We start from the raw sequence: 144,179 nt of genomic DNA, 5'->3' as shown, positions 1-144,179 counted from the left end.
AGCAACGAGCATCCCTGCCTCCTCTGGCTGTCAGTTTAAAATCTCACTCCTCGAGATGCTCAAAGGCAGGTGACAAAGGAAGCCCCCTTTTGGAAATCGGCACAGCGGCCTCTATCAGACTTGCCGTGGTGACAGAGCAGATCAGACACAATCAAAAGACAGTAGCACTTCAAGGCTTGGAAATGTACCAACCTTGGGAACGGGGAGAGGCCTAGAAATAATGGTGTTGAAAGGACTAAGCTGCCTTGTTGTACAGCACTCGTTGGAACAGACTAGTTTTAAAGCAATTTGCATAATTTAGCCACTACACTCTTAGAATAGCAAATTAACCGTTCGTGTTAGTACTCTGCCAATCCACACCTATAGCCCATTACATTTAACAACAAACTTGCCAGATGGGCTGCAGCCCAATCCCACAATAAACCCTCCGCATCAGTTATTCTTTCTCCTGAATTTTATATTTCTGTTTTACAAAGCACAATTTCTATTTTCTCATTAGCAGGAATGATGCTAAATTAATTCCAGGTGTTACTTTACACACTGGGTACTCAATTCTACTCTCAGCTATATTGCTGTCAATATAGACTAAATCCATTGTGCTCTCACTTACCCCGGTCTAAATCCAGAGTAACTATGTTTTGTAAACAGTTACTGAATTATAAATCTGGAGTACCTCTATTCTGCTCTCAATTACTCCAGTATAAATCTGGAGTAAACCCCAATGAAGAAAAAAAATTATACTCTAGATTTAAGTTGGTGTAAATGGGAGCAGAGTTTGGTGCTGGAGCTGAAAAGTTACACCAGCTCGTAGGAAGGATTCACTAGGGATACCAGCACCTTGCACAAGGGTCATTTCAGTAAACAAAGGAACATGCTGCTAATTGCAGGGAATATCGTACCACATGGCTTCATTTGCAAAGCCATTCAGAAGGAATGATCAATATTTTATAAATACGTTAAGGTGGTAATAAAAGATGCATGATGTGATGTGTAGGTAGGAAGCCCTTCTCAGAGGGAAATGCAGAAATTATAGCAAACCCTGACATGCTAAATTTATGCAGCTTGATGAAGGAGGAGGTTTCAGACTTTTCCAGGGAGGACTCTCATAAGAATTCATTAAAGGAACACTGTCAAATAATTTACGTCTAAAATCTGATCTACCATTAAGTAAGTGTCTGGGTCAGATTTCCTCTGTTTTTTGCTCACAGTATGTTTGAGTTCACTAAAAGAAACACCTCCTCATCTCTGCTGCTCCTTCTGTACCCCCTGGAAATTGCACCATTTGTGCAGGGCCTACACAAAAACAGATGTTCATTCGGCACTCTTGAGTTCTGCTTATCCCAAGAGGTCAGGACTGAGTCACGTTTGTGGGCACCGTGGAACAAGCCAGCACTGTCACTGTCTCTGTGCTTCAATAACTTCCCTTTCCATGGTGCTTAAAATAAGGCTTAGATCCTCAGCTGGTATAATTCCATTGGTTATGCTGATTTACACCAGCTGTAGGTCTGGCTCTTCATGTGCCACTCTTCTGAGGTGCTTAAAATGCCAGAAAACCTTGGTTATCTGGACTCTGGCTTTCTGGTGCTCTAACGTGAATTCTTGCCCTGACCTACCTCTGTTGAGATGTGTGATATGCTACCAAAAGCAACACGTAATGCTCTGTTTGCACCAGATTGTTTACAGCTCTAACATCCACCTCTCGCCTCCAGAGACTGGGGAAAAAAGGGACTGAACAGTCTCCCAAAACTGCAGGCCAAATGTCCATGAAGAAGCTGGAGTTAAAAGAGCTGCAGAATACAGAGTGCAGCAAGCCTGTGCATCAGTGAAAAGCTTGTAATGGACTCCAGACATTTGCCTTTGTGCAATGTGCAGATGTCTTCGCAGGGCAAATGTGCCCAGAGACCAGCAGGCAGTTGCTAGGAAGGGAAGGACTGCTGGAAAGGGAGAGAAAACAGACTGGTTCAGAGGCATATGTGGTGTAACTCCACTGAAGCAAATGGGATAGATTTTGCCTACCGTGTGAATTAGGTCAGCCATAGCATAGCACTCTAGTTACTTCTCACAGGGTGGCCCTGATGTGATCCTGTGAATTAGAGCCCCACAGCAGGACAGAGATCAAGCAGGTCCCACAAGACCAGCTGCCAGAATAGTGGGAGCAGGATAAAAAAAATCAAGAAACAACGCAGGAGCGGGTAGGAATAGGAGTGGGTGTTGCAGGGCGGGACGGGAGCTGGATTGAAACAATAGTCCTGCACAGAGCTCTGTTGTGAATCTGTTTCGGGTGGGAAGGCCTCATAAATTAGACAGAGTTTTGGGGTTTAACTAGCTCTATTGCAATGAGCTATTTCATTTCACAGGGACTGGGCAGCTATTTTCCTTTGGATTCTTTTCCCGTCGATTTTGTTCACGCTCCCTGAGTTTAGCTTTGAATTTCAGGACCAAATACCCCTTTCTCCAAAAAATGTCATAAAGCAACTCAGTCAAAACTGTGCCCAGATCAGCATTTTTCATTATTTCCACCCAAAAATGAAGGTAAACATGCTTGAATCCTGGGTTAGTTGCACCCACCTCAACAACATTCACATCTAGGATTTGGGCGGGAACTTGAAACCAGGTTACAGTTTTGCCTACTTCCAGATCTCGTTACCAGAGATTCTTGAAACAGATGTAGCTTTAACCCTACCATCAGGATGAAAAGTCTAAGTCTCAAAAAATTCTCCAAAAATTGTGCAAACTGATAATCCATTTTTTTTTAAGATTGGGTCAATCAAAATGTTTTGTGTCTGCTTCAACCTTTTAAAATACTTAACCTTTTTTAAAATGACAAAGCAGCTAGAATTTCTCAACAAAACGTCATCCTGAACCAAAACAATGAAACTTTGTTTTTAAAATGTTGAAATGGGGATATTTCCGCTTTCTTACCCATTTTATCACAATATTTGCATTTAAACACTGGCTGGGTTTACCTGGACCCTTTTCTAATTTAAAGAAGTCTTCAGCTTAACATATATATATATATATATATATATACATATACATATAAATGTACGGTAATTCTGGGAGTAAAATGTGTGTCATCCCTAGAAATGAGGCACATTTGAGAGGTATGTTCTACTTATTTCTTAGCGTTTGAGAGACTCTTATTTCCTATTCTAAGGTAGGGGGAAAGGACAGTGACTTCATTATCACATTGCGGTTTTTATTGGCAAATGGTGATTTTTTTAATGGTGGTGCTATGCATGGTACCCTCCCAGGAACACAGTTTGGGATTTGTATATGTTTTTCTCTCAGGAAGATATCCTGAAGGCCCTAAAGGTGCTGCTGGAGTGTATCCTTTGCAGGATTAACTAACTTGAAGCTTGGCTGCGAGAACAGCAGGGCAGCCTAAGAGACCCCTTGATGAAGCTGGGATAATGCTGACCAGGTATTAAATTCATGCAAAACACACCCACCAAAGAGATTAGAAGTTGAGTCACTGAACCAGGAAAAGTGCTGAGGAACAGAAAAGGCAGAGCAGGAAGAGAAAGAAAGAGAGAGAGAGAGAGAGAGAGAGAGAGAGAGAGAACACCTCTACAATGGGGCTACTGGAATGTTTCAGAATTTCTCTGTCTATAAATAATTGTATATATATCCCAAATGAGATCATTCACGTATAATTTAATTATGGTACTTCCTAGAGGCCTGCTTAAGATCAGCTTCCCATTGTGCTGAATGCTGCATACATTAAGACACATTCCCTGCCCCAAAAAGCTTTATATATAAATATATTCCCAGGGCCAGATTTTTCCTTTAAGCAGAGACCTGAGCAACAGGGTGCGTATATTAGCATTCTTTCAACAGCTGCTGCTGTAATCAGGTTATATTGCCCCAGAATTCCCCATTTTCTACAGTATTCAGTGCAGCTCTGGGCATCTGGGCATATAAATGTTTCAAAGCACAAGGTGTTGAGTATGTCAGGTTCTCATTAGGAAAGGACAAAGAGGTTCAGATAAAATAAGAGCAAGCCTGAAACTTTTCCAAACCTTTGAAACCTTTTTGAGCTTGGAAGTTGGGATAAACCTTTTCTTCTTCATTTTCATAAATCGCTGTAGCACTTTCTGGCTCTGGTTAGGGTAGGGTGAGAAGTGTTGAAATATTGAAGATGTCACTTCTCATGCGATTTTCAGTCCAAACGGAAGAAGGAAGTGCCAGGAGAGCCTAGCATCAGCAGGATGATATTTCAAACTCAAATTTCTCAGCATATATTTCCAGTTTAAATGTTCAGAATCTGGAGAATCTTCAGACAGATGTAGTATTTTTTAAGGGTCTCCTATAAACCAAAACCTTTTGGGGTTTACACCATCTCTACATTTATTGTCACGCAGGTCAAATAGGTGCAGTTCACTATGTACCATGTTAGTGATGAACTGTATTATTCAGAAACACAGAACGGAACCCAAACCCTTTCGGTGTGAATTCCTGTCTGCAGTGGAGTCTAGATTCTAATGCAGCTAAAATCCCCAATTATAGTAAAAGGCACTTGCAGTACAGGTTATTTTGATGGACATAATACCCCAAAACTAAGCTTTTTACCATCTGTTCCTCCCTAAATTTTGAAAGCAAAGAGAACATATTTCACAACTACGTCAGTGAAAAGTAAGATAAATGCTATTTAAATGCATGTACAACATATGTTCACTCTTCTATGCCACATTCATCTGCAATGCTTTACTCATTCCTCCGGAGACACAAATCAGTGTGTGTGTTTGTGGAGGAAACGCTTCCCCAGTAGAGTTGGTTTCCTGGGAGACTGGAAAGCTTGTAAATTGCAAATAGGACTCAGCTGTACAAAGTTTCTTTAGGGTTTTTTTCTTCCACAATGCTTTTTCTGGAATTGCTAATTAGAAATGGCCAAAGTGATGGGTATAGACCAGTGGTGGGAAACCTGCGGCCCAGCAGGGCAAGCCACTTGCGGGCCACGAAACCGTTTGTTTGCATTTGCAGTAGCCGTGGTTTGCTGTTCCCAGCCAATGGGAGCTGCGGGAAGTGGTGCAGTTCTCAAACTGTGGGTCGACGACCCCAAAGTAGGTCATGATCCCATTTTAATGGGGTCACCAGGGCCAGCATTAGACTTGCTGGGACCCAGGGCTGAAGATGAAGCCCAGGCTCGGGCCTGAGGTGTTGGGGCTTGGGCTGCGGTGTTGGGGCTCAGGCTGCGGCCCCTCTCCCCCAACCCGAGGCAGTGAGGTCATGGAGTAACTTTGTTGTCAAAAGGGGGTCCTGGTGCAATGAAGTCTGAGAACCCCGGGAAGGACCTGGCCATCTTGCAAATGTAGAAGTGCCTGTTTAGCCACAAAGCTAGATGTGGGGTGGGATTTTTTTGGTGAATAGAATTTTCACTGAAAAACACATTTTTTTGTGGCTTTGAAACTATTCGAGAGTTTGGGTTGAATTGGATGAATTGTTTTGGCTGAAAAACCCCTGGATATTTTTTTATATAAAAAAGTCTAAATGTTGTATGTCGACCACTTCAAACATTTCTTTTTCTTTTCATTTCAAAAAAGTGCTTTGTTTTAAATTTGGCCAACTGAAAAAAAAAAAAAGAGTGAAAAATTCCACAAAATGTTTGAATCAAAATGAAAAACGAAGGAAAAATCATTTAGAGTAGACTGAAATGTTTTCATCAATTTGAAATGAGATTTTTTCATGTTTTTCAGTTTGACAAAACATTTTGAAAAAATTGGTTTCGGTTTGAATCAAACCAATTTTGGGGCGATTTTTCAGTTTGGCCCCCAAACCAAAAAATCCATTTGCTCATCTCTGCTCAAAGTATCCAGACACACTGGGGTGAAGGAGTCTGGATTATCCAGCCAAAGGTGGATTTTACTTTTGGAAGGCACTCCAACTTGCAACCAGACAGCAGAGAGGACTTAACTGTGGTGAAAATAACTGTAGAAATGTATTTTCTGCGTATTATTAATTAGTATTGTTATTTACTTCTATTGTGGCAGCATCTAGGGGTCCCAATTAAAGATCAGGGCCCCATGGCACTAGAGACTGTACAAACACATGACAAAAAGAAAAGGAGTACTTTTGGCACCTTAGAAACTAATCTATTTATTTGAGCATAAGCTTTCGTGAGCTACAGCTCACTTCATCAGATGCATTCAGTGGAAAATACAGTGAGGAGATTTATATACACACAGAACACGAAAAAATGGGTGTTATCATACACATATGGCTGCTGCTCTGAAACATGACAAAAAGATGGTCTATGCCTCAAATAATTTATAGCCTAAGTACTGTACCTGTCCATTTCCTTGAGTTTGCTGGAGGCAGCTTGCCATTTTTCTGTTCAGTTCAGGTGCAGCTTTTTACAGAGGAGATACACACTGTGCTCTCTCTCAGGAGATGTTTGTTGTTCCTTGTTTGTTGTTATTACAGAATATGAGTGATTTTAGATGACTGAGGTTTTGGGTGCCCAATTTAATACACCTTAAATTTCACCTGATTTCAGGAAGTGCAGCCATCCACAGAAAAATAGGCCTCTTTAAAAGGTACCAGCTTGGGCATAGCAAAGCAGAGGCACACGAAATCATGAGTCATTTTTGAAAATTTTAGACCTAAGGGCTGAAAGATATGGCATGTGTGTTGAAATGGGAGCTTTGTTTGAGTCCTTCACATTGCTTCAGCTGTGACCTGCATCATCATAGCCCATATACAATAGCTTGGTCAGGTGAACCAAATGGAAACCTCCTTTGGACGGTGCACACTAATGCAGGCATGTCCACACACCATCCTTTGCACCCTGCTTGGAGATGCCTCCCTAAAGCAAGTGCCCTCCTGCTCGGCATCTCCTTTAGGGAATGCTATGATTTGTTCTCAGTGCTCTCCTACTTCCTCTTGCCGTGCCCCCGTGGGTGGAGGGGGACTTCTTCAAGATCTGACACTGGTGTTGAAGGCTAATCATGATGGATGAACTTCCAAAAGTTCCATTCAGGTGCGCCTCTGACGTTTGGCTGCTTATTGAAAAATGATGATCTCCATCCCTTAGTAAGACGCCCAAAGTGGCTAGATCATCGTTTAGTGCTGTGAATTAACACACACAGTTGCGCACGTGCATGAGATAAAAAATCTTCTATTATTTTAATCAGGAGAAAGAGAAAGAAAGAAAGAACAAAAGAAAGTCAAAGAGCATACAGACAGGGACTCGCGAGTAAGAAAAACCACCAACAACCCCCTTTTCTTAAAAGCAACATAACGTGATTGTATATTTCTAGCTCCACTTCCCATCTGTTCACCTTCCAAAGTGACATTTAAGAGAGTTGAGCTTTGCTACGCTAGAGGCATCAGCAACACTGGATTGAGTGGATCAGATTCCATTCTGACTCTAAAGCCATTTAAACCTAGCCTAAAGCTCAGCTCTTATTTATTTGTTTGTTTTTCTGCAGCAGAGGTGCCTCGATCACAGAAATGTTGGCATCTGCCCTTTTCTTGTTTGCATCCCTCTCACCTCCCTTCTCCCTAGTCCCCCCTTCATTTCAGTTTAGAGTCAGATCTGTGCTTTTAAAGTCTTTGATTCAGAAAAAACACGTAAGCCTGCGTTTAAGCCCATCCATATTCAGTAAAGCACTTAAGCCTGGGCTTATCGAAGTCAATGGGGATATAAGCATATATCTAAAGTTAAGCACAGGCTTAAGTGATTTGCTGAATCAGGACCTAAAAGCCTGAATCAGCCCAGAATTCTGCTGCGCTAACTCAGTGCCTCCATGCAATAGTGGCTCACAGATGGGTGGTAGTCAGACATACAAGGAGGCCAATCTGAGATTTAAACTGTGGGGCTCACTTAAAAACAAACGTCTGATTAAAGCATAAAAATCCAAGGGCAGTGTAAAGAAAGTGCAGTAGGACAGACACTCTGGGGATGGAACCTAGGCAGGTAGATAAATTGGTGAGCATTGAGTTTAGCAGATAAAAGCATTAAGAGCTATGAGTAGCCCCTGTGCAGGAGCATAAGGGATGGGGAAAGCCTCTGTCCCAAATCACAGTGTAGCCTCATGTAACTGGAAAGGTATCAAGGGGAGAAAAAGCATGGTCTACCGGATAGGGAGTCCAAGACCTGAGTTTTTTTCCCCCAATTCTGCTGTTGATCTGCTGAGTGACCTTGGGCAAGTTACCTCCTGCCTCTGTTTCTCCATCAGTAAAATGGCACCAATCATGCTTTACCTTTTTTTGTAAACCTTTATTCTTTGGACATAAAGGCTATGGTGGGAGCTCTAAATCTGAATTTCCCTGTCTGTGTGTGTGTGTGTTTCAATCCTCAGCCCTAGCGCTGCACCCACATTGGTTTGATTGTATTGACTTATGATACAATTAGAAAATGGAAGTAGCAGCCCACATTGCTTCTGTCTCTCTGTTCTTGCGTCTCCCATGATGTTAGGGCTCTGGCAACGTTTTATTTAAATTGATTTCCTGGAAGTTTATACAGCATGAAAGTAGAAGAAGTGATAAAATATGCACCTTAATTGCAAAAAAAAAAGCCATATATTAATCTCACTAATGTGCTAGATTAAAACTGTAAATGTGCGAGGCTTCAAGGTGGTTACACAGATTTACAGCAAATTTTCCTTCTAAGTGTCTCTGACCAAACTCTGATTTTCCGCTAGCTTGGACTTTACAAATGACTTCTATTTGTTTTATTTGTGTGATTGATATTCTAAGTATAATATTGTCTCAAGGGATTCGTTCTTAGTCTGAGGATCCGTTTGTCATGCAGGCTTTCTGTTAGCGTCTCTTGGAATTATTTGTCACACTAGGCTGCTTTAGTGATATCTTGCCACGTTGGGTTCTATTAACAGCTCGAAGTGGAGCTTACCCCTTGTGGAGAGAGACAGCCCAAGTCTTTGGCCCACTTAAGACTCAGTTAAACCCTATTTTAAGAACTTGTGTGGGGGAAAGGTTTTGGGGAGACAGCATGGCCTAGTGGATTAAACACTAGACTGGGAATGAGGAGACATGGGGTCTAGGCAAATCACTTCACCGCTGACGTTTTTGTTAATTTTAGATGTAAGCTCTTTGGGGCAGGGCATATCCTTTACCTTGTGATTGTACAGCACCTACCACAATGGGGCTCCAAACTTGGCTGGGGCCTCTAGGTGCTACCCAACAATCCATGAATGGTTTTCCTCTATCTCACCTGAGCTCTGATGGGGCCTATATCTGGACTGTAGTAAAAATAATAATAGTTTGTTTCCTCCTCAGAGTAATATTTTGACAAACTGGGTTAGTGCTACTAGGCTCTGAGCTGGGTCACTTTTCTTACTGCATTTGTTACACTGCATTTTGTTACTGGTGATCTCAGTACTATTTTGTCACACTGGGCTGTATCAGTCACTGAGGGCTTGTCTACACGGTGAAACTGACCCACAGAACTATAGCAGTATAACTGTACCACTATAGCTATGCTGGTATAATGCTCCATGTAGACACTCTATTCTGGAATAGAAGTGATTAAATTTTGATATAAATATTTAAGAGGAAAAAAGCCAGTAGGAAGTGTGGAGAAACCAGTGCATGTGGGACCCTGAGAGGAGGCAGAGAGGCAGAGTTTTTTGGGCGTAGAGCTCACTGGATTGGCTCATTTGTGTATTTCTGAGCAATTCTGACATTGATCCTGGAAAAATTAGAGAGAGGCTGAGATGGGACTTGATTAATAAAGAACTAAAAGAGGGTAATATAAGTAATTCACATCAATATGGTTTCATGGAAAATAGATCATGTCAAACTTCATATCTTTTTTTGATAAGATTCCAGATTTGGCTGATAAAGGGAATAATGTCAATGTACCTAGGCTTCTGTAAGGCATTTGACTTGGTGTCACATGACATTTTGATCTAAGAAACTGCACTAATGCAACATCGACTGGCACACATTCAATGGATTAAAAACTGGTTAACTGATAGATCTCAAATGTAATTGTTAGCAGGGAATCACTGAGCGAGGATGTTTCTAGGGGGTCCTGTAGGGATTGGTTATTGGCTCTATGTTACTTAACGTTTTTATCAATGATCTGGAAGAAAATGCAGAGATTGGTGCAATTGTAAATAATGGAGGGGACAGGTCATGACACAGAGTGAACTGGAACACTTGGTAAGCTGGGCTCAAGCAAACAATGTATGTTTTATTATGGCTCAATGTAAAGCCATACACCTAGGAACAAAGGACATTGGCCATATTGACATGGGAGACTCTGTCCTGGGAAGCAAATGGCTGAAAATTGCTCAGAAGTCATGGTAGCTAATTAGCTGAACGTGAGCTTCCAGTGCAACATTATGGCTCCAAGAGCTAACATGTTCCTTGGATGTATGAAAGGGAATATTGAGTTAGAAGGTTGTATTTTGCACGTGCAACTGCTAACTGAAATACAGTGTCCAATTCAGGTGTCCTAAGGGGTACTTGATCACAGTCTATAAGTACCTACATGGGGAATGGAAATTTGATCACAGAAGGCCTTTCAATCTAGAAGACAAAGGTAAAACAAGATCCAATGGCTGGAAGCTGAAGCTAGACAAATTCACGCTAGCAATAAGGCCCAGTTTTTTTTAACAGTGAGGGCATTTAACTATTGGAACCATTTGCAAAGGTTGTGGTGGATTCTCCATCACAGGACATTTTAAAATCAAGGTTGGATATTTTGGTGAAAGATCAGTTCTCGTTCCAACAGACATTGATTCCGAGAGGTCCTATTGCCCGTGTTATAGAGGAGGTCGTCCTACGTGATCACAATGGTCCCTTCTGGCCTTGGAGTCTATGAATCCAAAAAAGAAACGGCCTGCTATTTGTTTCTAGCATATACAGGGAAACAGGACTTTAGGTACATTTTTTGGTAAATAAACAAGATTATGACAAAGACTATAGCTGACTTGTTTCATTGATTTGTCCTCCAAAGACAAACAACCCTGCAAAGCCTCGAAGACTGTCGAATTGGTCAGGCCAAAGGGGTAGGACTGTTTTGCCACATTCATTGTGCTTTGTGTGTCTTAATTCCCGTGATATTAGGATTTGACCCTTTCTGCCCATTTTTTGGCTTCACTTTGTCTGTTAAGTACCAGTCTTGCTTTAATGCACCGGGAGAAAAAAAAAACAATCTAAACATTCTTTGCAAATGCTAAGTTATTAAGATAGCAAATGAATTGAGATGAGAATAAGGAGATGGAGTCAGCCTCTTTTTCAAACACCTCGAGGGTACATTATGTGCAGTTTGCATCATGCAAATACCATGGCCTTGAGGTTTTCCTCACAGCTTTTGTTCATTCTCTCCCATTTCAGCAAGGAGGCAGCAGAAGCAGCAGGAAAAAATAGATGATGTTTTTATCACCACTTCTCCTTCTTCTTCTTCTTCTTCTTCTTTTTTTTTGTAGCTTTTAAAAGTTCACATATTGCATTTTTGACATTATGTAAATTAAACATCACCATGGCATTACCTGAAATAAACTATTATATCACTCCTTTCACGCTGCTGTAGTTAAGATACTGTCAGCACTTCCATTACTAGCCCTTATTTCAAGGAGTTTAAAGCTCAGTTGGGGAAAAAAAAATATTTTTAGATGGAAACTTAGTTACAAATTCCCAGCCTGGGAAGGAATTATGTTTTCTACAGATGTAAGTAAAAATTACTTACAGCCACGTTATTGTTCAACTGGGATGAGGAGTCTGGCCTACCAGATGTGCCAATCTCCAAAAGTTTGGATGTTTATCAGAAACTTATCTCAAATGCTCCTTGAATCTACAAAACTGGGTTGGGAATTTCCTGGGGACTGGCTTTCCTGTGGTGGTTTTGGCCTAAGAGCAGAGTGTGCACTGGAGCATGGAAATAAAATATATTATTAACAATAATAAAATACCACTAATAAATAACAATAAAGTTAGCTTAACTTTTCTCCAATCTCAATAGAAGTTTAATGCAAGCTTTGTATAGAGATCTAGGTCAATTCTTATTTTAGTGGTTCAGCTATACCCAGTCATAATACTATACGTCACAGTCCTGGTGGAGCTGCTCCTTGTAGACTCTCACCAGGCAGCTATGTATGGATCTAGGTGCACCTACCCTCCCCTGGATCTGAGTCAGCTTCAGCCACAGACTTTTGCTCTGGCCTCTCAGGTATGCTTCCTGGGCACAGACTCTATCTTGTAACACTTGTAGGGAATAGGATCTCATGCTCCTGCTGCCCTGGAATCCAGGACCAGTACTGAAGCCCTATGTCATAGAATCATAGAATATCAGGGTTGGAAGGGACCTCAGGAGGTCATCTAGTCCAACCCCCTGCTCAAAGCAGGACCAATCCCCAACTAAATCATCCCAGCCAGGGATTTGTCAAGCCTGACCTTAAAAACTTCTAAGGAAGGAGATTCTACCCCCTCCCTAGGTAACACATTCCAGTGTTTCACCACCCTCCTAGTGAAAAAGTTTTTCCTAATATCCAACCGAAATCTCCCCCACTGCAACTTGAGACCATTACTCCTTGTTCTGTCATCTGCTACCACTGAGAACAGTCTAGAGCCATCCTCTTTGGAACCCCTTTCAGGTAGTTGAAAGCAGCTATCAAATCCCCCCTCATTCTTCTCTTCTGCAGACTAAACAATCCCAGTTCCCTCAGCCTCTCCTCATAAGTCATGTGTTCCAGTCCCCTAATCATTTTTGTTGCCTTCCGCTGGACTCTTTCCAATTTTTCCACATTCTTCTTGTAGTGTGGGGCCCAAAACTGGACACAGCACTCCAGATGAGGCCTCACCAATGTCGAATAGAGGGGAACGATCACGTCCCTCGATCTGCTGGCAATGCCCCGACATATACATCCCAAAATGCCATTGGCCTTCTTGGCAACAAGGGCACATTGTTGACTCATATCCAGCTTCTCGTCCACTGTAACCCCTAGGTCCTTTTCTGCAGAACTGCTGCCAAGCCATTTGGTCCCTAGTCTGTAGCGGTACATGGGATTCTTCCGTCTTAAGTGCAGGACTCTGCACTTGTCCTTGTTGAACCTCATCAGATTTCTTTTGGCCCAATCCTCTAATTTGTCTAGGTCCCTCTGTATCCTATCCCTACCCTCCAGCATATCTACCTCTCCTCCCAGTTTAGTGTCCTCTGCAAACTTGCTGAGGGTGCAATCCACACCATCCTCCAGATCATTTATGAAGATATTAAACAAAACCGGCCCGAGGACCGACCCTTGGGGCACTCCACTTGATACCGGCTGCCAACTAGACATGGAGCCATTGATCACTACCCATTGAGCCCAACAGTCTAGCCAACTTTCTATATGTCTCCCCAATAGCTTAAGCACATCCTCCCCAGAGCTCCATCCTGGTGGGTACTCCAGTTTATAATTCAACTCTTCAGAGACGTGTGGCAACTGAAGCAAGAAATGCACAGACTTTGCAGAGGAATTTCTAAACCAATCACACTTTACTCATAGACTAATCACAAGAGGTACATAGATCCAGACAAAATAATAAACAACTGCATGCAAAAACCATCCTTCCAGCATCCTCACCACTCCAGAGCCCTTTGGATTTTGGTCACTCCTTTTAAGGGCAGTAGGCATAGCTGTGTGGAAGTTCTCTGTCAGGAAGGATTTCAAAATTTGGCTTTGTTCAGAATTGGAGTGAAAACCAAACATTTCAAAATTCTCCATGAATGTATGCTTTTGAAAAAAAAAAGTTGTTTTGGACTGTTCAAATTGTTTCATTTTTTTTGTCTTTTTAAAAATGTATTAGAATCAATTACATTCAAAATGGAAAGTAATTTCAAAATGAAAAATCAAAGCATTTCATTCTTAAAATATCAAAATGGGACATTTCAACATTGTTGGAACTTTTTGTCATTTTTTTTTCAGAAAAAAATTCTGGCAAAATTGACATGATTTCATGAAGCATTTTGATTTTGGTAGACCAGCATATTTGGATGGAATGGGATTCTGTCAAATTTTCTTTGACCTGCTCCAGTTCCAGGTCCCCTCTCCTGGACGCCACTCCTCTTTGCTTTCACCTGCTTAGTCTTGAGTTCTTGTTCTGGTTGGAGAGCCAGCTATTAAGAGCAGACCTTGTCCTTTTGTAACTTCCTGTCTCTGTGATGTGACTTTTCCAGTGAGTTTCAAGGCCCCCATCAGATGATCAAGGTTCCCCACCTCCCCCTTTAGGTGATCAGTTGCTTGGTTACTGCCCACCTGAAGTCCAGACTGGAAAAACTGGTTTCTTGCAGCTTTGGACACTCTTCAGCATACTCATTGTATTGCCTGGGCAAATTCATTCACTGTTAAAGACCCTTAACTGCCTGGTATGGTGTGCCATATCAACAATCTCTTAGAATTATAGTCCAAAATGGAGGCAAGAAGATTACCAGGAAAGCACATCAAAATAGAGTCTGTAGGTTGGTGTAGATACATATAGACCAGGGATCGGCAACCTTTGGCACGAGGCCCGTCAGGGAAATCTGATGGCGGGCTGGGACGGTTTGTTTACCTGCAGTGTCCGCAGGTTCGACTGATCGCAGCTCCCACTGGCCGCGGTTTGCTGTTCCAGGCCAATGGGGGCTGCGGGAAGTGACAGCCAGCACATCCCTCGGCCCGCATGCGATGTGTGCATGTGTGGGACTGCCTCCCGATAAATGAAATATGAGATCTATTAAAAATATATATTATTACTGTATGTCCTCGTTGAGCTACACAGGTTATAATCCTAATATTCTCAACGATAGAGGCCTATGTTTTGGCTGCAGAAGATCCCGAATTCATCCAGTACTTATGAACCTTTGTGGTTTCTCCCACACACTTGGAAGGCACTTCCTATAAACATCCACAAAGCTGTCTCATTGTCCATCTTATCCATTGTCCACACGTTTGCCTGTATCTATTTGTTGTCTTATCTTATATTTTGATTGCAAGCTCATTGGGGCGGAGACCATCTTTTTGGGCTGTGTTTGCACAGCATCTAGTGCAACAGGGTTCTGGTTCATGACTAGGGCTCCTGTGTCCTAAGGAGATACAAATAACAGATAATAATTATAGCAACAATTCCATGTGGCTGCTGAATTGCTACAATTGGCACCGGATCACAAAATCTGGATCCGAATCCCACTGTAAACTCCTGTGAAACCCTAATGCTGGAGTCTAAACTTTGCTTCACTTGGCATGGGAGAAAGTGATGTACTGGCTAATGTGTATGTGTGTCACCAACGGCTTTCTAGTGATCAAGTGTTCATAACTGTGTTGCCGTCTGGTGAGTGCAGGCTACAGCGCGTATAAACCCCCATACTAATTCAGCTTTCAGAGTGTCTCCTCTAGCACAAGGTTCTGTGCTCATATATTAGAAAGGCATGTGTTCTACCCTTTTTCATACCTGTGAAGTTTAAACTGGCATGTCCAATAGCTATCATGATGGTGGTGTTCTGTGCATCTACAGAATGACGACAGATCACCTTGGAAGATTCTATGTGCCTGGGCATGGAACGCTATTTGATGGGTGAGTAAAAATTCCCTTCCTCCATTCTGATAGTATCATTGTGGCAAAGGAGGAGCCAGAGAGATTTTATACCTGGGATGGTTGGGTTTCCTGACAATTTTGCAAAGCTGTGTTCCAGGAGCCTGAGCTCCCTTATTTACTCCCTGGCTCAGAGCTTTGAAGAGCATGGGAGCTGAAGGAAAGCTAAAGAGTTTTTTTTTTACAGCGGTGACCGCTCTGCCTAAAGGAGTCACACTGAGGAATGTACACTAGAGGGAGTAAATACAGGGGGGCATCTAGACAGAGGGGCTCTGAGGAGACAGTAAATGGGGAATCTGGAAGCAGACCTTAAAATGTTTTATAAATAGTAAGACAACATAATTTAGTAGTTTATATGCTCTTTTGCTGGCCTCTGTGTTACATGCAGAAGAGCTATGTGCTATGCAGTCATTCAGGGTGGCACACTGTGCCTTTGCCTTCTCCCGTTGATACACTCATGTAAATCCCATTAACCCGTAAAACACTGGCATCTTCTAGACTGCCATTCAGATCAGTGCATATGTGCAGCTTCTAAAGGGTTACTGCTAATGGGAGAGGTAGGCTCCTATCAAAGGAGGCAGGGAACAGACTCAACAATGAGTGCGCTCTGTGAGTCACAGCAAACTACTTTTACTAACAGAGTCCATCTCCGCTAGGCAAAGTTTCTGCCAAGTCACTGCTAATGGGTCTGCATTCCCTGCCAGTCAGTGGGTACAAGTCCAATTTGTGGGACATGGAAAATAAAAACAGCCAGTTCTGGATTTTGCATAGGATTTGTGTGTTTGCTATTTATGCTTGCTGCTTCCAAATCAAACTAAGAACAAAAATGATCAAACCCTCTTCAAAGGTACAAATTCTTCTAACTTTTCTTTTCTCGTCAGAAAAAAAAAAACAACTCTTCAAATTACAAAACTACTGTGTAACGTGAACCCAGAAGGGGAATAGCTTGTGGGAGTCACAGCAGGAGGGAATGGTAAGGTAAAAGGGGAAAAGTTAGCAGCCTTCCCTGGTTTCCTCTTCTCTTCTGGTTCAAGTCCCTCATGTTCACCCCCCAGCTCCTTTACAATGCCCCTTCCTATGTATCTGTTCCCATCTCATCCTACATACCCAACACAGCCCTTGCACTCTGCCAGATCCCCTCGTTCCACACTGCTGCCTTTGGGCCAAATTCAGCCCTGGCTGAGGTGGATGCTTGATTGTAAGCTCCCTGTAAGCTCCATCTTTTTGTTCTGTGTTTGCACAGTGGCTAGCACAACAGGGTCTCGTCCATGACTGGGGCTCCTAGCTGCCATCGCACTATAAATAAATATTATTAATTTTAATCTAGATTGGATAAAGTACTGGAGGATGCACGGCAGGGAACATCCCTGGGTTGGCTGGAAGGAGGTGGACAAGATGACCTAGTAAATCGTTTCTAGAAGTAGGCTCAAGTGCTTAGATACTATGGTGATAGTTGCCAATTAAACATAAAAACATAAGAATGGCCACAGTGGGTCAGACTGATGGTCCATCTAGCCCAATATCCTGCCAGTGCCAGATGCTTCAGAGGGAATGAACAGAACAGGTTAATCATTGAGTGATCCACCCCCTGTCATCCAGTCCCACCATCTGGCAATCAGAGGTTTAGGGACATTCTGAGAATGGGGTTGTGTCTCAGATCAAATTGGCTAATAGCCATTGATGGACCCATTCTCCATGAACTTATCTAATTCTTTTTTAACCCAGTTATACTTTTGGCCTTTGCAACATCCTTAGGCAATGAGTTCCACAGGTTGATTGTGTGTTGTGTGAAGGAGTACTTCCTTGTGTTTGTGTTGAACCTGCTGCCTATTAATTTCATTGGGTGATCCCCTGGATCTTTTATTATGATAAAGCGTAAATAACATTTCTCTATTCACTTTCTCCACACTGTTCATGATTTTGTAGATCTCTATCATGTCCCGCCAAATAACCCAGATGGACATATAGATGATACAGCATTCAGATCCATATCTGAATTGAACTGTATTATTTAGATGAGTTTCATTTGCGATCAGTCTTGAGCCTTGCGCATCTCCAATTCCTTTGATTCTGTAACTAAACTAAGTCCTAATTCCAAAGCCTTGTTAAAAAAAAAAAAAAAGATCCAAATTTTCTCCACCCAGCATCAGCTATGTTTGGCTGTTCCCTACAATGGTGTCCCAAGTGCAGCTCGTAACAAGGAGAGAATCTGCCATTCTCCATCTTCGCCACAGCTCTGGTCCGTACACCGCTTCCCTTTGAGCCTGTTACACACAGATCTCTTGTTTGGAACATGGATTCGCTTTTCATAGGCTCTTTTCTTCCTCCTTTCTATCACCCGCAGCCATCAATGCAGGGGCTGCTCACTGACAACTAGAAGGGACTCTAGCTTTCTTATATGTATAGGGGTGTGTATATGTATCTAGATATTCATTTTTGGAACTGTTTCCCTTAATCATATCTTGAATTAATGCAGGGCTTGTTCATTCGGGGCTCTCATTACCCTCTTAATTAACTGTGCACAGATGGAAAAAGTCGAAATTGCTTCACTTGAGTTGTTCTGCTAGTTTTAAAATGAGATGGCAGATGGAGGACAAGGCAGAAAGGGCTCAGCTCAGAGGTAGGAGACAAGTTTTCAAGCTGTCACCGAAACGTCAACAAACGCTCCATCTGTTTATGAGGAGTACCAGACAGAGGCGGTCTCAAGTGCCATCCACAGACACGAGTTCAAAGAATTCCAAACAATTAGCAGGGAAGCGAAAGTTCCATTTCCAGTCAGCTATTTACCGGGATCAGCTGACATCAGATTCCAAAGCAGCCAGTACACAGCTTGTGATGATACTCTTAGTGTGATAGCAAGGAAGCACGCTCCCCACGGACCCAGGGATCAGCCTGACTTCCGTGGCACACACTCCCTCAGGCCTGGGACACCAGCCTCAGAGAAAGGAGAGATGCTCCCGGAGGCCCTGATGCGAGCCAGTATGCTGGAAAGCATACACAATCCCAGAGGAGACTGGTGGCGACATGCTCCCTTAGGATCGGAGCCTCAGAGGAAAGAGAGACCCTCGGTTGAGGGTTCTGTGATCTAGAAAGCTGGTCCTTTGGGGAAAATCCTTCTCTCGCCTTAGCTTCCTCAAAATTTGGCGTGAAAAACTGAGAGCGAGCAGGGAGAAATTAGCAGTAGAGTTTGGAAGGTGTAAGCAATTAATTCAGCTTAGCGTCACTGAAGCTACACAAGCAAGCTAGCAGGGGGAGAGAGAGAGAGAGAACAAATTCCATTTCTGTCCATAGAAATGGCACTCCCCAAAGCTGCCAAACAGGATATTAAGTTACAATCTTTGCACCATCAGAACACCACCCCCTTGCTGATCAGACATGAGGAGACAAGGCTGTTGTTAGCAGCCTTTTACCATTTAATTCATTCATAGTTGCCTGTACTGTATAGGAATCGGGTAATATGCCTTTAAATAGTTTGGAAGTCTTGTATGGGCCTCCCTGTCCTTTACTGCAGAAGCCACCAGACCTAACACACCAATGGTGTGCATATATGTCCCTTGGCCTTATATGTTTGTGTGTCGTGAGTAAATTCAGTTATTTGGAACCCAACTGTCTCCACGTGGGTACCTCCAATTTTTAATGTGTTTGCAGAGCAGAGACTCAGCCTAACACTGTCCTACCCCATCAGCAGCTTCTTACTAGTCACCGGCTGAATCTTTTGCCAATAACAACACTTTTGTTGCTCAATCCTATGTGTTTCAGTGCTAGCGATGGCCCTAGCCCACATCCTGCAGCTTTACAGGATGCCTAGCTCAAAAACAGGCCAAGCCAAAACTAATGATGTGAACACCACCAAACTCTGGGAAAGTTTGGATCCAGATTTCTTCTATTGATATTTTATTATTTGTATTGTGGTAGTGCCGAGTGTCCTCTGTCATTGACCGGGAACCCACTGTGCTAACGCTCTAGACAGAGAAAAAAAGGTCAATTCCTTTCCCTTATAATCTAAATTCATGCTCATTTCTCTAATGAGCAGAATTTTTGCATCCAAACCCACTAACTTCTTCTGATTTGAGCCCTGAGTGTCAGGTTTCTGCCAAAACCAGAACCTAAACCTATTCATTTTTATAATGAGCACAGACATATTTGAATGTCCCCATTGATCTTTTATAAAGCAGGATGGCTATTTTGGATGTCTTTCACAAACACGCCCTCAGACAATATTCCATTAGGTGCCCTATTGACCTGCCTTTATCAATTACGTACAGTAAAATGACAGCTATTTGGTTTTCTGTATTATTTTCATATATTCAGAGATCCCAAGGCCAGAAGGGACCATAGTGATCATCTGATCTGATTCCTGTACAACACAGGCCAGAGAACTGCCCCCAAATAATTCCTAGAGCAGATCTTTTAGAATTTTGAATGGACATATGCAAATTAGCTCCCAACTCCTTCTCCCCCATAAGTGTTGCCTACAACTTCTACCTCCCCTGGCCTGTGGTCACAAAACCCAGGGCTTCCGGCTTTATTATTTTAGCCTCAGAGTGAAAAGGGATGCTACATATTGTTCCTTTTACTGACACATAGGAAAGTAATATTGTCTAGTGGCTGAAAGCCGCCATTGGAAGGTTAGGACCCATGGGTTCTATTTTCACTTCTGCCACCGAGTTGCCCTGTAACTTTGGACAAGTCGCTTTGCCTCTGTGTACCTCAGTTTCCCTGTCTGTAAACTAGGGACAATGATACCTCTCTCTCAGGGGTGTTTTTCAGGGGTGGCACCATTCCCGTATGGGAAGTGCTTTGAGATCTTCACAAGGAAGGTGCCGTCAAGGAGCAAAGAAATATAATAAAACCACAATAATAATAAATAATTCAAAGGCCCTCAATGGAGTGTGAAAATTTGCACCCCCAAAGGGAAGCACTAACATTTTGATTTTATCATCAGCTCCACTTTGTGCACTTGGCCCTCCAACTGCCAGTCGCCCATCAAACTCTGTTGAGGCTGGAGAGCTAGTGTCTGCTAGGAATAACAGCATGTTGACCTACAGACCTTTGCCATGTCAGTGGCAGTAGGCCACTGCAGGAGCCTATCAGAGAGGGACCCATATGTGTGGGAGTCCCCACCAGAGAAGGGCTGCTAAAAGATTTTCTTCAGGCTGCTGCCCAGGAAGCTTAAAAGGCTCAAACCTCACAAATCTTTTCTGCCAGAGGGGTGAGTAGCAGAAGCTAATCTCTATATCCATGTTCTCCGCCTGGGAGGTTCCCACTCCCAAGGGTTCCTTAGGTGAGCTCCCCTTCTCCCAAGGTCACAGATCAGGGTAATTACACCCTGTCAAACACATTCCTTATTCAGTTTCAATTGGATAGCATGTTCTTCATTTCCTGTTCGACAGTGTTGTGAGCGATGCTGTGCACTGGCAGATAGCTGCTGTGTACCTACCCAGAACTGGCTTCCTTTTAGAGGCACATTAAGCATTTCCTCTCTACATACATACTTGCAAAACTCTTTGGGATTCTCTAGGGAAAAGGAACTATGTAAATATGTATGTCATGATGTTCTTTAGTATCCTCTAGTTCAACCACAAGTTATAAGACTTGATGGAGAAGTCACGGGGTGAGATCCTATGGCCTGGGTGATGCAGGAGGTCAGAATAGTTTATCATAATGGTCCCTTCTGACTTTACAATCTATGAGGTGCTATTGAGATGCTGAGATGTGCCCCCACAGGGACAGGCCAATCCCATGGGCAGGGAAGGCAAAAGTGGTTTTAAGACACCTTTGTGCCCTGGGCTGATCTGGGATCTGAAACAATACCTGGTGTAAATCAGAGCAGCTCCAGGGCTGCTCTAATTTACAGCAACCTCCTGAGAGCTGTTTCTGGGCTACTGTGCAGTCCAGAGGAGCCAGAATCCCACAGTGGTGTGCACTACTGATGCTCAGTGGTTCTGTCCCCGTGGGATAATTCTCCTCTGGCTCTTCATGGCACAGTTCCAGCCCCTATCCACTCTGCAGTGGCATATCGGGGTGGGGGCAAGGAGACAGAATCGCTTCCTGTAGCATCACCACCTTCTGGGCCTCACATTCAGGGGAGACACTCCCCGAGGAACCCATCTGCAGAGGCTGACCCTGTTAGAACCCTCTCATTTAGACTTGCTCAAAACAGACACAGTCCCCGCGAGCCATTTCTATGCTGGCTGGTCTGTATGTCACATAAGGAGGAATCCACTAGCCGCTCTGTTGCTCGGTAATAATTTTCTCCTATTCTGAGTGAGCACAGACTAGTTTATTTTACAGTATATATAGTTTCTTCCACTTTTTTTTGAAACAGGTGTTTAAATCATCCCAGTGAATAATAAGCATCTTCACCAAGCCAATTTAAAGCCATTTTCGTTTAAGCCCCAATATCATCCTCAAATATACTTTTCCCTTTATCTGTGGCATGGCCTGTTGAGAACAGCACCTTAAATAGAAACTGCTGGGCTGGCCAAATGCTGCCTTTCAACTATTACAATAAATATCTGACAGTGAAGAAAATAAGAGAAGAGGCAGGCGGGGACAGATCTTCCTTGTCATACGTTAGAGACTTGGCACTGAGAGTTGTGTCAGTCCATTAGCTGCTGTTAATTTCCTTGTTCTTCATGGCAAAGGTGGCCATAATTGGCGGAGATGCTGGAAATATCACATAAATGGGAGTGATTCACACTTGGAACTGTCAGTGTAATACAAACCCATTTTGAAATCGTCCCTTTTGCCCGAGAAAAATCACCAGGCCCTGCTCTACTGCTATTTTCTCCCATAAAAGCCTGTGACCCACCAGCATTAGAAGAGAGCACGGATCTGTCCATCTCTGAAGACTGGTCGTAATTTGAAAGGGACGTCAAATCTGATGGCCCATAATCAGTGCTGATACAAAGGAGCTTTTGTTTGTGTGTGTGTGTGAAACTTGGCGGACTGGGCAGAAGCCAGGGAAACAGACAGAGATAAATACAAAATGAGAATAAAATTTCGGTCATTATTGATGTCATTATAGCTTGAGTGTAGTGAGGGAAACAATAAATAGAAGCTCTAGCAGAGTCAGGCAAATTGGTTCACCAACATTCCCCACACTCTGTGGAGGAAGATTTGGACTCTATTAAATTTGCACTACTGGGGAGGATAACACATCTTTGCTTCCTTACATGAGGAAACCGAATGCAATTGGTACGAAGTGCCCGAATATGAACTGCATTTTGTCTTCAAGGGAGTAGCATATCACCCAGTTATTTATTTTTGGGCAAACCTCAGAAAAATCTCAGTTTGGAGGTGTCCCCAGAAGTTGACTTGCATATCTGAGTTATCTGGAACCCATACAATGGGGCTGGATTTTTTTCCCCAAGACCAGGACCTTTTATGAGATTCCTGGCATTTCAGTCCTAGCAAGATACAGGGTGAAAGAAATGGAGGGCAAAATCCTCAACTGGTATAAACTGGCATTGCTCCCATGAAGTCAATGGAGAGATGCTAACTTACACCAGCTGAGGCTCTGGACCACTAGATCCTGGGACTGTCCCCTCCAGCCTTCTGTCCAGAATTTGGACCAATCAAATGCAACCCCCAGAAAATCTTACCATTTTCTACATTGAGCCTCATGCATAGAGATCTGTACTGGCCATCCATGTGGGTCACTAAAATAAAGCTCATAGTTATATACATCACTATTGAATTTCAAACCTTACAGTGCTCCCAGTAACCCCTCCATATTCCTGACCCAGACTTTGGAATAACTAAAGAAACCATACCTGGAGTATTCATCCCAAAGGTCAAACTGAGCACAGTGAATGCAGGGGCAGGACTTTGGGAGTTTTGTCAGTGCTGGATAGCTGCCCACGCAGTGCAGAGCATAATTGAGCTCCAAGATATGTAACTTGCTACCAAGTCCCCAGGAACTGGGGAAAACAACAGGTGCCATTATCTCAAAATATTAACCATGGTGCAAACTTTGCTGGGCAGCTAATGCCATAAAAGTTTGGAGTCATCTGCATCGACTGGTGAGTCATTCATGGTGTGGCCTGCACTGTATCACTAGTGGGACCAAGCGACAAGTTCAGCTTTTGGATTAATGTCCAGATGCGTGCACTGTGCTCCCATTGGAGATGAATCCCCGCAAACCATCACGTCCTGGTGTGAAACGTATTTCGGTACATGACTTAAGTGAGCCTGAAAATATTACCCGCAGTGATCAACGAGGCTTGTTTTCCCATCCTCCTGACTCTTCAATGGTTAGCTCAGGCCTGTCATTGGAAGGGTTGGACTTTTCACATGCTATGCACCTGTGCCTCCTAAAATATTTACTTAACATCTGCTGGAGCAGTTTGCAAAGCCACCAGCAATCGCTCTAATCTTCCTGAACAGCCTGAGTGAGCAGTGAAATGGGAAACTTCAGTGAAGTACTCAAATAGCCAGAGAGATTAATCTTGTCAAGTGTCTGCATCCTTGACTCAGCATCGGGCTAGTGGCAGGAGCAAGAGGCTGGGCTCTTTGCTGCAGACCTGCCACCCTCTCTCAAGTTTTCTATGGCTGATTTTCATGGAAGCACAGAAAGATGTGTTGAATGGAAGGTATGAATGGAAAACATAACACTAAGGTCGGATGTTGGAGGCAACTGTTGCCTTCTTAAGAGTGGGACAGCATATTTATCTGTTGGCTTCCTATTCTGAAGTACTCATCACCATAGTAACAAAAGTAATTTCCAGACAAATTAGGTCTTCAGGGTGAGGTCCCAAAGTGAATTTCATGAATCTTCTGCTCTTCCACCTTCTCTGCTAGAAGGGACCTTGCTTAGTAGATGCGTGAATGATCTTCCTCATTGGTTTGGTTACCTTGGGAAATGCTTTGTCAAAGAGGCGGATTCTGCACCTGGGCTCTGATCAGACTCTGGGCTAGTTTAACACCCTCTGGAAGCTCATTATAAGGTTTAAAGCCTTTCATTAATTCTGGTTTATCAGGTGCTTTGCTTGATACATTGTCCCAGAGGCGCACAGATACCTTGGTAGGCCACGGTTGGTGATGCAGTCACTGATGTTGCTGGGTCTTGACACACTGATGGCTTTGAGGATCAAGACTAAGATTCCAATTCAGCAGAGTGCTTAAATATGTACACTTAACTCCCATTGATTTCAATAGGATTTAGGCATGTGCTTAAGTGCTTTGCTGAATAGAGATGTTACAGAGAACATTATAAAGAACCAGCTGATTTTTCAAACACCTGATTTCTGAGGGAGGAATGTGTCTTTGGAACTTCTCGGTCAGATGACCCCAAGATTACACCACTAACTTTACCCCATAGCCCTGTGAGGCACAGGAAATTTCATGTCAATCCACGTAAGGCAGATGTGGATTTTAGAGCATTTGAGCCACCTGTTGAACAGTAAGCAACTCTCAACTTTAACTATACCAAAGCTTCTGCTTTGCAACACGTACCTAAGTGCTTTGGTAAGGGCCTGATTCAGGACAGCACTTAAGCATGTGCTTACTGACTAACAATTCAGAAATTCAGTGCAATAATGGATCCAAACCTGTTCCTTAACAGGACAATGGAAGTTATGTCACTAACTTTAAAGGCAGCTGGATGGGGTCCCAAAGCAGCAATCTGGCCAGATTCCTACCAGAGCTTCTGAAATTATTTAGGTAGAGTGGAAGGGAAGGGGTGAGAGAGAGGTGAAGGGACCAGAGAGAGACAGAGAGAGAGAGAGACAGAAGCAGAGGGAAAATGAACAAATGAGAAAATGAACTTTACAGGAACGTACCACGGGGGTAGGCCATTGTGGTACTGTTGTTTTGCCTTTACAAAAAGCCACAGCAGGTCCAGCTGATGGAGGAAAAGCTGTCTGCCCACCCCCAATCCTTTTTCCTTCATGAAGTGCTCTCCTTTCTGCCAAGGTGCCCAGGCCTCTGGCTACACAATCCAGTTGTACAGGATTCACATATCATTATGTCTTTATGATGGTCTGAGTCAAACCAAAAATGTCGTGCTAAGAATAATTCCACTTCTCTTCAGGATGAGACTACATAACGAAGCATGATTGGCTCCATATCTCTTTGTGGAGCTAGTTTTGTCATTTTTCCCCCCCGTTGTTCCAAATTATTTAGCACTTCATCATACCCTCCTTTGCAACTGCGTTTATCATGTCATTGGTAGTTTGTATTACTTTCCATTCCCTTGAACAGTACGTAGAGCAGCGGATGCCCAGAGAGCGTAGTAAGAGACCAGTGCTCATCCAGAAGGTTTTCCTTCCTCTCCCAAGGACAATCTGCCGCGATAAGATACAACCTGTGAATTTTGTTCTCTTTTTTCTTTTAAAAGTGAATTTCACTGCTGCTGAAAGGTGCCACATTGAGAGCAAGGTGACTGATGTTTTCAATTTAACCTCAGAACAGGTATAACATGGGAAGTTACGTGGACTGAGTAGCGTATAGGAATAGGGTAGGATACTTTTAAATAGTTTGTGAGTCCCAGTGGTGCTCACTGTGTGCCACGTTGTAGAAGCCACTTCTTCAGACTGGTGTGTGTTGTTGTGTAAAGAGTAGGGTGACCAGATAGCAAGTGTGAAAAATCGGGACGGGGTGGGGGGTAATAGAGCCTGTGTAAGAAAAAGGCCCAAATATCGGGACTGTCCCTATAAAATCGGGACATCTGGTCACCCTAGTAAAGACCCAAAGACACAACAGACAGTTACAGCACATGCTTCCTTGCCTACATTGCCCCACACCTCAGCTTTGATCAAGTAAGACCAGCTTTGGAGGTCACAGAGTTATTCAGTCTTTAGGGCCAAAAGTCTCTGTGCTCAGCTATAATATAGCATGATTCCCCCATAGATCTTAAACCATTTTCCAATGCAAGGTAAGTGTTATCACCCCCATTTTGTCAGATGGGGAAACGGAGGCTTGGGAAAGAAAAGTTCCTTCCAAGGTCACTCAGCAGGTCAGGGACAGAGGCAGGAACAGAACTGAGACCTAATCCAAAGCCCATTGATTGCCACTTAAGTGCTTTCCATTGACTTCAGTAGTACTAGGATCACAATCCATAGAAGAACTGGATCAAGATCATGAATGAATTTCACCTGGCATGAATTTCAGTCCCTTGGGCTAGATTGGAACCACTGACCTAAAGGTGAAAGGCTCTGTGGCCCATTACTAAGTGCCCTAATACTTTTTGTGGCAGGTAAGTCTTGGTTGCCTCTCTCTTTAAATGGAAGAGGATAATATAATTAGCACCTAAAATGGCAGAAATTAGTTCACTGGCTTCCTGCTTAAAATTTAATTTTGGATAATTTATTTTTACATTTTCTAATTGAATGAATATTAATTAACTGGAGTTTAATGCAGACGATGAAGATATTAAACTCTCGTTAACAAACACTGGCTCCTATTCATCCCCATACACCTCACATCTGCAGCATTAAGTTATCAAGGAAGAAAATCTGCTGTGATTTATGCCATTTTCCGGTGGAAAAGGGAAGGCAATGAATCTGTTTTAACAGCTAATTATCTGAGACATGATACATGGCTCCTCAAGCAAGCTGGTGGGACGTGGGTCCCCGGGAGGAGTTGGGTGGCATGGTCTCCTCGCGTTCAGTGACATCAGCAAAGGGTTAAAGGGCTGCCTTCGGGGAGTGAGGACAGTAAGGCTGATCTGACAGGGGCTGTGGGAAACCCACGGAAATGACCGCTACTCAGCACCTCACAGGATATAGCCCCCCAGTGAGATGAGTTCCTCTGTCTTGGCACTATCGGCCCGACTGCCCTTTCATTCACAACGGTGGGCATCGGGAATAAAACTCCACTGAAGTCAATGGAGTCTCAGTGGTGTCAATGAGAAGAGAATCAGGTCCAAAATGTTCTCCTCAAGGGGGACCAGAACTAGACGGAAACAAAAGTTCTTTGGGCTTTATTTATTATGCCAGGCATTGGCCAACACCAGTTTGTACCCTGGAATTGCAAGTTACATAACAGATGGTCCACTCTGTCAGTCACAGGGCTACTTCTCCTCCCACAAAGCATGGATAATAATGCCCCATTTTCTTGTCCTGGTTGCCCCCCACCACCACATTTCCCACTCTCACTAGATCAGCTGCAGTTGAGGAAGAGATCCTGGCTAGCTCAGACAAAGTTATTGCATAGCTTAGACAGAGTTATGGCACAGAGGAGTTCTTAATGGACTGAGGAATGAGGCTGCGCTGCATGCATGAGCTCTTGCAGCTTCTTCTGCAATCACAGAGGTTCCCATGAGGAGAAACGTGTCATCTTCTTCATTGGTCCAATTTACTTTAAATATAAACAGTGGGATATGTCGCTATGCTGAAAATAGGAGCGTGAATGGAATGCACCAAAGGTATACAGTGAAACGATACTATGATTTTTAAAGCATTTTTTTTCTGTCATTTCATTTATAATTTTATAAGTGTCAGGTTATCAAGTCAATAATTAGAACATACAGCTTTATGGGCGGCACAAGAGAAGCATAATTCATTTATTTAAAGCTACTGGTAGCTTCTTCTCCCCTCTGTAACGTACCACAAACGGCATTTCCATCTGCAGCTATTTCTCTGGAATGACACCTGTTCATTCTTTCTATTTTTAAAACCAGTACTTACGCTCCATAAATCCTTTAAAAACATCTAAGGCGGGCTTTACATTGCAGTATGTTTCCATTCTTCTACTGGAAATCTGTCCTAAATGTGAAACCTTATTTTATATCCTCAAATAAACATTACATCGAGGGGAAAAAATTATAGACTATAACTGGAGAAAACAACCCGGAGAAGTGAAGCTACGAACTGAAAGCAAAGGTGACGGTGAAGACAGTGGAAAAACTTAGGGAAAAAAGGTTGTTCAAATCTGTTTCATACCCACAGGAATTCAATAAGGTGCAGCAGAGAAATCTGGAGAGCGGGTCAGACTAGAGCGAAGAAACCCAGCTAGGGCACCCTGCAAATGCACATGAACTGAAGCAAAAAACGGGAATGGGAAACATAAACAGGAGAACAGCACCAAAATGGGGTGAAGTATTACAGCATTCGGGAACCTGAAAATGCAGAGTTCCTTGCCTGAATAGATGTTCCCCTTTGGAGAAAGACAAACATGGGCTATAGCTAGATTCTGGTTTTACTGAAGGGATTAGTTACCACTCCCAACACACAATAAACTGAACTAGCTGGGCACAATCCCAGAACTAACGCTTGAAGAAATTTTACAGCAAGAGTAACTGGCACAAAGAGCAGGAACCAGGGCACTTTTCAACGGACGGGACCTCTACTCTGCAATCCAGTCGTTACCTGTGGAAATGCTTTTATATCAGTAGCTAAGCATGCGCTGTACCAGTAGGACCGTCCTTCTGACTGACAACGAAAAGCAGGGAAAGACTGTGACGGAGTAGGGAGTATTGACCTGGGGATGTTGCGTGGGAGTTTTACTGGCCCTGTCTGCATTGGTGCTGGATGGTGCTGGGATATGGGGGCGTGTAACCTGAGCCCAGGAGGGGGATGGGGCCAGGTGACACTTTCTGCCCAGGAACCTGGACAAAGGCTGGAGGAGCTAGCCAGCCTTTGTGTGTGTGGCTGGAGGGGGTTTCAGTTGTGTGGCTGGAGGGGGTTTCAGTTTGGAGTTGGCTGGGGAAACGGAGGAGACCCGGGACCGGGGTCTAGGCTCCCTGCCGTCCCAAGATGGACCTGACTGAGGGGGTCCTGTTGTCTGTACCTACAAGCTCTGTTTGGGACTGTATTCCTGTCATCTAATAAACCTTCTGTTTTACTGGCTGGCTGAGAGTCACAGTGAGTCGCAGGAAGTGGTGGGTGCAGGGCCTTGACTTCCCAACTCTCCATGACAAAGATGAAGGATGGTTTTGTGGTTAAGGCACTGAAGGGGAACTTGGGAAATCTGCATTCAATTTCCAGCTCTATAGGAGATTTTCTGTGTGACCTTGGGCTGGTCCTATACTCTCTCTGAACCTTAGTTCACCATCTATAAGATGGGGATAGGAATACCTCTTTTCTCCTGCCCTTTGTCTAGCTTGTGTAGTTAGAGTATTGGAGTAGGGACTATCTTTTCTATATATTTGTATAGCATCTAGCTCAAGGAGGCCCCAGTTGTGATGGGAGCTGCTTAGTGCTACTGTAATACAAATAGCCCAAGTAGAAGAAGCCAGCACTGGCAATATAGTCCCAGTTCCTAAACATCACATCAAAAGGGCTATGAACTTGGGCCGGCCATCTCCGATCTTGATGCAATCACAACCTATCGCCTTGTGCATTTTATAAGATACACTAAAAAGATGTTGTTACTAAATGGAAAAGCATTGAGGAAAATCACATGAAGATGCTCTCTGTTGTAGTTTCACCAAAGCCAATTACACCACTCCAGGACTCTCTGAAGAACAACTAAAAACTTGTCAGTTACCTACTAGAAAATATCAGGGGGGTAGCCGTGTCAGTCTGTATCCACAGAAACAATGAGGAGTCTGGTGGCACCTTAAAGACTAACAGATTTATTCAGGCATAAGTGGAGGGCAGCGGAGGGCAACAAAAATGATTAGGGGACTGGAACACATGACTTATGAGGAGAGGCTGAGGGAACTGGGATTGTTTAGTCTGCGGAAGAGAAGAATGAGGGGGGGATTTGATAGCTGCTTTCAACTACCTGAAAGGGGGTTCCAAAGAGGATGGATCTAGACTGTTCTCAGTGGTAGCAGATGACAGAACAAGGAGTAATGGTCTCAAGTTGCAGTGGGGGAGGTTTAGGTTGGATATTAGGAAAAACTGTTTCACTAGGAGGGTGGTGAAACACTGGAATGTGTTACCTAGGGAGGTGGTGGAATCTCCTTCCTTAGAAGTTTTTAAGGTCAGGCTTGACAAAGCCCTGGCTGGGATGATTTAGTTGGGGATTGGTCCTGCTTTGAGCAGGGGGTTGGACTAGATGACCTCCCGAGGTCCCTTCCAACCCTGATATTCTATGATAAGCTTGCGTGGGTAAAAAACCCACTTCTTCAGATGCATGGAGTGAAAATTACAGATACAGGCATAAATATATATGTGCCAATAGATGTGCCAATATATATTTATGCCTGTATCTGTAATTTTCACTCCATGCATCTGAAGAAGTGGGTTTTTTACCCATGCAAGCTTATGCCCAAATAAATCTGTTAGTCTTTAAGGTGCCACCGGACTCCTCGTTGTTCTATTAGAAAATGCCAACTAAGATCCCATAGTTAAAGTTCAAATTTACCACATACTAAGTTATTGGTGATTCTACTTAAACTAGGGCTTTTACTGGATTTATCACAAGGTACTTCATTTGCACAGGAAAATGAATTAGTGATAATGGAAGAGATCCTTCTGTAAGCCGTAATAGGGAACAAATCCTCAGAGACAATGTGCCAGGTAAGCTCAAGTTTCTGCAGATGACTAAACCAGTAGGATTTACAGCTCATCTGATGGATAAAGGTGTTTCAGAATCGCACTACTGCATACTCCATGCAACTGTGAATGGACTGGAATGAGATAGAAAAGAACAAATGAGCTACATGCCACGTGCAGGACACACCCTACTTTAAATTATCCGAAGGTGGTGTCTAGAGGATTGCACATTACATGTTGTTAAGTGGGTGTGTGATTAAGAGAGTCTGAGTCTAAGATGGTGTAATTTGTGGGCCAGATCTTCAGCTGGCATAAATCAGCAAAGCCTCACTGAGTTCAGTGTAGGAGTCCAGAAAAAGCTATGAATTACACCACCTTGTATTCCCCTGTGAACATGGCTGTTAAGACTATAAATGCCAAAATTGATGCCTAAAGTTAGGCATCTCAGTCCACAGAGACATCAGACTAAGGGGTCTAATTTTCAAAGGTACTGAGGCAAGTTTGAAAAAAAACAACAGGCTTTGAAACTGCAGGCCCATGTTCCTCAGACTTGTCTCCTGAGTACAGCACTTAACACATTGTCGGCAATTCAATAACAAAGGGTGGGATTTTAAAAGGGGCCAACAGGAGTTAGGTATCCAGTGTCTACTCATTTACAGTGGAATGTAGGTATCTAACTCTCTTGGGCTGTGTTGAAAATTCCAGTGAAATATCATCATTCTAAAGAAGATTAAAGTCAATAACATCTACAGGTGCAGTGCTCAGTTGGCTCCTGTTGAGAATAAATCAGAGGAGACTTCACAACTAGAGTCAAATCTTACCCTGGCTGGCTCTTGCAACAGGGAGCAGAGACACTGGCAGGTGTATCCTTTGCAGCTGGAAAGAGACACCATGAGGTAGTTGCTATAAAGAAGAGCTGTATGCTCCCCCTTGCCCGGTCAGTGTGTGCTGCTGAGACAGCAGGTGGCTGGAACCCCCTCCTGTAGGACACAGGCCGGTTTTCACTCCAAGAATTCTACAGTTCCGGGTGTGTGTGTGTGTGTGTGTGTGTACAGAAGGCACTGGGAGAGAGGCTCTAAATATGCTTCCCTCTCCACAGCACCACTGCAGCCGAGAGCAGGATCTAGCCCTAGAGGAAAACCCAGAAGGGAACAGTGGCCCCAGGGCACGTGTATATTCAGCTGCTCACACACCAGGGGCAGGGAAGGCTGGTGTCATGTGACCGTGAGCAAAATCTGATCAATTCACAGGAGACTCTGCGCAGAATTAATTCTTGCGTTTCAGGGGGGATCTCTTCCCTAGATATTTTTTCCTTGGTAATCCAATGTTATTCACTGTAACTGTGGTATGCGGGCTCTGGCTGCATTAAAATACTGTCGGGGTTGTAATACAATGGGCCCTTGCCTCCTTTATCCTCAACCCTCCGATGCTGCATTACTGTGTTCTTCTCTTTGTCTTCCATCAGCCCATTGTTCCCCCTGAGTTTTCATGCCGAGCGGCCAGCCTGCTTCCCAAGGTGCCACAAGGCAAGGTTCTCGCATGGTGGAGGCACACGGAGGGGGTTGCAGGCAAAGCCTCCTAGAGGAATTCTGGTTGACATAGCCAGGATTCCTTCTGGGACACCCCCAACTGGAGCGGTAACCCCAGCACCCTTTGCAGCATGCTCTGCTCAACACTTAGCTTAGCTCCATAGACTGGTGCAGTGGGGCGGAGGATAGGATTATAATAACTTCCCTTCACTAAGGTCTCTTCCCACCCCTCCTTGTATGGCTAGTGCCCACATAGGCCTTAGGAGGGATCAAGGACTCTGCTTACCAGCAGGATTCGAATCAGCTCCTGCACGGGGTGTGTGAGACAGGGGAGTGGCTTCTTACATCTTTCCACCCTTTCATGTTTGCTAGAATCTGACTATAAAGACTCTGATTTTGTGTCCTGGAAAATGAGAGGGGACTTAAGCCCACCTCCCCCAAGGCAGGGAAGGGATGTGCAAACTCACCTCTGAGTGTTTAGAGCCAGATTCTACCCAGCCCCATTCAGCAGGGCCTCTGTACATGTCGCACTAAGCAGCAGGGTGCAGTTCAGCATGAAGCTAGCAAAATGAGAATATGTTACCGTAAAGCACAAGGGGCTTCATTTTCCATTGCTCTGCGTCGCCATTTACACCAGTGCAAAGTGAGGTATGAAATGCCACCACTCTGATTTGGTCGAGGTTTGCACCCACTTTGTACTGGTACAAATGGACTGGGCATTGTGCAGGGCAACCGTGACTCTGATCCAGCATTTCTCTGTCCTTCCAGTGCCAATTGCAGTGCAAGACTCAGCAAACTTCCTGAGCCTCTCCAAGCTGTGAGGGGGCAACCAAACTCCGTCACCATTTCAGAGGATAATAGCCAATCACCCAAGCTGTCTAATAGTGAGTTTGCTTTTAACCTTCAGTGCACACCTCAGACAAGGAGAAAGAGCAGAAACAATCTCTGGAAGGGGAAAAAAAATAGCACGGCCTTGAACGAGAGTTTAACAAAACGTCTGACAGGAAAATTGACGGGACATGAAGAATCACACACCCCGAGCAGAATCACTCACTGTCTCCATAAGATTAGAGAGGAAAGTTACAGCAAAGAGAAGCATGACTGGGCACAAGGAGATTCCTTTCTCCTTTTCTTTTGCCCCTCTTCCCCATCCCACTCACCAGAGGGCTGCATGCTCTTTGAGGTGAGCATACCATGTTGGCATGCCACCTGCGTTCTCATAGCTGAGAGACGGAGTACAGAAGTGGACCATGGACTAGTGGTCTGTCTACATGTGCTATTCCTGTGGCCAGCTGCATTACTACCATGTGTATTACAGTGGTGTCTAGGTGCTAGGTTCTGTACAAACATTTAGATACAGCCTGTTTCCCAAAGACTGTGCAAACCAAACAGACTAGATAAACGAAGGCAAAGAGAGGGGAAGTAACTTGCCCTGGGTCATACTAAAGTCAGTGGCATGGCTAGGAATAGACCCAGATTTCCTGACTCTCAGGAAAAATGACCATTCCACTGGGCTATGCTGACTCCCCACTTGGGTTGGATAAAGGTGCCTAGTAGGGGTGGATCTGCATCAGAGGAAAATGGGGACATTTACTGCTGCACTAAAGGTGCATTTTGTGAACTACAGAAAGCACGTTGGAGGTGAAAAGCTGATTTGTGGAATATGAAAACAAGCACGAGTGAAGCCGGTGTTCGTCACTGCTTTTGACGGGAACAAAATTGGAATTGTCTATGTTCAAGGCCATGGTGCACAGAGGAGGTTACCGGGCTCTAGCTTGCAGTGAATTAAGCAGCAATAATGAGGAGTAATTTACCTACAATGATGAGTGTGGCCAAGGTGAGGCATGGGTGTACTGGAGGGATACATATGAAGGTGACCAAGTGGATGCAGATGGGGAGAAGGCAATCTAAAGGGAGAAAGGTGGGTGTGCGTGACATGATACCTGGGTATAAGAACTGCACTGACTGGATGACTGTAGCAAACACTAGTGAGGGGGAGGTATATTTTTCATGGGAAATTTTCTGGTTTTTTCAAAGAGAAACCCCAAAGTTGGGGGTTTTGAAAAGTTTTTTTGGTTAAAAATTTCAGCCTTCTGTTTTCAAAAACTGATTTTTTTTTTTTTTTTACTGAAAATAGTCTTGAAAAACCAAAAAATAGTTTGGATTTTGTTTTTCCATAGGAAATTTAGAATTTTTTTTCAATTTCCCATGAAAAATATTTTCGTTCAATCAGCTCAGCCAATAAAACAAAGTTTAAAACAGAATTAACAAGTCACCTTGAACATTTTGCTCAGTTTGCTTGTTTGTTATATCCCTTTTCCACCATATCTTTCATCTGCTTTGTCTGTTTAGATTGCAAATTCTTCACAGCAGGAACTGTCTTCATATATGTTTGTAGAGCACCTAGCAGCTTCTGAGCACTAATGCAATGTGAAAAATATATAATAATTATCTCAATAAACATGAGGGGAAAAACTCAGGAGAAAAAGCCGATGATCATAGCTTTGTGAGTGTGATACAAGAATTCAAGACAAACCCCACTGCACCATGAGGTCTCCATCATGGCCCATGAAAATAAATGCCAAATGATCTTATTGCAACATGGAAGAACTCTAAATCATTTTAGGTGATGCAGTTTCTAAATGCTATACCCTGAAAAAAAAAATCTCATCTCCATCTGAAAATGTAGTGCAAAGTTTTATTTGAGATAGCTCCTGCCAAGAATAGCACAGAGCGGTCTGTGTATAACATCTGCTCACAGAGAGCTGAAGTTAAAACATCTGGTGTTGCTAGCTCTCACCCCTGCCCCTCTTACCAATACCTATCATCTAAAAGAGGTGTTGATAATATTCCCTTGTGGATGGGGAATGCAGGGGGAAATAGGGGGTGTTTGTGCATGTGTGTGTGTGAGTGTGAGAGAGAGAGAGAGAGAGAGCGCCTCACTTCTCCATTGTCAATCTACTGCCTCACTTTCCCCCCTTCTTCTGGGCCCAATTCAATAAAGTCTCAAACACAATGCTGATGTTCAATAACATCTTTGCTGCTTGGGGTTTCATTTATGTTATTATTGCATAAAATGTATTCGCCTCTTCATTCTTGTATCAGCCCCCACCCCACATATCCTTTTTTGGCCCGTCTGAGGGTCACCTGGGCACAGGGTATCAAGGCTTCTCCGACTGGTTCTCTTTTACCATAGGCTCAGACATCAACTCTCTTGGTAATCAACAGTACCCTAGAGTAAATAAGTACTCACAGCATCTTCACATCTCAGTGGAGCTACGCAGACCTCCTGCATCTCCCTCTGAACTTGGAAGTCAAATATCCTGTTTCTACTAGTCACGTGCTTGCTAGCCTCTCAGTCCCACAACCACGGAGTGAATCGGGGACACGGATGAGACACAGTCCCAACTCCCTTAAAAAGACGAACTCGCCATGTGACAGAGGGCCTTGGCACTGAGCAGTGACAACAGCATTTTAGCAAAGGATGGAGGAGGAAACAGAGATCTCCTGATGCAGCAGCCAGCGTTATCAGTTAACAAGGATAAATGAGTCTAAGATGCCTTAAATTTGTCCAATTGTCTAATTCTGGAAGAAAATGGATGGCAGTCATCCTGGACCAAGTGTTTGGAAATATACAACAAAAGGAAAAAGCTTTATTAATACTGGAAATGTACTCTTAGCTTGGATTTTCTTTTCAACACCCAGCTTGTTCATCTCACAGCTCAGTGAACTGTTAACATATTTCTTCAGTGAACATATTTCTTCTGTTCCAGCAGCAAGTCCAGTTACTTTGGTTTTCACTAACTGCAGACAGATAAGATTCAGCTTTCCCAGCGGGAAAGAGAGAGAGAGGCAGAGAGAGAAGGTGCGGGGAGGGAAGAGAGAGATTAGGTCTGGGTAGATGGCTAAAAACATCGATGGGCTGAAGGATGGACTTTTGAGCTAAATGCGGCAGTCGTTCTGCTCTCCGATAGTAAAATGTGAATCTGACTCACTGTATCTGACTCACTGCTTTTTAATCCGAGTCAGGTCGTTAGCATTCAAGCAGCATACAGAGCTCTTGTATCTACAGTGTAACAGTGGATCATATTTTCCGTATCCCAAAGTGCTATTGCTTTCAAAAAAAGCCTGATCCGGTCAGTCTGGTGTTGTCCTCTAACAGCTGCAAGAGAGGTCTTCCATTTATCCCCGGAAAGCCTAACGCAGAGCCTCCTTCAACCCTAAAATTGTCAGATCCTCCAAGCAAGGATCCAGTCCATTATTTGTATTAACAAGAGGCTTCAACCAAAATCAGGGCCCTGGTCAGCCAGACGCCGTGCAAACACATAGTAAGAGACAGCCCCTGCTCCAAAGAGCTTACAGTCTAAATAGAGAAGAGGGACAAAGGGTGGACGAACAGAAGCATTGTTATCCCCATTTTACAGATGGGAAGCTAGGGCACAGAGAGATTAAAGAACTCATCCAAGGAGTCTGTGGCAAAGCAAGAAGGGTAAGGGAGGTCTCCTGCCTGAATGCTCGTCCCATGCCTCCACCACAGGGCCATCCTTTAGGACAGTTTATCATGGATCCTAACATGGTGGAAACCGACCTAGCTCCATTGAAGCTGATTTACACCAGCTGAGGATCTGACCACCTTTGGCTCAGTTCTGTTTGCAAAGAGGCAGAAACAGTCTAGAGAAGAAAGTAAGAAGGAAGTGCAGGAGTGGCCGCACTCCCCCGAGCAGTAACAATTTTCAATAGAAATGTATTCCAAATTCTATAGATAAGGTGAAATAATTTCAGAAGAAGAACTCAATAGATATTAATGTATGGTAAAAACACAAGCCTTATTCTGATTTGCCTGGGTCTCTAAAGGGTGAAACAGAGGCATCCTTGAGTTGACCTTGAGGGGTTTCACAGCTTAAGTCAGTCTCTGGCTCTAATCCTTTCTCTTAACTCTCCCTGATTTCCTGTCAAAATTTCTTCTTGTCTTCTCTAATCTGGTGCTGTAATGTGTTTGAAGACAAGACACGAGCTTTCATTTTAAAATGGCAACTTCAGTCATGATCCCTTGAACTTTATTTGCTTTCCCAATTTTGTCAATCTTTCTCCCCAGGCCAGTGCCCTGGTTTGTGTGTCAGTGAGTTAGGAAAAATGCCTCTAATATTCTTTCTTTGTCCACAGCTTTGAAATGAAGTGCTGTGAACATCACACTGCTCTGTTATGGTGACTTTTGACTGTCGGTTCATGCAGACTAGGAGATTCAGATCATGCGGGGATTGTGAAATATAATACATATTTTTTTCTAAACACTGGTTCCTCATGTTATTCCCCACAGGAAGAAGGAGAAAAGAAAGAGACACTTCGCATGCAGAATCTAAAAGCTGAAAACTAATGAATTCCTTTCTCTCCAAGGGCTTATGGAGCAGTTCGACATTTCTGATTAAGGAGACGAGAGCTATGATCACATGTGATACTACAGCCATCCATGCTGTCTTCCTAAAACAGAAGAGTGCTCTACACATCTGAGGATAATCAAGAGAATAACACTACCCGCAGGCATGGGTTTTGGAAACATCTTCTTATGTGGCTCCATGCAGTCACATCACAGTAAAGATGACTTGATAAAAAGCTACCTAACGTATCAGGGCTCATTGGGTTTTGCAAAGCTCCTACCTCTGTAATCACCATTTACCAAATTAAAATGTGGGGGAAATGAGACACTTCATCTCTGTGTCATATAATGAACTTTTTGCATACATCAGAGAGGATGACTGCAGTTAGGGATAATTGTTATTGTAAAGCAGTGAAAACCAAGTTAAAAAGAAATTCAAGTTATCAGCTGTATTAAATGAAACTAGTTGACCTATCCCACCTAGTGTAATCCCATCCACTGATCCCAACCACTGTAATCTAACCAGTGTAGTCCAGTGCAATTATACCAGCCAATGTTCTCTGAGCCATGTAATGCAGCCCAGGTTACAGATTCTGTTCAGTGTGACTAGTACATTGATTTCACTCGTTGTTATCTAATCTATGAATCCCGTCAACTCCAGTCCAAGCCATGAGCACAATCTTGTGCATCTGATAACGACCAGTCAACAATTAAAGGCAGACATGATAATAAACAACTACCTCCTATAGCGCTAAAAATGACTTCCATGGTACACCAGCTGCTTTGCAAACAAATAACAATAAAAAACCTGGGGCCAGATCCTCTGCTGGTGTAAATTGCTGTAGGGCTTTTGAAGTCAATAGAGTGACACTGATTTGGACCAGATGAAGATTTGACTCATAGCTTCTGCCCCAAAGGCTTCATGGGACAGGTCATGCTTCCTCTGAAGTCAGTTAGTTTTGCCATCGACCGAAATGGGAGCAAGGTCTGGACCTTATAATCTAAACATTATTCTAGACTCAGTGAGTCAGTGCCTAAGTGAAAGGCAGGGATATGGGAAGATGAGAGAATAAGAAATTTAAATACAAATATGGTGGTCTGGGGGATAAGGTGATAGATGGGAAGAAGTATGGGCCACTGGTTGGAGAACTAGCCTGGGACTTGGAAGACTTGGATTCAATTTCCTTATCTAGCAAAGAGTTTCGGTGTGACCTTGTACTAACTGCTCTGTGTCTCAGTTTCCCATCTGTAAAATGGGGGTAGTAGTGCTGTGCTACCTCAAAGGGATGCTGTGAAGAGAATTCATCGGATTGTGAGGAGCTCAGATACTACAGTGATGGGGGGGGGGGGGTGATATAAATACTTGGCCTAGCTAGATTAGGGCTCAGGCGACTGGGGTTCTATTCCTAGTTCTGCCATGGCCCTTGACCTTCAGCCAGTCACTTCACTGATCTCTGACTTCACTTTCCTATCTGTAAAATGGGGATAATGATACCTGTTTCTTTTGAGATTTATGTCTGAAAAGCACTAGATAACAGCTAGGTATTATTAAATATATGGGTACCATAATGGCAATTAACCCTTTATTCCTCAGCATTAGAAAAGTTTTCTGCAGCCGTTTCTACTAGAGTGTCACACAATTTGCAGAGTAAAAACACATTGCACCTTCGATGCAGTTAAGGGGCTGTTACTGGGGTCTGTCTTCCTGCCTGGGGGACAGGATGCCACGACTGAGAAAGAGGAGACCAACCACTGAGGGAGATGGGAGTGTCATAGGGAACAGTTCTCCTGGAAGGATCAAGACAGAGTCAGTGTCTGCAATCAGAGCCACATCTTTTCCAAACTATGAGGGAGACTGCATTTTACAATCCCATTAGTGGCTGGTTCCCTCCTTGCCCCTGCAGCAGCGGCTTGCCTTTCACACTGTAATTAATAATGTTATGTGCTAATAAAAGATCAAGAGGGTGGCAGCTGGATTCCAGCCTCTAATCCACTCGTAAGTTGTTGCTGCTTCTTGTGTTCCTTCTGCTTCAGTAATGTTTGTTCCCTGCTGCAGCGCTGGAGATATTCAAGGCTAGACTCTAAGGCATCCTACATGAGTTTAGGAACAAGGAAATCTGGCCTCTTGCAATGCAGGGAGAATAGGCTAGATTGATGGTTCTTTCCCATACTACAGCACTGGAAATCCACTCCTGTCTAGATAGGATCTAGCCAGGATGCCTAGAAATATGGGAAAGGTCAACCCCCCCTGTTACCTGTTTGCAACCACCTGATGGAGAACCCCAGGGTTAGATGACCCGCTGTAGATGTCTTTCAATCCCAGGGACTCTAAGAAATAGGTTTCCTAACAGTGTCCTTCAGTTTTCATTGCCTCCTATGAGAATTGGCCTTTGCTCATATGTTCTTAGTAAATATGTCTTATGCTAAGATCAAGGGAAATCATAGATTCTGACCTCAGTGAATGCAATGGTGGAGCCTCCTTCTTGTAAATTGTTGTGAGTTAGGGTGGTGCTGACACTACTTGTCTTCCCTGCTTCTCTGTCTCTTTAAACAATTACCCTCCTCTTTGTTCAGCTTCTTCTTTAGCCCTGAGAAATTCACACCCAATTCTTACTAACCTCTTTCCATCCAAGGAATTCAAAGTATGCCGCAACCTCTAATCAATTACTCCTCACAGCATCCCTGAGTGAATGTAATTAGTCCCATTTTACAGATGGGTAAACTGAGGTGCACACAGGTGATGACAGATGACATTTTCAAAAGTCACCTCTGGTTTGGGATATCTTCTCTTTTGGGTGCCTGATCTGAGACAAGTATGGCCTGATTTTCAAAGGTGCTGAGCACGCACAACTCCAACTTATGTCAATTGGAGCTGCAGGTTGGAGCTCAATTGGAGCTCAACATCTCTGAAAACTTGGCTCACAGAGTCTAAAGTTGGGTGCCCCAAAATGAAAGCGCCCACAATTAAAATCCCTTTTCAAAATGTGGGAATGAGTGCCTTGCCTACCATCACCCTAAGGCTGGACTGGAATAAAGATAAAGGCTATGGTTACACTACCCCACTGTCGGGACGATGGGGGTGTGAATAGCAGTGTACACCAAAGTCCTGCACTGTGAGTCCCCCATGTCAACACCGTGGGCATGAACTAAAAGGTTCCTAGTTTGCATTAATGTAACCCTATTTGCAGAGGGTTACATTCATGCAAACTAGGAAGCTTTTAGTTTGTTTCAGCAGTGTCCACATGGGGGAGTTACAGTGCAGCACTTTGGTGCACATTTCTATGCACACCCCTGTGGTCCCAACAGTGTAGACATGTCCTAGGAGTCTTGGCTTCTAACTTTTTCCTCTAGCCACTAGACAACATTGCTTTTCACTCTTGTCTGTGCGATTAGTCATGTTGTATGGTAAATTGACATGGAAATTTTGGCCCCTTGGGGGTAATGGTTTGCTGCCTAGGTATCATTTCGATTTCCCAATTTAACATTCCATGATTTTGGCAGGGTTCAGCTGTCCCTTGATCAGCCACAGTATTACAGTTATTTTGAGAGTGAAGACCCCAGTGGATGCAAGAGAGACTCTCGCACTTAGGGAAAACCTTCTGACTTTGTAATAGTTTTATTGGCACAATTAGTGATATCACAAACAATACAATGTAGCAAAGTAAATAGAGACAATACAGAATGTTAAACACTTGCATATTAACATCATCCTTTGCTGGGGAGCCCCGCAGGAGGTAGGAGGACAAGTGGTTCTTGGCTTGGCAGGTTCTGGGAAATCTCCGTGGTGTGTATGGGCCAAGTTTGCTAATGCCTACCATACCTAATATATATTCAGTAGGGGCTTCAGCCCCTTTTCCTTGTCTGTATTTCCTCACCCTACTGCTGGGGGGTGCCCTTCTTCCATAGGTTACTAAATCTTGTATTTCAAGCTTATTAGCATATATGTCAATTCGTTAATATGGCATTTGTATGATTGAACATTTGCTGATGTTCGTAGCTTAACATATCTATAGCTGGTATAAATGGGCATTGTACGGACACCTGTGAGCAATTTAGCAACACTTACTTATAACATCACTCTATCTTATGGCATCTTATGGTATAGAGTCATTTATTTATATCAAGGGTTTAGGCCTAAGTGAATTTGGCTAAGCTATTGTTTTACAGGCTTAAGACATATAGGCTTTTGTGTTACTGTCTTAATTCATACCTATTCCTTACCTATGTGCTTATATGTTTATATCACTGGCTACAAGTTAGCTGGCTACAGGTTCATCCTCATAATTTGTTTATATTTGCAGGGTTATGTGCAGTTACATACACAGTAGGAGAACGAAGCCAGGGAAAGACAACCAGTGAACTTGTCATGCTCTGTGAGTGGGGTGAGCCTCCCTGCCTCGCAGTTACAGTCTGTGGTGGCAGCCTTGCCTAGTGGTTATGAGACAGGGGAACCTGGGCCCGCATTCTCCATTGGGTTGTGACCCAAGAGCCCTCCTGAGCTCTGTTATGCAGGAGTCTTCTCCCTGTGGTCCAGCTAATGGTCTCCCCTGGGCTTCTTCCTACTGCTCTGCCCCTCTCCGTGGGTGGTGCTTGTCCCTGGTGGCCTGGTACATGGGTCTCACCAGGATAGGGAGTCTTGGCTCCATGCACCAGACCTTCCCCGGAAATGCTTTCCTGGTGTAGTCCCTCTGCAGCAGCCAGTGCAGGTCTGCATCTCTCAATCCGCACCCCGCGGTGCTGAGGTCACTCCTCCAACCGGAGCACGCTGAGCAGGCCTGTCGGGGATGGACTTCCTGGACCCAGAGTTGTTCCTGCACTCTGAACTCTCCTGCGTGGGATTCATCTACCCCATCACAGGCCCCCAGCATAGTTCTTAAAAAGTGGACTTCTTCCGAGCGCACGCACACAATAGCGTTTGCTTAGGAACGGCTGATTTTGTGTAGAGGGCTTAAGTGGGACAGAATTAGTGCACAGACTTTGTGCTGGTCCTCTGCAGAAGGGTGGATTTCACCCAGACTAAAAGGATGAATGGATTCGTCTAATCTGCTGTGGATAGTGGTGTGTGCACACACCCACAAAAACCACCTACCCACAGGCACCACGAGGACACAATCATAAAATCCTCACATAGGGTCTCATTCTCCTCAAAATCCAGTTTTACAGCACCGTGACTCCACTGATTTCAGCAGCATTACTCCTGCTTTGAACTGATGTAAGTGTGGGGAGAATCGGGCATTCAGCTTTTACTCAGTCACTGGGAATTTGCTTGTCTCAGGTAACTTTATTTTTACCCATTTACCCAATATCTGTTTGCTAAAGAGCCCAGGGAGATTTTTACTTATTAAAAACAAAATAAAGTTACTCCCTGGCACAGCAGACAACTCTCTAGGCTTCCATGTCTTGAGCATATTTTTAGGTTTGATTTTTAAAATTCTCCCAAGCGACTAGAACCCACTATGGTCTAATCAACCAAGAAATTTAAACATAAAGGTTGCTGAAATCTGTCCTTAAAAAACAGCAAATGCATATTTCAGTTTTATTGCTTTGAGATATTTATGTCTATTTCAAAAATACAATTATCCAGATCCTCAGAGGGCACAAATCGGCTCAACTGGCTTCAAGTTACACTAGCTGAGGATCGGGCCCCATGTTTTATGATCTTTCCTTTTTTATAATCATGTCATCTACTCTGTAGAAATCTTCCAGAGGATGAAAGGCACGGCAGATGACTTAATATGTCCCATGAACTACCCAGGGGAAATTTCCAAATCTCTTGGGTGAGACATAATGTTATGCTTTCTTTTATGTTTGGAAAGCTCAGTGAATAACGTATAGGCACACCAGAAAGATGAAGCCTTATCTTTTGAGCAATTTAACCTACCACAACTCCTTCCATTTTTACTTAATCCAAATAATGCTTTAAAAAGAATTGACACAAGAAAGCCCATATAGTACAGAAGACAGCCTCCATTGCAGCACACACAAGAAAGCCTCCGTAGCGAGATAGTCAATCTTGTCCCAAACAATGCAACCTCTGCTACATACAACAGGCTCTAATTCGGCAAGATCATCAGCAAGGCCAATAACTATATTTGTATGGTGGGGGAAAAAATGCATCCCACCCTCACAAAACTGGCAAACAAACAAACAAAAAAGCTTTTGCTGAATTTGTGAAAGGTGGACAAATTCTTACTATGCTAAAAGCCAACTTCCACCTTTGAGTCTTCATCTTGTAGGCTTTATTGGCCTGGGTCTGAAGAAATAAAACAAATTGAAAGGCCCACTCTAGGTTCCACCTTGCCCCAAACCATTATAGAGGAGTAGTGCACTCAGCAGAAGAAACGATTAAAATGAATGCAATGAGGTGGCAGGTAGTACAAGTGGCATGCTGGGAATTGTAGAACTTCACGCTAGCCCTCTGGTAGGTCATTCACTGGAAGGACTCACTATAGAACACTCTGAAACCTTGGTAGGTTAATGAAAGCCTCCAAGACAAGGGCAGACTTCAGGCCTCACAGGTTTCCTGCTGCCAGAAAGGGCAGGGAGAGTCACAAAATTTTACAAAATTAACATTTGTTCCCTCCAACTGTTGTTGTTTCAAAATTTTCATATGAAGCCCTGATCCAGCAAAAAACACTGAAGTACTTGCTTAACTTCAAGCAGGTGAATTATAGCGTCACTGACTTCAACAATACTACTAACTTGTATTAAACCTGGCTTAAATGCTTTGCTGGACGGGGCCTAAATCTCCGGTTTCTGACACCTGAATTCTTACGGATTTGTTAATACGAACAGCACGCATCCTGAACTGCTTACGAGGCAAGCGCCCTCTACTGGAAGCAAGCAAGGATGTGACACTAAGACAAACTCTTATCACTAACAGCACAACTTCTGGCAAACAAGGGGTGCTCAGTATTGGCAAACCCCTTCTCCTATCTCAACCCGGGACAATCTGGGCACAGAAATGCCATCAGTCGCAACGTGCCAAATTCCGTCTTCGATGTCCCAACGCCTCTGACTTGGGCTCACTGAGGCAACAAGGAGCGGAGTTGGTGGCAAACAAACAGCCAGGCAACTGGAGGTGGGTTACCACGGCCAGTGCAAAGTGCTTCCATTCTTTTCAGATCAACAGACACGCTGTCCTTATTAAAAACGGGTGTCAGACAATCATCTTTTTCTCTTAACCGCTATTTGTATTCTGCGTTTGGAACGGTAAATGTGAGTATTCCAGTGGCTGAAAGGGATGAACTCCTACTGGCATGGTCAGTACGAAAGCAGCGTGCTAATCGCTTCGAAGCCACTCGCAATCCGATGCATTCATTTAAATGGGATTCGCTGTCCTCTCTGTTCAAGTACTCTGCAGCTCAGGCTATCTCCCAGATAATCCTTTTTAGATTAGTGTCAGACCCCCAGATGAAATCCTTGCTCATTCTCTTGCCATGTTTACCAGGCTTATTTCCAACACTGTTTCATATGGATTAGGCAGAGCAACTTATTGCTCATATGGTTTTCAGTGCATCTCAGTACCTCATGAAATTACATTATAGATTCATTGTATAAATAGAAGACTGAACACAATTATAGTCCGAAAGCCCCAAAGCGAAGGACTAGAATCCAAAAGTAGATGTGACCGAACCTTGCTGTGTGCAAACATCTCATAATAAATTGGTCACACATTTGTTTATTTAATCGCTGTTTTCTAAATTTTCTATTTTGCACAGAAAAATAACCTCTCTCCACTCTTCAGCAGAAAAAAAAAAACAAAGGAAGGCAGGTGTGTGCTTCCAGAATTGTCCAGTCAAATCAAGGATGTAAGCAATGCAATCAAGCAGAGAGAGACAACTGCATAAAAGAGAATTAAAGTGAGGCCTCCCCTGATCTACAAGGCCACAGCATTTTAACCTTGGTTATTATCAATAGTTCCATGTAAAGTGGAGTTTTCATTACTGGTAGGAGATTACTGGGAGAATCATTACTTATCAGGGTCATGAGGATTTTCCTTGCTGATCGGTAGGTGATCAGCACGGTACAGGAACCTACGTAGAATACAATTGAATATTGGGATTTGCTTTGCTCTTGGACACTAGAGGTCAAGCTGTTGATAGGCCATTGGGTTTTATGTTGGTGCTGGGCAATACTGACCAGCCCACACATTTACACTATGCACCGATACTTGAGATTTCATTGCTGTGGAACACTGGGCTTCCAGTTGCTGCTGTTGATGGATATAGCTCCCTGAGTGGAGATTAGCAGAGACAGCTATCATTGGACCTGTAGGTGAGTGGATTACCCTTGATTTAATAAGAAGTAACAGGTCATTATTTCTAAAGCTACAGGATGGAAAACGACATCTGGATTTTGGATGTAAACATTATTCATCATGTCAGATGCTCTGCTATTCCTGCCAGTACACTATGCACTGACTAGACTGTATTTCTAGGGAAAATAAAGAGAGAATACTGTATGTATTTATTCATATCTACTGTATCTTAACTCCTGTGTTTCTAGAGACAGCTAAGTGTCGTCCCAAATCTTACTCCTGTTTACTTTTTCTTTTAAAGATGATTGGCTGGATCCTCAGCTGGTGGAAACTGGCATGACTCCATTGATTTCAACGTCCACCAACTGAGGATCTAGCTCGATGCTTCACGTGATATTCCCATCACATACTTGCATTCGCAGAGGGTTCTAGAGTTTCAGTCACCACAAATCCCATCAGGGAGCATTTGGATCAACTAAAAAACAATGCAAAACCAGAGATAACAGAGATACTGCTGAGCGGGATTTCACTGGCACAGGCTCGATGTGCTAGGACCAGGCTCTGGCTCCGAGATGAGGAATGACTTCTTTTGTAGTTTTTTTTCTGGGTCATACCACCAGCCACAAAACTCTCCGCTTTATGGATTGAGAAGACTAAAAAAGATACATCCACATACCCCACTAGTGTCCCTTTACATGAAATATCCGGAGGGTAAGGAGAGAGCTTGTAGCTAATTTCCGTATGCATTTGGCTATTTGAATACCACTGGGAACTCTAGAGGGCCTCAAGATGACAGGTAACAACCCATTGCACTAATGGGGAATAATTCTGGCCTTATGTCATACTATTTTATATTGGTGTAAATCTATGGCTTCTATAGGAGCGGCAAGACCTCAGCATCTTTGTGAATTTGGCACAAGATGTCTTAGGATTGGTTGCCCCAGGAACGTAAGTGAACTGTCTTGCCAAAATTGGCCTTTTTTAAAATAAAAAAATTTTCACAATTTTTTTTTTCTAAATATAGGATTTTTTGTGTGATATTGAAAGATGGAGCCTTTTTCTGGGTTTTCTTCTTATTGGCCGAGGCTATTATTTTCCCTTTCTCCTTCCTTTTCTCCATGTTAAAATGAATAAAAAAAAAGGGGGGGGGAGGGGGAAAAAGACAAAAGGGAGAGGGGAAGAAAAAAAAGGAAAGAGAGAAAAAGGGAAAACTAAAAACTGAAAATTGAAACACTCGGAAATTTCAAAACCAAAAGCTTTCAACAAAAAGTTTTGCAAAAACTTTTGAATAATAAACTCCCCCGAACAAACCCCTTTTGATCCCCCCCACCAAAACCATGACCGTAACATTTTTCCCCCAATATTTTTGTTGCAATTCTTCAACCACTTTTACTGAACATTTCTGAAACTTGACCTGAACTGAGATTTTAAAAGTTCAATGGCACTTTTGTTTCAAATCTTGGATTTCATTTGTGCACAACTCAGCATTTCCCAGTTCTGGCTGGGACTGGAGTCAAAAGAGTTCCAGAATGAGAGATATTTTATTCTTCTGATTCATTGGGCCCAACAGGAAACAGGATATGTCAGAACTATTTGGGAAAACCCCTGGATCCAACAGGTTAAGGGAAAAATTATCTGAATCCAACATCTGAACTTTATGAGATTCTACTGCCATTGTTTACTGTGTATTAAGGCCCTGATCCTACAAACACACCCATATGTAAGTTTACTGCCATAGTTACTTCCATTTAAATCAATGGAACTAGTCATATTTGTAAAGTTCAGCACATGCTTAACTTGCGTTAAGTTAGTAAAGTTAAGCACACATTAAAGCCTTTGCAGGACTAAAGCTTAATACTGGTATGCATGGAGATTTGTATATGCCACAATATTTCTCTAATCACCCCTCCCTCATTGTCTCAGAAGATATGAGCAACTGATTTTCCAGGTATAATTTCCTGTACAATCACTGTCGATGAGTTGAGATTGGAAAACACAGGCAGTTCAGGTGCGTTTTGTGGCGGCATTTGCAGAAGGCATCCTTCACCTATTAGCCCATTTTGATTCCAGATAAAGGCTGTAAATGTTCCATGACATACAGAGGTTCCCCCGAACGCTGAAATGCTACTAGACTGCAATCATTTAGAGCGGCAGATGCCTGTTCTCTTCCAAGTATTACTGTCGGTATGTGGTAATGAATTCATTGATTTTACCATTTTTTTTTATCACAACAGTTATTTCAGAGATAAATGCCTCTCATTTGCAGTTATTAAATCTGCTGTATCTAGGACAGCTGTTGGAATAATTGTCCAGTGTGGAGAGAAGGGGGAAAATAATCCACACCTCCTTCCTTTGGTTGAGAGAGTTAATAAGAGGTCAGGTGGCTTGAAGCAAGATGGACTTGCTGAGGCTTGTGGGAAATGAAAAGTTTGGCCTACTCCTGTTCTTGAGTACGGTGCTAATTTGGTGGCATACGCTGGAGTCTTTCTGCCTTCTTTTGCATGTCCGCCCCACATTGAGGGAGGGGCAAACTGGGTAATAAATTTACGCTGGACAGGCTTCTGACCAGGGCAAAATGGTAAAGCTCTGGGGTGCAAGACTGGGGGCTTGGGAGATTTTCTGGTACCTTTGTCTGATACATGAGTAGCTCAGGGAGCATTCATGCAATCTAGCTGGGTGTGGGGCTCCATATACTGTTGTGCTGAGTGATAACATCACCTGGAGGGGTTTGCTGCTTGTTGCTAGACAAGTATTGGGAGAGACAGCCCAGGCTGGAGAGTTAAGGAGACACAGTGGTACCCCAATTCCAGGTATGCCACTGTCCTCCCCCTATTTATGGAGGCTTAAAGATGAACTGTAAGCTGAGACAGTCTAGCCTCAAAAAGAATTAGAATTCTGATTCATGTGGCTAGAAAGATCTTTTGAGTCAGCTGTGGATTGAGAAGCATTTTCTCATCAGGGAGTGAAAAGCACAAGGGCGTGGGAAGGGGCTCCATCTTTAGGTCAGGGGTTCAAATCAATCCTATTTTGACACTGACTATAAATGGTGAACCTTTACTGAGTATTTGATAGTCTAGACAGACAGGTGTCTGCCCTGCACCAACACTAAATTCACATGCAGGGAAAAAAAAAAGATTTGTTTTAAGAATAGCTGTGACATACACAGAATGACTGTGCAAAGTGTTTGTGTTTCGAATGAGGCACAGTTTGACATAGTTAACCTCATGCGATTGTTGAACAGTTGGAAGCTGAACGCTGCAAATTAAAATTACTTTCCTTGACCAGCCAGAACAATCCTTTATTTCGTCAAGGCTCTAATTCTTTTCACTGGAGAGGCAGCTAACTCTTCTTCTGTAGTAAGGTTGGGAACTTGGTACAATATGTTCCCAAATCTTGTAAGATTGCTGTGGGTATTGTGAGGAGACCACTCATCTGTCAGGCTAGTCCAGTCATTCTCAACCTATTTACGATTGTGGGATGCAGCCAGTACTCCCTGTATGGCCCTGAGGATGTCACATGGGCTGCAGCTCGGTGCTGATTGGGCCGCAGGTTGAGAATCACTGGGCTAGTCCCTTGCACTAGCACCCCCTGTCTGTTAAGCTCATTTTTGCATCCAGTAGCATAGGTCATTGATTGGTCCATGCATAGCCCTTGTGCTGGCCTCTGTAAAGGGGTTGAATTTCTCCCTGCAAACACATCCCTTAAGCCACACATTTGCTAGGCTCGCTCTACCTTTCAAGGTCCATGGATGCATTCGTCTCTCTTCTCCTTGCTAGTGAAGCCCAGGGGCTGAGAGACTTCTGCTCTGTGTGGACCTCATTGAGAGATGGAGTTACCATTACCGACATGCAGTGGAAAAGTGGTACAGACTGTTCTCTTGGCAAATAAACTCCAGCAAATACAGGAGCCAAGGGAGCTGCTGCAATGGAAGGACTATTGACAACTAAATAGCAGGGTCATTTGGAAAACACCGCGTGCACCTGCGCATGAGGTGAGCCTGGGGCGGGATCTGTCCATCAGTGAGGGGAATGAGGAATGAGAAACGATTGAGGAGCACGGACCGGACACTAAACCAGGTCTTTCATTTGCTTTGGATTGATCGGAAGGCCACCAGAAACCCTAAGGGCTAACTGCGCCCATGTGCGGAAGACCCAGCCGAGTCAATGGGAGCTCCAGGCACGTACTCTGCGCAGGAGCAGAATTCAGCCCGAGCATCAGAGGAGGCTGCGGAGCAGGCAAAAGGTTCCACATTGTTTCCCTCACCCCACCTTTAGGTCACAAATACCTGGATGGCCCATTCGCTGACCACTGCAGTTTTGTAGTGAACTGGTGCACCAGGAAAGTCCTTCCCATGCTACATCTCTGACATGTCTCCTACATGGAATCATAGAATACCAGGGTTGGAAGGGACCTCAGGAGGTCATCTAGTCCAACCCCCTGCTCAAAGCAGGACCAATCCTCAATTTTTGCCCCAGATCCCTAAATGGCCCCCTCAGGGATTGAAATCACAACCCTGGGTTTAGCAGGCCAATGCTAAAACCACTGAGGTATCCCTCCTCCCCAAATGAGACAGAGGAAAGAGCAGTCGGAAGCCTGCTCCTGATGCACTGATGGAATGTGGTTATTGACTACAACATGGATGAATGAGAGAAAGGCCCAGTGTGAGTCACGAGACCTGGGGTCTTTAGCCAGCTCTTCCATGGATCTGCTGTGTGACCTCAGGCAAGTTGCTCCTCTTCCCTTTGCTTCTGCTTCCCTGCCCACCCTCTGGCTGTCTTGCTAGTTAGCTCTTCAGGACAGGGACAGACTCTTACTATGTGTCTGTGCAGTGCCTAGCACCATGGGGCCCCGATCTTGGTGGGGGGCCCGAGGTGCAGTGGTAGTAGGTGTCCAGTTCTAGGCACATGGTCGGAAGGGATGAGCAGCATGCAGCACGGGGGAGCCTGATCCTGTATTAGTGAGAGAGCTGGTGCATGGCCAACAGGTTACTCCCACCTAGTAGTTATAGCAAGGGCTAAGAGAAGAGCTATAGCTAAACACCCTATTAGCATGCTCAAGATCATGCACAAATCCACGTCTCCTCAACTGCACCTAGTCTCCACCCGTATCCCTCCCTATTTATCATCCTACACTCTTGCAAGTAAGGGAGCAGCTGTGCAAAGGGTTTGAGGCCTCTGCTCAGTACCTTGGACTGTGTCTAGTTCTCCTTATCTGCATTTACATTTGACTTCTGCACCCACTAGCACAGAAGGGTGACAATGCAAAGCTGCATGTTCAAGGCCAATGGGAAAAGGAGATAGGATGTAGGTTGTCTACTCCAATCCCTCGCGGCCAGTCAAGATGGTCACCTCCAGAGTAGTTTCTACATCTAACATGAGGCCTGGGTGATAAACTGCAGGCATCTCTCCTGCCAAAGAGTCATGTGGGGACATCAAAAAGACTGGTATAACCCACTGGCTTAGTGTCAATGTCTCCCTCTAGTTACTGGTCCCGGTAAGGATAAAAGACTGCTACTTGCTAACAGCTAATGAAGTTGCTTCCCTCACTAAAGAAATACGGGCTGGTGGCATCAGTGCTGAAGGGCCTGCTGAAGACGGCGTGGCCTGTACGCACTCAGCCACAGTTCATTACACTAGCTCATGTAGCGCCCTTAAGCACAGCGGCCCCTATACCCTCTCCCATCGCAGCAAGGAAGTCAGAACTGTACAACCCAGTGACACAAAGAGAGCAGAAAAACACCCCCCTCCTGACATCCAGAGCCCTTGACATTAAATAAGAAGGATGTTGTGAGTGTGAATCTACACAGGAACAGAGGGAGGGGGGAGCATATTGACGCTGGTGCAAGTGAAATTCTGCATATTCATCCCCCGCCCCCATTTCCTTTATCACTTATTCTGTAACAGCTGTTTAATTAATTGCTTGAGCGGCTTCCTAATACATCTTATTTACATACAAAATTACAGAATAATGGTTTGCCTCTGAGTCGAGTGAGAATTTAATGTCTGCTTGCCATGCATCGTGGAATATGGTTACTCAACAAGAAACAGAAGTTCTGGTTGGTTTTGGGGGCGGCTTTTCTTTTCTTCCCCTCCACAGGTTTTGTTGCTGTTGTTCATACAGGCATTAACAGCTGATGCCGGAATGATAACAGCAAGGAGGAGGCAGATGAGCCTAGGATTCAAACCCCCTGGGGGAGAAAAAGAAAGAAAGAAAGGAACTCAACATGATGGCTTCTAAAAAACTAACAAACAAACAAACAAACAAAACCAGCCAACCAACCGCCCCGTGCCATCCAGCAGCAATGGAAACAATGAAACTTTATCTTTGGGGTTCAGGTTTATCCTGGGGCTGGTGGAGCTCACTGTGCATCCAGAAAGTGTCCCACTTTGGCAGCCTTTTTTCTAAAGGAGGCCCCTTTCTCCTTTCGACAGAGGAGCCTTTTCAGCTGATGGCACTTATGCCCCTACCACTGCAGGTAAGATGGGGTCAATTGACGTTTTTCTTTTACGAGCCTGATTACATTCAATCAGGATCCATGAACCGCAGTGCCTTGAGCCTGGAACTCATTAGCTCAAAATGTTGGACAAGTAAATGCTCCCAAGGCAGGCTAAGTTTACTTCTTTCCGTGTTTTGCTGAGAACCCAAAGTTTGGCCTTGGTTCGCTGAAAGGTTTGCGAGCCTGGACAGACTTTCGGGCTGGTTTTGCATAGCTGCAAACCATCCCAGGACTCCCCACAACCCTTCCTAACCAGCAAGCCCAGTGACACCCCCTATGTTACATTGGAAGTTTTCTGGGGGTCTGCAATCCCTTCTCTCCTGCACACACCCTTTCTGCTTCACTCCTCCAGGGCTGGAGTGAAGCTGGCCCCCCATCCTGAGCTCTTCAAGGTTGTGAGGTGGTAACAGTTGCTCACATCCCCCATCTTTCCTTTTGTGGGGGTGGGAGGCTTGGCATAACTGCTTCCCCATCCTCCCCATTTCTTCTGTGGAGGGGTGACTTTCCCCTCACCACCACCTCTCTGGGCAGCTGCAGGATGGAAGAGAGCCAAGTGCTGTCAACATCACAGACAGGCTGTGACTCAGCTTAAGGCCCCTTGCGTGGCACCGGGGATCACCGTGCAGGGGAAAGCAGTGGGGACGGGTTGATTCCTGCCTGCTGCTGAACAAAGGGAGGGTGGAAGAACCATCCAAGAACTAGGAAGGAAGAGGGCGTAATGGAGGCTCCCAAACAGGTAAAAAGGTGGGATTGGCAACTACTGAAATTCTGTGAGGGGGAAGAAGACAGCTACCCCCTGCCTCGAGACAGGGATGGAGGGATAGTTGAAGGTGCTGCCATATCCACCAGAAGATATTCAAGGTAAAGGGGTGTCCTGTAGCCTGTTGGGAGTAGAAAAGAGCTATTCTCAGGAGAGAGGGGTGTATAGCAATTTATAGCACGTTGGCTCACGGTTTTGGGACTATCTGAGCCACACAACTCAAATGAATCAGAAGGGGATTGAAACCCTGATTGTGCACGTTTTAACTTAAGTACATGCTTAATTTCATCCCTGTTTAGCAAAGCACTCAAGCCGTGATTCAGGAAAGCATCCAGACTCAGGAAAGAGCATAAGGAACATGCTGAATCAGGGCCTTAAATCAGTGGGACTTAAACATGTGCTATAATTAAGCACGCATTCACACACTTTGCTGAATGATGGACTCTAAACACAAGCAGAGTGTCCATCCCCTACTGACAGCCAGGTTCCACAGGAGAAGTCTGATCACAGGCCATCCAAAGTTCTTTCCAATATCCTTGTTACTGACGATGAAATACCAGTATTTAGAAAAGTTCCTTGCATTATGTCAGCAACATTTTTCCCCCCACCGCTGTTTCCAAGGCTGCTACTAAATCCCTATTGAAAACTATTTCTCTAAGGCAAATACACACACACCCCCCCCCCCGTTCATTTTCATTACTGGCTTTTTCTAACTGTATTCACTTAATATGGTATTTGCTTGCAACATGGTCTGCTATGTATAAACCATCTCTTGGGGAAAATAACCAGAGAAACACAATTTTTCAGCACCATCTCCTTTTATTAAAAATAATGAAAGAGAAACAAGGGGCATTCCAGCAGTCAAACATCCTTCCACTGTTTCTTATTGGTATTTTTATGACAACTGAGTGGCCCAACACAGAATCTGAGATGCGGTACCTTCTTATGTTTGTGTAGTGCATTTCTACATCTGTCCTTTTAGCTACTTAGCTAGCTATATACATATACATATATATACACATACATATAAAATGGGCATTATATCTACAGAGAGAATATAGAAATATTGAAAATACTAGACAGTACAATCTCAGTTGTGATGACTAACTTCATCCCCAGATTTCAAAGCTTGAAAGGAGAGTTCGATTATTTCACTCTATATATCAGTTCCCTCTGGACATCACGTAACAAGAGCTGCTGCAGCCTGCTCTCTCTACGGGCTGCCACCAATCACTGGCAGAGCTATTGGAATTAATTGTGCACATGTAGAAATATATCCCAAAGGTCCAATACTGCACCCTCTTTCCATGTGTTTCATATCTTCATTATTCTAGTTACAGCACTTCACAGGCCTACTGCAGTCATGATAAAGCAACTCAGCCTGTCACTGCATTTCATGGTAGACGCTCCCAACTCAGCCGAACATACTTTACCGGTGTGTTGATCTAAACGTGAAGAAGGAATGGGTTAGTGCTTGTGACACATGCCAAATGGCCAGCGCTTGCCACTAGTAGATTTTGGTTCAGATCACTGACTCTCTCTCTAATATTAAAGCTATAATTTATACACTTGGCTGATACTCGGGGCTTGTTTTCAAGTCATCGATCATTCTGGAGCACTCATATATGATTCAGACTCACTTTACAGGTTCTTCTGCCAGCTATTGATTCTGATGAGATTATTTATCAATTACAAAAGGTTTATTCCCCACAACGCTCTCCACTAACGGATCTGCATATTTATTTTTCAGGGTGATTTATTATCACGTCACTGTACATTATGGGGAAAACCAAATTTTATGGGGTGTATATGTTAAGACCCTCTGAAAATTCCACAAGTGCAGTTAAGACAGGAATGCATCAGAGGAGCAATGACACAATGTTCCTTCCATTTGCTTCACAAATAAAGAGACTGAAGACAAATTCAGGTCAACCCAAATCCACAGGGAAATTATCCTGTGGTTCAGAAGTGCAGTGGGACAGTCGTGAGCACGACCCCTGTCTCCATCTTTCAGAAATTCCCTATCACGGAGTCCATTAAAATCACAGTCACATCATTATTCACATGAACAGTGGGGTCAGAGGTGATGTCTCTAGTACTTGTTTGGCATTCAGCTGCTATGGAACTGTTTTACATGTGCCCTGGAGTCTTCTGCAGGATGCAGTTTTGTATTTCTAAGACTTCCTCTAGATCCAAGGCGCCATCACAGCCAGGCAACGGGTCCTACTTGCATTGCGTACTTCTGCATTCATGCTGCCCTGTTTCTGATACTAACTCCCTTCTTCCCCCGCCATTGTGACATCTCTGCCCAGCTTCTGGCCAATGTAGGATACTCCCTATCATATGAATAGCTGGTATTTAATTTGGCTATGGAATAAGTTTGCCAAGAGTAGTCCCCCCACCCAGTCCATAAAAAATCCATACACTAGTCAAATATGGGCTTGTTTCAATGCAGTATTAGCTCTAGGTATAACCTGAGTTTTGCCTATAACCTGACTCCTGTCCACACACAAAAATCTCCATCTTGAGTTAAGTGGTGCTTTGAGCCTGAGCTAGCTGGTCCACGGAGAGTATGGGTTAACATTAGAACTTGAGCGCTGCTGAGGCTGGAGCTAGGAATGTCGTAGGGTTGCAGCAGGTTGAGTTACAACAACTCATCAGTTGCTGCTCCAAAACCCCCTGTGCAGCTCCTCTGTTAGCTAGGCCTCGTCTACACTGCGAAGTTAGGTCGACCCAGCTACATTGCTCAGGGGTGTGAAAAATCCACATCCCTGAGCTACACAGTTAAGCTGACCTAACCCCCACGGTATAAATAGCGCCAGGTCAATGGAAGAATTCTTCTGTCGAGCTTGGCTACCGCCTCTCGGGGAGGTGGATGACCTCCACCGACAGGAGAGCCTCTCCCAGGGCTGTAGCGAGCGTCTACAATGAAGTGCTACAGCATTCCCAGCACAGACAAACCCCTAGCATGGCTGAGCTGGCACAAGTGAAGTAACGAGAACGTACTAACTCAAGCTAACTGTTGCGGTGAGGACAAGCTCTATGAAAGACGTCTGCCTGAACTCTTTATGTTTTATGAAGGGGAAAAGAGTTGGACTAGCTCTAACTGTTACTCTGTCCCAAATCGTTAAGATTCATGACTTCACTCTGTAGGATCCTTTCTGTTTTGGTCTCTGATGTTTGGGAAGTAAAATAAGTATGTGAAAGGGGTAGTAAACTCATCTCGTTCCATCTCAATCCAGTGTATTTATCCTCCCTAGCATTTGAAGTCAGGATACTTGGCATAATTTTTTAAACAGGGCACTGGGCCTGCTTACAACTTAGGTGCAACCAGAGTTTTTCCTATCAATGCCGGATGCTGCATTTCCCCCAATTGAAAGACAGGGGATAGTAGCGCATCTAATAACTTATGGGAATTCCCATTGGAAGGGCCTGGATACATCTCACTCCGTACATATTTCTTGTATGCTGATCACCCCAGCACCCGGGCACTATCACAAGACACTACCTATTAAGGCTTGGGCAGAAGTATTGAAACAGGGTTTATGAACTGCTTAGGGCTTTGATTGATCAAACTACTACTTATAAAAGCTAGAAGTGGCTGGCCAGGTAATACTTCAGAACAAGAACCCAGAGAGTTGATCAGTGAGTGGGAGTGAGGCTTTTGGGGAAGAAAAGGTGACCACTCTATAGTCAACGTATCAAACTAAGAGTTCAAAAAGGCTTCCTACAACTCAGCTTCAGACAGAACAAACCAACATGGCTTTGTGCAGCCAGAATCATACCCCAACAAAAGAATTTTCCCAGGCAGCCACCACCCTAAAATATCATTTCCTTCTTCCTACCAGTAAATGCTGTCCATACTGACAACTAAGCCAGGCTACTCAGAGCAACTCCCTTATAGTGTGCTAGGAGGGGTCGGGGCTGGTATTACTCTAATTCATCACAGCTGGGCCTGGCCAAACTTTAATGGACAAACCCTGCATTTAGGGCCTGCAGCTGCAGTATTTCATCTACTCAAGAGACAGGTATTAACCCTTTTCTCGCTGCTCCATGATTGGGGTCTACATACTCTATTATGCTTACACAGGGGGTTTGCTTAAGAGAACACCACATAAATTTCTGCTTTAAAAATGATGTGTCATTGCAAATCTTAAGACCAATAGTGTTTCTAAAAGCATATGAAACAGAATCCCCTCAAGACCCTCCTCCCCACACCTCCCAATCCCAAAAGCTGTTCCACAAGGAGCTCTGCAGAAAACTTTAAAATGAGCCTCCCTCTACCCTCTCAAACCCACAGTCTGAAATGAATTTGAACCTGAGCTGCTGGAGGTTTAGCCACCGCATTACCATCCAGCCACAAGTCAAAATAGCAGCTGAGATGAACCTTTCGTGGCAAGTGCAGTGCAGACTGTGCGTTTGATCATGACTTCATGATAAAATGCTTACCTCTTATGTAGCACATCTCATCCATCGATCTCAAAGCATTCCACCACTTACTGCTCCCATTTTATAGCTGGTGAAACTGAGGCACAGCAAGTTTAAAATGATTTACCAAAGGTCGTACAGTAGGTAATTGGGAGAGGTGGCAACAGAACCCAGGACTCACCGGCCAAAGTTCTGTCTACTAGATCATGCCGCCTTGCTGCCAGGGCTGCTAACCATGTGACTAACATTAGCTACATCTGTAAATCTGTGCAGCATCAGATCCTTAAATGGTAGATTTTATAAGACAAGAAAGACACAAAGGGAAAAAGAGTTATTAAGATCAGAATGACTGTAATATACCAGGTACAACAATCCCTCAATGTCTGCTCGTCCTATTTTGCATTGCTAATTGACATCTCATTAAAAGATCATTAGGAAGCTGAAAAGATAAAACAGAAAAACAAAGCCCAGGATGACAGAAAGGGCAGAATTCTAGGAATTTACAGTGAAAGCTCAACTGGATGCAAAGGTACAAAATCAGAAATCAACATTCATAAAAAAGAAATGAAGATGTATTAATATACACCCCTAGCACTGCATAGAGAATTGATGTGTATGTGTGTAGATAGATAGATAGAGAGAGAGAGAGAGAGATCCCCACCCCAAATATTAAAGTCAAACTGCAAAGCTTAACTCACTAACCAGGCTGTGGGTGGAAATTCATCACATTTTAAAGTGCTGCAGAAGGCTGGTGCTCTGAGCTATATTCCACTGAATCTCCAGAGATCCTAGAAGAGCCCTGGATTCGCTGGTAGGGAGGAATCATTTTTTTATGACAGGTTAATTTAGAGTATGTGCTACTGTCCTCCCACAATCCGTTTGGTGATAGCCTCCAGCACATTCATCTTTGTTTATCCTGCATTGGCTCAGTCTGGTCCCCTCAAAATGGAGGCACTCAAAATTAAAGGCCGCTTTTGAAAATCTGGGAGTAAATGACTCACCCCAGGCTGTGTAGCCTGTCAGCAGCAGAGATGGGACCAGCTAGCGGACGATTATGGATCTCAGAGCTATGCTCAGGCCATGCAGCCACATCACAGCAGTGTCTTCTTTTTCTATTTCCCTCTGCAACTAATCGGCGCCATCATACGTCTTTGCCCAAGGGGTCACAATTGCTCCACACGTCTCCCCCTGAGGGAAAGGCTGAGAACTACCACCACAGGGCTCCCCAGCTCATAAGCCCAAACACTGATTTCCCTTCTGGGCACTAGAATATTGGGCCAGTCCTTGTAGCGCAGGAGGTATTTCCTCTTATTCCCGTGCAGAGTATAAGTGCTTTATAAAGTAAAGATCATTTTTATAGCCCTGCATACAAAATGTAAATATAATTTTAGGAGACAGTATATAAAATGTAAATAGATGTGCAGCGCTATCAAAAGGTTAATAATCTCACTACAAAAATTCGTAGACAAACTCTCCTGCAGTTTAGCTGTTAACAAAGCTATTAAATTTAATTGCAGTATAATTACATAGCCATATACCTAGCTGATACCCAGCTATCGGGCACACAGAGTGCTGGTTTCACCATACACACAGCACATGGGGGTTTGCCTCAGGTGCTATAAGCATCCTCAGGATTGCTTACACTTTCCCGGTCAGGCTTTATTTCAGTTGAGCACACACATAACGGTAGCCATGGAGTTTTAATACAGGTGCGGAGGGGTGGATCTGACACATGGAATAAGGAGAGGAACATATTTTAAACAACTCACTTAGGCCTCAATCCTGTAAAGCCTTACACGTAGGCTTAACTTAACCATTGTGAATAGTCCGGTTGACTTCAGTGAACCTAAAAACTTATGCATGTGTGTAAAATTAAGTCCATGCCTAAATCTTTGCAGGATCGGGGCCTTAGCAAAGACTTTAAAGTCTCCTTACTGCTGGCTTATTGTGTCCTTTACTCATGTGCATAAGACGGACGCAAGGATCAGAGGGACTGCTTCATGATAGCCTCCTCCTAGTGCTCGAGCTAGGAAGCTGGGACAGTGGATCTATCCCTAGGCATAGCCTGTGGGACTGCCTTGCAATGGAAGAGAAGGTACCTTGCTCCCTTCTAAGGCGTGGTGTTGTGGATAAATCTCCCTCCATGCCTGTGAGCCTGGGGAAGCATTGTGACTTCCACAGCTCCGTTAGTGACATGGCAGAGTCATATCACTCCAAAGCCCAGGTCTGTGCCATAATGGCACTATCTGGCCCCTATATTTAGCAACCTAGCCATCTGTACTAGAAATGGGTGATTCCATTCTGATGGGTAAGTACTGCACCAAACCTGTGAACAAAACCCCAAACCAAATACAAACCAGACTGCTGGGAGAGGGTTAATGAATTTCACTCCCCTTTGTACATTATTTTTCACCTCTGTCTGGCAGTGTACTTCTTGGATCCAGCTGAAAGTGGAAGGACTGAAATATCATGATCAAGGTAGTATCATGATTCAGGTAGATCAGAAATCTTGTGAGAAGTCACATTCCATTGAAGTCTCATCCTAATTTTGCAGACTCTGGAAGTTTGGGGAAAGTTCCTGTAAATATCTAGAGAGTTGAAAGGTCACTTCAATAAAGGTGTGATACAGGAGTGCTAGTAAGAGACTATCTATTTATTATGTTGTGGATGTGGCCTTTGTCACCTATCACAGACCAGGCTAACAAAAGGAGAATAGAGAGGTTAAGTGACTTGACCAAGGTCACAGAGAAAGTCAGTGGCAGAGCTGAGATAAAACCCCAGGTCGCCTAATCCTGTGCTCTGGCCATGAAGCTATACTGCATCTTAATAGTTATTAGTATTATATAGAAATAATGCTCCAAAGGAGCTGAGTATATGGAGAGCAGAGAGAGGGGCTTAATTCAGGATATCCACCATAGTGTATCTAAGTTAATGGGCAACGTTTTCAACCAGGCTGAAGCCTGGCTTCCTTGTGTGGAAGTGCAAGTTGCACCTGCCAACTTTGTGCCTGCACTTTAGTGTCTATAAATGAAACTGCGAGTGCGATTGTGAGTGCTTGCTTCTCTAATGAGCGAAGATGCACCAATGAGCCATCACACAGACAGGCAAAAGTAATTCAATTTGCTCCCATAATTTGTTTCCTGGATGCAAAAATGCACCTGCAAGTTTAGTACACATAGCTTGTGCTTAGGAAAGTGTGGGCGCCTTTTTGAAAATAGGCCCCAGTAGGAGTTAACCATGGCCGCTTGGAGGGTTTTTTCTTTAGCCACTCTCCTTTTCTATCCCTTTGATGTTCACTTGACATTTTAAGTGCTGAATCAAAAAGTAGATGGAAGAGGGATGTTCTTAGTGGTTAGACAAAGAAGTTTCAGCAAATGATCTGGAATACTCAATGACCCATCTGATTGTTTCATTTGTCTGAGACATTCATCAGGGAGTATGTAATGAACTGGCTACAGAGTGAGTAAGTGAGTGTGCCCTCAAGCCCACAGGAGGGCGGAGGGAGGGAGGGCATTACTCTTTGCTAGATAGAATCAGAATTACTTCTCTGTGTGTCACATACACTAACCTGTGACCAACTCATACAGATTCTCCTTTAGCTCAAGTGATAGGGTCCCGTGTTCTATACCCCCTGTTGACATGAATTTTTGGAAGGCCCTTGGTATGCAGCAAAATGAAAACCATCACGTTTCATGGATTAGTTACAATTGGCAAAGTAGGTTCAACCCTCCCTCTGATCTTTCATTTTATGGACTTAAACAAACAGTAACATTAAAAAAAGGAAATTGCTAGGAACTCAGTGAGCTTACCAATTAGTGGAAATTAACACACACTGAAATGATGCCATGTTAGAGTTTTTCGGGGCTGGGGGTGGGGGGCTTCAGGAGGGGTTGGGTTGCCTATGTGGGATTTGCCATCATTTTGTGCTGTATCCCGCCTTTGGCAGGGCCCAATATGTGATTGGTCAGAGGAAGATGACCTCCCCCGCCAGCCACTACTCAGCTGGCTAACTGTGCAAAATATGGAGAAAGGAATTACTTCCTGACCCCCATGGGAATCAGCTAATGCCCTGAAGTTTTGATCATTCTTATCCTTGCACGTATAACTATTAGAAATGGGACAAACCAAAACTCCAGATCCAAACACCTGTAGACTTTTGGGAAGTTTGGATCTCGATCTTTGCAGCTGGGGCCCACCTCTAATAATGGCAGATGTTATTATTAGCCATTAAATCATCCTGCCCCTTTTAAGCATGCCGCTACCGTATTTGATCCTTCAATGAAAGGCACTATGTAAGTGCAAAGAATTATTGTTATTATAAAGCCCACCAGGAGCTCATCTGCCTCTCAGTACTCTGATGATGGTCAAAGCAATGATTTTTTTTTTAAAAAGTCTCTGCTGTTTCCCCACGAGTTATGGGGACAAGTGGGTTATGCCCACGAGTGACAGATACAAAGCAACACAAAATATGAAATGGAATAAGAGCGGGTTAGGTTTTCTCCAGGCTGGTGATTTGAATAAGTCCCATTTATGAACACAATTACGAAGGGGTGGAACTCTCACGACACATGCCTGGTAAGAAGACTTACTGGGTAATACTGGAAGTTAAAGTGGGAAGGGGTGGTCCTTCCACCCACTGCAAGCTGTGAGATAAAAATCCTTTAAAAGGTAGGGTGGGAGGGGTGCCTTTTGTGCCAATCAGTTAGCATCACACCCCAAGGCAATAATTGCAGTGTCAAGCCTAGTGGGTTAGAACTCTCTCTGCTATTCTTCTGGGTATGTACCAAGGAGGCAACAGCTTGAAATAAGGGATGCTTCCGTTTTGGCCTCTGCAGTGATGCAGCCCATTGCGTCGCCTTTCCTTTCTTATGAATTGGCTTGGTGATCACGTCGATTTCCTCCCCTCTTTTGAGCTTAGTAAAATGACAGCAGAAGCAGCTTTTCCATCAAATGCCTAGCCCATCAGTCTGAAAAACTCCTTCGGCCGCCTAAACCCACATCCAAGCCTCTCGGATATAGCATGTGGAGGTATTTAGCTTCTTTGTGACTCAGAGATTGGAAGGGCCTTAAACTGATCATTTGCTGCTGATTATTCTCAAAATAACTAGCTTGCTCTATATCATGAAATTCTAGGTCAGGAAATGAATCACATTCCCCCCCCCCCCCCCCCCCCCCGGTGCTCCGGAGATTTATGTTAGCTGAAGATTTGCTAGATTCTAAAAGACTTGCAAAGCCATGTCTGCGAACTCCATGGCAATATCAACCTTGTGCTCTCTGAGAGCCCTTAATGCAGACATGATTTTCCCAAGGGGATCACTGGAGTGTGGCTAGAGAAAACTAGCATGCGCTGGAAGCCATATGTTTTGTGCAGATGTTTTGTCTGTCTGCACGGTAGAGACACATATTCAGTGCATCCTCTGTGGTTGATGCATTCTAGACAGAAGATCTAGAGGTTCCCTGGTTCAATCCCAGGCTTTGGCATGCTCTTTGGTCCCTTTGTGTGCAGGGGTGGACTGCTTTCTAGAAGCACAGCAGTTTCTTGAGGGGGAGAGATAGCTCAGTGGTTTGAGCATTGGCCTGCTAAACCCAGGGTTGTGAGTTCAATCCTTGAGGGGGCCATTTAGGAATCTGGGGAGTTGGAGATTGGTCCTGCTTCAAGCACAGGGTTGGACTAGATGAGGTCCCTTCCAACCTTGATATTCTATGATTATGTAAGAGTATGCTGCATGTGTGCACACCCAGGTATAAGGGTGGGCATCTGTGTGCATATGTTTTTGTGAATGCTCCTTGGAGTTGGCCCTGTATGGTATGTGTGGGTGATTCATGCACATGTTTTGTCTGTACAGTAAGTATGCTTACATGCTCATTACAAAAGCAGCTTTGACTCTCCTGGAATTGACACTTCCTCATCAATTATTGGGAGTGGACTACATCCACCCTGATTGAATTGGCCTTGTCAGCATTGGTTCTCCTCTTGTGAGGTAACTCCCTTCTCTTCATGTATCAGTATATAATGCTTGCATCTGTAATTTTCAATCCATGCATCTGAAGAAGTGGGTTTTTTACCCACAAACGCTTATGCCCAAATAAATCTGCTAGTCTTTAAGGTGCCACCGGACTCCTTGTGTGCTTACTTGTGTCTATATCACACTGGTAGGTTGTGCTCACGTGTTGTATGTGTACATATGTTGTGTGCATGTGGCTGCGGACATGTATATATGTGTGTGAGCATACATTTGTATATATTGTACGTTCCTTTTAAATAAACATGATGGCATCAAAGAAGATCCCAGATGCCATCAATTTCACTTCCAACTGGAACATCCCCAAGGCCCTGAAATTTGACTAGTCTGCTGGGGCAAAAAAGGGGCAAAAATATGCCTGTGTTATATGCATAGTGGGAGGATGTTTCTGTGTGCGGATGTGGATGTTACAGGTCTGTTTTGCATTCATGTGTGTGTGTACTGGCTCTATGGCATACGCAGGAATCTGCAGATACAGAGCACACTAGTCATCTGTGCTCTGAGCCAGACCTGCCACGCAGAAATGGTGGTGAAGAATCCAAGGCCCACACTGTACCCATGTTGTATCCAAGAGGAGCAGAAATCAATCGAAAGGTTTTGTATCACAAGCATTTCCTTGACTAATAAATAAATGAACGGCCAGAGAAGGGACTATGACTAATTAGTCCTGCTATCTTGGCACACTTTCAACTGAGGCAGGCACCTCAGCAGAGTGGAATTTATCTGGCACAAACACTTTGTACATTAAAACATTGAGTCATTTGTGCTCGGGTTTGGAAGCAAACTAGGACCCTGGTAACAATCCTTGTCAGTAGCAAATGAGCTGTGCAATAGAGAGTGGAAATCATCTCTTTGCTGTGATCCTCTCCATCCCTCATCATCTAGTGCCTTCCCTTGCCCAGCTTCATGCCTTCCGGTTTTTGCCCTCTCCTTATTGCTTGTTAGGAACAGAGTGAAAATCCCATAACAAATAATGGGCCAGATCCTCTCAAAGGAACTAGGTGGTAAGGATCTGGCCCAATGCATTTAAAATGCACTTGCCACCACTCTGGTTTTGAAATTCACTTTCCCTTGAAGGGCCAGGCCAGTAAAATTCTACTGAATGAGGATTTGCAGGCAGTGAGTTCATTCAAAAATGTGAGCAAATATTCATAGAAAAATAGGCTGATAACGCCCTGATAGTTTTGGGGGTGACACTGCTCTCTAGGGGTACTAAAGTCCTTTCCAGAGCCGAAGGTCATAGAATCATAGACTATCAGGGTTGGAAGGGACCTCAGGAGGTTATCTAATCCAACCCCCTGCTCAAAGCAGGATCAATCCCCAACTAAATCATCCCAGCCAGGGCTTTGTCAAGCCTGACCTTAAAAACTTCTAAGGAAGGAGATTCCACCCCCTCCCTAGGTAACACATTCCAGTTTTTCACCACCCTCCTAGTGAAAAAGTTTTTCCTAATATCCAACCTAAACCTCCCCCACTGCAACTTGAGACCATTAGTCCTTGTTCTGTCATCAGCTACCACTGAGAACAGTCTAGATCCATCCTCTTTGGAACCCCTTTCAGGTAGTTGAAAGCAGCTATCAAATCCCCCCTCATTCTTCTCTTCTGCAGACTAAACAATCCCAGTTCCCTCAGCCTCTCCTCATAACTCATGTGTTCCAGTCCCCTAATCATTTTTGTTGCCCTCCGCTGGACTCTTTCCAATTTTTCCACATCCTTCTTGTAGTGTGGGGCCCAAAACTGGACACAGTACTCCAGATGAGGCCTCACCAATGTCGAATAGAGGGGAACGATTACGTCCCTCGATCTGCTGGCAATGCCCCTACTTATACATCCCCAAATGCCATTTGCCTTCTTGGCAACAAGGGCACACTGTTGACTCATATCCAGCTTCTCGTCCACTGTAACCCCTAGGTCCTTTTCTGCAGAACTGCTGCCTAGCCATTCGGTCCCTAGTCTGTAGCGGTGCATGGGATTGTTCCATCCTAAATGCAGGACTCTGCACTTGTCCTTGTTGAACCTCATCAGATTTCTTTTGGCCCAATCCTCTAATTTTTCTAGGGCCCTCTGTATCCTATCCCTACTCTCCAGTGTATCTACCTCTCCTCCCAGTTTAGTGTCATCTGCAAACTTGCTGAGGGTGCAATCCACACCATCCTCCAGATCATTTATGAAGATATTGAACAAAACCGGTCCCAGGACCGACCCTTGGGGCACTCCACTTGATTCCGGATGCCAACTAGACATGGAGCCATTGATCACTACCCATTGAGCCCGACAATCTAGCCAACTTTCTATCCACCTTATAGTCCATTCATCCAGCCCATACTTCTTTAATTTGCTGGCAAGAATACTGTGGGAGACTGTGTCAAAAGCTTTGCTAAAGTCAAGGAACAACACGTCCACTGCTTTCCCTTCATCCACAGAGCCAGTTATCTCGTCATAGAAGGCAATTGGATTAGTCAGGCATGACTTGCCCTTGGTGAATCCATGCTGACTGTTCCTGATCACTTTCCTCTCCTCTAAGTGCTTCAGAATTGATTCCTTGAGGACCTGCTCCATGATTTTTCCAGGAACTGAGGTGAGGCTGACTGGCCTGTAGTTCCCAGGATCCTCCTTCTTCCCTTTTTTAAAGATGGGCACTACATTAGTCTTTTTCCAGTCATCTGGGACTTCCCCCGATCACCATGAGTTTTCAAAGATAATGGCCAATGGCTCTACAATCACATCCGCCAACTCCTTTAGCACTCTCGGATGCATCGCATCCGGCCCCATGGACTTGTGCTCGTCCAGCTTTTCTAAATAGTCCCGAACCACTTCTTTCTCCACAGAGGGCTGGTCACCTCCTCCCCATGCTGTGCTGCCCAATGCAGCAGTCTGGGAGCTGACCTTGTTCGTGAAGACAGAGGCAAAAAAAGCATTGAGTACATTAGCTTTTTCCACATCCTCTGTCACTAGGTTGCCTCCCTCATTCAGTAAGGGGCCCACACTTTCATTCTCAATGTCCCTTTCCATTAGTGAACAGATGGCTACCCCGGACAAGTAGAAGCTGGATGCTGAAGAACCGACTTAGCCTGCAATTGTGAATAGTGGGACATGATTGCTAGGAAGAACCACAAAGCACTTCACGAAAAGTTTTTCTTCATCATTCTGTTGTTGCATTTTAAGCACCACTCTACACAGAACAATAATCAACCACTGTGCACGCTCCCCCTTGATGTCGTCGTTTTGCTGACGGTGCTGTGCTGAAGGAGAGAAATGTGCTCCCCCCTCATTATACAAGGCTGCTGTTCAGAAGACAGGCTATAGCATGAAGGGTAACAAAGTCTGGAATGAAGGAGTAGCTGCTCCCTTCGCACAGCTTGACTGGATATTAATACTGGGGTAATGGCTAGAAAGATGCTGTGAAATTCATCCCATGAAATATTCTCATAGCACATTGCCTAGTTGCACATTGCATTCATAGAAAACCAGCACGGGTTTTCATATCTTTAGTTTACACTATCACCTTATAAGGGTCTGGACTGCACTGAGGCCTACCTAACTGCTAGGCCTCAAATCCATAGGACCCAACCCTTGCCCAAGCCTCACACTTAGTTCTTGGCTGCATGAGGACCTATCTCCCCCTGGGTCTTGGCTGCATGAATGCTTGCCTTGTGCCCAGGCTTTGCATCTTGTGCTTGGTGGCATGGGGACATGTCTGGCTTGATGGGACTCCTCTCCACAAGACCGTGCCTAGGCCTGGCACTTCTCTCCACAAGACTGTGAGTAGGCCTTATGCCAGGGCTTTGTTGCCACAGGGCACCTTCTCAACCTCTTTGCTGCACAGGCTCATTTCAGGATACAGTGTGACATAACACAAGGGAACGTGCATCCCCTTTGTGGAAACATTTCAGCTAACTCTCAGCAAAGAGAAAACTTAATTGGAAGACTCTACAGAAGCCAACAGGCTTGGGGGATCTAGAACCGATGAATGGTAGAATATTCCGTCCCCTCTGGTCTGAAGGACAGACAAGGACACCTTCAAGACAGCCAAGCTTATCCACATCCTCTGAGGCACTGATGAACTTGGACTTACACCCAAATTGTCCATAAGTTTATTTTTTTATTGACCTGCTGGTTTTTACCATTCCTTACTCAACAATTATCATTGGCTCAGTGAGTGAGCAAAGCAAGAGGAAAAAATGTGTCCCTGGGTATATGCATGAGGGTGTAGATTTGCAAGCTAGGGGGATAATTTGCTAGCATATATTCAGTCCCAAACAATGCGTGAAGATCTAAATAAGGGTGAATTTTCAGGCAAATACCAAGTGCCGTCCCAAAGGCTGGATCCTCTTGGAATGTCACAAAGTCAGGAAAGGTCGAGGGGAACTTGACGAAGCAAACTGGAGTAGTATTAAAGTTTGTAGAAGGTACATTTCAGACAGGACTCCTTGAAGCCCGTGGTTCTCAGTCCAACGGTAGCAACCTACAGGGGAGTTATCAGTCGTCATCTGGGGAAGTGATCATGCCACCGCTCCCATTCTTTGTTGTGTTCCAATGTGTTGCTACATAGCAGCTTTGTTCCACTGCAGAGATAATGGCTTTTCAGAGTTGGGTGAAGAGATCTCGGTATAAATAGCTGTCATCCTCCACCCCACAGGTGGCTATTTTCCAGGGTTGGGCAATTGCTCTTTATATATGTGTCTATTTCACTGGAATATTGGATGAAAACTGCAGCATCAGCTCAGCACTTGGCATCGCAGGCATCAAGTCTGTCAGCACCTGATCCAAACCTCTGTTTTGCCTGCTCTCTTGCTTCTCCCCGTGCCCATGTAGGGTGTGTGTGATTCAGAGAAGGCATTGCTGGAGCTGGAATGCACTCCCAAGGCTGGCAGCATTTCCTCACTAATTAATAGCCCTGTTATTTTTATGCTTTATTGTTAAAGCCTGTGCATCCTCTTTCAAAGTTTGGGTGTTTTTAGCAAAGAGGTTGCCATGGATACGGGCAATTCAATTACAGGAGTTCACTTGGCCGGGCAAGAACTTGCAATAAATAAACTAAATAAACAAACAGTGCGAAGTATGAGCAGAGCTGGAGAAAGAATAGAGATGAACTCGACCTGCTCTCATGTGCTTGCTTTCTGTCTCTCCCCCCCGCTTCTCTTTTCTGTAGATACAGAGAGACAGGACTCCACTAAGCTTTACATGAAGTGAACAAACAAACACTCAAAACAAGCCTCCTTTCCATCCATGCTGTGAAAATTTCCCACAGGAGCAAGGGAGGAAAGAATAGAGGTAAAGAAAGAATGGGAGAGGAACATGGAGTTGTCCTTGACCAGGACCCCTTCAATGACTCTTTTTAAGTCTTTTTCAGAATAAGAACAGCTTAGTGTCGAGCATTTCATGGATGAAAGTCCATGCTCTCGCCTCACCTGTGTGTTACGAGGGAGGCGAGCAAGGAAAGGCAACCGAGGATGTCTGTGTGTTTGTTAGATGTGTAACTGCATCAGATACACCCACCCCTGCCTGCAAAGAGAAATTGACATATCTGAGACTCTCATTGGACTGGTCCTTGAACCCTTCTTCCCTAAGGTTGGTCTTTTCCATCAGAGAATTTTTTTTTCAAAATCAGGAATAGGGCTGACTGTCAAACAAGAATTCCCTTTCAAGAGAAAGGTTGAGGTTTTGACATTTGTTTCTGATCGGACATGAAATGAAACAAAGATCTTTAGAATTTTTTTCTTAAAAAAAGAAGAGACCCCAGAATGACCATAGATCAGGGCATGCATAGACCCAGGCTTAAGTTGCTGTTCTGACTGTTTCAGACTAGGGTCTTGAACCTGGGTCTCCTACACCCCAACGTGAGCTAATACCTATTCTGGAGGGAGTATCTCTACTTTGACCTGAAATTCCATCTTGGATCTGAGAAACCTTCTCACTGAATTGGCATTTTCCAATAAAAAACACGTAGTTTAAAAAAGTTACTAATGAACTCTAAAGGCACTAATCAATTCTAAAGAGAATCTGGTCCAATCCAGTCATTCTACAAGCACTTGTTCCTCTCAAACCGTGACAGAGGCCCAGGTGGAAGAGTTTGGATCTGGATCTGAACTTTTCCAAAGTTTGAGAATACTGGGATCTAGGGTTTTGTTCTACTCGAATTCTTGGGCAACATCAGCAAATCATGACACTGTTAATTTGCATGTTGAGCTGTTGTTTATATTTTAAATATTAGAACCATTGTGCCAAATTCATCCCTGGTGTAACTCTATTGCCTTTTACAACAGTGTTGACTTTGGCCCACTGTGTCTCAGGACAGATATCAGTCATTGCTCAATGTCAGTATTGCTTGTCCACCTCTGAGCAACAATGTTCAGAGCCCAAACCTGGACTAGGAGTTGGGATTGTTCCCAATGCAGTAGCAGGGAGCAGAGAAGGAGGGGGATTAATCAGGAGAATAATAGTCGCCAATTTTTGAAACCCATTTGCATCCAGCGTGACTTAGGGTCAGATTTTCATGAGAGCTCAGCTTTCCCTTAGGCCATGGCTACATTAGAAAAAAGGATTTTTTAAAACATGTGTTAGTGAACTCATGTGGACTTTCTTTCTAGTTGGAGCTGATCAGGAATTTTCTCTTGAAATAATTTTGATGGAAATTTTCAATTTTGATGATTTTTTTTTCAATCTTCTGTGGAGAAAACTGAGACAAAGCATTTGGTTTTAGGTCAGTTTCACCTGAATCAAATTTTTTATGTCTCCCCTCTGACTAAGCCACATGGTGCATCATGGGAGTCATATGACTGCAGATATATCATGTCCTCTTTGCAGCCTGTCCAAAATAGACCCATCTCATTATTCCTCCTCCCTTCTGATATCACGCTCACAGCTGCTGCACGTAAAGCCCTGATATACTGGAGGCCTGAAAAGTCTCACAAAAGCTCAAAACTTGGGCTGAAAGCCTGAAGTTAGGCAGATCCATCCGGCTATGATGAGTTTCCATATTGTAAGTCACACATCCCATTACATTGTAAAACAGAAGGAACATTTATAGTTGCTGACACTCTGGGGACCTATATCCTCCTGGGAGACTATGACCCAAACCACTTAATCAATAAGTAGTCACAAAATTTCACTGGCAGCCTATCAAAGCTGAAGTTTTGTAAAGGTACAGGGCCAGATTGTGATCTCAAGTTACTTTAATTAACATAGGTTTCAGAGTAGCAGCCGTGTTAGTCTGTATTCGCAAAAAGAAAAGGAGTACTTGTGGCACCTTAGAGAGTAACAAATTTATTTGAGCATAAGCTTTCGTGACGAAAGCTTATGCTCAAATAAATTTGTTAGTCTCTAAGGTGCCACAAGTACTCCTTTAATTAACATAGGTGTCATTCCATTTAATACAAGAGAATTACTCTGGCTTTATGCTGGTGCAAGTGAGAGCAGAATGTGACCCATGGTGTGCTCAAATACGGTGACTGACTAGCGAGCATACATGTGTACCTCAGTCCTCTGCTAGAAGAACTCGGGCTGTACAATTGTTTCATAGCCCCTGTACTGCTAAGAGAGATTCTCTATTTGCTAATGTGCTAGTGATGTGGTTCTGAGGCAGGTGGCTCTGAGAGCTACTCTTGCTATGACCAGCAGCAAGTTCTGAGCGACTGCACTATGTAGACTAGTGACAACCTTGAAGTCACGAGGTGGCCATGGATTTGTTATAATATGATTCAGTTTATCATCATGGGTGTGTGTATGAGCAAGAGACCTGGATTTTCATTTTATCAACACTCTATTCTCTCTTCAGCCAGGAGAGGAAAAGAATTCCAAAGAGCTCAGGACTTTGTCATAAAAGGCTAAATTCTGCGCTGAGTTATATGCATGTATAACTTTTCCGGTTGCCAGTGGGGTTACTATGGATTTACACCAGTGTAACTGAGGACAAATCTCGTGGCCCCTGGTCTCCCTAATCCTGTCTCCTTTAGGGTTATGTCGTGAGCCAGATCTCTGCTTTCTATTGCCAATCACTTTTCTCCAGCAGGATGTTTACCCACCTCTTGAACTAATTCACTTTGTTGCAATGATTATACCTGGCATCCTTGCCCGCTCTCTTCAATCTGGCTTTTTTTTAAACTCTCTTTTCTCTCTGAGCATTCAGAATGTGCTCTCCGTGGTATTAAGGATGGATTTACCTTTGAGCAGGGAAAACTACAAAGCCACAGGACTCCTTTACGATTCTAATATGGACCTAAGTAATATATGGACCCAAGCCCAGCCCTGACTCTACCAGTACATGGAGGATCTAGAAACCTGACAGCCTTTATTTTTCAGTGCAAAAACAATATGACACTGCTCGTAATTATGACAGACCAGGAAAGGAAAAGGCAACTGCCGTGTCATAGGCCAGTGGGCACATTGGGGTTAAGAACAGCATTTGGGAATAAGGCAGTCCTCATGAGTGCTTATCCTACCTCTGCCACTGATTCCTTCTATGGTCTTAGGCCACTCAAGTCACTCAACCTCAGTGCCTCAGTTTCCTCACATGCAAAATGGGAATAGATGTACTCAGCTGCTTTGTGAAGATGAATGGCTGTAAAGTGCTTGGAACAATGGCAAGTGCTATATCCAAGTTTATTAACACCCATATACAATGATGGGTACAAGATAGAGACCTAAATCGAGAGAGGTGATATAAGTCAGGAGGGTGTGCTGGTTAAGGCACGGGACTAGGTCTCAGGAGACCTGGGCTTAATTCCTCTCTTGGCCATAGACTTCTTGTGTGACCTGGGCAAGTTGTTTAAACCTCTGTGGCTCATCTGTAAAAGAGAGGCAAACAACACTGCCTTTCTATTGTGACTATTTAGATTATAAACTCTCTCTTACTACATGTGTGTGCATTGCCTAGCACAATAATCTTGCCTGACCCCCTAGATCAATCCTTAGTGCATTGAAAACTAGCCAGCTGACTGGCCGTTTGTAGTCCCAGCCAATAAATAGCAAGCAATCAGAACCCGATGAAAGGAAAAGAAGGTGCATCATATTTGAAAGCCATGAAAGGGTTAAAAAGATCCCGTCCATGTTTCCCAGTAGGCATGCGTGTGAATGGCCAGTCTGAAAATTGGTTAGGTAAATGAATTATTAGCTACAGACACTTTATTGTGTTACAATAGATTCACAAATCAAATTAGGACACAGATTTTGCTTTGATTTCTTTATCTTTCTCCCTCCTCGCCCACTCCCACCACTTAATTTGGTTTTATTTTTTTCACCTAGATATGACAGTTTATTAACACGGCTTGAAGATGCAAACTTGGAGGGTTTTTTGGTAATCCCCCCCACACCTCAGTTGCACATCTCTCCCTAGTCAAATTCTGGCAAAGCCACCTCCTTTCTTTTCAAAGGGGAGCATTAATAATGTCATGGACAGGGGGCAAACTAATTACCATGACTGGATTCTATCTTCTCGGAGCAGATGTGGGCATTTAAATATACATTGGAAAGGACTGGCCAATCTGGCTCCAATGGCTACTTTCCAAGCTAGGAAGGAAGAAAATATATATTCCCATCTCCTGAGATGCCTGAATATAAAAGTAATAAATAAATGAATAAAATAAATCTGTGCTTACTGCAGATATTACCTTTACTTTCTGTAGACCAAAGCAATCCAAGAGAGTTCAAATGATGAGCTGTTGTGAGTGACTTAAATATACCCTATGGAATCCTGGGACTGACACGGCCCCAGCTACACGGCATACAGCAACTTGAGAATAATTTAGCTGTTGAAAGCATGCTGAGAAATCAAATTTCCATTGCAGAGAGTCTGGGGGAAAAGAAATCGGTGTGATGCTGTTTGTTCCCTAACTGCGGAGAGAGATATTCACAGGGGATAACATCAATTGCCCAAGTAGTGATCTTGTAAGCGTTTGAAACAAGAACTCTCTCCCTATTCTGCTTACAGAAGAGGACGGAGCACTCTGACAAAGAACTCCTTCAGATGAGGTCAAGCTTCTTCTATGTTCCCGAGTCTCAGGTTTTTATTTCCTTCCTGCTAAACTCTTCTTCCAACACAGCATGCGTCTCTCTTTTCTCTCCTCTCCTTTTCCCATGCTGGTTAGCATCTTCCACGGCGCCAATGGACACATAATGGAGAAAAACATTCACAGAATAATTCATTTGGAAAATATCGTCAAATTTCTCAGATAAATTATTTAGCAAATATTATCCCACCAGGTCTAGTGCTCTAACTTTGTGCAACTTCACCGGAGCTACATAGATTTAGAGGAGCTGAAGGCTAACAGCTGGACTGCAATTTTAGGACCCAGTCCTGCAAAGTACTAAACACTCTGGCCCTGATCTAGCAACATATTTAAGCACATGCTTAACTTTAAGTGCACGAGCATTCCTATTAAAGTCAATAGACTATTCACTTTAAAGCATGTGCTTAAATGCTTCAGTGGATAGAACTGGTGGAGCCCCCTTGCAAGAAGGAGCCTGTAATGCTTCACAAAGAACAGCCAGCCAGAATTATTTCAGCGTTTTGGTTGTCTTTAATATGAATCTTATGTGCCATGAAAGGCGTGGACTTGATACCCCCGGAAACTGAAGTTATTGATTTGTCACCTAAAGTACGAGCAACGGCAGTGCAAGCTTCTGCTGCCCCCATCCCTACTAGTGTGCCTCAGTCTTGATTTGAAGGGACCACCTCTGGAGCTGAGATTACAGGAGTAAAGGCATTGCAGCTGAAGCACGGGGCTGGGGGCTAGGAAATTTGGGTTGTATCCCAGCACAGACGCGCTACCATTGTGCACTTGGCCAAGTCACCGAACTTTTTTGCGCCTCTTTGTCTCTAGCTGTAATGTGGGCCTATCACATATAAACTCCTAACGTGTACATTTAGTTGGAAGCAAAGGGTTTCCCTACCTGCAGCATATTGTAACGATGCTCAAAAAGGCAGCTACAGACCTCCACTGTCTCTGTGCGTATGTCCACACCTGGAGCTGGGGGAGTGGATTTCCAGCCTGAGGAGGCCTCTCCCAATTAGCTCTGATGGAGCTAGTGCAATAAAAATACAGCAGCCCCGGCAGCAGGATGGGCTAGCCTCCCTGAGTACAGGCCTATGATCTCAGACGGGTGCATAGTCAGGCCATTTTGCCCCCCATGCTGCTGTGGCTACACTATTTTTAGCAGGCTAGCTCAATCAGAGGAGAGGGAGCATGTCTCCTCAAGCCGGGATGCAGTCTGGCAGTTGCTATGTTCTTATGCATCAGCAGTATCTGCCAATAGGCATCTTCCAGTAGTCAGAATCAAGAACTTCCCGGGGCTGGAATACCTTAGAAAAACCCACCGTACTATACACTATGGTGAAGCCTTTTGCACACTTCTGCTGAAGGGGTGAAGGATACTAATACCGAAGTCTATCTTGTTACCTCGCAGACACTTCCATGCAAGGACCAGGCCTCATTAAACATGCAAATGCCTGAACAAATTAATATTTGACAATCAAAATAAGGCACTTTAGTGTCAGTGATGGGTGGGCTTTCACATGTTGGTTCACAGGTATTTGGCTGGGTGTCTAACGCACAAAACCAACAGGTGTGAATAAATACAAGACACTAGCACACATTGTGTCATGTCGTTTTTGCTTATTTCATGCCACTTACAGGAGAGCTTTGGGGCTGTTCCTTGTTGAATTCTTTGACTAAACAACACAGAACCCCCACACCTCCCCAAACACCCACCTCTTTGCAGTCGTGAATTTTTCACCTGGCCTCCTTATTTGTTTCCGTGACATTTGCAATCACCTCCAAAAATCAAACCTCCAGCTGTATTGTCACTTCACCTTTTTTCATGCAAAAAATGAGGTCTTTGCCTGTGCAGAGAGCATGCCCCACCCTTTCCCCCCCAGGCACAGTTAAAGAAATCCATGGGGCAGCTGGGTCCTGGCAAGAGAATTCTGTGATTGGGCAGAGATACCCTCCTTGGCTCACCTTGTTGTGTTGTGCTGTTGCAAGACCCTAGAACAATCGGTGACATTAGATATACCGTACTATCTGAGCTGCAATGCCTAGTCACAATGGAACAATTAAAACAATTACTGAACATTTTATATAACAGGACAAATGGATCACAGTGTTAAAGTCTTTGAAAATCTCCGATAAAAGCTGTACTAATGCATTAATGGATTAATCCCCCTAATCCTGTCAAACTTCCAAAGTATTTCTGTAAAAAGGCTGACGGGAGATCTCAATACTAACAGGAACAGCAGCAGCCACTTGCGAGAGATGCTTTTTTTAACCATTTGACAGTGTTAGATATTAAAATTCACTTCACTTTCGGCATCATCGGACTCTGAGCTCTGGTTTAGGAGACGGTGAGAGGCATTTTGCAAGACTGCTATTGTCTTCTGGAGACTCCAGCATATTTTCTTTCTGTCCGTCTTATGCCCCCTTAAAGTACCAAGAGTCACATGTCTGGCTGGGGTACATTGTCATAGCACTGTTGAAGTCGCTGGGAGCTGTGCTGATTTGCACTAGCTGATATTTGGCCCACACTTTGCAGGAGAGACAAGGTAGAAAGTAGAGTGGGGTTGGATTTGGAGATGTGCCCAAATGGTAGAGGTTGGATCAGCCATTGGATCCCCAAAGGACAGCAGGGTTCAGCATGGGGTACTCTGGTTCAAATACCTTCCTAATTTTGACTTCAGTGGAGCTCTGCCAGTTCATGCTCGTTCAGAATCTGGCCATGTGTCTCTGAATCCTACAGGTTACGTCGGCGTAATTTATGTCACTCATGGGTGTGAATAAGCCACCCCCCTGAGCGACATAATTTACACTGACCTAAGCACTGGTGCGGACAGTGCTACCCACCAGCATAGCTACCGCCTCTCGCAGAGGTGGTTTTTAATATGCCTGTGACGGGGGAGCTCTCTCCCATTGGCATAGACCAGACGCGGTGCAGCACTTCGAGTGTAGACTAGCCCTTAGAGAGCTTTATAATGCAGTCACCGCAACCAATGATATGAGAGAGAGAGAGAAGTTAAGCGGCACAGACAAGGTCTGAGTTGTGATTTGAAACAGGAGAGAGAGGCAAAATGGTATGACAAAGCCCTTTCCCATAGGGTAGGAGTTGCAGACAGGAAGGGTCTCCCAACACCCCAGATAAGTTTATAGGAAGGGACAGAATGAGACCAGGGCTAGACAAATGGGAGGGAACTAGAGAGAATCGAGGTCTCTGAGATAGGCTAGAAGGAATTCAGAGAGCCTGAAAAATCATGGAGGGAGAGTTTGATTTCGACCCTGAAATGATTCAGGAGCTAGCAGATTTGTCTGAGGATGGTTTTCTTCCTGGGCATGCAAGGAGGCACGGAGAGGCATTCTGAGAGTGCTGTAGTCTGGAGAGCTCAGAACCGGGCAGGCCAGAGGGAAGGGAATTGCACTAGTGCACAATGAAGCCTGTGTGTCACCGAAGCTGGCGCTGACAGGCGTGCGGCTTCAGCACAGTTGCCTTCTGAGGCCACATAACGGAAATGGCAGCATCCCAAGTATTGACAGCCACCCACAGCCACAAGAACATTTAATTAAGGTGGCAGCGCCGTCCTCCGACTGATGTCATTCAGCCCTGCCCTTGCGGCCAGGGTCCCAGAATCGCGGGCGAGTTCCAATATATGCGATGAGTCAGTCAGGGCCCAAGAGGGTTGTGGAGCAGCACTGGTGTTTCAACGTGAACGGATTTCTTTCCGGAACGTGTAGGCTGCAGTAGCCAGACAGACTCTTGATATGCAGTGAAAATATGTTTGTACAATTTAATTTTAGTTACCACGCCGCGGGAGGGCGGGCGACCTTCACGGCTAGTTCTGATCGCGGGATATGTGTACAGAAATTAAGGTTATTGATTGCACTGGGTTTTTTTTTTCAATTGGCCTATTAATGCTCATTTTACGTAACAGGACAAATAGATCACAGTGTAAAGTCTTTGAAAATCCCCCGTGAAAGCTGTAATAATGCTTTAATGTATTAATCCCCTTAATCCGGTCAGGCTACCAAAGAATTTCTGTCAAGGCTGACAGGAAACCTCAGGACTAACAGCGGCATTGGCACTAGATGCTTTTCAGTCGGTGGTTTTTAACTGTTTGCCACTCTCCAGGCTTTAGCACGCTCCCCAGCTTGGCACGAGCTGGAGCTGTGGGCTGTGAGATGCTGGGGTGAGGGTGGAGGGCAGTTTTAGTAAACTGGTTTGGGTCAGAGTCTCCTCTCGTTCATACCAGTGTAAACCAAGAAGTGCAGTGACTTCACTGGAGTTATAGTGGCATGGGGGGTGGGGGGAACAAGCGCACTAGCTTTCATTTTCTCTACCACTATGTTTTCTCTCCTCCTCCCCTTCTTCCACTTTCCTCTTCCCTCCTTTGCCTCATTTATTCTCTTATCCTCTGTGGAGCACTTACTGTTCCCCTGCTCCAGAAAGCAAAGCAGGAAGTAGTGTGAGGGCACCCATGGATTGATTTCTGTGGTGGGATCCTAGACACCAATCCTATGAGTTGCTCTGCCTGGACAGACCCCGGTGCCTGACCCCGGTTCCATAGACTTCAGGGCAGGGACTTCAGTAGGACTCCATGTGGGTACCAGGTTATGCGCACACAGACCAGCTTGCAGGATTAGGGACTACACTATGGGGCTAAAGTCACATCTTTCCCATCTCGAGTGCTCACCTGTGCCGAAACGTAATATACAACATGATACCTTGGTCTGCAGACCCATTGCATGCTTCTGTGAGTAGACGGGTGAGGTGGGTACATTGGGTTATGGGACATAAAAATGCTCCATGAGAATGCCACTTTGCTTAAGTGCTTGAAGGTCAAGAGTTTCTTTTAAAAAAATCTTATAGCACCATGTTAGCAGCATTATGGCAGTGCTTCCTTGAATGGTGGCTTCTCAAAATTCAGATATTCCTATCACCTTTATAATTTAGACTGAGCTGAAGTATTCAGCCTGGAACTTTGTTTTTCTTCCTTAACCATTTCTGTAACTGGCAAAGAAAATGACATTGTAAATGTAATAACCAATAATGGAGCCTTTATAGTGCAGCATTAGCTTGTCAGCGCATGCTTCCCCCTGCACTTCCCCTCATTATCTGATTCACAGTGTGCCTTCGTGGGTTGCGTGTTGGCTGAAGTGCACTTTGTTGACTGGGATGCACGCATTTTCTTTGTAGTGAACGGGAAATGGTTTGAGTGGGATCCCTATGCAGTGAGTTCCCTTTGTTATATTGGAGGAAAAACAAAACAATAACAGCTGTCAGTGACGCTGAAGAGCCCAACCTGAGTGTTGACTTTGTGCCTGGTTCTGATCTGATTTACACTGGTGCAGGAGAGAAGTATCTTCACTTAACAGAGTTACTCTGGTGTGAAATCTGATAGCATATCCTGCTCCCCTTTGTCTGGTGTGGCCACTGACTCAGTTTACTCTCTCTCTGGGCAGTTAGTTGGGGACAAAGTCCTTGCCTTCCAGGGTATGAAAGCCTCCAAATCATAATTCTACAACAATCCTTCACCCTCTGATTGCTAAGTCTTTTTCTTTGCTTACAGGATGCATCCCTTTTAGATGGATTCAGGCCTTCATTCTTTTCTATGGCTTGGGCTCCCCAGCGGGACCTGATCTCCCATGATGCACTACAGCCAATGACTCCCATGATATACCATGGCAGGTCACCAAGAGGGGACACCGAGGTGCATCATGGGTAATGTAGTCCAGCCAAAGACCCTGGCCTATAGAGAAGAATGGGGACACAATGCAGGAAAAGTACAACTCCCATGAAGTACTGTGGCAGCATTTTTCCAGCTAAATTTTTGGTTTTTGTCTTAACAATCTTGGTTTTCAATTTTTCATGGAGAAGTCAAAATTTTTCACAGGGGAAAAAAATGTTCTGACTTGCTCTAGATGCAAGTTGCGCCACGATCACAAGGCCATGATCCTGGGAGATAAGTTGCGCAGCACACTTCTAAAGGGAACTGGGGTCTCCTAGCACTCCAGACAGATTGAGGAGGCATTGCATGGGTCCACACTGCCCCTAACAGGGACCTGTACCATAATGGCACAATCTGAATCATACATTTTATGCTTTGTTCTGTGCACGGATAGTTTTCTTAGAACTACTTTTACAAGAACAGGATTCCACGTTCCCCTGCTTCACTCCTTGGCAATGGTGGTTTTTTTTTTTTTTTACCGGCACAAGATGCTGTGCCAAGAAAAATCTAATGCTCATGAAAGGATTAACTAGATATTATAGCAATATCCTTCAATTTACTCACAGAAGAATGGAAATAGTTCCCTTTTATGTAAAATAGTTTAGAGAGTGTTTCACCTTAACTTTTATGTTCTTGCTGTTTGTAGTCCAGAAATCAGTCTTTGCAGGAAAATCGATAATAATTCATGCATGCACAGCTCACATCAGCTTCCACAGGACATTAGGTTTTGTAATAATGTTACTGAAAATTGGAAAGTTCCTTCTGTAATAGAGTAGAGATAACTACTGCAAATGCTCTTTCACACATGTTGTGTGAGTTCTATAAGGCCATGTCGTCTATAAAATACAGCTTTATAGGTGCATTGATTTCTACAAGCTTTGCACCGAATATTTTCCAGCAACCACTACCAGAAATTAATGAAACATTGGGCCAGCGTCCCCAAGGGGTGGGTGTGTGTGCATGCGTGTGTGGTACTTTTCATTAGTAGATGTGTAAATGGCTTATTTGTTATTTACCTACCGGTCAAATAATCATGGGACAGCCAAGGGAGAGGAGTCTTTAGAAAAGAGAAAGTACATCTGCTGATTCCTAGGCTAGTGTGCTATCTAGTAGTACATGGTACCTGCCTAATGAGAGGGGGTACTCTTCCTGGGATGCAGAGCATAGTTTTAAAAAATGCACTTTAATGATCAGTCCCAGTGATTCACAATGAATCATTTTTTCTGATGTTCATAAATGGTGAATTTTCAAAAAGATCCATCTCCCCTCAGCTACTTATTTGCTTCTCAGGTTTCATGCCATAGCCAAAAATTAGACTATATTGTTTTTGTGGTTAAAGGGATTGAAGATAAAATACGGAGCCTTTCACCTGTTATATCACCAGTTCAAATCTGGGCCAGACTTGCAGTGACCTGTGACTGGCCAGTTCACTGGCTTAGCTTTATTGTGCTGGAAATCTGCACTGCAGGGCTAGTTCCAAAAGAATATAAGGATTGCCACAGCCAGAGCTCAAAGGAAAGGAAGATAAGGCTTCCATCAGTAAAGCGGTGCTTTTCTGCAGTCAGAAACCAAACATCCGAGTTTCCTTAAAGAACTAAATTTAAGGTACTCTCCTGAATTTCCACCTTGTGCCTCCCCTAGTCAGCATTTATATCACCCAACCACTGGGAAATGAGCTAAAGGCTTCTTTGCATTCCCCTCCAGGAACTCCTGTCACCCAGTTAGACTCGCTGGTGGACTGTGGGCTGGAGACTCCATTCACAGTAGTGAGAGTATGAGTATTTGGTTCAGAGGGTTTTAACCTAACGGCTGCTAGGTCTCATGCAGGGTTCATCCACTCCATCACATAACGAAAGGTTAATACTATCTGGAGTGTGTTGGTGGCCCGATTGGAATGAGTCACTGCTCTCTGGTCTGTTCCTCATGGACAAGTATCTAAATCAGCAAAGTTGCCACCATGCTTGGCAGTAGCTGACTTCCTAGTTGGCCGTCTCACCAGAGAAGCAAAGAATTGCATGGGTCAGAGGGACTGAAATATCCTCCTACTTAAATGGGCAGTCCTTTCATGTTAGGGTTGTTGAGGGTGTGTAGAGGAAAGCTTGCAGTGTTGTTGCCCATACTGTTTTGTGGATTTACAGAAGACTTTGTCTCTGGGGCTAAGATTTTCCAAAAGTGGCTAGTGATTTTGGATACCTCTGTTTTTGGTGCCCAGTTTGAGACACTTGACAGAGGCTTGAGTTTAAGAAAGCCCTAACCACCCACCCCTCTGAAAATCGGGCCCTTTCGAGGTGTCTCAAGTTGGCTCTCCCAACAAAGGGACACCCCAAATCCCTATTCCCTTTTGAAAATCTTGTCCGTGGACTGACAGTCAGGCAGAAGTTGACAGCATTAAATTCACTTATTTTTTAAAAAAGCCTATTCATGAAATCATTTGGCTTTTGATAGGAAATATTGATGTTGCAGAGATTATTATTTCTGTAGTGTAATATTTATGCAGTTTTCATGGAAAAGTGAATGCAGGGAGGTATATTTACTTTAGTAATTATGGGTTCCATAGCACTTTTGAAAAAAAAAGGCCAAAAATTATTCAAATAATTATTAACGCCTAGACATAATTAATGCTGCATCAATGCAGTTTTCTAAGTGCATTTTTTCCAGCTCTTTGGTGCATAATAGAGAAATAATGAAATAATGAATGCAAATGCTGTTGATATTCATTAAAATTCTGCAAATGAAAAATGACTCACCCCCTTCTGTAATTCTAGTCCATTGCATAGAAAAGTTGAGAAAGCCCTTGTCAGAGAAACTATTAGGTTTGGCAAATGAAGAGAAGGCCCTATCCACCATGTTCCCACTTCTAGGAAATGTCATCTTTGTCTGGAAGCAAATTTTCTGACTGCTAAGATGAAAGCCACTTTGCGCATCCTAGCTGGGCAAAATGGCTCCAGAAATAACATCTGCATTTGACTGTTAGAACAGACAAAGGGTCAGTGATTACGATGATGATGATGATTAGAATAGAAGTTAAGTGCTCCATTGCAGTTGAGACCCCATTGTGCTGGTTGCTGCATGAATAAAAAATAAGAGAAAGTCCCTGCCCCACAGAGCTCACAGTCTAAATAGTCAAGATAGACAAGGCATGGGAAAAATACGGTGTTTTTATCCCTTCTTTAGAGATAGAAGAAGAATTCCCTTTGTCTTATCATGGTGCCTAGGAGCCCAAGTGATGGACCAAGAGCCTATTGTGCTAGGCGCTGTACAAACACAGAACAAAGACATAGTCCTTGCCCCAAGTAGCTTACAGACTAAGTATAAGACAAGAGGCAACAGCTGGAAACAGACCAATGGGAGAGTACAAGGAAACAGTGAGATAATGTTGGTAAGCATGATAGGCTGTGGTCTCAGCATGCCAGCAGCCTAACTGCTGTCAAGTCTTTTGAGGGGCTTAAGGCAAAGGAGAATTTTGAGGTACAATCTGAAGGAGGAACATGAGGTAGCTTTGCTGATTTTACAAGTAGTGGCTCCCAAGCGTAAGGGGCCGCATGGGAGAAATCAATACAGTGTTTGTTTGAAATTGTAACAAGTGGGTGATGGAGGCCAGCACCATGGACTAATCAGAGGCGGGAGTTGACATGTCAATAATGAATGAGAGATGGTAGGTTAGAGCCGGGATAGGCCTGGGAAGGGAAGACAAGCCGCTTATGTTTGATGTACTAGAGAAGGAGCCAGTGAAGGTGTGCAAAGAGAGGTCAAAGCGACTGGCTAAGGAAATGATCTTTGCAGCAGGATTCTGAATGGATACTATGGGGCAAGACTGCATTTGTCAAAGCCAGAGCGAAGGATGTTGCAGTAATTGAGGCAGGAGATGATAAGAGACTTAAGTGATTTGCCCCAGGTCACACTGGGAATCGGTGGTGGAGCTGGGAACAGCATCCAGTCCTTTGAAGTCCCAGGCCAGTACCTTAACCACAAGACCATCTGTTCTTGAAGGGCTACTGCCCTTCTGTTTACTCATCCCAAACTAGGGACAGAGCTTGGCCGGAGCGAAAGGTAAGGAAGTCTCTCAAATGCATTTCAGACAAATCTGTTGATAAAGTCTGCCTGGGGTTGGTTTGTGTGTTGTTGTCTGCATGAGAGATACAGTGTGAGATGCTCTTATGGCACCAGTAGTGCAGGGAATAGCTAGCACCTGAGTACACAGCCTGTCCGTGCCTTGTCAGATGTGACATTACGCATCATTTTGAGAATGAACAGAGAGAAAACAATATCGATCTCGGTGCTGGGCCTAATGTCTATTGCCCTGTGGAAAGTATGATATGCGGTGGGTGAAACTGACATAATGCAGACATTTTGCCTGGATTGGGGTTTCATGATGGAAATTGGATGCTTCTCTGAACTATTTAAACCCCACAAATCTGCATAATTGGGCAAGAAATCCATTAAGAACAGACTTCCCCATGAGCTGTCCAGAGCTTTCTCAATCTGGAGATACCACAAGAATATCAGGCTAGTTTGGCTCATTCCAATAAACTTATAGATGGAAAATGGTGCCTAGGGGTGTGAAATATATTTTTACACATTCATGAACATTTACAAAAAACTAGGCTCATGTCTGGGTCTAGAAATGAGAGATGAGACCAATCTGTGCCATTCAGATGCACAGCCAACCTCCCCTAAAGTCTGAGTGGTTTTAGAGCTGATGTGACAGCTCTCTCCTACAGAGATGATTCAGAGTCATGAATTTCGGATCCAAATTGGATCCCTTAAGTTCAAGGTGGTTTGGGTCCAATATTCTGGTTCAGACTCATCCTCTAGAGAGGTGACTGGAACCCAAGTTCTGATCCAGATCCAAAGCAGTTTTCAAGGGGAGTCTGTGTCCAGTTATCCTGTGCTAGCCTGTCTCTACTAGAAAAGTGTGAAGCTCAATTATGTGTCTGGGGGGTGGGAGCTGGGGGGAGGAATCAGGGTAGGGGATGATCAGTGTAAACTTAAACAGGGGCCCTGTTCTCTGTTTCCTCAAGATAGGTCTAATGTACACTGGTGGCTGCAATGGCCCACTTTGGGGATGACTTGCCCCAGGTCACACAGGGAATCTGTGGTGGAGCTGGGAATAGCATCCAGCGCTTTTAAGCCCCAGGCCAATACTTGAAACACCAGCTGGTCTTTTCCCGCAGAGCTCTGCCCCTTTGCCAGGTCAGAATACCCATGCGTCTGGCCACATCCTCTCACTCATCCATCCTACCCTCACTGTGCCTCCTATGATGTGGGCTAGCCACCAGGAGGACCACACTGGCAGCATCGTAAGCATGGAGCTGCTTTACACAGTGGGCATATTTCTTGGAGCGGTGGAGAGGGACTGCAGTGTAGGTGAGAACTGGGCTCACAGTTGGTTGACCGGCAGGCAGGTGCATCCCTTGCTCTCCCAGCTAGGAAACGATTGAAGGAGTGAGCAGGAAGGATGATATTTCCATTCTGAAGCTATTTTTGAGGTGCACTGCTCCCCTGAGCCTCGGTTTTTGCAGTAATAAAATCTAATCTAATTTCTGATGTATTTAACTGAAATCTCATTTCCAGTTTTGTGTCCTGTAAAGAACAACTGGCTCTGGGGATCCCTGATAAAGCTGCCGAAGTGGCCCCCGGCTTCCATGGGCAGGGAACTAATCAATCCTCTGCCAGGAATTTTCGGTACTATCTGTTGATTGCAGCTCACGTATAATGAAGACAAATCCTGTGCTAGCTAAAGATCAATAATTCAAGGAGGGAAAGAGGTAGAGGGGAGTACAGGACAGAGACAGCAGGAGCATCTGCCAATGAAATCCGTTCCGAAAACAATGAGCTTACAAACAGAGACTGGGACAATTAATGAGAATTACAGAAAATCCTGTGGGCACAAGGAAGACCCCGTGAATACAAAATATCCCCCCATCCCCACAAAATCCAGTTCTTCTTAGGAACTCCTTGGGGAGGTATTTAAAGCCTATTAGAACGGCAGGAAGCCAACATTTAATCAGCATGCTAATTCTAGGATGACATCATATGGACTGGTAGCTGGAGTTCTACCTGCATCTGCTTAAGGCTGAGTTAGCAGAGGGGTCTGATAACTCAGGCTTCTGCTATATAGCAGCACCAGAGGGTTCACAGATCTGCCACAGCAGGACTAAGGCACTACGGAGTTGCTATGAAGCGTTGAGGGGTGACGTAGCGGGCCCAAGAGGTGGAATACTAAATTTAGTAGGCCATTTGATGGGTTTGACTTGTCCTTTTGACAAGATGGGTAAGTCCAGTGATCTGGTGCACAGACAATACGAGCAATAAGGTGGCTTGTATGGGCAGGTAAGCAAGCCCAAGGAACGGAATGACTGTTGTTTTGGGCACACTGGCAGATCCAATAGGCACCCAATGCGAGATACAGACATCTAGCAGAGCATTGTAACCTTTCCTGCCTCCAATGAGTGTAAATTAGTTCCTGAGCAGTTCTCTCTACCCAGGCTTATCACCGCAATCATTACATGCGCTGTGGGCTTTAATTTTTAACCATACACGTCTGGTTTTTTTAAAATATTAATTGGACATCCTCTTAGATTCTTGTCATAGCATCTTGAATCAGATCAGAGAGTAAATATTAACGAGTGTGACACGGGGGATGCTGGCCTGCTTGGGCCTCTCCTTCCCCTCACCCCCACTTTTTTCTCTTCAATAGCAAGCCCTGAAAGGGTTAAAGTACTGCCCGTGACTCTCCTTTTGCTGAGATGTGAGAAATAAGGGTGTATTGATTTCAGTGCGACGTGCTCTGTATTTTGCTTGCACTGCAAAAGTGATTATTCAACAGAAATACAGTTGCTCTATTTTGTTTCCAATTTAGCTGGTCAAGCAAATTCCAGCATCACCTGCTCCTGGGATATGGAGCAGTCACAGGATTGCCAAACCCCAGCATTCAAAAATCTCAAGTCAGGCTTTTAAAAATCATGAGATTGGCTTAGGAATCACAAGATCTTTTTAAAACGTGGTACATTTTTGGGTCATGTCATTTGACTTCAGGTTTCGGAGCATCAGGGGGCACTTGGGTCATGTTTTCAAGCTTTTCTCCACAAGCATAAAGGCAAGAAACTGACTTTAAAAAAAAGAAAGCTGAGATTTCACCAAATCACATGCATCCGGAAGCTGGGACTTTAAGAAAAACATCAAATATTATGAGACTTGCAATATTTGACATGAGAATGGGCAACACTGTAGTTAACTCAGCTGCACAGTCCCCAGGTGCAAAACAGCCTTGTATCTTTATTCTCTTGGGTGAATGGCGCTTCCTTCTTATTGTGACCCACGTACGTGGGATGGGGGACTCTTGCTCCCCTGAAAAGAATTATACATGGGTTGGCCACCTCCCAACTACCCCCTTCTGGCCTCAGGTCATTCTGCAGCCACCCTGTCTCAGTTTCCCTCTTCTTCTACGCAAGGTCCCTTAAATCAAACTATCAAAACAACTCTTCTCTGGTTCAGCCAGATTCCTCCTAGAGGCTGGATTTATTAAAATAACAAAGTCAGTCTCAAAGTCCATACTCAGTCTCAAGTCCATACTCCCAGACCTTCTTGCTGGGGTCACCCACACCTTGCCTGCCTGTAGCCTTTTCTCTGAAGACTCAGGGTCCCCTTCTGGCGTCTACATGCTCCCAGCAGTCTTTGTGGTCTCTTCACTCTGAGCATCTCATCACATCTCATTGCGTCCATCCGTTCCCTTCTCTGCACCTTCCTGCTGCTCTGTATAGGAGAACCAGCTCCTCCATCCCTAGCTGATTCAACACCTCCTCCCAGGTGTGGCAGGCAAGGCTAATGGTACAGGGCTGGCCAGCTCCAAGCCTCCGGCCATTAAAAGGGCAAGCCACCCTGTTACAAGTATTTTAGTATGAACTACAATTTTCTATGTGCTTCATTTACAGATGGGCCAAACCCAGGACCATTTATGTCCCTCCCTCTCCTCGCCCGTCAAGCTCTACAGGTGGGGCATAAAATGGTGCCCAAGTCCATGTAACAGAGAGCTGAGATGTGGGGGACCCTGCGAAAAAGACTGTTCCACAAACCCAATCCTCACCCTTGGCACAGCCTCGCTGCAGGGGAGAGAAATGAGAGAGGCCTGACATGTCCCTTCCCCTCTAACTGTCTGTTTGAGGGAGGAATTTGGCAGCTCTGCATCTCTGGGGCATTTAGTAGAAACAAAGGCTTGTCAAACCCAGGCGTGATATGATTACGCTGGATGTTTTCTCAGCTACAGCTTCACAAAGGCATTGTCAGACGCAGCCAGCAGTCCGGTCCGTGGGCCTTTCAGGCAAATCAATCCCTAGGCAGCTGAGTGCTACAAGAAGTATTACACTCCTCGTTCTTTACAAGGGAGCAAACTAGAGATTATTTCTGCTGGATGTCAGATTTGCATAAACCCCGTAGTTTAGGGGCATCTGGAGGCTGGCAATGGGATACGTGACTATCAACTCTAGGTCACCTGACGAAACCTAGCGTGGTTGATAGTGATTCAGATGGTTACCATCCAGTGTTTGATTGGCTTGCCTATGAGAAGCTGAGCTCAGTCCAATTCCTAAGGTAAAAATACCCATGTCACAAAAATCACCACCGCTGGTATGTTTTCCATAAACACGTGGGTCAAGTGCATTTTTATGGGACATTGAGGAAAACAAACATCAAAGAACAAATGTAATACCACCAGGAGAGAGAGAATGAAGCTTCCCTTTAAATCTGTCTGATCCTTCATCTGTCTCCTGATAGCTGACTCTCCTCACGTTCAGAGCACACTGCAAGACACAAGATTCTGTCATATCCGCCATCTTGGACCTCTGCACAGCCCTGCCCCTATCAGTGTCGGGCAAGGGTACTTCTTACTTTGAAAGGTGAAGTGTAAAGAAAACAGACTCTTCGCTCCATACACCACCATTTGGTCCCATTGTTGGCAGCCTCAGCAGAGGGGCCAGCAATTGTCTAGCCATGGAGAACAGATCGCCGCTCTCCCTTCTAGTGAAGGTCGGAGTTGATGCACGTTGGGCAGAGAGCAGTCTGAGGGAAACTCACCTTCCCACTGCTGCAGCTGTTCTGTGGATAGAAAGAACTTTAGTCCCCAGGACTGACATTCTAACACCTTTAATCAGTGCTAGAGTTACTTAAATAATAATTCTAAATGAATCCAATGGGAAACATTTCCCAAGCCTAAAGCACCAAAGAACCTGCAGGATTCTCTGAAATGCAAACCCAGGAAGGTGAGTGCTGACAATTCATTCAGAGAGCAGGCTGGGGAAAGAGGCAGCATTAATTCTATAATGCTGCAAAGCGGAGGAGGGAGGCATATAACATTTATGAACAAGGTCCTGTTCCTTTTCTCTTTCTCCTCTTTAATATTGCAGTAGTTTTACCAACTGAAGCAAGAGCTAGGGCCAGCAACCCATCTGCCTCTCCTGAATGTTAAGCTGAGGTATGCAAAATGGGAGCTAGCTGGAAGCCCAGTGGACTTGCATGGGACACAGAGATACAGCAAAGGTACATATGCTGCAGTTCTGACTATGTCGTTTTACTGCTGTATGTAAAACACCATCTGTGGTGCAGAGACCTCTTCTATGAGGGAGATGCACATTTAACCCAGAAAACTGTCAGCTAAAGTGCTATAAAGTTCCCCATAAGTGTCTTCATCACTCTTTGCTTGAGAAAAGCACCTAACAGGATGGAATGTTAGTATTGAAAGTGAATGCAGACGCAGCGGGCCAAATTCAGGCCTGGTGTATGTGGATGGAAATCCACTGACTTCATCTGTTAACTCCGTTAACATCAAGTGTGTTATTGGCTGTAACTCCACTGACTTTCATGGTGTAAATGGGTATGCCACTGACTTTACTGGAGTGGCACCTGTTTACACCATGGGTGATTTTGGCTCATTGTCTCTTGATTAAATATATATTTTCATGTAAAACAAACATTCAGGGCTGTCAGATTCTAAAGACCCCCCCTCTCCTACCCAGGGTGCTTGGGAGTTAGTCTCTTGAACCTCCTGATAGCTGACTCTCCTCATTTTCAAAGCATGCTGCAAGACACACCTGTCTAAACTAGCATCCCCCACATGTCGTAATGACAACCAACTCAGAAGGCAGCAACTGCCTATTACCATAAGAGAGGACTGAAAGGAGAGAGATAGACAGCTCTGCTTTCTCGAGGCATGTGATGGGACTATTGCAGAGAAGCTCTGAGATCCTTTGGCAATGAGCACCATGGAAATGCCTATAAACAAAATGAATGCCATACATTCTGCAGCAACTCCATGTGCAGACTCACTATACAAAAACAATTCACTGCTTCTTTCAGCGCTGCTTGTTTCCTGCTCCACAGTAAACTTGAGCACCTCTAAGAATTATCTCCCAAAGGAGAAAGTCCAGGTTCCTTAAGATCTCTGAAGCACTGACTGTAAAATATCTGCTGGACTCAGTGGTGCTGGAACAATTTTTATAGTGGGGGTGCTGCATGCAGAAACTATGTATTTGGGTTGTTATTACTACTCCAAGCAGCACCCCTAGTTCCAGCACCTATGGCTGAGCTTGTATCAGCTGCCGAGGCTGAGTTCAGTAACAAGCACCTGGTGATTGCAATGCTTTTCCTCACCCCTATGGGGGACTTTCAGCTATTGGTGGGCTCAACAGCTGGGAGATGGCAGCTTAGGTACTCTGCAATCACCAGCAGGTGGGCTCATGCCAAGCGAGTGGCTGATTAGCAATGTCAGCAGTAGGGAACTTGCTGTTTAGTTGCTTTGCACTTGCCTGAGGATTGGGCTTGCTGTTGAGATGAGCATTAATAAAAACAGCTGGAAGGTTCGAGACATTTGCCTCTGACAAGCAGGTGGGGTTCACTCTTCACAGCAGTGGGGAGCTCTTGGGCACGGGTGCAACCACATGAAAAAAGTTGGGAAGAGGAAGGAACAAGAGTGGAAATGCATGAGACCTGCAACCGCACCAAGGGAGAGATCAACTGGAGAGGAACAGTTGTGGGGACAAAGGCAGGACTAAGTATTATCTAGACCATCCCTGACAGGTGTTTGTCTAACCTGCTCTTAAAAGCCTCCAATGATGGAGATTCCACAACCTCCCTAGGCAATTTATTCCAGTTCTTAACCACCCTGACAGTTATGAAGTTTTTCCTAATGTCCAACCTAAACCTTCCTTGCTGCAATTGAAGACCATTGGTTCTTGTCCTATCCTCAGAGGTTAAGGAGAACAATTTTTCTCCCTCCTCCTTGTAACAAGCTTTTCATGTACTTGTACTTGTACATCATATCCCCTCTCCGTCTTCTCTTCTCCAGACTAAACAAACCCAGTTTTTTCACTCTTCCCTCATTGGTCACGTTTTCTAGACCTTTAATCGTTTTTGTTGCTCTTCTCTGGACTTTCTCCAATTTGTCCACATCTTTCCAGAAATGTGGCTCCCAGAACTGGACACAATACTCCAATCATAGAATCATAGAATATCAGGGTTGGAAGGAACCTCAGGAGGTCAACTAGTCCAACCCCCTGCTCAAAGCAGGACCGATACCCAATTAAATCATCCTAGCCAGGGCTTTGTCAAGCCTGACCTTAAAAACTTCTAAGGAAGGAGATTCCACCACCTCCCTAGGTAACACATTCCAGTGTTTCACCACCCTCCTAGTGAAAAAGTTTTTCCTAATATCCAACCGAAATCTCCCCCACTGCAACTTGAGACCATTACTCCTTGTTCTGTCATCTGCTACCACTGAGAACAGTCTAGATCCATCCTCTTTGGAACCCCCTTTCAGGTAGTTGAAAGCAGCTATCAAATCCCCCCTCATTCTTCTCTTCCGTAGACTAAACATCCCCAGTTCCCTCAGCCTCTCTTCATAAGTCATGTGTTCCAGTCCCCTAATCATTTTTGTTGCCCTCCGCTGGACTCTTTCCAATTTTTCCACATCCTTCTTGTAGTGTGGGGCCCAAAACTGGACACAGTACTCCAGATGAGGCCTCACCAATGTCGAATAGAGGGGAAGGATCACGTCCCTCGATCTGCTGGCAATGCCCCTACCTATACATCCCAAAATGCCATTGGCCTTCTTGGCAACAAGGACACACTGTTGACTCATATCCAGCTTCTCGTCCACTGTAACCCCTAGGTCCTTTTCTGCAGAACTGCTGCTGAGCCATTCGGTCCCTAGTCTGTAGCGGTGCATGGGATTCTTCCGTCCTATGTGCAGGACTTGCCCTTGGTGAATCCATGCTGACTGTTCCTGATCACTTTCTTCTCCTCTAAGTGCTTCAGAATTGAATCATCCAACATTAGAGGTCACTGTGTTAGCCAGAGCGAGCTGGAAAGAAATTAACATCTTGGGAGCAATGGGGCATGGTGGAATGAGTGAAAGAGGGATCTGGCATGGATATGAGGAGCAGGCTGGAGACAGTAACCTCGGAGCTGTCTGTAAAGGGGTGGCTAGGTAGAAGCAGGGACAGTTGGCTGGCCACACAGAGTGGAGGCTGTAGAACTGGGGGAAGAGGCTTGCCAGGAGCACGGCGGCAGCATGGGGCTTGAAGAGGTTCAGGGTATTTAACCAATGGAGCTACTGCTGGAGGAAAGAACAGCATGAGCAGTGGGACAATGGCAGCTGAAGGAGAACAGGGGAAGAGGCGTGTGACGGCTCGTGCACAGAGAAGCTCTCCTCACTTACCATGGGTTTTCTTCTCCCACTGTGGCCCTCACAGCTTCTTCCATGCTGCCCCGTATGCCTGGAACACCTTCCCTGTCATGGGGGATTGGTGCCCCCTGTTAGCAAAACCCCTGTTAGCACATGCTCAGCTCTAAAGCAGGGGGAGCATATTCAGTGAAGCCAAGGGGACTACACTCAGCCTTAAAGTTAAGCATGTTTAAATGCTTTGTTGGATTAGGGCCAGGGTACCTACCATTTCTACCCTCACCCGCTCCATCAACCTCACTTCTTCTGTGGGACCCACAAACATTAACCCTTGCCGGTACAAATGCCGCCATCGCTTGTTATTAACACATATTCAAATGGACACTGAATATGCACCATCCCGTGTCTCTCCCAGGTTGAGTTTTTCAGGGTCTGATCTTTGACCCTCCATTTATACTGCACTCTCCACAGGGCAAGGACCTTATTTCTTCTGTGCAGCACGAAGCAAACCAGCAGCACTTAACTAATACTAACAAATTGCAATAATTATCACTAACTGTAAATAGACTCCATTTGCACCTTTGGAAGTCACAATTATGTAAGACCTGGAGGCTAAGAAGGTGAAAAATACCCCACAAAGCTGACTTGCAAAGCACGGAGAAAGAAACCCAGTACACACAAACACCCATTGTTATTTATCGTTCTGTATTAAGCTAGCAGCTAAACACCCCAGTTTAGATCAGGGTGTCTGTACATAGTCCCTGCCCTAAAGATCTTACAGCTTTAATAGACTAGACAGAAAAAGAGTGGGAGAAAGGATGGATTTGTCTCCCCCGTTTCAATGTGGGGAGCTGAGACCCAGAGAGATTAAGACCTCGCTCAAGGTTATAAAAGGAGTGTGTGTCAGAACCAGGGATTAAACGGAGATCTCCTGAGTTCGAGTCCAGTATCTGAACTAAAAGACCATCCTCCTTCTCAAGCACATGGTGAAAGAACAGTAGTTGTCTAAACAAAAGATCACATTTGCTTTTCTGTGCTCTGCACCTTTCCATGCAGAGAAGTCTCTTTGCCTGCTACGGGGGCTACCTGGGAAGCAGCTGCCATTTTGGGCATTGGGTGAGCTCCAGAACGTTGCAGAGTGAGCCGCACACTGTGCTCTCTCTGCTGTGCAGACTTTAGAATAGATCTCTCTTGTTTTTTTACAATCCAAACCAAAAGTCGCTGGGCCTGAAGATGAAAGCTTTTCCTTTTTGTATATTGAAAAACATAGCAATGCCAACCTCTTTATTTGATTCTTAAGTTCAGACCCAAGTACCGCCCTTTGAACTGGAAGTGCATTCTGGGTACTTACATGTAAACGAGCATACCATGAAACATTACAAACTGCAGCAGGGTTAACCCAGGCCAGAAAAGTTGCGGCCTTTGGCACTTTAACGCCCTGATAACCAATTTGGCGCACCCTGGACCTATATCCTCGATCAGAAGCTGACTATATGCAATCAGGTGATAGTGGTGCTCAGGGAAGGATTATTTCTAACATCTTAAAAACTATGTCCAGACCACAGCCTCTTCCTTGCATACTTTGACCTGGACCATCATTCCGACTGTGCATGAATGAATTACTACAACGCCCTCCATAGTGTGCTGCCCACGATGGAGCTCTTTCACAGCAAACTAGTCCAGAATGCAGCAGCGTGATTGCTTCTGGGGGTGGGCGAAGGGGGTTGACACACACACTCCTTTGTTCCCTGCATTGCCTTGTGACACTGAGTGTGAGGGCAAAATTTCATCAGCTCCTGAGGGGGCTCCCATCAGTTAGTGAGTGACTCAGTTTGCATGAGCAGAACATACAAGTTATACATGTGGCCTAGTAGAGTCCACATGCAAATCCCGTTTTCTGCATGCACCTTGGTGTTCGGTTACCAGTGCTGTAGGGGCAATGTCAGAAAATGGCTATATAGACGTTTAAAGGGGCATTTTGTAGTGAGCCGCTATATACAAATGCCCTGAAAGACAGATAGAGTCCCTTGGCTCAGTCATGGATTCGTGTCCATATGACTTTAATCCTTAGCTTGACAAGTGTTTTAATCCACAGAACGTAAATTCCTTTTTGTGATAATCCTTTGCATGCATGGAGATGTGGACAGATGCTCTGAGCTCTCAGAGATCGAATGGGAATACACAGGAGGTGCTGGCAGCCCCGTGATATTTACACAAATGTTTCCTGTTCTCTTTGGTTTGCTTCGCCTCCTGACATTCCCTTCACGTTCTCTGAGGTTGTTCCTCTACCTGCTGGGTCTCCTCTCAAAATGTTTGAATTGCTGCAGAAAGTCTGCTCCAAACTTTTCCTTGGTCTGCCAGGGGGACCCTGGACTCCTGTAATAGAAGCCAAAAGAGATAATTGGGAAAAGCAAGGAATCCACAACCTAGTTTCCACTGGACAGTGAAGCCTCTTTTCCAGCAACTCTTAGACCTTCATCTTATGAAACAATGGAGAGTGTTTTTTCCTCATTTGGATAAGAATACTTGCCCATGTGTCATCTTTCTTCAGAGGTGCAATCATACAAGAATGGTTGGTGTAATCTGGAGTCCCATAGCCAAAATAAGGAGGGCATCAACAGAAAGTCTCCCTCAACTTTGAGGGAGGGGGGGACGGATAGCTCAGTGGTTTGAACATTGGCCTGTTAAACCCAGGGTTGTGAGTTCAATCCTTCAGGGGGCCATTTAGGGATCTGGGGCAAAAATTGGGGACTGGTCCTGCTTTGAGCAGGGGGTTGGACTAGATGAACTCCTGAGGTCCCTTCCAACCCTGATATTCTATGAACTTCCTTCTCCAATGATGTTGCACATATCTCTTTCTGTAATTCAGGTTTGTATTAACATTACAACCATTGATGCTACTGATCAGGGTAGAGATTTCCTTCTGAGATTTATGGGGCCAGGCTGGGAATATTCTAAAACAACTCTTTTCACAGTATTCACTGCACTTCTGGTCCCAGCTGGAACAAGAATGTGTAGAAGCGTCTGAAAACGAAAGACAAGTTTTTAAATCACAAAACTAACTCAGCTTTTTTCAAGGCTGCAAAAGGGTTGGAGCTCATATTTGATTCAACTCTTATTCCATTCAGACCTGGTATGCTCTAACCCTAGCAAACTTGTGGATAACATTCACTGTTTAACCCACTCTGTTCTGTCGGGCCTTTCTTATTCAGAATGGCCCAAATCCTGAAGGCCTTAGCCATCTTTGATATCAACAGACCTCCCATGGATTGCAACCGGAGTTTTGCTCAAGTATGGACTGAATAACAGCTAAGAAAGGACCCCAGGATTTGACCCAGTGATGCAGGAGCTAATGGCTTTATATTTTAATATCTTGGTATTTGTCAGTTCTCTGCCATGGCTTTGACATGGCTAATGTTTCTGGGGCTTCTCCAGATGTTGAGCTGTGATGATTCTGCTCTGCCTTCTCTCCTGCCAGTGTCTCCTGTTCTCTCAAAGCCAGATTCTGTCAAATTTCATCTGATCATCCCATGCTGTGGAAGCCAGAGCAAAGCCATGCAAGCTCAAAAACAATTGGTTTCTTTCAAAGATTGCTGCTCCTCCCACACATGAGTAGAGTTCTCTTTTCTCTTTAACTTTCCTTGCATTGAATTTCTGAACAGCTGCAGTCTCTATGGCACTGCACCAGCATGCAGATGTTCACTGAATGGACCACAGCCAGGAAAAAAGGGAGGACAGCACAGAAATGCACTGTGTTTGCTTAGGCCTATGCTCTGATCTCCCAGGGCTCTGCTGTTCAGCGATATAAAAGGACAACTACAACACATATGTCCTTCCTCTTTATTTCTGCTTGACTTACTCGCCCTAGATTTAAAACTTCCAATAGTTCTGGACTTACTGCTGTAAAACCTGTTCCTTATGTATCATACCCTTCACCAGCATGGAACAGGTGACGAACAACTTTCCAGTCAAACCTTTATCATCAGAGTTAACTAGCAGTGCTCCAGAATAGAATGACTGGGTTTGTGCAGTTGTCTGTGCACTCCTCCACCTCTCAAATATCTACTTAGCCCTGTGGGGTGCTGCTAGGCACCAGCAGATACATCACAACCCTGCCAATCAAAGTTCTTTCCCAGGATCTAAGTGAGCCAATCAATCTAAAATCCTCTTTCTCGTTGTTTTGTGGAATAAAAACCTGAACTTTCAAGCATGAAGCTGAAGAATGAAAGTCAAACAGGCTCAATATGGATTTATTTCCTCTAATACAATCCATCAGGGATTAGAGCTTTGTCCTTTTTTTTTTTTTTTTTAGATGCCTTCAGCCAAGTTTGGCATTGAAGAGATTCGTCATTTTTATATATTTTACTGGCTTCACGTGTCTCAGCAACCCATTTGAAGGACCCAGACAGGCATATGCTGCATATGCCTCCGTGCACCATTCCTACAGGTAAAGTTTTCTTGTAGCCACTGGCAGGTGTGGCTTGTTCTTCATCAGACCTTTCAGTTTGGCACTGTTAGATCTTTGCTGTGTTCGTGATTGTAGGGTGCATAATGGCATGTCTGCCCCAGGGGGTTATGCGTGCACTGTGGGCTGGGTGGATCAATCCGTACATGCAGTGTGGAGGCATTTCAGATAGCTGATTGGGGGAAGGATGGACGCACCTATCTCCTCCATTGCTCCTATCTGCTAATCTGGTATAATTACAACACCAGGGTTACTGATATGGCACTCCAGGCCAGGGCATCCTCAGTGACCAGTGAAGAAAGCATGGAAACCTTTAAGCACTGTGGGCAGGGTGGATCAATCCATACATGCAGTGTGGAGGCATTTCAGATAGCTGATTGTCAGAAGGATGGACACACCTATCTGGTATAGTTACAACACCAGGGTTACCGATCTGGCGCTCTGAGCCAGGGCATCCTCTGCGACCAGTGAAGAAAGCATGGAAACCTTCAAGCAGTTTATTTCTCCATATGCCTTGTTAATGTGTTATGCTGGCCCCTAAAAATAAACACAGTAAATACCTGGACATGCTAACCTCTCAGTAATCAGACTGATAGCAGCTGTAGGTCTCATGATAGAGGTAGCCTCCTTATATATATAATTCAATTACCACCTACTCCTAGGATGTGGGAAATGTTACTAAAGCCCCGCTTGGATGTCCCTGCCTTTTTTAGTCATCAAATTGTATGGATTTAAGTCCACAAAAGTGACATTTCTAGCACTAGCTAAAGGCAGGTCAGGTGCAGTACCCGTTGGAGGTGTGGAAGTTTCCCACACATGCAACTCAACCTGGACTTGCATTGACTCCTGCAACTCCAGCCCTGGTGCTCTAGGCAGCTCTTCAAAGGCACATCTGTTTTGACCTGCAACAACTCCTGTTATTCTAGTTCTGAGCTATCACACCGTTTTACCAAAGCAGCTTAATCTCCCCACCTGCAAATCACCTGCTACACCGGGCCTGATCCTCTCCTGATCAGAGATTGGCAGCGGAATCAAACTGTTTTATTGTTTCTATCAACACTGGGCAGCTTTGGGATGAGCAGTATGGAAAATAATCAGCTCTTGCTTGCTCTGGACAGTCTTCGAAATAAGCACTTCTTTCCTGGATAGGGAAGTTCTAAGACTAGCCTCGTGAAAGCTGGTGCAGCTCTCTTTGCACTGAGCATCCCTTGAGTTTGGTAGTGCATAGTGAACAGGTGGGATCTAGACCAAGTTGTATTGGCAGCCCATCAGCTCAGCTGCAGAGTGGATCCTAATCTGGTCCTGTTCTCACTGGGCAGCCCTTGAAATAGGCATTGTGAAAAGGTGGCAAGATCCTTGGTGCTGGACAGTTCTTGGGCTCAGCTGTTCAATGGCTGATCGAGCCACAAGTGCATTGTTTAGTTCTTGAGACAGACATCATTGTGGTTGGCACTGGGCAGCTTTTGAGACGGGCAACGTGAAAACTGCACCGAGTCCTGGTTGCAATGGGAAGTTCTGATGTCTGGCAATCTCAAAGCTGAGTTGCAATATATAAAGAATGATTAAGTTTCTCCCTGTTTATTGAACCAAGCATGGTTCAATATAAAACCTTACTGATCGTGGTCTTTACAGAATGGGTTTATTTGCACCATCTCAGGAGACTTCAGTGGCTTTTGCATTTCTATTTCATAATGATAAATTACTTGAAATCACTCCTCACTGAACAGATTCTGTTGGCTTTTGCTCCTGCTAGGATCTTTCATTTTGTGTTGAAAATTGCAGTAGAAAATTTCCTTGAGCCGTTGATATGTCAGAATAGAGTTTATTATCACTCGCCGCCCCAGCGTATGGAGCTGTGTGAAAGGTTTTGTAAATAATATGACACGGGTAGGAATTCATTTGATGCTGTGATAGGTGGTGAATATTCCTAGCCAGGCAGGCAGGGTGAAATGAACTAGTGGGGAGTCTTCTGGGGAGACACAATCTTGTTCTTTAATAGGGCTCTGTTAATTAGTAATTTTAGTGTACGAAATAAGATTTCAGTGCCTGGCTCTTCACCTTCTAGCTAAAAGAAATAGTGTAATGTCAAGTCTTGTTCATGGGTTACTCTATCTCTGTGTTGCCTTCACTGCTGTTCAGCACAACAATCCATAGCGAATATGTCTTCTTCTGCATTTGATGCCGAGCACTGCAAAATCAAAGGTCCTGGATTCCAGTCCTAGTTCTGCCAGAAATTAACTTTCTTGGGCTTTGGACCAACTTTTTATAACATGGGGTGCCTGGAGTTAGGTATCCAAATCTAAAGTCAATGGGAACATCGTCTCTGAATATCAGGCACTCTTTTAAGTGGTGAAATATGGATTTAGGTGCCCAAAGTTAGACGCTTTCATTTGAAAATGTGGTCTTTAACTTCTCTGCATGTCAGTTTCCCCAGCTGTAAAATGGGAATAATTATTAAGTAATTAGATAACAAGATCATCACGGCTGGGCAATTCATGCATCCAATTTTCTGTGATTATCCATTCCAGTTTTGTAATGAATTGGCTTCAGCCATGGTCACCACAAAGCCACCCGATTTACTCTGGATTCAGCCTGGTGTAACTGAGCAGAATATGACCTGTTATCCAGCAATGGTTCTCACCATTAGCCAAGTGTTCCGATTGCCCCCGACTATAAGCTAGCCTCTGGCAGCCAGTATATGGAACTTCCTATTCCGTTGTGCACAGAACAGCTCGCAGTGGATCTTGGCTGAGGTTTGGAGCAGCCAGGTTAGAGTGCAGAGATCTGAATAGGAAAAGGGCAGGTGTGGTGTGAGCCCAGCACACAGCCCTTTGTTAAGGTCTTCAGAGAGTCATAATTCAGTCCCTACTTTCCAATTGCTTCATGGGGGAAGTAACTGATCCTTTTTCCTGGCATAGCTTGATTTCCCCTCTGCACTGGCCATGTGTTATAAGGCAGAGTCATGGCTACCCACCCATGCCTGTACATTCTCCACTCACATGCAGGTGCACGGATGCTGCCCTCAATGCACATTGTAAACCTGATGTGGATAGCCCATGCAGGGGACTAAGGAAGGGGGCATTTTTGTCTCCCCTCCCCTGCACAGGTGCATAGGCTTTCTTATGACTGAGCCCTGAGGTAAGAAGGAAGAGCCTAGGGTACCATTAGTGATGTGCCCGGGAGTGGCAATGCAGAAGATCATTAGATTGTTATTTGCAGTATAATCTGTAATTCAGAAATCTCCATTTGGTATGAGAGTATTGTAAGAGTTACAAGACTAAATCCATATAATGGAGTCTATTTATCTGTCTGTACATCTGTTATCTGTCATCTTTCTCCTACTTGCTAGAAAAATAAAAAACTAAACAAACAAAAAAGGAATCACAAAAGGAAAACATGAAGAGTTTTAATTTACACGGAAAGAACAGTCAATCTGCGTGTTTAGGATTTTGTGCCTTACATGAAGGCCACTTTACAGGGCTCTAGTCTACTTGTGTCAATATCATTTACTCTCATTTTCAGGCCCCTTTACATGGCCAGAGAGTCTGACATGGCTTAAAGGTAAATGAGAATCAGGTCCAACTCCATCCGCACAGGGAGTTAATCTGCTTTAAATTCACAAACTACCTTTTTTGGAATGAACTTTCCTGAATAGACAAGTCCTAAATGTTTTCAGGGTTGGGGCCTTAACCTTTCTGAATTAGATTGTGAACGGGTCCTGATTTCTGCAAATCTGAATTGCTGAATATACGGAATGAGACAACTTCAGCAGAGGGTTTGTTTCTAAATTATTATTTCAGCTCTTGGATATTCATTATTTTTGCTGTGTATCTTTTGGATCATTCCTCCTGAGCAGCTAGTTGGTCTCATTTATTTTTTACAGGTGAATATTTGGCATGATTTTGTTCTGGAGTCTTTCCTTCCCCCCCATCCCCGCCTCCCCCCTCTATATTTCAACCTCTTGGTCTCCTGCTACTTTTTTGGGCCTTCAATAATCATTTATATGCAGACAAAGAACTGATTTATCCCTCCTTCCTGAGTTTTGGAAGTTTCCTTGTCAGTTTATTTCTTACAGCCCAGTTTCTAACTGGATGATGCTAATCGTTTACTATTCAATCCAGCTAAGGTGGAAATTTTATTTTTAGGTCCTGTCACTCTAGGACTTTCTTTTTTGAGATAAACTCGTCTCTGATGACTCCTTTTCCTGAGCTATAGAATCTGGGTGTTATTTTCTGCTCTACGTTGTTTTTTCTCTCATGTAACTCTTGTTAAGATCTCACACTTCTATGTATTAGACATTTTTCAGGAGTTGTTCTTATTTCACTATCACCACAGAGCCCCTGATGCATGCTTTGGCTCTTTCTCATCTTGACTTTTGCAGTCGACTTCCGGCTGTTGTCCCTGTTGCTCTATTATCTAACACTGCCTTTCATATAGCGCTAGTGCTGTGACAGTGGATGTGTCTGATTCACGGCTGTTTCAGTAAGCCTTTCTTGGGGGTTGATGGGTTTGGTTCCCAAGGGTTTGTTCAAACCTTTCTTTGGGGGGACAACGAGTTTCCACTCCTTTGAGTTTCATGTTTATACTCATCCAAAAACTAAAAGAGGAACTTAGCTCAAACTGCCTGGTTTCACCGAAAATTCAAGCTTAACATTTGTTCTTCATGTGTGTTCATGCTAGTGCCACTCAAATGATTCCCGCAAGTAAGCATGAAATTTAGCTGTAAATTTGCTTTGGGATTTAAACAAATATTTGTAGACAATTTTCCAACTATGCACTCGCCTCTTGTTATTATTATGTTTTACTAATATAGCACCAATCTATAACTGTGCATGCCATTTTACAGACAGATACAATGACAGGTCTCTTCCCTGAGGATCCTGAAATCTAGATTAGGCAACACAGAAAAGGATGACAATAAACAAGGGGGAAGTATTAAAGGACACTGGTTGCAACAGTGCAAGATCATGAGATGAACTTAGTGTTATGTACACATCTTGTTAGTTCTGGTGTTCAGAACGAAGGCTGGGAAAGATATTAGTGATGAAAAGCCAACCAAAATAAACGAGTCTCCAGGAGGAGTTTGAAGGAGGAGAATGAGGTCTCTTGGAACCAAACAATGTTGCTTAGTTTACTGAAAGGTTTACAGACATCTGCAAGCCTGGCTCAGTTTCAGATTCATAAGGAAGACCCAAATCACTCGAATTGCACCTGAGCTCAGGATGGGAAGTCGTATACAGCTCTATATAGAGTCACGAGGTTTGGTTACTTGTTCTTGTTTTTCTAACATGAACCTTCCTCTTGGGCTTTTGCACTAATTGCCTTTCTCTTTTCACATTTGATTCGGTTCGGTTTTTTTAAAATCTGGCACGGAGAGGCCTTTATGTAGAAGGGCAACCTCTCTTTTGGAGGCACAAATTGTGCCCATAAAATGTGTGTCTCAGATCTACACCTGCAATTCAATGATGGCTGCAAATCAGGGCATCGGAGGCACAGACACTCAGATCCGTTCCTGCAGGTGCAAAGAAGAAAGGCAGATGTTTTGCTGTCACAGATTACACCATCAAAATGCTGGCGGGGACTGTGCCCAAATGAAAACACCCCGGTAGAAGGCAATTCATTTTATTATCCTGACTAAATGTTCCGCCTGGAGGCAGTTTAGCTTAATGGATAGATAACTTGGCAGGGACTCAAGAGACCGGGTTATATTCACGGCTTGGCCACTGGTCTGCTGGGTGAGCTTGGGCAAATCACATCACTGCTCTGTGCCTCAGTTTCCCCCTCTGTAAAATAAGGCGAAAGATACTTTGCTGACTTGCTTTGAAAAGCCCTTTAATGATAAAAAGCACTGTATAAGAGCTAAGCATTGGCATTGCTGCTCAGCTCCTCAGGCTCCACTGTACTGATTTGTCCTTGGTGTCTCTGTTGTTACCATTTTCAAATTCTAAACGCGGGCCCATTTCTTGTGTGTTTTCCAGCCTGGTAATGTCTCTCTCTCTCTAGACATTCGTGCCGCTGGCTCATTAGCTCATTTCAAATCTAAGCTTAAATCTTTGATATCTTTTTTCAAGTTACCACCTTTGTCTAATTTCCTTTATGTGCTTATCCATGCATGGTGTGAGTGGCTCCTTTTTCCCACTCCGCACGGGGCTTTGACTTTGGTGAAAAGTACTGTGTTAAATCTCCAATAAAGTACATGTAAACTATTCATGTCACACCCAGCACGAGGGAGAAGAGTGCATTATGCTAATGGTCAGCGTAGGCTGCCTTTAAAACTATATACACCCAGAGGGCACCTTCTTTACATGACATCCAGCCAACACAGAATTCTGAAAGGAATAGGGAGGATACAAAGGTAAGGTACCTGCAGTTGGTCCCTATAGACTGGGGCTTTCAGAAAGAACAAATGCCATAAGGAGACAAGGGGACAGATTTCTTCCGGGTTGATGCTGGCTCCTGCTGGCATAAACTTAGGAACAGATCCCTACTGTCAGCAAGTCCATTGGATGAAGGGGGTTATGGTAGGAGATGTGGCCTGGGAAGCTAGGGGTAGCCTCCAATGCCAGAGCTTTGATGGCACCCTGGATAGATGCACACTTAGGGTATGTGTACCCTGCAATGAAACATCTGCGGCTGGCCCGTGTCACCTGACTGGGGCTTGCAAGGCTCGAGCTGCGGGGCTGTTGCTGTTCAGGTGTGGGCTGGAACCTGCGCTCTGGCACCTTCCCCTCTTGCAGGGTCCCAGAGCCCAGGCTCTAGCCCGAGTGGGAACATATACACTGCTATTTTTAGCCCCGTGGCATGAGCCCCATGAATCTGGGCTCTGAGACTTACTGCCAGGGGTGGTCCTTTTTGCAGCGTAGATGTACCCTGAGACACTGATCCTTGCAGCCAGCTCCATGTGGGCACAAGTTTGCTTGCAGAAATTTCCACTGCACAGTGCAGAATATTCTCCAAGACCATCTTTCAGATGCATACTTATTAATATTTATATCTGATACCTGATTCTAAGAGTTACACAGATGCAATCAGGGAAAGGAACATGCCCTGTGACTTGTGCATCCAATCAAAACAGCTCAAATGTTGAGTAACACACTCACAACAGACATGCCTTGTAGTGATAGACTCAAGCAGCTGAGCCTGTTCAGTTTAACAAGCAGAGACGGTGAAGTGGGGACTTGATCACAGTCTATAAGTACCTACATGGAGAACAAAAATGTGCTAATAGAGGGCTCTGCAATATAGCAGACAAAGATATAACGAGATCCAATGGCTGGAATTAGAACTTAGACAAATTCAGACTAGAAATAAGGGGCATAGTTTTAATAGTGAAAGTCATTAACTATTAGAAAATTTACTAAGGATTGTGGTGGATTCTCCATCACTGGCAATTTTTCAATCAAGATGGCACATTTTTCTAAAAAAGATCTGCTCTAGTTCAAACAGGAATTAATTCAGGGAAGTCCTGTAGCCCCTGTGCTGTAAATGAGGTCAGAGTATAGGATCACAAGGGTCCCTTCTGGCTTTGTAATCTATGAGCCCCTCAGAAATGACCAAGACTTGCTTGCAGAAATGATTGTTCGGTGGCTAGTTTTGAACAATGGCTACGTTTGAAAAAAAAAATCACAGTCTGTGGGTGCAAACAAAAAGAGACAAAGTTCGTCAGTGAAATGAATCATTCTGGCTTCTTCTGACCTTTTCCTGGCATGAGCAACCGGTGCATAGTTCTATCCGGCAGCTTCTGAGCTCTGCAACTTCTTTCTGTGATAGTCATGCATACAATATCTTATTACATTTGATATTAATAGCAGTGCGGTGCTCAACTATTGAAAATTCATATGGCCTGTATAATATTTACAGTATGACAAAGTAATGAGTCACAGAGACAGCCCGCGATAGTGCATTTCCAGCACTTTGCTCAAAGTGAATGCAGGAGGGTACTGATGTAATTTGTACACCACGACCGAGGTGGGATTTTGAGTAGCTGGGTTTGTGGATCGCCTGCGGGAGGGGACAGTTTGGATGGGGGTATAGGTTGGGAAGGTGAAGGTGCATTGTGTGGTTGTGAACACTGTGAAAGCACCCATAGGCTCATTTGTGTACCTTCCTGCATGTGAGTAAGGGCACATGGAGCCCTTTTACTTTCCTGCATGGGCCACCCACTTCACTGGAGCCTGTGCGGGGGAGAAAGCAGCAATGGCCAGCGTGCTGGTGGGTGGGATGTGGGACGGCAGGGTGGGGGGTGGGCTGAGCATTGACTGAGCACTGCCCTAGAACTGGCACTGAGGGGGAAGCACCAGCTTCTGACTCTCAAAGAGCTTAGCATCTATGAAGGCAAGACAGATGGACAGTGAAGGGTGAGGGCAAAGAACCCTGGCCCAGGCGGCCATTAGCTGCAACAGGGGGACACAGAGGATGGGTGACAGAAAGGCGAGGTGACAACGAGGGCCTTAGTGAGAATGTCAACAGTAGAGAGAGAGAGAAAAGGATGTGTGGGGCACAGATGGAGGAGAAGGCGTCAAAGAGGACTGACAGGTGCTGGGCCTCAGTGACTGTGAGGAAGTCGCGGTTGTGAACGGTTGACAGATAGTCGGGGGAGTGGAGTGGGCCCGGGAGGAAAATTCAGGAGTCCAGCACTTTTGTGCTATGAGGGGATGAGCGGCGGCATGAGCCACCCATGCTGATTACCAACACCTCTGGACCCTGTGGGTACGTACGTGGCATGGCTAGCCCATGCCGCTGCTTGCCACTGCCCAGGCTAATGTGGCTACATGTCATTAGCATGCTAATGTGATAGCATGAGTATATGTAGGTGAGCTGGGAATCCCACACCCGGCTCGTCGTGTAGGCACACCCTCCGTGCCCTGAGCCCACACTCATTCCTCCCCCTTTGCAATCTATTTCTCAGCACAACAGGGTAACTTCCCCCTTCCCAGCCAGACAAAGCCGACGAAGACACTGAGCTCCACTATAGTTAGCCAGGGGCTGCGAGGGCTCTTCATTTTCGCTTTCTCACTGTTTCAGACGAGGACGGGTTTCTGTGGCCGTGCAGAGTGGCTGCCAAAGGGGGGTAGAAAGCTGCCAGTGCCTGTCCCTCGCATCCTCCTCTCATTTCCAGCCAAAAGATTTCTTGTAACGATGGGAACTTATCAGCCTGAAAAACTTTCCACAGAGCATATTTCTTGGGGAACGGAGTGGAAATGGGATCTCCTCCTCCGGGACGTGATGGCCTTTTCCAGGGGACAGTTTAATCTTTTAGAGACAGATGAATATGAGACTCAATAATCCTGTAATACCGGCAGAAGATGAGGGGAGATGGAAAGAATTTCAATAGAAGAGCTGGCGGAAGACACTCCTCAGTGGTTGCAACATCCCTTTGGAGTCTCTTGATAAGGCATAGGGGGTGGAATTACCCCAGGGCAGAGGACCACCAACAAAGCAACTTAAGTCCCACAGGGACTGTGATCACCGGGACTTAGGTAAAGGAAGTCTATTGCTGTTTTAAAAAAGAACAGCAGGTGACCTCTCCTTCCCCCCACCACCAAAGCACATGCTTAAGGGCCCTGTGGACTTGGCCACTCTCCCCTCGCCTTGACTCCTTGGGACCAGAACCATTAGCCACCCCCCCCCCTCGTAACTCTCGAGCACCAGATTCCCATCCTGATCTTTTCTTTTAGACTGCTTCTGCCCCTGCCCCGTTCTCTGTCACTGTTGACAATAGCACCATCCTCCCCATCACTGGTGAGCTTAAGCGGGAGGTAAGTTGTGTATAGGGCATTGTTCCTCGCTCTCTGCCTAGGGATGAATTTCATTTCAGAGACTAAACAGGCATTGAGGAGGAGAAAGTGGGGTGTGTGTGAGGGAGTGTTGCCCATTGGATGAAGAAAAAGCCTGCGAACCAAGATTACTGGGTTCTATTCCTGGCTCATCTACTAACATGCCGTGTGTCCTTGGCCAAGTCACCTCATCTCTCTGAGCCTCAGTTTAGCCATCTGTGAAATGCAGATAATGATACTTGCAAGGTGTTTTCGGGGAAGGAGCATGGGTCCCTCTGAGTATCTCCATCTCTCTGCTTGGGACAATATATAAATTTTCATCCTACCTGTATGTGGAGAAGAAGCTCTGGGCTTTTCATGTCCTTTTGGTATCTGCATTAAGTGTCCATCAGTTTGGGGATCTAAGCTCACAGCCCCACAACTGACTTCAGTAACTAATAGGGATGAGGCACTGAAAACCTGTGTGGTTGTACAGCATCGTTGACTGTTTCTCATCCTAAGGTAATGCACAGCTCATCTTCCCTGAGTTGCTTTCTATGCCATGCTTGGAACAGTGGCCCATCCCAACAATGCTGAACCACTGCATGGGATAGTCATTCACAACACTAGCACAAATGTGACCATTTGCCCTGCCCCACCGAAAATCACTGTGCAGAAGAGTCACTGGCGATAACTCCACAGCAAAGTTGGGCTTCCAAGACTGTATTAATTCTTGTAGAGATGTCAGGTGTGACGGTTGCCGGTGATTAAGGCCTTAGTTTTTTTGATAGAATATGAGCCCTGACTGATTAACAAAGTGCACTTTGGCCTCAGGTTAATAGCAGATTTCACAGTACTGCTACACAGTAATTATTAGTTAAAAAAGGTCTTAGTGAAGGGTTTGATATTCTCCTACAGGCTCCATCCATTTGAATGCAGACTTGTAAAGTAACATCGTGGGCATGAAATGGCAGGTAAACTGGTGATTGGGTGGCCCCGATACATTAGTATTCCTGGTACATCAGTCATCACCGTATATGAGACGGACTAATGTATCCATTGCTCCATTTTATGATACCTCAGTGAATTAATTGACCAAAGCATTTAGTTGTCTCAGCACATCAGCTATCTAAGTTATTCAATTATCTGGATGTATCAGTTTTCTCCATTTGTCAGTTGTCTCTCTATGTCAGTCACTCTGGTTATCTGGTTATCTTCCAGGTGTATTTCTTTCCCTTGTTTATTGGTTGTCATGGTAATGTCAATCACTGGTGTGTTATAAAACTCCAAATGTTTTAGTTATCCCAGTTTATTGGTTGTCTGGATGTGTCAGCTGCCCTGGTGAATCCGTCAGCCAGATGGTCCTTCTACTACTCCTCTTCCTCTCTTTCCTTCCTCACCATTCTTTTCCTTGCTTTCTTTTCCCCACAGCTCCACCTTCTTTACTCCCCTTCTCTCACTCTTTGGGTTTGGAACTGGAGACCAGCATAACCAAGGAGTGGTGGTTCAGCAGATCTTTAGGAAGGGTGCTCCAGAACAGGGTTCCATTTTATCCCCGCTCCAGGCTTTTTGGGACGAAGAGGGGGATTCAGATCAACATCTGTGGTTTTGTCACATCCCTTCTTGCAAACTGAGAATTGTTCATCGTTGTAGGAATCAGGCACTTGGCAAGATGCTGAGTTGGAACTGCTGGTGAATGGCTCCAACCTTAGTATGTAGCAAAGCAGGCCTTTTAGCCGTATCTTAGGTACCTACCGGGCCCCCATCCTGACTAAGCACCTCACAGTCTTCAGAGCAGCCCTGTTAGGTACAGCAATGTTGTTATCCCCCTTTTACAGATGAGGAACTGATGCATAGAGAGCCTAAGTGATTTGCCCAAGGTCACATGGGAATGCAGGGAATTGAACCTAGATCTCCCAAGTTCCAGGCCAGGGCCTTAACCATTACACGCCATCCTTGTTCTCGTAGGAAGAAAGTGAGAGCTAGTCACATAGCAATTTAATTGACTTTGAACACCTCAGTAGCCAGACTACTTGTCAGGGGGAAAACAATCACTATCGAATCCTTTTGTAGAAGATCCTGCAATTTCTTTGCAGCCTAGAGAGCTTTCCTTTCCCTACACGCTGAACAAACATTGCTAAATGTGTTCCTTTACCTGCAGACCTGCTCGGCTGAGAGAATGTTTTTTGCCAATTAAAGGGTTCCCTGCTGCTGTGGTTGATCCGCACAAACGGAAAGAGAAGGAAGGCGGGGAGAGGGGAATGATTAAATCAGGGGAACAAAGGAGCAAGGGCAAGTTAAAAGGCAATCTGATATGAATAAAAAAAGCCCCTCAAAGTACCAGCCTCTTTGTCCCGTGTGTCCTCCAGCCCTCCTGTGTTATGTGGCGAGGTTTTGTCATTCTCAATGACAGAGCTGGAAAAGACAGTTTCTCAGCTTAAAATAGTAGCGGGCAGGCCACAGAGTGCTCAGAGGTTCAGTTCAGTCCGGATGAACACTCAGAAGTTCAGGTCCACAGCTCTCATAACACGCTTCCTCCTCAGAGGGGCTTCCTGCTTCTGGCTAGACCTCAAAAATGGCCTCCTTCTTGGCTATCTTTGGGCTAGGTGCTGTAAATGCACACAGCTGTCACCAGTCCCATTGCAACCAACTATTGGGTGCAATTCCTGGAGCTTTCCACACTCATACAACATACTGCATCTTCACACAACAGTTGCTTCAAGTATTTTAACAAGCGTAATTGGCAATCCCCTTGAACATGTCTTTAGTTGAGGTCCAGTGCAGGCTACTATGATTTCTTCCCAGCACAGACAGGCAGAAATGAGGAATGCAACTATACCACATCAGCTGGCTGCCTTAACTCCATACCATGATGCATTGTCTCATGTTTGTAAATTCCCTCCAAACACCTTGCTGGACTCTATGGGACAGGTAATTCAGGAAACCCAGAATGTCCTGGCACAATAATGCTTTCAAAGTGTAGATGCAGGGAAACATTCCTGTTGAAACCAGTATTGACTGGGTGAATTGGAAAGATGATGTTAGACAACCAGCCCCTGCAATATCCTTTTGTAACGGACTTGCACAGTGCATGTTGTGTCTCCCTGTAATAGCTAGTCTACATAGATGATAATAGCCTACTACTGCTGCCAACTAATGGAGTTATTCTTTTAGCTCAAGGAGTAGAGATCTGTGCTTTGGATATGAAGGTCTCGGGTTCAGATCCCACTGATATTTCATGCTGTAGGTCATTACTCATGGCACAATTTTTTTCATAGCATTGGCAGAATCTGGTGGGTAAGTACCCCAGTTTTCCAGCAAGCCCAGGGTTAAATAGGCCTGCTGCAGAGCATGGCTGTAAATCTTGGCACTTATGCGTGCAATAAGCCTTTTCAAAGTCCCCAAGCATTTATCATCATTCTTGTCTCCCAGCTAATGAGAACCTAAAGTGATTTTCTATTGCTTGTAATTCACCAAAATTGTTCTAACAGTTCGAAGAGCCGAAATTGACAGGCTAATGCGGCCGCTTGCCTGACTGTTTCAATGGCTTGTCGAAGGGTGAGCTGATTGCTGCCTCGATGATCATCCGAGGTGCTTCAGACAACATCATTTCTGTAACAGATCAACAATCTGAAGGCTGAAAACAAAGGCCAGAGGAGAGCGATCATCAGTCACGATGTGGCGCTTAAGGCTAAAATAGGTCAGGGCTGAATACTAAAGAATACCAAGCAAAAACAAAAGTCTCTCTCACTTGCTCTCCCTCTGTTTCAACTTCCAGCCAACAGCCTGCCACTAAACTCCCTCATGGTGTCTGGTCCCCACCTTCGTTTGTCAGGAAGACTAGGTGGGGGAATGAATTATATGGAGCACAGTCCACAATGGAGATGGTTAGTCTCTGTCCTGTTGGCTTTTTTTGCTTTCTCTGTGAAGGACGGCATGTGAGAAGGGCAGGGCAGTGACTGGGGATGGGTGCATCTGAGGAGACATCATCTTAAAGCCGATCCTCGTCAGGCTAATGGTGTGGTTTGCTGTGCACTCCTCTGTTGCTCGATAGGGGTAACCCGGCAGCTGCAAGGCTCTCATTAATGCAGAATTAGGCTTCAGTGTTGTCAACCCTGAGCATGCAGAAATCATGAGTCAGTCTACAGAACAGCATGAGATCAGCTTAAACATCATGAGACATAGAAAGTAAATGACACCCTCCCGCAAATTTAATATTTTTGGTTGTCCTTTTCAGTCCTTTGCTTGCACTTGGGTCATGTTTTGAAGTTTTTCTCCACAACCCTGAGAGCTAGAAGCTTACTTTTTATTTAATAAAATGACAGCTGAGATTCTCAAGTAACCACTTGACTCCAGAAGCTGGAGCTTTAAGAAAAAACTCCAAATATTGTGAAGTGTTGGCATCACTAGGGCGGCCCTGAGATGTATCGATCCGCCCAGCACTTTCAGCATTCTGACTCGGAATCCTTCCCGCACCGTCAGATATCGTTTAGGGCATGAGCAAGGCTCCGTTATTCCTGTCTATCCTGCTGTTCACTGGACTGGCTGCATTGTTGTGTTTCTATAACTTAACTTGTTTGCAAGGATAGGTTGTTGGTGTATCGTTCAGTCTCCAATGTGGAGGACCAGTTGAGCTGCTTTTCGTCTGATCTGTAGCCATTGATCTGCCTGGGGGCGGCCATAAGAGATGTCCCATCAGCAGAGCTCTCACTGGAACATACAAGCCTTCCCATCCCGTCAGGGTGCAGCCTCCAAGGAGGACTTTTAACAATTGTGTTTATACATTCTGTATTGGTGCTGAACTGGGTGAAAATCTGAAACTTTGCTCCAGTCTTTCCACTCCCACTCCAGACCCTCATCCTCTTTTGGCTTATTTATAGATGCAGCATGAAGAGAATTAGCATGCAACTCCCATCAAAGCCAGCTCATACACCGAGCTTCGTACATTTACCCTCTGCCGTGTTTATGTATTTATTAAAAAATAAAATATTTTTTGGGGAAAAATAAGTTTGTTGCAGCTAAGTTTCAGATCATACTTTGTGTGGCGGCTAACATGTGACTCTGTCACATGACTGAGGGTTTTCTTTAGCAACCACTGGGTTGTCCTCATTACAAAGATAGCTACTCTCTAACTTCATCTTGTGGTGTGTATCTGGTTACCCGGGAGCAAGCCTGCAGGTGCTGAATATCTTTCTGTGCTAGAGGACTGCAGCACTTCTGGGGGAAGTGGCGGAAATGGCCATAGGCAGAATGAGCTATAGCCACAATGACTAGTGGGTGTAGCTTTTGGCAACTATTAGATTTGTTTTCTTTCTACTGCACCCTTGGATCTCTAGGTGCCTGTGGTCTCCTGCCATTTTGTCATCCTGTCCCCACTGGTATTGAGCTGGATCCTCGGTGAATACAGAACAGGTAGGCTCGTTATCACAACTTGCCATTGCCAAGTTCCACTTGCCATTGTTCTGGCTGTACTTGTTCCAGCCCGAGGAGCAGTTGTGTGTTGTTGCCCGCAGTGGCAGTCACATTCATGTTTCTGAGAACAGCACTGAGCTCCATCTGCTTTACAAGCTCTTGCAAGTGACTACTATTATTGTAACTTACTGGCTATATGTGTCTTTGTCCCCCTCTAGTGACTGGGGTCACGTAAGTGGTGTATGAGTCTGGTACACCTTCCAAGCTGATGGACCTGGTTGTACAGTAGAAGTGGATGTTTTTAGGTGCAGAAGTCTGGGGTTTAATCCTTGCAGCTGACCCAGACAGAGGAGTCATTACAAGTAGTGGCCTGTACTGGGATTTGAACAGCTGTGGACCTCTGAGATGTGGAATAAGTTCCCCTAGCCATGGAGTGACAATAATTTATATTGCAGTAACGCCTAAAGGCACCAAACAATATCAGGCCTCCACTGTGTTAGGTGCTGTACAAACCCCTAGTAACAGACACTTCTTACCCTGAAGAGTTTACAATCCAAATAGATGAGATAGACATAGGATATGAGGAAAGTAGTATTATCCCCATTCTGAAGATGAGGAATTTGAGATGTTAAGTGATCTGCCCAAGCTCTAGCAGGGAGTCTGTGGCAGGGTTGGGATTTGACTCTAGATCTCCTGAATCCCAGTCCAGTACTTTAGCAAGACAATCCTTTTGAAGCCTGGGAAACAAGCAGGGAGAACTGGAAGTCCTGGCACAGTCAAGGAATTATGATGTGAGTGGAATAACAGAGACTTGGTGGGATAACTCACATGACTGGAGTACTGTCATGGATGGATATAAACTGTTCAGGAAGGACAGGCAGGGCAGAAAAGGTGGGGGGAGTTGCACTGTATGTAAGGGAGCAGTATGATTGCTCAGAGCTCAAGTATGAAACTGCAGAAAAACCTGAGTGTCTCTGGATTAAGTTTAGAAGTGTGAGCAACAAGGGTGATGTTGTGGTGGGAGTCTGGTATAGACCACCGGACCAGGGGGATGAAGTGGATGAGGCTTTCTTCTGGCAACTCACGGAAGTTACTAGATCGCACGCCCTGGTTCTCATGGGAGACTTCAATCACCCTGATATCTGCTGGGAGAGCAATACAGCGATGCACAGACGATCCAGGAAGTTTTTGGAAACGGTAGGGGACAATTTCCTGGTGCAAGTGCTGGAGGAACCAACTAGGGACAGAGCTCTTCTTGACCTGCTGCTCACAAACCGGGAAGAATTAGTAGCGGAAGCTAAAGTGGATGGGAACCTGGGAGGCAATGACCATGAGATGGTCGAGTTCAGGATCCTGACACAGGGAAGAAAGGAGAGCAGCAGAATACGGACCGTGGATTTCAGAAAAGCAGACTTTGACTCTCTCAGGGAATTGATGGGCAGGATCCCCTGGGAGAATAACATGAGGGGGAAAGGAGACCAGGAGAGCTGGCTGTATTTTCAAGAATCCTTATTGAGGTTACAGGGACAAACCATCCCGATGTGTAGAAAGAATAGTAAATATGGCAGGCAACCAGCTTGGCTTAACAGTGAAATCCTTGCTGATGTTAAACACAAAAAAAAAGCTTACAAGAAGTGGAAGATTGGACAAATGACCAGGGAAGAGTATAAAAATATTGCTCGGGCATGCAGGAGTGAAATCAGGAAGGCCAAATCACACCTGGAGTTGCAGCTAGCAAGAGATGTTAAGAGTAACAAGAAGGGTTTCTTCAGGTATGTTAGCAACAAGAAGAAAGTCAGGGAAAGTGTGGGCCCTTTACTGAATGAGGGAGGCAACCTAGTGACAGAGGATGTGGAAAAAGCTAATGTACTCAATGCTTTTTTTGCCTCTGTCTTCACGAACAAGGTTAGCTCCCAGACTGCTGCGCTGGGCAGCACAGCATGAGGAGGAGGTGACCAGCCCTCTGTGGAGAAAGAAGTGGTTCGGGACTATTTAGAAATGCTGGACGAGCACAAGTCCATGGGGCCGGATGCGCTGCATCCGAGAGTGCTAAAGGAGTTGGCGGATGTGATTGCGGCACCATTGGCCATTATCTTTGAAAACTCATGGCGATCGGGGGAAGTCCTGGATGACTGGAAAAAGGCTACTGTAGTGCCCCTCTTTAAAAAAGGGAAGAGGAGGATCCTGGGAACTACAGGCCAGTCAGCCTCACCTCAGTCCCTGGAAAAATCATGGAGCAGGTCCTCAAGGAATCAATTCTGAAGCACTTAGAGGAGAGGAAAGTGATCAGGAACAGTCAGCATGGATTCACAAAGGACAAGTCATGCCTGACTAATCTAATTGCCTTCTATGACGAGATAACTGGCTCTGTGGATGAGGGGAAAGCAGTGGACGTGTTGTTCTTTGACTTTAGCAAAGCTTTTGACACAGTCTCCCACAGTATTCTTGCCAGCAAATTAAAGAAGTATGGGCTGGATGAATGGACTATAAGGTGGATAGAAAGTTGGCTAGATTGTCGGGCTCAACGGGTAGTGATCAATGGCTCCATGTATAGTTGGCAGCCGGTATCAAGTGGAGTGCCCCAAGGGTCGGTCCTGGGGCCAGTTTTGTTCAATATCTTCATAAATGATCTGGAGGATGGTGTGGATTGCACCCTCAGCAAGTTTGCAGATCACACTAAACTGGGAGGAGAGGTAGATACACTGGAGGGTAGGGATAGGCTACAGAGGGACCTAGACAAATTAGAGGATTGGGCCAAAAGAAATCTGATGAGGTTCAGCAAGGACAAGTGCAGAGTCCTGCATTTAGGATGGAACAATCCCATGCACCGCTACAGACTAGGGACCGAATGGCTCAGCAACAGTTCTGCAGAAAAGGACCTAGGGGTTACAGTGGACAAGAAGCTGGATATGAGTCAACAGTGTGCCCTTGTTGCCAAGAAGGCCAGTGGCATTTTGGGATGTACATGTAGGGGCATAGCCAGCAGATCGAGGGACGTGATCGTTCCCCTCTATTCAACATTGGTGAGGCCTCATCTGGAGTACTGTGTCCAGTTTTGGGCCCCACACTACAAGAAGGATGTGGAAAAATTGGCAAGAGTCCAGCGGAGGGCAACAAAAATGATTAGGGGACTGGAACACATGAGTTATGAGGAGAGGCTGAGGGAACTGGGATTGTTTAGTCTGCAGAAGAGAAGAACGAGGGGGGATTTGATAGCTGCTTTCAACTACCTGAAAGGGGGTTCCAAAGAGGATGGCTCTAGACTGTTCTCAGTGGTAGCTGATGACAGAACAAGGAGAAATGGTCTCAAGTTGCAGTGGGGGAGGTTTAGGTTGGATATTAGGAAAAACTTTTTCACTAGGAGGGTGGTGAAACACTGGAATGCGTTACCTAGGGAGAGGGTGGAATCTCCTTCCTTAGAAGTTTTTAAGGTCAGGCTTGACAAAGCCCTGGCTGGGATGATTTAATTGGGGATCGGTCCTGCTTTGAGCAGGAGGTTGGACTAGATGACCTCCTGAGGTCCCTTCCAACCCTGATATTCTATGATTTTTGCATGAAAGGAAGCTGCAGACCTGGTTGGAAATTTTTCATTGAAATGGTTTTTGACACAAAATGCTATTTTTGTTAAAATTGAGTCATTTTGAAAAACATGTAGATTTTGACAAAATTACATTTTGGACTCCTGTACTAAATAAAACCTTAAACAAAACATTTAAATAATGTCAAAATATTCCATTTTGACATTTTTGGAAGAAAAAGTTTCAACGTTTCATTTTGAAACCACTTGAAATGAAATTCATTTTTGAGACAAAAATATTTTGATAAGTTTTAAAAGGTTGAAATTGGAACGAAACAAAACAAAAAAAAACTGGAAGTTCATTTCATGGGATATTTCTATCTTTGTTTTGTTTTCATTCCATTTTGGAATGATTTGTTTAAAATTTTGGAGTTTCCCATAAAACAGAAAATCTGGTTTGTTCCCAATTTTAGCAAGCAGTAACAAGGGCTTTTTCTGTAGGGTCACGGCATCTGTTTGCACTTCATGGTGAGATTCTGATTTCAGTGGGACTTGAGGGAACTCAGGACCCTGCAAATGAACGTGCTTACATAGTCAGTGCCCATCTCCCTGTCTTCCTTACTGTTTTTTTTTTTAAAAATAAATACATCTATTTTGCATGTTCAGCAGGTCTGTAGTCCCTTTTCAGATTGTTTGCTCTTGGGGTACATGTTGAATAGACAGTTAATAGCCATGGAGAAGAGGTGGGAAGGTTAGAGGAAGATGTAGAAAGGAAATTTAAATATAAAGGATGCTTAGATTTAAAGAATTGTCCCTTAACCCAATGGCAACACGTTCAATCACAGAAGTTTCAATAACTCATACTATATCTCCATGGAGATGTGCACCATATGGAGTTAATTAGTAGAACAACAAAACAATCAATTAGTTCCTTAATTAGTTTTACTAAGAAATGATAACAAACACAAACAATTTATCCAAACAAATGTCTGAACTGCATTGATGGTTTAATGGCCCCACGAAACTGGCTACACACTGGGCCCCTTTGTGTGCTTCAATTTATTCTGCAGATATCGAGGGTAAATGTTGGCTTTGGTCCAGCCAAAGTGTTTTATCTTTATGATCAATTATTTACAATATCAGAATACAAGAGAGGAGTTTTCTGGGAGCTTTTCATTAAAAAAGAAAAGAAAAGGAAAAAAAAAAACCCACCCTTGAATAACAGGGTCGCATCAGGCTAGAAAATAACCTTGTAGCAATTTGTGAGAAGGAAAATAACAAACCAACACAGTTTAGTCCTATAAATTAAAGAGTTTTCTATACATTATCCAGGTTTCGGGGGAGGGACAGCTCAGTGGTTTGAACATTTGCCTGTTAAACCCAGGGTTGTGAGTTCAATCCTTGAGGGGGCCATTTAGGGATCTGGGGCAAATATTGGGATTGGCCCTGCTTTGAGCGGGGGGTTGGACTAGATGACCTTCTGAGGTGCCTTCCAACCCTGATATTCTATGATAAGATGGGCTATATATATTCATTACTCAGGCCAATTTGGATCTGGAACTGGCGAGCAATCCATTCACTCAGCCGGGGCAAACTTAAGAGATCAAGGAAAGAGATTCATTGCTAAAATATTAGGTGGATATCAACCATCAAAGTCTGAAAATGGGGGTGTCTCATGCTGCTCTAGCTCAGGGGAACCTGAATGAGGTGTTTCTCTGTGTTAATGGTGGTGTGGCTTTTACTGATCTGAAGGTGGGCCTGACAGGTAGTGAACACGTTCCCCAGGCCATCAAGAAAGGTAAAAATCTAAATTAGCTCTTTTGCTGCACTCAGCAGCTGTGATTAATTGTTTGTTAACAAGACATTCAAAGCCCAGCGATTTAGCTGCTTTTGATCAGGCAGATTACAGGATATAACATTTTAATAAATTTGTTGTGACTTTAGATATATATGTTAAAATGATGAATAGATTGAGCTGCTATAGTTGTTTTAAATCCAATAAAGTTATTTTTAGGCTGGTGTTTACACAATGAAATAACCTATTATTTATCCAGTAACATTTTTATGAACTAATCCTTTTTTGGGGGGATACGTTCTGAGAATGACAATTTATTGCTGCCACTCGTCCATAATTTTTCTTCCCCTCTAAATATCTCTGTTATTAATTATTTTTGAAGGTAAGTCCTCTGTCTGCAGCCTCCGAACAGGTCCATGGTCTACCAAAGATGAGTTTGGTGGGGATTATGGGTAATCAGAGTTGAAGAACAATAATATTTGCTGGGTGCAGAGCCAGGAATAGTTTTTAGGCAGGGGGTGAGCCCATCTGCAGAGAAGACTTTCCATCAGGGACTCCAGGGGCTCAAGTAATGAAATCTGCCATGAAAGAGAAGGGTATAGCTTGCTAAGTCATGAAGGCCTCGGTGGGGCTGCAGTCTTTTCCCCTTTGGCTGTGTTTGAGTGTCTCCTCCTGCCAGTTAGCAGACTGTGGGTGGGTTTCCAAGGCAGCCTTTGTTTCAGTAAACTCTGGTTCAGTCCACAAAGGTGTGGGTGAGTTTGCCCTGTTTGTTTCGACACATTGGCTCAGCCTGGAAGGAGACTGATATATACATATAGGGCTTCCTTACAGCATCTCAACTAGATTCTCTGCTGCATTGGAAAACCATTTTTAAAAACTAATTTCTGCTACCCAGTTATTCTGCACGACACATCACTTGGTTAAAGGAGATTTTAAAAGCCATGCTTGGGATCATATCATTAGCTTTTCCTCAGGTCTATGGGTCAAGGTGTTCCAAAAAGTGGAACGCTGTCTTCTGCTCTCCGATAGCCTCCAGTTGAAATCTGAACAGCATGGAGTAAGCTGCAGCTCCCAGCCAGGCTTCTGGTTAGAATGCAAATGTCTAAACTTTGGAGAAGTGACCTGTGTTAAGTGGTTTAATGCAGAGTGTTGCCAGGAGCTCATGAATTGTGTATTACAGCAAGTAGTTTCATGATACTGCAACTGTCTTCCTAATAATACAACCTCAACATATTTATCACCATAACTCAGGCATAAAGAGAGTGTACATATTTTCAAACTAGGGAATGAACTGGTTGCTATAGGCATTGCTCTTGCTTATTTCTTTAACCCTTCACGCTTCAAAGAGCTAGATTTACAGCTACGTTGAAGGATATTGAATGGTAATGACCTGACATAGCATATTTCATTCATAAGGATGCTAACTAAACTCTTCACAAACATTAACAATGGATATGCAGACTATAGAAAAAGTAGCCACCTCTGGGGTGGAGCACAGCACGTGTCTCACAATATCCAGCAATACTACACTCCAGGCTTAGGGCAGGAAGCGAAGAACAATACTGTAGGCAGCTGAAGCCCCTTGAAGAATCTTAGGGAAGCTGAATGTCACGTCTCACATTGAAATTTGGCCTGGGCTCTGGGTACAGACACTCCAGTGCTTGCAAAAAGTACCAAGGGATCTTTTTTTAACGACCCCAGATGGTAAGGATTTCAGTATTACACCCTCTCCGCCGAGCTGTCACCTCCAATGGCATTAATCCCTCTGTCACTGGGCTGGGGTGCAGGCTCAGGGGAGCCTCAGAGTACCCCCTAATGAAGCACCACCGCAGGTTCCTGCATCTCAGATTATTTTGGAGGTAACGGAGGCTTCTCCCCCAAACTCTGCTGAGCTTGTGATGGGATAGAGACCAAGATGGCACTTGATAGGTTTTAAACTACACAGCCCTGGGCAGGTAGGGCGACCTTCCCTTTTCATAAGGGGGCGGGGCAGATAGTTGGAACAGGAAGAATCAGAAGCTATTGATTTACTAGCTAGATGTTTTGCGTGACTTCAGGCTGATGTGATCAGGATATTCATATTCTAGAATGATATAGGCCAGATTTGATGGGCTGTCCATACTAGCCTTCTTGAGACTTTAATGGTCCTCCCATCCATGTTCCCTAAACTTTTTCCTAAAGATTTTCTTTTTTAGCAAATAAAAGTCCATACTCAGTGAAGAAATATAACTTTTTATTGTCACATTATTTTTTTTTAAAGATCTTCCAATATTTCAAGAAGCAGCAAACTTTGGGGTGTGGGGGGGAGTTTTTGTGGTTCTTTTGCTTTGAAATATGGAGCGGTTGCAGACAGGAGAAGGTCGAGGCATCAGAGGCTGAGACAGCAGGGGAAGAAGAAATATCAGGGCTGCCTTTTATTTGTTTTATGATACTACTTAGTCCCAATAAAATGTGTCAATTTCAGATATAAACAAGTTGAGGCTGGTCCAGAAAAATGTGATGACATTGAAATGTGGCCTGTCCTGCTGAGCTGCATTTCCCTCTGTCCTTTCTCTTGCTGAGAGGTGCTCAGGCCCTCCCCTGGCGTAATTCCCTGAGCGCGCATTGTGCTATATGGGGGGAGTTTCATTTATTTATTGAATGCATTGAAGGGAAGAATGTTTTCAGCCATGATTGTTGTGCGTTGAACTTTGGATCAGCGGGACTTCCAGATACCCAGGGCCTGGTTTGAACACCCTGCGGTTGCTAATGGAGTTGTGGGTGTTCCTCACTTCTGGCGCTCAAGCTGCCAGAGCTGAGCATCCCTCAATGTCTGTTGAAGTCAGTGATCCTCATAGGATCAGGCCCTCACTGTTTATTGCATGTCGAAATAAGTTTCCAAAGCAGGGAAGCAAATCACTCCTTACCGCCCTCCTAATCCTGCAGCTGGACCTGCCTGGGCGAATCCCGGCATCTGTGCAGAGCCCCTTTGAATTCAGTGGCAGGGGCTCACCGACACAGAACCAGTTCGAGAGTCAGTTGTTTACATATAACTTTGGTGGGGATTCCCCCCCCCCTCTCCATTTTTGCTTCAGAGGCAAAATTGATTCAAATAGATTATAACCCCAGCTCCACAGCCAGGCTACTGCAATATTGCCTGAACCGGATAAGAAGAGACAGCACCAGTGAGACCCTCTGAAGGTAACAGGAAGAAGAAACCTCTTTATCCTGCAGATTTCTTCCCCTATCGGCATTTTGACGTACATTTGCACAGACACCCTTTTCACGGTAAATGCAATGATAATGTCTTGAGCCGGCATTAGAATGGAAAGCGCTTCTTGAGATAGAACTGTCTCCAATTAAGGTGCAGTGTCGAGGATTCCTAACCCACCGGCCCATACCACCGCAACCACCCCTGCAAGTGGAGACCTCGGAGTTTCAGAACTTAGATCTCTCCCTCATTTCTCAGGGTGAGGAAGGCTCATTGAGCTAAAGCTCTGAACTAGGCTATAATGGAGCCCTCTGTCTGAGAGCACCAGGCCTCTTGCCCATTTAGATCGGGCACGTTGCCTCTAGCCTTTTGAAGTTTTTGCAACACACATTTTTTTTTTTTTTTACTGCCTGCACTGTTTATCCATTTGCTGATGCTGCGATCTTCTACCCCACCCCCAACGCAATCTCTTTGCTGCTTCTGAACCATACTGTTTTCCTGGCACTTGGACATCTGCAAGAATAATCAGCCCCCTTGAAGACTGATTTCTAGAGGTATCAGTTCAGCGGTTAAGCAAAGGTGTTCGTCTATTTTCCTCACCTGTCACGTTGACTTTATAATGAATCAGTTACTCAGACTTGGGAAGCAATGGAAACCTCTTCTGACAGCAGCTGTCAAAGGAATAGACATGAAGCCGGGGAAAAGGATATCAGGCTGTGAATTCTCAGTGCTTAGATGGACAATGGCAGCAAGTTTAGGCTTAAAATTTGGGTTTTGAGCAGGCTAAAGAGTTTTCATAAATTCTAGCATTAATAGAAATACTGCCATCAAACTGTTTAAATAAAAAAAGGGATATGTACCTAGTTTTTGATGGAGTTTAAGCATCCCCCATTGGGGATTTTCTGCCCCCATCACATGGGCATTTGAAACAGGTAAAGAAATTGACTATAAAGGGAGAAATTGACTAGCCTGTTTAGATACACCAAGCCAAGCGTAATGCCAAAAAGCAAAGAAACAGCAGAAATGATCATTAGATTTTTAAAAATACTTTCAGCTTTACTAATCTCAGGTGTTATTAATTGCACAGGCAAGAATGTTTCATACATAGAGATGTTTTCTTCCCCACTGCCTTGTGTAACAACTGTCATGTTGCTCATCACCAAGGATAGAAACAAGGACCTCTAGAGTTGAAGCACGTGCCACAACAACGTGAGCTAACAGACCAGGTCACCTCACTGGGAGCCATATCCAACAGACTCCCAGCTGCTGTGGACTGGGCACTGAAGAGGCGCTTGTAACATGCACTGAACAATGAGTTACACCTGCACCCGTACGTGTGCAGCCATGTAACATCAGTGACCATGCCAGGTGCAAGGAAGTGGAGACCCCCCCACCCCCAGGATCAGATATTCACTGGTGGAATCACCTGAAGATTTTTTAACTAAAAGATGACATCTGATGTGTTAAATCCTAATGTTAAACGGCAGAGACAGCCACCGCATCCCTGACGGCGACCAGCAACCTCCAGCCCAGATGACGACCAGCATTCAGTGGTACAGCAGCCAGATGATTTTCTTTTGTAATTTTACTGAGGGTTGCAAAAACAGGAAGCACCCTAAGAAGTTCTGAGCGTGTGCATCTCCCGCTGCAGTCAACCAAATCTAGGAATGCTTGGGAGGGATCCAGCCCTGTGACCCGATAGGCACCGTCCGTTTCCATTAGCTATAGTGGAACTTGAAGGGATTTGAAAGCCAACAGGATTAGACTCTGCCTATTAAACATGTCTCAGGTTCTCTCCCAAAAGAAAGAGGCGTTGGGGGGCTTGTTGTTGGCTGAGGTGCCGGGGAGTTTTGGAAACAGGGAGGGCGTCAGGGTGTTTGTTACTAGTACATTCAAAATAATGTGACAGTTTGGGGCTGGGAGGGTGGGAAGTGTCAGGGGGATTTATTGCTAAGGATGTTTGGGAGCTAAGACTGGGCAGTCAGGTTAAATGCATTAGCTGACATGAAGTGCAGGATGGTTTCATTGCCTGGGGCCTTCCTCTGGCGGTGCATAGAGACTGTTAATGAGATATAGTTGGTCCTTTATTTCCCTTTCCTTAAGCTTCAGTGCAGGAGATGTTTTAGGGGCAGGCCCATTGCTCATGGAGGTACAGGGATTCTAGTCTACATTGCAACCCATAGGCAGAGCATCGGGCAGGGGCTACTCTGACTTATGCCATGGACCATTTTGGACCCAGGAGCACAACACTGGACCTCATGTCTCTGGAGGTTGGGAGAGACTTTTAGGGTATGTCTTCACTGCAGAGTTAATTAGAGTTAGCTACATTTGCGTCACTCTTCTTGAGTTAGCTTAGGTCAAGTGAGAGTGAACACACTAGGAAATAATACTCAGTCTTGTGTCCACATTAGTAGTGCACTCATAAGTGGTGCTACACCTTCCAGGGGCACCTTCCATGAATCTTTGTGCTTCTAAAAGCTGAGCTGCTCTATGTATTCTTCCCCGGTGAATTGTGGGAGAACTTGTCTGCCCTTTCTGGTCACACAGGGGAATTGTGGGAAGGCACTGGAGGACGAGCAGCAGTCAAGTCAAGCTAGACTGCATCCATACTACAGAGAGTGGAAATCCAAGCAGCTGAGAGTTGTGCTAACTTGAGCTTTAGCCTGTATCCCTGAGCAGCGAGCCAACTGGGGTTAAAAGCACCACTACACCCAAGTTAAGGGTTTTTTGTGTGTGGACAGGACTCAAATTGGGGGTAACACTTGAGTTAGAACTCAAGTTAACTTCGCACTGAAAATAAACTCTTAGAACTGGAAGCTGGGTCAGGGACAGGTAGGTTTGCTCAGTTAGGAGGGGTCTGGAGTGTTTGTCACTGGGATGCTTTGATAGGTTGCATGGTAGTCAGAGTTAAGGTGCTTTTCCTGGTAGGAGGGAAAGGATATGGTAGGTCGCTGTGCAGTGAATCAGATTGGGAGTGCTCTAGGTCTTTGTGTGATACAGTGCAATACTTTGTCAAGAATCAGGGCCTGCAGCAGAGCCAATCTCTGGGAAACCTAATGAGCACAGCTGGCCTGTAGTGTGCTGCCTGACTGGCTACATTCCCTGACTGGCTGGAAGAGCGAGCAGACGGCCTCCTAAGCCCAGCAGCAGTTCAGTGGCTGCTCAAAATATTTGCCATGTCTTCAATAGCTCCTGCCTCTCTCTTGTTCCAGCCCTGCTCCTGCCTTACCCCTGCCTTGCCTTACTCCAGATGACTCGGTCCTGACCCTCAGCTCAGATTCCTGACTTTTGACTTCAACTCTGACCCTTGGATCTGCCACCTGGCCTCTGGCTCCTGCTCCGATTCCTGGCTAGAGATTCCTGCTCTGACCAGCAGGCGTGACAGCCCACGTACCGGTCACTGACAACTATGCCCACTGGATCTGCACCTTCCTCTTAATCAAAACAATGGGGCAATGGAGAGAAATTCTGATTGAGACAAATACGTGGTAAAGGCTGTGATTTTCAAAGGAGCCTGGAGTTCGGTTGCCAAATCCCATCGAAATATCAGGGGGTTTGAGCACCTATGTGCCTTAAGACGCCTTTGAGAATCTCAGCCAAAGAGCCTGAAACCTGGTGGGGAAAGACAGAAAAGAACGAGAATGGACATCTGTGGCAGGAGAGCTGCGGGAAGGGAGGATTCTCCTGCTTCAGTGTCAGGGAAAATTGCCTGCTACTGCTTTAGTCGGATATGATCAACTCTCGCGTCTTGAGAGGGAGCTGTTCCCGGAGCGTGGAGCTGGTGTGTACAGACAAAAGTGCTTTTAAATATTTTTTAAAGAGCCCTAAAGAGAAATGCGATTTTCTGCAAAACTCCTGAGAGTTTTTAAGAGCGGATTTGTTTGGGTAAATTATGAGCGAGTATCCTCCTGTGAACACCTGGGAACTACGGTTTAATTGGCCTACACCTGGTGTTGATTATGGTACTTTTCTTTTTGTATTCCCTTCACTGTATCTCATTTTCCTTTGCTCTGCTGCTGTACCCTGGCTAGCTTTGGCATGCACGGCTCTGGAAAAGTCATAAAGTGGCATATGCCCGCCTCCGTGCTTCTGTGTTAAAATCATAGCCGCAAATTGTTGAGCCTAGTTAGGCTGAAGTTGGCCTGACTATGGGTGAGGAGGAGAGGAAGAACTGGTCAGTTGCCTTTCATGATGTGACTGTATTTGCCCAATGACCATTCCCTTCCATATGTTTCCCTTGACCGCAATGTTATGTGTGACAAAATACCCAATATGTTTGTCCTAAGGCATGCTACTGCAGGCTTTGTTGTCTTTGCCCCTCAACTCACCTCTCCCCTTAGGTCTCTCCCCTTTTCCTTTCCCCCCGCCCAAAGGTCCTTCCTCACGTATGCTGGTGGTTGCCCAACAGAGGTTGTAACCCTTGTCTACTGCTCCTCAGAAGAGTGAGCTGTTGTTCAACAAATTCTTCTCTCAGAGGTCTAGGAGCTGCCATTGTAGCTAGAAGGGGCAACAGACCACGGGCAAGTGAATGGGTTCAAAGGAACTGCCAAGAGCTTCCCCCTGCCCCTCAGAAGCAGTGGGAGCTTTCTAAATTGAGGGAAGAGATCTGGCAGCATTCCTCATCCCTGCTGGTCTTCCTCTCTTCCCTCTGGTGCCCCTTGCTGCTTCTCACCTCCCTTTGTCGAAAAAATGAGGAATTGGAGCTTGACTCTTTCCCCTGAGTAATTTCAACTTTTGCAAGGCCTCCTGGACTGCTAGTACCGATGGAGTGGGATTTACACCTGGGCTTGATATTACTCATGAGGGCTGAACCTTGTTAGGGTTACTTGGCTTGTAAACTCATTGAGGCAGGACTGTCTTTCTGTTCTGTGTTTGTATGGCACCTTGTACAACGGGGCCCTGCTCTGTGATTGGGGCCCCATGGTGCTATCACAATACAAATAAATAATAATAATAGGTCTGGAGTTTGGTTTGGATACACAGTTTGACTGATTATCGCAAGCTTATCCCTACCTCCTGGTCCTACAAAAAATATTCTGGAGATCTCATGAGGATGTGGTTTCTTGGGCAATTTCTGGTGGGTTCCTCCTTCCCTCTGGGCCAGAAGTAAAATTTTAAAAACACCTGATTTGCAGTATTTGGGCACTTCCTGTTCTGGTCCTGGCAGAAGTGCAGAAGCAGCACAAATGAAATAACAGGGAGAAAGTTAACCAAACTGTCCTGTGTCTCAGAAATAGCTGGGACCAGGCTGGGGTTGGCTTTTGGGTGAAGGTCAACAAGAATTCAGATTCTCTCTGCACCAGTTTGCTCACGTCTACATGTTACTTGTTTACCCAAACGGGAAGATGTATGGTGGAGGGTAACGTAATGAGTGATTAAAGCTAGAAGGTTCCTGAATGATAGTTCTGTCTTAGTCACTAATTCAACATGGGCCAAGTCCTCTTGCCCCTATGTGCCTCAGTCAACATGGCTGGATTCTGAGTCAGACACTGGGCCAAAATCTGTAATCTTATTGGCTGAAAATATATGAGAGCAGCGTTTCAGAAGTGGCCACTGAAGATGGATGCCCAACTCAAGATGCTTTGCCCCCAACTTTTAGAGGTCATGAGTGCCCCTAGTTCCCATTGACTTCAATTGGAGGGCGCTCAGCACTTCTGAAAACCAGACCCCCTTAGAAACCCCAAATCAGTGACCATTTATATGTTTTGGCCCATCTACGTACTTAGATGGCTCCCATAGATAAGTCTGCCTATATTCACAGGGATAAAAAATAATGGATGTTGTGTGTTTGTGATCATAAGGTAATAAAAAGGACTAACAGCTCCTTCAGAGACTTTTTCTTTAATTTAATTTTTATCCAAAGCTGCAAAACTTAAATAAATTATTTTAGGATTTGAACGGAAACTGATAAGCCAGAGAAGATGGGAGGGGGAGGCCATACAGAGGTTGACACAGACTATGAAATTATACACTTGATGTGAAAACATTTGTGTGTCCATGTCAGTGTCTGAGAGAGAGAGATGCTGAGATAGCACGTGTGTGCATTTGATATAATGCGGCAGGGTTGCCTAATCCTTTGGCGACTATTTCCAGTGCAAGGAAATAGGATATTTTCAAGGAGCGGAGAGAGCATGCTATTTCAGGATTAAACCCAAAAAAGTCCGTAGGGTAAAACTGGCAATGTGACTAAGTACCCGTCTCGTAGGTTGTTTTGTTTTTCAATTCTGAAGGCTTTAATTTCATGTCGCTCCAATCCTTATTAAAAGGATACAACATCTGGAAGCGTGTATGTGTGTGTGTGTGTCTCGCTGAGTGTTCAGTATTCCCTGTGTTCGTTAACCAGCTGAACATTCTAAATTAGAGTTGTGACTGGAACCATGAGAAGTTGGGAAGAAAGCCACCTGAGGAGCAAAGCCTAATGTTTATTTTTTTAAAGCTCATCAAAGTTTACCTGGCTTGTGAACCAAACAAACCTCATCAATTTAATTGAGATGTTAAAAGGAGACAGAAAGCAAATGCAGGGAAGGAGGAGGAAGAAGGTTGTAGAGGGAAAAAGTACAAGAAGGAGGAGGTAAGACGACGAAGAAGGAGAAAGAAAGAAAGAAAGAAAGAAAGAAAGAAAGAAGAGGGAGGAAAGGTCTACGAACCTTTGTTGCTGTTGTGTCTGCTGCTTTCTTGGTGCTGATAGCATACTCACTGAAGAATAGTGCATTGTACTTGTCTAACAGGTCCCTCTGCCCCGGAGAGATTTGGTACCTCTCATTCATTCATTTGTACCATTCATTGCTGGACATCATGCCTCTCTGATATCCCCCCCACACTACTACATCTATTTACCTGCCAGATTTGCAGACTATAATTCCAGCCCACAGCTTGGACACAACATCCACGAGTGAAATTCACTGTGATATGAGATCGACATGATGAAATGGCAACAGCAAATGGATTCGATGTGCTGTCTGCCCACCAATGTCATCAGATAAGGCAACGAGCCCAACTACTGATACTGAAGTTAGAACACCACAGGGCCTCTCTCTTCCTCTGCTTTGCTTCACAATCCTGAACCTCCTGACCCGGTGGGAGGAAAACTCCTGATGGTGATAAGTCTGGGCACTACTACTCTTTCTTGTGATTGTTTTTCATTTTCTTTGCTATGTTCATTTTGTTTAAGATTGAGGTGGTTTTGTTCCAGTCTAGTAAGTAGCCTATGGCCACGAGCCGGGGAGAAGAGATTTCACAGAGATAAAAAACACAGCAGAAGAAAATATGTGAAAAATTGCAATGACAAGGTTTCTGCTGGTAGCTTGTGATGTAGAGAAATGAAGTCCCAGGCCAATGTGCCTTGGCAGAAAAAAGGGGGGAAAAAAAGTGAGAGTGTTGGAAATGCTCCGTAAGGCAGGCAAGCAAAGAACAGGGTGAGAACCAGCTACAGCAGATTATTCAACAGAAGCAAACCCAGACATCCAGGTTATCAGGCAGTTGTTTGTCAGTAGAATTCTGCTATGGCCTTTCCTCCATCCCCCTCCGCACTTCTAACCCAGAGAACCAGCCAAATGCCAATCAGAAAGGTGGTTTCCACCTAGCCAGGGAAGTCTGCAACTTCCAGGCTGTTTAGCTTTCTAGGCCCACCAGGAATAGGGTCCTGCAAAAATGTGTTTTTATAAGCATTTCTGTGAGGGGCTCTTGTTCTTTCCTCTGCACCTGGAAATTATCTATATACTTTCTCTATGGAGCGTGGTACAATCTAAACAATGCCTTCCCTGTACTCATGTGTGTTGTACTGTATTATAACTCGAGCTCAGAGAACTGTCTTTATATTTAAAATGCTCAGACTCACATATCTCAAGGCAGTGCAGTCCTGCTTTGCCAGACTCTAGTTAAATTAAGGTCAGTTAGGCCCCCTAGGATTGCACCAATAAAGCTCCACTCCTACAGAGTGCCACTTCTGTGGGAGATACCTAGCCGTTTGGGATGGGGATTGAAACCTCATTCGTGCTGGATCTCTTGTGGCCGTCCCATTACCCAAACCCCTTTGTTCATTGTACATCTCAATGCGGGGCCTTATCCATACACACATTCTAGATGTCTGCAGTCGCACTCCTTTCTCGCCCGCATCCCTTCCGGCCAGGAGAATGATACATCCACCCATCACCTACATTTTAAAAGTAGTTCTTCCAATTTATTTAGAAACTACCTCCCCAAAGCTTGGCATGTTATCATCACTCTTGTTTAGTAGTGCTGCCACCTAGGGATCAACTGGGCACAGGGCCCCGTTGTGCTAGGAGCTGTACAAACTCAGAGTAGTCGATGGTGTCTGCCCCAGACAGCTTACAGCCTAATAGATCACATCCCTTCTTGGGTATGTACATTTAGTGCTGGTGAAAAGTGAGGGGTACAGAGGCCTAGATCTGTCTATATACCCACACCATAGTGACAGGTCCACATTACCCCAGCTGTACTACTCATCTACCCTTTGTAGGTAAGGGTGGAGTTGCAGCTTTTTCCTGAGACTATCAACCAGCAGTCGTAACACTGGCTTGAGGGAGAGGGGCCAACCCATGACACAAGGGCTAACCAACAGCCATCCAATGGTAACAGCTCTTGCTTGCTTTTGACTGTAGATTGGCTTTGAACTAGCAACCTGGAAGTTGAAGGGTGCAGAGCCCATTACCAAACAACTGAGCTAACCAGCCTGCATATACCAGGCCTCCTTAATGGGCAGAGAGGAACATCCTCTCCATGATGTAGTGTATTTGTTATCCCCACAAGAACTACCCACAAAACCACCCCTTCCTTGGCCATAGGCATCGCACATCTCAGGCCCCAAGAACAATTTACTGAAGTTGTGTGGCTCTGTTTGGCTACTAGAAAGAGGCTGCCATGTTGATGAATTATTTAAGTCCCAGCAGCACCCAATTATGCAAATCCGATTATCTGTTTAGGGAAGCTTTGCTGGAACAGCTTGTAGTTGTAATACTTTATTTCCACTGAAAACAGGGAAATTTAGTTAAAAGAGGTTTCCGAATCCTCAGCGTTCGTCTCCCCGAGCTGAATATGGCTGCATCAGTTCCATGAGAGTCTGGAAGGTGTGTTGGTATTCTTTACCAGTAACACCTTTATCTCCTTTCCTACACACAGAAGCAGAAGCAGGCTGGGGGCTGCCAGTTTGTAAGTTGGCAGTGTGATATATCTGAGCTGATGCGGGTGGAGGTGACAAACGCATCACCTAACAGAGAGGGAGCGAGGCCAACCGCAGTTCCACGGCACGGACAACTTGGTTTTCTATGAGTGCAGGATTATGCAACTCTTAGAGATCCCTTATCGTCATGGGTTCATTTGAATGGAGTTTAAATGACACTCCGGATCACTTGGAGACTGGGTGAGATGAGGTATTTTTAGTGTGAAATAAATCAGTGAATTAGGAGAGCAAAGAGATGCTTTTATTAAATATCTGTCTTTACTTTCACCTTTCCATGAGTACATTCCAATATCTATCCTGCATCTAAATAGAGGAATGTACTCACGGAAAGATTAAAGCCTTGGTGATTCAAGATGTTTAACTTTAGCATGTGCTGTAAGCAGTGATGAGCTGCCAAAATCTTAACAACAGGTTCCCTCCTCACCCCACGAGGGGGTCGTTGCCCACCCCCGCCCCCCGGGACTCCTGCCCCATCCAACCCCCCCATGTTCCTTGACGCCCCCCCAGGACCCCTGCCCCATCCACCCCCCTCCCCTGTCCCCTGACTGCCACCAGAACTGGGCAGGAGGGTCTCTTGGGCCACTGTAGTGGGTGCCCACCCCACTCCTAAGAGCCAGAGGCACCTGCCGGGGGGCGAGGTGTGGAGTCCCGGAGGCGCTTACCTGGGGCAGCTCCCAGGAAGCATCTGGCAGGTCCCTCTGGCTCCTAGGGGCGGGGGAGCGGCTGCTCCCCCACTGATCACATCAAAAATGGTGCCTTAGGTGCTGACTCCCTGGGTGCTCCGGGGCTGGAGCACCCACGGGGAAAATTTGGTGGGTGCAGAGCACCCAGCGGCAGCTCCCTGCCGCATGCCCGGTCCCAGATCATCTCACCTCCGCCTCCGCCTCCTCCCTTGAACCGCCCCGCTCTGCTTCTCCGCGCCCGCCCCCCGCCGGCTTCCTGCGAATCAGCTGTTCGGCGGGAAGCAGGGGAGGACTGAGAAGCAGGCCGCGGCTTCCCGCTCAGGCCAAGGGTGGCGGAGGTGAGCTGGGGCTGGGAGTGGTTCCCCTGCACGCCCCCCCTCCCCGGTTACCTGCTGCAGCACGGGCGGCCCTCCTCGCCCCCCTCGCCCCCCAGCTCACCTCCACTTCCCTGGGCCTGAGTGGGAAGCCGCTGTCTGCTTCTCAGCCTGCCCCAGCTTCCCGCGCGAACAGCTGATTCGCGGGAAGCTGGGGGGTGGGTGGGGGGCGGAGAAGCGGAGCAGGGCGGTGCATTCGGGGAGGAGGCGGAGGCGGAGCGGAGGTAAGCTGGGACCGGGCACGCAGCGGGGAGCTGCCGGTGGATGCTCTGCACCCACCAAATTTTCCCCGTGGGTGCTCCAGGGCTGGAGCACCCGTGGAGTCGGCGCCTAAAGCGCCACTTTTCACCAGTTAAATTTAGAAGCCCTTTTAGAACCAACCAGTTCTAAAAGGGCTTCTAAATTTAACAACCGGTTCTAGTGAACCGGTGCGAACCGGCTCCAGCTCACCACTGGCTATAAGGCTCTGCAGAATTGGAGCCTACAGGTGAGATATTCCAAAACACCTAAGGGAGTGGGGCACCCATCTCCCACTGAAAGTCAATGGGAATTAGAGGCCTAATCCAAAGTCCATTGAAATCAAAGGAGAGACTCCCACTGACTTCAATGGGACTGGCATCAGGCCCTACGTGCCTAAGTACCAGGCTCCTTAGTGGCACAGCATCTAGATGAGACTCTGATAGTCCTGCAGGATATCATCACAGCATGGGTTACTGGGATGCCCTTGGACATGCAGGTGTGGGTGGGTGTCTGAAATCAGGTTTGTGACCACAATTTTATAGGTGCCTCTATTCTTTTCAAAAAAGAGAGATGGCACCAGAAATCTTCTTAGCTGTCGCCAGCTCTTTCTGAGCACATTCTCCTAAAAAACCTGTAGGGCAGTGCGGACAGCAGGTGGCACTCTCTCTCTCAGCTCCTCTCCTGTGAGCCCGCACAACTATTTCGTAGGCCCCCGTGCTCATATAGAAAGGGATTGTGGTTAGGTTAGCTCAGGCAAGAGCTTTGTTACGTTAGCTGCCACTCAGCGCCGGTAGCTCTCGAAAGCTTACGCTCAAATAAATTTGTTTGTCTCTAAGGTGCCACAAGTCCTCCTTTTCTTTTTGCGGTTACAGACTAACACGGCTGCTACTCTGAAATCAGGGCCCTTACTGAGCCATAATCACTGTTATTTTGCTAATGTTGGGTACATGGCATACACAGCCCTTTCCATCCATTTCCTCTCTATGTGCTTGGATAATGATTTTACAGCCCCAGTTGGGAGGTGGGGCGGGGAAAGAAGAAGGGATTTATTGTTTATGAGCTTCTAAAAGCAGACATTTCAGTCAGAAAAAAATGATGAATTAAACATGTAGCAAATGGACAGAGATAGCAGCAGATACATGAAATAGGAAACCTTAAATAACTTGCCTTGTATCAGAGAGGCTGAGCACCTAGCCGGGGCCTGCTGTTAAGCAGCACATGGAGAACACTCCTTGTTCCTCTGTAATTAGAGGCTCTGTTAATGACTGTGTGAATCCGTTCCTCCTGCCTTGGGAGAGTCTTGCTTGAACAGAGGGAGGGGTGTTTCATTTCAAAGGGCAGAGAGAGAAATGCACTTGTTGTGAATGGCTCCGTCTTGTCAATTTAATCAAGAACTTGCAGGAACTTCATTTACAATTGTAGTCCCATCCAACTGGCAGAGAGAAAAGGAAGAAAACAGGTATGTCCATCCCAAGCCCATGCAGCCAGCACATCCTACTTCCCTTGAAGTCAAAGGGAGATTTTCCATCCATTTCAGTGACTGCAGGAACTGGGCTTCTCCTCTCCCCCAGCCCTGCGTATCTCAATCTGTGATAACATTTTCAGTCTCTAGAATCCCACATACCTGTTGCTAGATGCTCCGGGATGAAAGCTGCAGCTGCCATTTCCTCGCTGTGCTCATCCTTTTCAGAGCTGGTTGAACTGATCACTGTGAAGTGAGCTGATCAACATTTTTCAGATAAAAAGCTGGTTTTTAATTAAAAAAAAACAACACACCGCACCCCAGATTTTTTTCTAAAATGAATTTTTTGAAATGTTTATTTCCTCCCCCCGCCCCACACAAAAAAATTGGAGATATTTTGAAATGGAAAAAAAAATGCTGGACTTTTTTTTATCAAAAATATTTTCAAAATATTTATTGATTTTTTTTGTTTACCCCAAAATGGGTTTCCTATAAATATTCTGCTTAACATATTTCACAGACCAGATTATAAAAATGGAAACCAGTTCTATGTTGGACCTTTCCGAATGAAAAACATTTGGATTATTTTGTGAAAAACTCGTTTTTCATTTTTTAACCAGCTTTAATTGCAGAACAAATAGCATTGGACAAATTTACACAGGAATATAGCCAGACTGGATCAGACTTAAGGTCCTTGTAGCACTGTATCCTGTCTACGACCATGCTTCAGAGGAAGGTGTAAGAACCCTGCAACTGGTTGATGTGGGCCAATCTGCCCTCTATGTTAAGTTTCATCCTGATGTTTAATAGAGAGTGGCTTAAGCCCTGTAGCATGAGGTTAAATTTCTCTTCCAAATTTTTCTTAGTACTAACGATTATTACTCTGAATATTCTTGTTATCCGTATAAATGTCCAGTCCCTTTTTGACTCTTGCTAGCTTTTTGGCCTTGATGACTTCCTGTGACAATGAGTTCCATAGTTCCATAGTTCCAATTTGCCATCTTTTAATTCCATTGAATATCACTTTGTTCTGCTGTTCTGAGGTAGGGGGAACAGAAGCTCCTGATCTACCTTCTTTAGATCATTATTTTATCATGTCCTTTTTTTTTTTTTCTTTCTAAAGTAAGCAGTCTCAATCTTTCAAGCTCTCTTCATACAGGAATTTTTCCAGGCCCCTACTGATTCTTATTACCATGCTCTGAATCCCCCCTTATTCTGCCGTATTTTTTGTGGGATGGGATGACCAGTGCTGCACACAGTATTCCAGACGGGGCTGCACCATTATAATATTTTACATATTATGCTCCATCCAATTTCTTCTTCATTCTAACATCCTGCTTGGTTTTTTATCTACCGCTGCACATTGAGCCGAAGTCTTCACTGAGCTGACTACATTTTAGCCCTTTCATCTGTAAATAGTTCACACACAGGCTTTGCATGTTATGAATTTATCTGTTCTCCATAACCACTACAGCATTTGTGTGAGCAAATGACAGCTTGCGCTGTGTTCTCTTCAACTATTAGCTAGTTGTTATTCATGGTAGGCAATTGGTTACCCAAGTCACATGGTGCAGTTTCAGCTTCTTGATTGGATTACTGCAGCTTTTCCAACCAGGAGAATAAGAAATGGCAAATAGCGAACAGGAAATGATAAATTAAACATAAAACCCTGTTGTTTATGCGCAAACACAGCTTGCTTGGATGTGACTTTTACACCAGTGTGCCAAACATGGCTGAACCACAGAGCCATACAGAATTCAGGTGGATACTCTCAAATACTGCTTTTGCTGCATTACTCCAGCTCTAATCCCTTTTCAATGTATCTACTTGAGAGCTTCAGGCAGCCTCTTCCATGTGCTTGAGTCAGAAATCGCTGTGGAATGAGACTCAACGCTACACACAGGGGGTTGCTGAGAATGGTAAGCCTCAGGTTCTAACAAGGAGCCTCAGTGGTTCAAATTCATGGCTGGTGTTATTGGAGACTACTTTGTTGATTGCTGTTCACGGCCCACAGATGCCAATCCCAGAAGAGATGATGACTCAGTCCTTCATTGTGAGGCAGGTCAGATGAGTACCATAAGGTACCCGGGGGGTGGGGGTGGGGGCTTTTGGCTAATAGATGAAGCAACGAGGACCCATCTGTTCTTAATCCCTATTCATAAGAAATGGGCTATGGAGATCACCTCAGTGTAGTTGACCAAGATTTTCTCCTCCCATCATTCCCGAGGCTGGCATGGGCTGAGCATGACTCTCACATGACACGCTCTGTTGATGCACGGAGCAAAATTAAAGGGCTCCTGAGTGGGCCATATCCTTCCTTCTTTGGCTAGGTGGTGGGAGGGTAAGTACAGGAGAGGAAAAGAGAAGGAAGAGGGAGGTCAAAATACATGACGCTACAAGATGCTGCATTAGTGAACGATTTTAACGAGCAAGATAAATGCTGCCAAACAGGGCTAGCCTTACCACGAGGTGAACTGAGGCAGCTGCCACAGGTGCCAGACCTGGCGGGGGTGGGGCGCCACTAGGACCCAGAGTGTACAAAATTGTGTCTGCTGCTGGTGCATCTGTATTCTCTCTGCTCTAGATGCACAGAGATGGGGTAGTGCTGTGCTGGAGGAAGGAGGGAACAAGAGACATAACAGGCAGCTGTCACCTTCAGCCCCCAATTAAAACCTCTCCAGCGCATCATCAAAGATTTACAACCTATCCTGAAAAATGATCCCTCACTCTCACAGATCTTGGGAGACAGACCAGGCCTCGCTTACAGACAGCCCCCCAACCTGAAGCAAATACTCACCAGCAATCACACACCACACAACAAAAACACTAACCCAGGAACCTATCCTTGCAACAAAGCCCGATGCCAACTCTGTCCACATATTTATTCAAGTGACACCATCATAGGACCAAATCACATTAGCCATGCCATCAGGGGCTTGTTCACCTGCACATCTACCAATGTGATATATGCCATCATGTGCCAGCAATGCCCCTCTGCCATGTACATTGGCTAAACTGGACAGTCTCTACGCAAAAGAATAAATGGACACAAATCTAACATCAGGAATCATAACATTCAAAAACCGGTAGGAGAACACTTCAACCGTTCTGGCCACTCAGTAAAAGACTTAAAGGGTGGCAATTTTGCAACAGACAAGCTTCAAAAACACACTCCAATGAGAAACTGCTGAGCTTGAATTAATATGCAAACTAGATACCATTAACTTGGGTTTGAATAGAGACGGGGAGTGGCTGGGTCATTACACATATTGAATCTATTTCCCTAAAGTTAAGTATCCTCACACCTTTTTGTCAACTGTCTAAATGGGCCATCTTGATTATCACTACAAAAGTTTTTTTCTCCTGCTGATAATAGCTCATCTTAACTAATTAGCCTCTCACAGTTTGTATGGCAACTTCCAACTTATCTGTATGTACATATGTATGTATATCTATCTATCTATCTATCTTACTATATGTTCCATTCTATGCATCTGATGAAGTGGGCTGTAGCCCATGAAAGCTTGTGCTCTAATAAATTTGTTAGTCTCTAAGGTGCCACAAGTACTCCTGTTCTTTTTCCTTACAATTGTGGAGCTGATGGCTGAGTTTGATGCAGTATTCCAGGAGCATCTAAGAAGAAATGTACACCCACCACTACCTTGGAAAAACAATTCAAAATGAGATCATAACAAAAGTCAAACAGAAGATTGTGGCAGATCTGAAGTCAGCAAGATATTACTTTGTTATTCTGGACTGTGCCCCTGACATCAGCCTTACGGAACAAATGACTTTAATGGTGCGTTTTGTAACAACAACAGAACATAGTGAAAAACTGTTTGAAATAAATGTTGTAAGCAAGAGACTCCAAGGTGTTGACCTTGATATATCTGGAGCAATGGAACAACTGGACAAAGCAAAGTCATACCTACAGTCTTACCGGTCAGATGAGGGATTTCAAAACGTTCTGAAAAGTAGACAGAAGCTGGCAAAGGAACTTCACACTGAAACTATTTTCCTACCCATTCAAGAATACAAGAGTCACCGAAGAAGACGTTTTGATTATGAAGCACAGGATAATCCCATAAGAGACCCCAAACAACAATTCAAAGTTGAATTCTTTAACCAGGTGCTAGATTGTGCAATACAGTCAGTTGAAGAATGTTTCATGCAGCTCAAGGGAACACAGCAGTATATTTGGGATGTTGTCTGATATTCCAAAACTCCTCACTGTACCTGAAGAAGACCTACACCAGCAATACAGAGCACTTTGACACATGATGTGATGCGAGTGATTTAGGTGATGAACTGAAAGCCCTTCAAGATACATTTCAGGAGGATCAACTCCAAAGGCTGTTCTGGAATATATGTGCACAAATAAGATGACCACCCTCTTTCCAAATGCTTTTGTTGCTCTGTGCATACTTCTAACACTTCCTGTAACAGTTGCCAGTGGAGAACGCAGCTTCTCCAAGCTGAAGTTAATAAAAACACATCCACGCTCCACAATGACACAGGAGAGGCTGGTCGACCTTGCAACCATCTCAATAGAGCATGAGCTGGTCCAGACTGTGGACCTTCAGGAAGCAATTCAAAGCTTTGCAACCAAAAAGTTTTGGCCCAAGTGAGGGGGCCTGGGGGCGTCATTTGAGTGCCCCACCTCAGGTGCCAAAATGTTGTGGGCCGGCCCTGCCGCCAAACACGGAGCCAACGCAGATATTCCTGAAGTTACAATCTGGTGATCCAGAGAACAGAGAATCCAACCAGAAGAAAAATCCTCCTGGAGCTGTGTCTTACAGGGGTGCAATGGGTGCCAGCACTCACAAGCTCTAAGCATTCACTATTGTAAGGAATTGGTTCACAGAACGCAGCAGTATTTTTCTTTTCTCCCTTGCCAGTAAGGAGATTGGTGATGGGCAGGGATGTGTATGATGCTACGGGAGGGGAGGTTTCTAATTTTTGTTATATTTCTGTTGCTGTGGGGTTATTTGAATTGCTTGAGGGTAATTGATGCATGTGTTTATTTGTGGATGTTCTTTTAAAAGATCATCAAGGGTGCCCAGAGAGAGTTAGCTGGATCCATGAGAGTTGGGTGGATGCATGATAGCGCAGCAGAATTCCAAATAAATATTACAATAGGGTTAGATTTCAATAAAGCAAATACACATGTGGGCATTAAAGGGGGATGGAATTAGGAAATCTAGTGAGCACGCTGCGCTGGGAGGCAGTCAAATTATAGTGGCTTGAAGGAACACTGGAGCATCTCTAGAAGACCCCACAATGAAGGGATAGCAGACTGAAATTCTGTGTGTGGAATAAGGAAATGTTATTCACTCCTTTTCATAAAAACACAGACTAAGGGTCACCAAATGAAATTAATAGGCAGCAGGTTTAAAACAAAAAAAAAGGAAGTATTTTTTCACATAATGCACAGTCAATCTGTGGAACTCTTTGCCAGAGGATGTTGTGAAGGCCAAGACTATAACAGGGTTCAAAAAAGAACTAGATACATTCATGGAGGGTAGGTCCATCAATGGCTATTAGCCAGGATGGGTAAGGATGGTGTCCCTAGCCTTTGTTGTGATTACTTGTTCTGTTCATTCCCTCTGGGGCAACTGGCATTGGCCATTGTCAGAAGACAGGATACTGGGCTGGATGGACCTTTGGTCTGACCCAGTATGGCCGTTCTTATGTGTGCAAGGAATGTGAGGTGGCCAATGCTGCTTCACTGCTCAAACATTGGAGGGTAAAAGAACAACTCATGTTGGAGACAGAGGTCGGGGAAAACAAACAAAACTAGACAGAGGTGGTGAAGACATGCAGGAAAAAGACAAAGGGAGCAAAACAGTGGAATGAATTAATGATAATCCGTGGGGTTAGGGAGAATGAGAGAGGCTTTCAAAATTCAGAATATGTAGCTGTCAGGGGTTGGTGGGAGGAGTAACAGAGACAATGCAGACCCATTAATAAACTAGGAAGGGGATGAAATGAATGATGCCTGGGTTACAGATAATATGGCCAAGATATTGAACTCTTCTTTAAAAGCCTGCCCGTAACAAGAAAAATAAAATAAAATAGGATGGACCATTAGGAAGACCTTGTCCAGATAGCTGTTGTTAAGGGGCAGATAAAAGGTTACTTAAAGTGAATACAGTGGAATTCTGTTTGACTGATCACCACTTGTACTGATCCTTGAGCTTTCTGGATCAAATCTTACTTCCAAAAGCCAGTTCCCATTTGAGTTGATGTGTTTGCCTCTTGCTTAGTGAGACTTCTGGTCATAAGGATTAGACTGAGAAATTATTTCTCAAATTTTCTTTGATGTGTTCAAAGCTAAAGAAGAAACTTGAGCTGTTGAGAGCCAATAAATCTCTGTGACAACTTATGGGAGTGCTAGCCGGAGCCAGGTATAATTTCATTTACCTCTGTTGGCATTTAAATGCCCAGCAGAACTCACTTAATCCTTCTGCGGTGCACATTTGGGTCTGTGATTTAGAAAGCTCACTGTTTCATAGATTTGCATGTGGTGAGCATTTGGTTTTAATGGTCGTCACCCACTGAAGTCAATGAGAGTCTCTCCATTAAATGTAATGGAAGTTTAGACCCAGCTGCCTAAAGGGATAATGATTTAAAAACTGTTTCCACTATATAAAGAGATCAGCAGGTCTGTATGACGTACAGCCCAGCACCTTAATGGAACTTGTTCATGAACTCAGTAAAAGCCAGCAATGATTTCTGAAAATTCATAGAGAGTTGGAGAGAAGTAGGAAAAATTATGTCTCTTATTGTCTTCAGCAGAATCACTCCTGATTTACACCACAGTAAATGAGAGCAGAATTAGGTCCCAAATTTGGTACTGATCTAAAAGAGATCCTGGCAATCACCAGCCAGTAAATGTAACTTTCATTCCTCATAACGGGCAGTAGAACAGGAGTCTATTCCCAACTCTGCCTCTGACCTGCCATGTGGGCTGGGGCATGTCCCTTAGGGCCAGATGTTTAAAGGTATTTAAGGTGTCTAATGGAAGTTAGGTGCTAGGTGCTTTTGAGAATCCAGTTATGTGCCTGTCTCAGTTCCTTTAAAATCTAACCCTCTCTCCTCTCCCTCCACCCCTCTTCATCTATTGAGATTATAAACTCTTCAGGTCGTGGAGTGTCTCTTACAGTGAGCCTGTGCAGCATCTAACATGGATGGCTCCCTTATCTGAGCCGAGGACTCCAGGTGCTACTGTCATACAAACAGCAATAGTAAAATAATAAAGCAAATATTGTAAGATAGTATCTGTAAGCACCCAGGAGATAATGGAACCCATGAGCAATACAGGGCATAGGCTTATACAGAATAAATCAGGGATAACGACTTTTTTTTTGGGTAGAAATAGAAAATTCATGGGTTAAGGAATATAATTTATCTAGACTTTAGTAAACCATTTGATATGGTGCCTCAGAAGCTAGCTCTTGAAAACATAATTAATATTGACATGGATGGAAACTGGCAGAACACCCATAAACAACCAAGAGTAAAGATAAATGACAGCCCTGTCCACTGTCGAGCCAAAGGGCTCAGTGTCAGGACCAGTTTTATTCCATATCTGCGTTAATGATCTGGAGGATGGAGTAAATACCGTGTTAATCACATCTGCAGACAATACCGTAATGAGGGGTCTTGCAAAACACCAAGGACAGAGAAATAATACAAAAGCGCCTAAGAAGATTAAAAATATGGGACAATACAAAGCAAAATGAGATACAGCCCAGATATATGTGGCTTGCTTTTCCTCTCACTTACACTGGCATAAATCAGGAATCACTCTAATGAAGTTATGCAGGGTAAAACTCGTGTAAGGCCCCCCAGCCAAGAAAAACACTTAAGCACATGCTTAACTTTGAGCTCAATGGGACCCTGAACTTATTTTATGTTAAGGACACACTTGAGGTGTTTTACTGGATTGAGTCTAAGTAACGGGAGAGTCAGGGACATGCAGTACTTCTGGGGGGGAAATAATCTGAAATATCAATATTTAATGGAAGGGAGAGAGCAGGAAAGCAGAGATACAAAAGACACTCAATCGTGATATTGGACGCAAAATTGGATAGAAGTGTGCAAATGTACAGAGGGGAAAAATGGCTATGAGATTTTGGATGAGATTTCCGCAGAGTACCATTTTCCCTCTTCTTCCTCTTATTCTTTACTCTTTTCTTCCCCCTTCTCCGTATCTTTTCCCTTGTTCCCACTGCTTAGATCCTCTTGAATGTGGCTAATGAAAATGCTATGATACTCCAGTTTCATGGCAGTGAAATCAGTGATGTTAAATCAGCTCCGAACTGGTGTTTCCAAGGGCAGAATAAGCCCCGTTATTCATATGTAACATGGGGAATATGTTCCTCTGAAACTGGAGGATGCTACATTATTGTGTATGTCTCACTATTACCTTGATATAATACAGCTGAGAAAGGAGGGACATTGCCCCATGGCCCTGGGAGGCGAGAGCTCTTTCCTATGGTGAAACCACACCTGGAATATTTTGTGTTATAGTTTTGGCAAGTCAGCTTTATGACTCTATGAAATCCAGAAACAGTTGAAGGCCAGAAAGGACCATCAGATCATCTAATCTGGCCTCTTGTATATCATGGGCCACTACACCACCCTCATGGGGAAAGTGTGGCCAGCTCTGAGCATGGAGTGATGTTACACTACCCCAACTGGGAGGCACTGTAAATCTCTCCTGTCTCAGCAAGAAATTATTATTCCCCACCCCTGCATTACCTCAGTTCTCTGGCTGCTGAGTAGTGGGGTGGTGTCAAAGTTCTGCCCCTTTCCTGCATCTTCCCTATGCCTCGTGCCCACACCCCACCCACGTGCTCTCAAAGAGCTGGTGCAGAGCTCCACTTCTTCCTGGGCATGCTCAAACCTTAGGTCTGGGAAGCCTACCTAAGGGTGTAAAGGGAGGCTCTTACTCCTTCCTACTCCCATGGGGTCATGTCGCCTGAGTCATAATCCAGCTCTAGACGGTTCAGAAAAAATATTATTATGGCTCATGGAGCACGTCAGGGCCATGTCCTGAACGTTGGAACCTACTGACATTATTCATGAAGTCAGGGACAATTCATCATGAGCGAGGTTGGCAGAATCTGACCGTCAAGTATTAAGACATTTCCTAAAATTGGTATAAAATACTGAGTTTTGTATTAAATAACACTGTCTGTGATTTGTAAGCAACGTTTATCTACCTTGTCCCTACCCAGCACATCTGAGAGATATTTCGTAGTCTTCTTTATAATGGCGATACTAGAGATACAAAAGGCATGAAGAGAAAAGTTGTATGATAGCAATACAAAAAAGACCTGATTATTAATAAAATGCTGTCAGATTAACTAACAGTAAAGCAAAGCCTATCTAGGAAGTGCTTGAAAGATAATTCTTCATTCCAAAATGGTATTTTAGAGTTATGAAGTAATAAAAATTGCTTTAAACTTTCCATGAGATTAAAACTGCTGTTAAAAAAATCTCTGCTAAAAACTCAAGTTTAAAGTAAGTACTAAATAATAGACATTAATGTTGAAACCACACTATGGGTTTATTACATTTTAAAGAGAGGAACCACTCTACATTTTCAAGAGGCAAATGGCATCTGATATCACACTTCATCTCCTCCATGCAGCTAAACAGCCTCTAGAAATGTGCTGATTTTAAATGCCAGTCAGGGTCTGATTTATAGCTCAGTGAAGTCAATGGATTTTTTCCCATTGCCGTCAATGGGCTTTGGACTGGGTCCTTCATGCCCAGAGCATGCAGTGCATTTAGATTTTCCTGGCAATGGGGTCCAGACAAGTGACTATCTTTACAGCTTCAGAGTCATAGAAGTCCAAGCAATTCCGAAGAGCTAATTCAATTGCAAATGGACTCCTCACCAGGTTTTCCTGACATGAAGAAGAGCTCTATATAGCTCAAAAGCTTGTCTCCCTCACCAGCAGAAGTTCGTCCAATAAAAGATATTACCTCACCCACTTTATCTTAGGTTGTCCTCACATCTTTATATTGTACTATGTAGGACACCTAAGGATGAAACCAAAAAATGTCAACAAATCAGAGGGAAGTCAGAGAAAAGAAATGCAAATGGCTTAAGGGACTTATTTATGAAGAAAAACTGAGGCCAAAGCTTTCAAATTTTGGATTTCTCACTGATGTTAAGCTCTCACATAGCAGTGCCCACGAGTAATGCTCTCTACTATCTCTGGTTGGCTAGGAAACTACGTCCCATCCTGGCAGATGAAGACCTGGCCTCAGTTGTTCATGCCTTTATCATCTCTCGGCTGGACTATAGCAACGTGATATACCTTGGCATGAAACTTTCAGTGCCTAGGAGACTCTAATTAGTACAGAACACTGCAGTGTGTTTCCTTAGTAACAGAAACTACAGTGAGCATAACACACCTGTCCTCCAATCGCTACATTTGCTTTCCTTCAAATATTGAATCAGCTTCAAGGTCTTGGTTCTGATCTTGAAGGTGCTCAGTAGCCTGTGGACTGAAACCTCAGCACCGTGCACCCAAAGGACAAGGTACATTTCTTTGACTTCTCTTCTCTAACATATATAACATTCAGTATTTTAAGTTGCTTGGCCCTCTGAAGTACTCCACATGCCTGAAAATCAGTCCATTTTAATTAGTTGCCTGCATGCCTGTTTAGGTGCACAACTTTAGTCATCTACATTTGAAAATTGTAGCTAATATGTTCACTGTTGCTTGATTAAACAACTGAGGGGGCTAAGACAACTGTCAACAAGAATTTAGAAGGTGTAAAATGGAAAGCATAACAGGATCCTGGTCCATGATGAGAGCTCCAAGGAGCGACCCTAATACAAATGTTAATAATAACAAACATCAAAGAGGAAGAATTCTTTGGGGGGAAAAAGTAGGGGGAAGGGGAAAGGGATGGTCTAAATAACTATAATTAAGAACAGATGGTAATTGAGCGAAGAAAAAAAACCCGAAGGTAAATCTCAAACCATTTCTTCCTCCCACTCACCAATTTTCCTCTGTAAAAGAGTTTCCTGGGGGAAATGAAGCTCCATCATTTAAATCATTTAGGAAACTAGACTGGACAAAGTATTGAAAGGAGCAACCTCACCATGGAGAGAGGATGGACAAAATGACCTGAGGAGAGTTGTTCCAAAAAAAGATGGAGAAAATCACCATTTTTAAAAATCCCCTCCCCTGCTTTTGTAAGATATTTCAGTTTTTGAAATTACAACTTTTTGACTAGCTCTATTGTTGGTCAAAAAAAATTGAACATTTATTGACAAAGACATTTTTCCTGATTTTTTTCTGTACGTGTTTCAAAATTTTGATGTTCCAAATCTGAAAAAAAAAAAATCGATCAGCTGTAGACCTGAGTGAGCTTTGTGAGCTCAAGTATCAATAACACTAAGAAAAAGATATGTCTCTATTTAGCTGCCTCAGGCCACAAGGGTATTAATAGTTTTTAAAGAACCTCCGAATAATACTACAGTATGAAAGGTAGAGCAATAAATACATGGATCCTTAGATGGTTTAAGCTCACATATGGGCATTCAGTTCAATGGCACTATGCCAGTTTACTCCCACTGAGGATCCAGCTCACAATGTCTGAAGGTTCAGTCCTGCATCCTTACTTCAAAAGGAGTTTTGCCTGAGTAAGGACTGCAGGGTGAAGGTTTAGGCAATGCTGGAGTCAGCGATTATTTGACATAGCTGTGTTAAGACAACTTTATCAGCTGGGGCCCAGAAAAAGAAAGTAGACTACTTCTGTTCTTGCTGGCAGTTCCGTAATAGAGTTCAGTGTATTTTTCTGCTCCTTGCGTACACACTTGTTTCTTATGCACAATTCTCGGCAGATCACAATAGACAGTGTGGATAGACAATTAGATAGATACAATGGGACAGGGAACA

Source organism: Chelonia mydas, chromosome 16 (assembly GCF_015237465.2).
Source record: "Chelonia mydas isolate rCheMyd1 chromosome 16, rCheMyd1.pri.v2, whole genome shotgun sequence".
Taxonomy (NCBI): domain Eukaryota; kingdom Metazoa; phylum Chordata; order Testudines; family Cheloniidae; genus Chelonia; species Chelonia mydas.
This window is presented reverse-complemented; position numbering follows the sequence as displayed.